Source organism: Scardinius erythrophthalmus (assembly GCF_964197995.2).
Source record: "Scardinius erythrophthalmus genome assembly, chromosome: 9".
Lineage (NCBI taxonomy): Eukaryota > Metazoa > Chordata > Actinopteri > Cypriniformes > Leuciscidae > Scardinius > Scardinius erythrophthalmus.
The window spans coordinates 34,506,349-34,650,527 of record NC_138229.1 but is presented as its reverse complement, the minus strand read 5'-3'; the positions used below and the strand labels follow the sequence as shown (position 1 = coordinate 34,650,527).

General features: G+C 40.0%; 3 protein-coding genes and 1 long non-coding RNA gene across 6 annotated transcripts; 1 reads left to right on the top strand and 3 right to left on the bottom strand.

Moving 5' to 3' along the window:
- Positions 1–28,500: 28,500 nt before the first annotated feature.
- On the bottom strand, positions 28,501–61,798 carry snap47 (synaptosome associated protein 47). Of its 2 annotated transcripts, none has more exons than XM_081375091.1 (6): positions 61,538–61,785; positions 59,887–60,426; positions 58,442–58,944; positions 57,719–57,834; positions 50,722–50,894; positions 28,501–29,047 (listed from the first exon to the last, which is right to left on the bottom strand). In XM_081375091.1, exons 2-5 carry the CDS (start codon positions 60,378–60,380, stop codon positions 50,748–50,750), a joined length of 1,260 nt encoding a protein of 419 aa, XP_081231217.1. In that variant the 5' UTR covers positions 60,381–60,426; positions 61,538–61,785; the 3' UTR covers positions 28,501–29,047; positions 50,722–50,747. The 2 variants fall into 2 exon arrangements, with proteins under 2 accessions (XP_081231217.1, XP_081231216.1); XM_081375090.1 differs by lacking the exon at positions 28,501–29,047 and adding an exon at positions 41,478–41,874 and having other exon boundaries at positions 61,538–61,798.
- On the top strand, positions 61,756–71,743 carry jmjd4 (jumonji domain containing 4). The gene is made up of 6 exons (XM_081375092.1): positions 61,756–62,614; positions 63,138–63,303; positions 63,441–63,566; positions 65,374–65,641; positions 67,480–67,626; positions 71,376–71,743. The coding sequence occupies exons 1-6, from the start codon at positions 62,362–62,364 to the stop codon at positions 71,682–71,684; spliced, it is 1,269 nt and encodes a 422-aa protein (XP_081231218.1). The 5' UTR covers positions 61,756–62,361; the 3' UTR covers positions 71,685–71,743.
- Positions 68,248–102,298, bottom strand: iba57 (iron-sulfur cluster assembly factor IBA57). Of its 2 annotated transcripts, XM_081375094.1 has the most exons (5): positions 101,794–102,298; positions 78,779–79,131; positions 73,561–73,593; positions 70,808–70,861; positions 68,248–69,014 (listed from the first exon to the last, which is right to left on the bottom strand). In XM_081375094.1, exons 1-5 carry the CDS (start codon positions 102,123–102,125, stop codon positions 68,929–68,931), a joined length of 858 nt encoding a protein of 285 aa, XP_081231220.1. In that variant the 5' UTR covers positions 102,126–102,298; the 3' UTR covers positions 68,248–68,928. The 2 variants fall into 2 exon arrangements, with proteins under 2 accessions (XP_081231220.1, XP_081231219.1); XM_081375093.1 differs by lacking the exons at positions 68,248–69,014; positions 70,808–70,861 and having other exon boundaries at positions 72,178–73,593.
- Positions 102,299–110,182: 7,884 nt separating this feature from the next.
- LOC308695704 lies at positions 110,183–114,751 on the bottom strand. The gene is made up of 4 exons (XR_014030728.1): positions 114,644–114,751; positions 111,328–111,479; positions 110,874–111,064; positions 110,183–110,710 (listed from the first exon to the last, which is right to left on the bottom strand). It is a non-coding gene; the product is annotated as an uncharacterized lncRNA (long non-coding RNA).
- Between the last annotated feature and the right edge of the window lie 29,428 nt (positions 114,752–144,179).

Sequence of the window (144,179 nt, the reverse complement as noted above, 5' to 3'; positions counted from 1 at the left end):
AATATTCCATTGGACATGGAATATCTTGTTTCTTTTCCCAAATCTTCACTCACATCTCACCCATTTTCGCAGGGGATTATAAACGTTTCTTCCTTTGGTTCGCTTTTAATTTGTCCTACAGTATTTTTTTCTACTTTACCACAGTGAAAAAAGGAAGGGGCTGAGCAGCATGCGTAGACTCCGGGGCTTTAATGGTAGGTGAATTAGTTTCTCCAGCAAATTCCAGAGTTCAGGCAGGAAGAGAAGGTGCCCTTTTGGGGAGTCCATATTTATTATTCTTGTTGGTCCGATCTTCAGTAAAGGTATGGCTGTGTACAAAGCGCACAACGCAGGAGAATACGATACAAATAGTCTTTAATCCAAAAATGCACAAAAACAAGCTGGAGAAACTAAATGAAAACAGAATATATTTGTTACAGTATACTACATATACTACTACATGAATATTAGTAAACTTAAAGTATACTTGGAAATATAATAAGATAATATAAACCAGTTGGTATTAGATAAACCAGTTGGTTTAAAGAGATAGTACAGGAGTTTCCAAACAACATTGAGATGACAATTTTTGCTACTTTCTACTGCTAATCTGGCTGTTGTCACAAAGTAGCACGGAACAGGCAGGTAAGTTGTAAAGATATTTATTTACACAGTTGAACAGACACGGCAGGTGAGTGTGAAGAGATATGAATATAAGTTGCAGAGTTTATGGACGATATGGTTCTGATAAAGTCTCTTATCTGTTTCAGGTTTGTAGATTGACAAGATGAGGTAGATGATGGCAGCAGGATGACAGAAGAAGACGGAGGATCCAGAGAACAGGTTGATGGCGGGTAAGTTGCTGAAGAGGGTAAGTATGGTCTTGGCAAGAGCATTGAAGAGTCAGTTTGTTGAGTAGGTATCAACGAGACCTGACGAGTGACTGAGGGAACTGGTGGTGAATATAAGGGGTGCGGGAAGTGGCAGGAGATTGATGACAGGTGGTGAAGGCAGGTGCAGGTGATTAGTATACCGTGGATGCTGATCGGGTAGGCGGAGTGTAGTGCAAACAAGACGAAGACAGACGGTGAATGTGACATAACTCCCCCCTCCCGCAAGGCGCGTCCCACGCCAAATAAGGCAGCATACGGGAGGGATGGTGGACATCCTGGAGTCTGTGATGGAAAGGTGGAACCAGTTCAGAAATACGGACTCCAGGATGGTGGCAGGACAAACAGAGAAGGAGGTGACCAAGACAGTGCAGACAGACCAGGGGACCAAAGAGGTGCGGGCAGATCATATGACCATGGCGGAGGAGGCCCCTCGGGCTCGGGGCTGGGCAGATCCAGCGGTGAGAGTTTTGTGCTGCACAGTACCAGCGGTGAAGGCTCTGTGCTGGGCGGGACCAGCGGTGAAGGCTCTGTGCTGGGCGGGACCAGCGGTGAAGGCTCTGTGCTGGGCGGGACCAGCGGTGAAGGCTCTGTGCTGGGCGGGACCAGCGGCGAAGGCTCCGTGCTGGGCGGGACCAGCGGCGAAGGCTCCGTGCTGGGCGGGACCAGCGGCGAAGGCTCCGTGCTGGGCGGGACCAGCGGTGAAGGCTCCGTGCCGGGCGGGACCAGCGGTGAAGGCTCCGTGCCGGGCGGGACCAGCGGTGAAGGCTCTGTCTCTGGCGGGCAGGCGACTGGCTCTGGCGGGCAGGCGACTGGCTCTGGCGGGCAGGCGACTGGCTCTGGCGGGCAGGCGACTGGCTCTGGCGGGCAGGCGACTGGCTCTGGCGGGGCAGGCGACTGGCTCTGGCGGGCAGGCGACTGGCTCCGGCTCTGGCGGGCAGGCGACTGGCTCCGGCTCTGGCGGGCAGGCGACGCTGCCAGTCACAGGCGCGGCGGGCATGACGCTCACAGACTCAGGGGCGGCGGGCACAACGCCTACTGCCTTGGTCTCGGTAGCTCTGGCGTGAAGTGCGGGCTCGGCTGGACTGGCGTGAAGTGCGGGCTCGGCTGGACTGGCGTGAAGTGCGGGCTCGGCTGGACTGGCGTGAAGTGCAGGCTCGCTAGTGCTGGTGACTGAATTCCGGATGATGATGGGTGGCATGGTGAAGATGGCTGGTGTGTGGGGTTGCTTGATGAAGACATCCTGGAACGTCCGGTAGAAGGCAGGGATTTCATGGTGTTGCTCCGTGGCTGGATTTTCGATGGAGGTCGAACACATAGGAATTTCCCGAACTGAAGAAGATGAGTGACAAAGTTTCTTGACTTGGGTCAGACAGTTGGAAAAGCAGCTGCTTCCCCATTGACAAACCTCTCCCGTAGACCAGCAGATGTTCGGGGAATGCAGTTCCAGCCACGGGCGTCCCAGGATGATTTCTGCCGTAGAGCCCTCCAGCACTAAAAATGACAACTCCTCTTGATGAAGACACCCAATTTTCATAGTGATGGTTGGACTGCTGTGATAGATCTTCCCATGACCGAGCGGTTTCCCAAGGATGGATTGGACCTGTAGAGTCTGTGGAATGGATTGCTTACGGGTTTGAAGTTTTTGAAGAGAGGAGAGAGAGATAAAGTTTCCGGCGGACCCAGAAACAATTAAAGCTTGCGCTGAAAGAGATCGTTTGAGATAGGTGATCTGAACTGTAGTACATTTCATTTGTGAAATGGAAGAATGCAGACGTACTGTACACACCACCGGTCGTGAGGGTCGAACTGGACAGGTGATGAGCAGATGACCCGTGGATCCACAGTAGAGACATAGATTATTGTCCATGCGACGCTTACGTTCAACAGATGATAGATGTGCAGAACTGATATCCATGGCTTCCGGTGCTGAAGGACTGGCAGATGATGCAGGTCGAGGAAGAGGAAGTGCAGGGAGGTCGATATCCATGGCTTCTGGTGCTGAAGGGCTGGCAGATGATGCAGGTCGAGGAAGAGGAAGTGCAGATAGGTCAAGCTGACATGCGTTGCGACGTTGATCCACCCGGATGGAACGTTGAATGAGATCTTCTAACCCAATGATGTCATCATGAATGGTCAATTGCAAACGAATCTCGGGCTCTAATCCTTGACGGTAAGCGGTTATGAGAGCCGGCTCATTCCAGCCACTGGAAGCTGCCAGTGTGCGAAATTGAAGTGCATATGAAGAAACAGAGGATTTGCCTTGTCTTAAACGGAACAACTGATCATGAATGGTTAGGGCACAGAAGACTGGAGAAAATACTTCCCGGAAATGACTGATGAACTTATTGAGTGTTTGAGTTACCGTACCTTTTGCATCCCAAAGCGCCCATGCCCAAAGCAGAGCTCGTCCAGTGAGGAGAGATATGAGAAAAGCAACCTTCGCTCTCTCAGTGGGGAATTGTGAAGCATTCACTTCCATGTACAGCTCAAATTGAAGTAAAAATCCGCTGCACTCCCCCTCCTCGCCTGAGAAGGGCGCTGGCCGGGCCATGGGACAGACAGAGGCAGATGAAGAAGAATGGATGTTGGATGATGGTGGAATGACATGTGAAACACTGGCGTTCTGAATGGGGATTTCCTCTTCGCCATGACCTGTTGGTTCGTGCATGTTGGTCAGGTCTTCTGTCACAAAGTAGCACGGAACAGGCAGGTAAGTTGTAAAGATATTTATTTACACAGTTGAACAGACACGGCAGGTGAGTGTGAAGAGATATGAATATAAGTTGCAGAGTTTATGGACGATATGTTTCTGATAAAGTCTCTTATCTGTTTCAGGTTTGTAGATTGACAAGATGAGGTAGATGACGGCAGCAGGATGACAGAAGAAGACGGAGGATCCAGAGAACAGGTTGATGGCGGGTAAGTTGCTGAAGAGGGTAAGTATGGTCTTGGCAAGAGCATTGAAGAGTCAGTTTGTTGAGTAGGTATCAACGAGACCTGACGAGTGACTGAGGGAACTGGCGGTGAATATAAGGGGTGCGGGAAGTGGCAGGAGATTGATGACAGGTGGTGAAGGCAGGTGCAGGTGATTAGTATACCGTGGATGCTGATCGGGTAGGCGGAGTGTAGTGCAAACAAGACGAAGACAGACGGTGAATGTTACATAACTCCCCCCTCCCGCAAGGCGCGTCCCGCGCCAAATAAGGCAGCATACGGGAGGGATGGTGGACATCCTGGAGTCCGTGATGGAAAGGTGGAACCAGTTCAGAAATACGGACTCCAGGATGGTGGCAGGACAAACAGAGAAGGAGGTGACCAAGACAGTGCAGACAGACCAGGGGACCAAGGAGGTGCGGGCAGATCATATGACCATGGCGGAGGAGGCCCCTCGGGCTCGGTGCTGGGCTGATCCAGCGGTGAGAGTTTTGTGCTGCACTGTACCAGCGGTGAAGGCTCTGTGCTGGGCAGGACCAGCGGTGAAGGCTCTGTGCTGGGCAGGACCAGCGGTGAAGGCTCTGTGCTGGGCAGGACCAGCGGTGAAGGCTCTGTGCTGGGCGGGACCAGCGGCGAAGGCTCTGTGCTGGGCGGGACCAGCGGCGAAGGCTCCGTGCTGGGCGGGACCAGCGGTGAAGGCACTGTGCCGGGCGGGACCAGCGGTGAAGGCTCCGTGCCGGGCGGGACCAGCGGTGAAGGCTCTGTCTCTGGCGGGCAGGCGACTGGCTCTGGCGGGCAGGCGACTGGCTCTGGCGGGCAGGCGACTGGCTCTGGCGGGCAGGCGACTGGCTCTGGCTCTGGCGGGCAGGCGACTGGCTCTGGCTCTGGCGGGCAGGCGACTGGCTCCGGCTCTGGCGGGCAGGCGCCTGGCTCCGGCTCTGGCGGGCAGGCGACTGGCTCCGGCTCTGGCGGGCAGGCGACGCTGCCAGTCACAGGCGCGGCGGGCATGACGCTCACAGACTCAGGGGCGGCGGGCACAACGCCTACTGCCTTGGTCTCGGTAGCTCTGGCGTGAAGTGCGGGCTCGGCTGGACTGGCGTGAAGTGCGGGCTCGGCTGGACTGGCGTGAAGTGCAGGCTCGCTAGTGCTGGTGACTGAATTCCGGATGATGATGGGTGGCATGGTGAAGATGGCTGGTGTGTGGGGTTGCTTGATGAAGACATCCTGGAACGTCCGGTAGAAGGCAGGGATTTCATGGTGTTGCTCCGTGGCTGGATTTTCGATGGAGGTCGAACACATAGGAATTTCCCGAACTGAAGAAGATGAGTGACAAAGTTTCTTGACTTGGGTCAGACAGTTGGAAAAGCAGCTGCTTCCCCATTGACAAACCTCTCCCGTAGACCAGCAGATGTTCGGGGAATGCAGTTCCAGCCACGGGCGTCCCAGGATGATTTCTGCCGTAGAGCCCTCCAGCACTAAAAATGACAACTCCTCTTGATGAAGACACCCAATTTTCATAGTGATGGTTGGACTGCTGTGATAGATCTTCCCATGACCGAGCGGTTTCCCAAGGATGGATTGGACCTGTAGAGTCTGTGGAATGGATTGCTTACGGGTTTGAAGTTTTTGAAGAGTGGAGAGAGAGATAAAGTTTCCGGCGGACCCAGAAACAATTAAAGCTTGCGCTGAAAGAGATCGTTTGAGATAGGTGATCTGAACTGTAGTACATTTCATTTGTGAAATGGAAGAATGCAGACGTACTGTACACACCACCGGTCGTGAGGGTCGAACTGGACAGGTGATGAGCAGATGACCCGTGGATCCACAGTAGAGACATAGATTATTGTCCATGCGACGCTTACGTTCAACAGATGATAGATGTGCAGAACTGATATCCATGGCTTCCGGTGCTGAAGGACTGGCAGATGATGCAGGTCGAGGAAGAGGAAGTGCAGGGAGGTCGATATCCATGGCTTCTGGTGCTGAAGGGCTGGCAGATGATGCAGGTCGAGGAAGAGGAAGTGCAGATAGGTCAAGCTGACATGCGTTGCGACGTTGATCCACCCGGATGGAACGTTGAATGAGATCTTCTAACCCAATGATGTCATCATGAATGGTCAATTGCAAACGAATCTCGGGCTCTAATCCTTGACGGTAAGCGGTTATGAGAGCCGGCTCATTCCAGCCACTGGAAGCTGCCAGTGTGCGAAATTGAAGTGCATATGAAGAAACAGAGGATTTGCCTTGTCTTAAACGGAACAACTGATCATGAATGGTTAGGGCACAGAAGACTGGAGAAAATACTTCCCGGAAATGACTGATGAACTTATTGAGTGTTTGAGTTACCGTACCTTTTGCATCCCAAAGCGCCCGTGCCCAAAGCAGAGCTCGTCCAGTGAGGAGAGATATGAGAAAAGCAACCTTCGCTCTCTCAGTGGGGAATTGTGAAGCATTCACTTCCATGTACAGCTCAAATTGAAGTAAAAATCCGCTGCACTCCCCCTCCTCGCCTGAGAAGGGCGCTGGCCGGGCCATGGGACAGACAGAGGCAGATGAAGAAGAATGGATGTTGGATGATGGTGGAATGACATGTGAAACACTGGCGTTCTGAATGGGGATTTCCTCTTCGCCGTGATCTGTTAGTTCGTGCATGTTGGTCAGGTCTTCTGTCACAAAGTAGCACGGAACAGGCAGGTAAGTTGTAAAGATATTTATTTACACAGTTGAACAGACACGGCAGGTGAGTGTGAAGAGATATGAATATAAGTTGCAGAGTTTATGGACGATATGGTCCTGATAAAGTCTCTTATCTGTTTCAGGTTTGTAGATTGACAAGATGAGGTAGATGACGGCAGCAGGATGACAGAAGAAGACGGAGGATCCAGAGAACAGGTTGATGGCGGGTAAGTTGCTGAAGAGGGTAAGTATGGTCTTGGCAAGAGCATTGAAGAGTCAGTTTGTTGAGTAGGTATCAACGAGACCTGACGAGTGACTGAGGGAACTGGTGGTGAATATAAGGGGTGCGGGAAGTGGCAGGAGATTGATGACAGGTGGTGAAGGCAGGTGCAGGTGATTAGTATACCGTGGATGCTGATCGGGAAGGCGGAGTGTAGTGCAAACAAGACGAAGACAGACGGTGAATGTGACAGCTGTATTAAAGGCATTGCATTTCTAGACAGCATTTTATTGGGCAAAATTTGAATATTGAATAAGTGCAAGACAAATCATTTACATTTTGTTCCATTTTCCCAGAAAATAAAAGTTTAGACTGTAAAGTTTAAATGTCCATATCTGCTGAATATATAACAAATATATCTGCTGTCCATTATTTATTCAGCAGATATGGCTATATCTTAGAAATAGCTTTAGGTGATGTTCTTGTGTTTTAGTATATTTCTCTCTAAATTTTCCTTGCAGTCCTACACAATGACACATTAAACACAAGTCTTCCCACATCAAGTTCAAAGCACTTTGCACAGGGCCAAGTCTACACTTGAGAGCTCTGTAAAGCATACCTCCTCCACCCTTGCAGAGGAAGACTTGGCCTGAAACATTATCTCCACCCTGCCACTGATAACCGTACAGCCCCCTACTAGTCGCATGCTTCTGAATGCTCCTTTATGACTCACTCTGTGACCCGGCAGAGGTGGAGGGCCCTTTGTGCAGTATGGCATCACTGAGGCTGAGTAATTTATTATGGGACCTAAGTGTTTCCATTCACAGCCAGAGCCACTAAAAACAAGCAGGGCCAGGGTTTCTGGGGGGCCCTCTCATAAAAATACTTATGTGGTGGGGGGTGGCTGCTTGCCTAACAACCTGTTTGGGGAGCCGTTTTGATGCAATTGTAATGAATACATAACCCACTGAACATATGTACAGACACAGAAGAATAAAGAGTTCCATGACTTGGCTACAATGCTATATTGGGTGTTTTCCAGGCCGATTCATGTAATTGCTATATAGGTGAGTGGTTGCTAGGTGTCCACCTCCAAATTTCTACTATATTTTGGTTCCTAGATATGTCAAGGTCAGTGTAAGTCTATGGATTTTTTTCACCTTTTTTTTTTTTTTTTCATCCAGAAAATGAAAACCAACCTGTTTAAAGTGTTGTTGTTTTATTTTTATTTTTTTACAACAGCACAATGTTTGAGGCGTTTTTCGTGTTCATAACATAAATGGTATAGGGGGAGATACACATCTATGTTTAATATATACACTGTTAACCCTTGCTGTAAAAAAAGGCCAAATTCTGACAATATCATACCATTTTCCATTAAAACAGTAATACACAGTAGAAAACAAAAATAGCCTACAGGAATATACTGTGGATTAATAGTGCTCAAAATCGACACTCAGAGGCTGTTTTCACAATCACACCCTACACCCTACATTAGTTCACTGATATAGTCCCCTTGACAGAGTGAATGAAAAGAAGTAAGTGAATTGAGACACTGATGAACACCTGATAAGCAGAATCACTGAAGGACAGAGAAACAAGAACAGAAACACAATAACTACAACTGACTTCCAGCCACACTGAGTGTGAAATCAGTTTACAAACCAGTTTACGATTTCTTTCATACATGTACAAAAGTTCTTGTTGAGAATTAACAGATATTTAGTTGTTGATATTTTATTGAAAATAATAAAATTTGTTGTCACCATGATGGAGATCAGTATTTGTTTTAGTTGGTCTCTTAACCCTTGACTTTATAACATTAGTTTCTCTCTGGCTGCTGTAACTGTGTCTTTATAAAACACATTTGTTATGACTAGAAAAGGCCAAAAAGAAGATGATCAGGTGTTTTAGGTTGTTGAGATGATGCCATAAGCATCCTGGACATGTCTGATTCTCTGAGCACATCCAGTATATAAGCTTTGGATTTATGGGTATTTAATACTTATCGTATATCTATTAATCTACAACATTAAATCCAGCAATGATTCTGCAAACATTTATTATAAAGGATATTGAAATCATATAGTGCAGTAAAACATTTTAAACTCGTCCTTTATTTGGACACAGACATCAACAATCAGCATATGAATCTCAACAATGGTGACAATCAAAAGTTTCAATGAATAAATATTGCCACCATTGTTGAGAGACATGTGCTGATTTTTGATATCTCTGTGCTCCTGCAAAACAGCGTAGCTGTGTTTCTTTGGTTTTGCATGAGGTGTTAAAAAAAATTTTCATTGTAAATCATTGCTGTAGTTTCACAGTAGTGGTAATATAACAGTTTTGATACAGAATTAAACTCTGAATGAGATTAGTAATTGAACAGGCTATATGATGATTTTGTCATCATATTCAATTTAACAAACTGCATTCTCAAACCGTGTGTGTGTGTGTGTGTGTGTGTGTGCACAAGTGTGGCTTGCAAAAACAAAGTTCAAGCAAGAAAAAAATGTATGTTAAAAAAAGTCAAGGGTCAGGAGCCCAACTAAAGCAAACACTTATCTCTATAATGGTAATTTCAAACCAAACATTTTCAATGAAACATCTCTTTAACAACTTCTGTAGGTGTATGACAGAAATAAAGTCATACTGGTAAATAATAAGTGTCATAATGTGTAATGGCTGGAAGTCAGTTGTAGTTCTTGTGTTTCTCTATTTTCTGTTCTTGTGTTTCTCTTTTCTTCAGTGATTCTGCTTGTTAACAACAGGTGTTCATCACTAATGCTCAACATTCACTTATTTCACTTATTATACAACATATTCACTTAATTATCTCACTGCAATACTGCGTCAATGTTACTTTTACTCTTTGTAGTGTGGATTTTCCTGTGGGGTTGAAAGGGTTAACAGTGTAAGATAAAAAGTCACACTCACAAAATGTATTTTAACAGTAATAAACTGTAAGTTATAAAACAGGTATACTGGCAACACTGTTGCCAGTGGTTTACTGTAAGATTTAGTTTTTTGGGTCACCGTTGTGCTGAAGAGTAGAGCCTGTGCTTCAGTCCAGGAGAAGATCTACAAACATTGATGATTTGCTGCATGTTGCTTTATTTAACAGGCGGTGACTGTGTAGTTGCTGGTCCAGTGGAAATCTTTTTATATACAATAGTTTTTTAGTTGTCTCAAATGAAAGAAGTTCACAGTAATACTTTGCTCACATTATTTATGCATTATACATTTTAGTTAATACAATTAACCCTCAGAGGTCGGCAATCACGCCGGCGTGATCTGCTCGCTTTTTTCCTTATGAGTTGAATTGAGACCCGAAATACTCTTTTGACTTTGATTTTACAAAACAAGTTTCATACATCAATCGATAATGTTAAATGTGTATTATTTTTGTGTATACTCACAATAAAAACAAAGTGTTGTGCTTTTTGCCAAATAAAGAAAAATAAACACGAGGCGAGTTCTGCCTTCTCTCTGCCAGTGAAGACCATTCTGAAACGCGTCCGAAAATGAACAATAACTCAGCGAATACTCAGTCAAACAGGCATACAGACGCACAGGCATGAAGCTTGAATTATCTTCTTTTAAATGAAGTAATTTATATAAAAAACAAATATTCTCATCTTGTGAAATCTGTATTAAAAGAGAGCGATTCCAGTCGAGCTAATTACAGCTCATTCAGATGTAATGTGACTCCGCCCACGGAGAGCGTGCGCTATTCAAACGCAAATGGCTGAGGCAATCCGCGCAATCCTGTGAACGCCCCCATATCAGCTCGAGAAAACACACAAGTTTATTCAGATCATTACTTGTTTACACCGTCTTGCAGCTGTGAGGAATAATAATAATAATAATGGAAAATGTCCCTCAGAAGTGCGGGTATATCGAGGAGCGAGCTGAGGAATACTAGTAAGTTTTTTCCTTCTCACGTGAATTTCTTCACGTGGGTTTCTGTTTATGAATGAATGAACGGCAGAGATGCGCGCTGTTTACCACAGCTGGCAAAGACAGTTTAAATTTAAATCGCGTGTGTGAATGAATGATGATGTTTTAGCAAACTGTATTGCTATACTGAGTAAAAATCGACTGAAATATGTTGAAATAAAATGTAGGCTATTTGTATAAGCAACGTATTAAACTGCAAATTAACAATATGCCCTAATATTTCATGAAAACAACGTTACAGTCAGGCGAAATGTGAAAGTAATGAATACATAGATAAAATGTATAGGCCTATAATCATTTTTTTTTTTACAAAGAAAGAGTACACTTGAAATATTGTTGAAATTGTAATTATTGTTGTAATTGTAACCTTTTTAATAAAACAGCAAAACATATTTACAAGATAGATGTAAGCAAAATCTTAAATGGTTCATATAAGTCTTCTTCTAAATATATCTTTTGTCCTTGCATTGTGGCTCAGTCAGTGTCACACCTGAATGAATGGCTAATTATGCAGAGTCATTATGCAGAGTGGGTGGGACATTGTTGTAAACCACTCCTCGTTCACGCCTCCTCGCATATTGGCTTTCCAAGCAAAACCTGTTTTACATCAATTTAAACCAATGTATGGTTTTATGTGAACGATAAAGCAAGACTATTTTCACATAATTTTGAAGAAAAAACACTAGGTGATGACATCCATTAGTCAAAAGTCTTATTGACACATATTTACTATGTGTTTTGTGGCCTTATTTCAGAAATTTTAGTTTTTAGTTTTTTCAATAACCATGCATAAACATTATTCTCTCAAAAATGAAAACATGTACATACACGTGGCTCACATATTATGGTAGTCCTGTTTGTGTTATATAGAGTGAATTTACACCTTTGCCATTAATATGTTTATAAGCAACTGAAAAAAGCACAAATGTCAGGGCATGTCAGAACATCTCAAGGGCCCCAAAAACAGCCCAGACCCCAGAGGGTTAAATGACAGTTGGTCAATTTAAGGCAGTCAGTTTCTGCAAGTGAAATTAATTAACTTTTACAGTAACATAGTGTAGATTACAGTAAAGAACTGTACAATTAAAAGTAAATTACTGACAACAGTGTTGCCAGTATTTTACTGTAAAAAAACCTGGTAAAGTCTTAAGGCCTCATTATACTTCTGCGTCGAACTCACACCGTAGCCTCTACGCTGTAGGCAACGCATTGGTTTTCATTTATACTTCTGCGTCTTTGTCCGCGTTGAATTGCATGCAGAGGGAGCATGTGAAACCCGAGGGAGCGGTCCTAGCAGACCAATCACAGCGCTTGCGTCCGCGTAGAGTTGACGCGTTGTTACATTTTTGGAGAGGTGCACGTCAGGGTACGCCGAAGGGTACGCGCACTACACACAGCCTACGACGTAGCTATGGCGTGAGTTCGACGCAGAAGTATAAATAGGCCTTAAAGGGTTAGTTCACCCAAAAGTGAAGATTCTGTCAGTAATTACTCACCCTCATGTTGTTCCAACCCCGTAAGACTTTCGTTCATCTTCGGAACACAAATTAAGATATTTTTGATGAAATCTGAGAGCTGGATCACTCCTCCTGCAGGCTTATGGACACCTTAACTTGCTGGCCCAGAAAATGTATTAAAGACATTGTTAATATAGTCCAAGTGACTCCAGTGGCTCAATCTTAAGTTTATAAAGCGACGAGAATACTTTTTGTGCGCAAAAACAAACAAAAATAACGACTTTATTCCACTTTTCATTTCCTTCTCTCTGGACCTCGAGTTTTTTTTACGTAGTGTAATAGCATAGCGCATCTGTGTTTTCCGTCACCACGTATCACACATGACCAGAGTCTCCCAATAATGAGCCTACGTGGTGACGTGCAACACAGACGCGCTACGCTTAAACACTACGTAAAAAGACTCGAGATCCAGAGAGAAGGAAATGAAAAGTGGAATAAAGTCGTTATTTTTGTTTGTTTTTGCGCACATAAAGTATTCTCGTCGCTTTATAAACTTAAGATTGAGCCACTGTAGTCACTTGGACTATATTAACAATGTTTTTAATACATTTTATGGGCCAGCAAGTTAAGGTGTCCATAAGCCTGCAGGAGGAGTGATCCAGCTCTCAGATTTCATCAAAAATATCTTAATTTGTGTTCCGAAGATGAACGAACGTCTTACGGGGTTGGAACAACATGAGGGTGAGTAATTACTGACAGAATTTTCATTTTTGGGTGAACTAACCCTTTAACAGTGTAGGGTCAGGGTTTTGTACTGTATATCAGTAAGCATATAAAGAAATAGTGATTCTTGCCCTGTTAAATGTTTTAGGAGTTTTTATTTATTTATTTTTATTGCCTGTCTTTTATCTGTAATTCAAATTCATGAAGAATGACAATCAAGCCTACTTAGAAATAACTTTCTGTATGAACTACTGAAATCCATTAAATCATACAACTGTATGTAAGATTGACATTATGGCAACTAAAAAAAAAAAAAACAGGAGTTGGCTTCTCTGAAACGGATATTGAGGGGAAAGCATTTTGAGGCAACTGGGACTTTCCTAGATTGATTACTTCCACTTTTAAAATATATTTCTGGGAAGGTGCTTTTTCTGTATTCAAAGCATGGTCACAGGAGGAGTTCTGGCAGAAATGGATCATACATCATGGCAGAGAATAAGTATTTCACAAGAGCCATAAGTTGGACATTTGTTTTCATTGTTAAGAGCATGCAATATGTATTGTAGATCTGTGCAATTGGTATAAAGATAAACAGTAATGAAAGCTCGGGCAGAATAAAAAAAGTGTGTTGGATCAATGAAGCATTTGCTCTTAATTTAGCAAAAGTAAAAACTGATTAAAGGCAGTGTTGCCACTTTCAGAGCAGTGGAGGACTTAAAAAGTGGATAAGCTTTATTATTTTCTGGTGGTGTGATAATAGAGAGAATTAAAATTATTATTTATAATTATTTAAGTTTTTAGTGATTGACCCAGTAACAAACGCATTGCTCCTACACAGCGTTTTTAACTAAAAATATTTTGATGTACTGTATACTGTACATATTTTTTAAAATATTTGTGATGAGCGACCTCTTCAAGCAGTCTGCCTGGATTGAATGCATAGAGGTAAATTTCTGTTTGTTAGTCTTGGTCTGAATGTAGATCAGCTAAGCTGAAGTGAAACAAGTATATATCTGAATAAACTCAGATCCATTTATGATCAAAGGAATAATAACAATAAATTTTGCAGAAGGCTGATGATATTGTATTAATTTCTGCATGGACCCTGTTAAGGCATGTACATTAGTCACATTGAGGACATTTATGCTGGGACACGGATCTTTGCAACGTATTACTTTCACCTGAAGTAGCTAGGTAATAGCTAAACAATTTCTTGGATGAGTTGGATGTGTTACTCTCATCTTTCCCGGAGTACTCCTCTAATAGTTTTTCAACATCCACCTAGAAAAACCTCAGGCTGCTGACTTCCACTCTGCTTGCCACGTTTGACCTTAAGCGAGTATCTACTGCGGCTACTCACAAATCACTAATTGGACCTTGTTTATACATGCTACTGCTCCACTGATCATATGCTGGTTACTCCACTGCACACTTCAGATCACTATCTCCTCACTCTTAACCTCAACCTGGCTCATGACACAACACATAATCCTCCACAGGTCACCTTTCGACGTAACCTTTTTATTGAACCTCACATTCACCCTCCCGCCTATCCTCTTTGGTCTCATCCACACTTCCTCCCCCTAATCTGCTCTCTTCACTAGATACTAGCAGTGCAACTGATACTCTTTTATCCATTCTAACAGCTTGTTTAACCCTTGTGCATCAATTAAAAAAAGTTACACATAGCTACATAGAGGACAAAAATGTGCGTGTCAAAAAACTGTCATAAAAATGTGAAGCTTGGGAGCACTGACTTAGGTTTGGTATCATTTTAAAGAAGACCCTTGGTAGATTATTGCTGTAGTAAAAAAATAATATTAAGTAAATACAAAAAAAGTTATATAGGTTTAAGTTTATGAAAATAATTTATGAACATTATTTTATATAAAATATATATTTTATGAAACAAGTTGAATTCTAAAATGGCTAGCAAATCAACGCCATTAATCTAAATAAGTTGTGATCCAAATTTGAGTTTGATATCTCAAAAAATTAGCTTTCAGTAAGATTTTGTTTGGGCGCAGTACCAGATTATCCCCATTGGATGCCAGCAAAACTCCACTGGTGAACACTGACTGGATTTGTTACTTGCAGTTTTTCTCTCTCAATATTACAAACACACACATGCACACAAACACTTTTTTTATATATAACACACATACCAACCACATTCTGACATCCATACCAACACACCCTCACAAATATCTGTGCATAATTTATCCAATTGGCTCTATAATATGCCAAAGCAGAAAACAGGAATAAAGCGAGTATTTGCTTTATAGGCCAAACCTGAAAAAATGGCACCATCTGATAAAAAAAATAGTAAAAGTTTAAAATTTTAAGCTTTGCCAACAGAATGAAAGCCTCTTAACAAAGATTGTGTCATTTTATAGTTAAATGACCCTGGGATAAAAAAAATCGCAGTTTTAATGGGTTTCAATGGGGACATTTTTAAAATATCGCCCCAATAAAAATGCACACCTGTGCATTTATGCAGTTATGCAGTATGCAAATTTTATGCAGTTAGCATTAACACATGCAAAGTGATAAAAAAAAACCAAGGTAACACTTTATAATAACGTTCAGTTGTAAGTCATTTACAAGTGATTAGTAAATGATTAACTAATCATTTACGAAACATGACTATGCGTTCATAAATGATTAATAAGTGATATGTTCATTATTTTATTGTATGTTTTGTAGGTTCAGTTATAAGTCTTTTACATTTGATTAGTTAATGATTAACTAATCATTTACAAAACATGACTATGCGTTTCATAAATGTTTAATACATTTTTATTTATTTTTTGTATGTTTTGCTCACATCAGGTGCACAGTGTTTAAAGACTCATGTGTTTCAGAGAAGACAACTGTCTATACCCTCACCAGTCAGCACTTACCCTGCAGCACATACTACAGTGTTCAACACCTGTTATAGATGTGTAAACGCATGAATCATTTACAACACTTTCTGCATCCCCTAATCTAAAGTGTAAACTATTCATCATCACTTGTAAATGTGTTACACATCATTCATATATACGATTCATTGATCATATGCCTTATTGATTTTTGAAGTGGTAATCTACGAATGATGTGTAACACATTTACAAGTGATGAATAGTTTACACTTTAGATTAGGGGATGCAGAATGTGTTATAAATGATTTATTCATGCGTTTACACATCATTGTGTTGAACACTGTTACTTACCTGTTACAAATTATCTGTACGTGTATACAAGGCATTTACAACACTTTCTGCACCCTCTAATTGCAACATACATACAAAAAAATAAAAAAATAACAACAATTTATTAAACATTTATGAACCGCATATTCATGTTTTGTAAATGATTAGTTAATCTTATTCTTATAGAGAAAAGAATCTTACTTTTCTTGTTTTAATCACTTGCTTAATTTTGAGACTTTTTTTTCAGACAACAAGACTTGAAAACAAGACAAAAATACTAATTAGGAATTTGGTCAAATTAATGATATCTAAATAAAACATAATGGCCAATAATTTCTGCACCACACCAAATGAAAAAAAAAAAAAAATCAAAACTTTTATGAACGGTTTTCACGCACACCCTCTAGTTTGCCATTGGAGTAAATATGCTCTACTTTCTAGACCAGGGGTGTCCAATCCTGCTCCTGAGGGCCACTGACTTGCAAAATTTAGCTCCAACCCAAATTAAACACACCTGAACTATAGCTATAGCTAATCAATGTCTCACTAGGCATACTAGAAACTCCCAGGTGTGTTAAGGCAAGTTGGAACTAAACACTGCAGGACAGTGGCCCTCCAGGACCAAGTTTGGACACCCCTTCTCTAGACATTCTTTTAAGTGATCACTTCATCTTGACCACAAAACAATCATGAGGACTTGCCAGAAGTGAAAGGCAGCTAATCAGAATTGAAAAAAGGCCACTATTAGGCTTATATTTAAGTGTCTTAGTTTCCTTTGCAATGTGACAAAATTGACGCATTCGTCACAGCATCCGTCCAGCGCACCAATCAGTGCCGCGGAAAAGACGTGCAGGTCAGTGCTCCCGCCCGCTGAACGAGGGGTGACCGATTCGGGAAAGCGGACGGATGCAAGCAGTACTGTAACGATTAATCTTTGCTAAAGTAGTCGACAGACCCTGAAGGCGATCCAGCAAGAAAGAGACACGTTTCAATAGTCTACAGACCAGTGTTCACAAGAACTTTCTCAGTTGAAACAACAAATGCAGCAGCTACAGATCCAACTGGAGCAGCGACAGCCTGCAGCACAGTCTTCTCCTCCTGCCACCCCTACGCGACCTGTACCTGCGCCACGCAGTTTGCTGAGAACGCAACAGAGTGATAAGAAAATTGTGTCAGCCCCACGATCCAGTTCTATTGAATCAGATCAGCCCAAGCTCAGTTCTGAGGTTCTCCTAGCTCCAATAGCTATCCCCAGAGAAAAGACGTATTCTCCCCACCACACGTCACACTCCGAATATGACAGGTTGGATGCTTCAAGGGAGGAAAGAGCCTACTCCAGAACTGAGACGCATTACAGACCGAGTCGTTATGCATCATACAAGCCAGAGAACGCAGACCTTTTTAAATTCGCCCAACACTCTCACCTGCCATGCGGAGCATCCAGCCCAGTTCCACCAGTGCTAGAGCAGATGTAAAGAGTTCCGTCCCCCACAATTCCAGACTTTGTACATCTGAATCCTAGAGAATTCTCGCGGCTCAAGATAGCCCTGGAAAACATTCTCCCAGCTACAGCTACGGAGAGATTCAAATTCTAAATACTCACTGACCACCTCAAACTTGAAGAGGCACTGGTTATCGCTGATTCATACAGTCATTCACAACAACCCTTCACAAAGACCATGGCAGCACTGGATCAGCAATACGGTCAGCCTCATCAGCTTGCATTGCAATGTATAGCAGAGCTCATGGATGGTCCAAACGTAGCCAGTGGAGACATTAAAGCTTTTCGACTCTTCGCCCTCAGGGTTCGTTCCCTCTTTGGCATGCTAGAGCAACTAGGAAGGAAGGATAACTTTGAGTTGCAGTGTGGCTCTCAAGTCTCCCGGCTCCTAGGGAAACTACAGTGCAATCTGAAGATGCGCTGCAAACAGTGTAATGGACGCCACCTACTGGTCCTTCATGCCATCAATCCCAAGAGTGCAGACATCCCAAAGACTACCCCGAATGAAGGTTCTTCTGCTAATGCCTGCCTCCTCAACACTATGAACAAGGTACTTCTCATTCGTAAGCCCCCTGTCAGCCGAAAGGTTGTTCTGAAGATCGTCAACGTCATTATCCAAAACGGGGCACACATGATGTGAGCCTATGCCATCCTGGACGATGGATCGGAGAGGACCATCCCTCTGCACAATGCTGCCAAACAGCTGGGCTTAAAAGGTCAGCCAGAAGATCTTCCACTTTGCAAGATCAGGCAGGAATTACAAATGCTCTCTGGTGCAGCAGTGTCCTTTCACATCTCCTCCTTGTCTCAGCCCAGCAGACTGTATCACATAAAGGGTGCATTCACAGCCCAGCAGTTAAGTCTTGCTGAACATACACACCCGGTTAAGACCTTGAGGGAGAAATACCACCACCTCAGAGGGCTTCCTTTGAGCCATTTAGGAGGCAGTTAGTCCTGTCCTACTAATTTGATCAGACTACCCCCACCTTATTATGACAGTCTTTTCACCTCAATGGCACCTCCAGAAACTGATCTTCTCAAACAAGTGGAGAGACTTTGTCACATCTCTTCTTGCAGTGTTGCTCAGATTCAGAGAACATTCCATTGCTATCAGCAGCGACATCAGGGGGATGTTCCACCAGATCAGATTGCTTCCAGAAGACATGTCACTCCTGCGATTCCTCTGGAGGGATCTAAAGACACAGGATCCACCCAGTGTTAATGAATGGCAGGTTCTCCCCTTCGGCACGACATGCAGCCCTTGCTGTGCAATCTTTGCATTACAAAAACATGTCCTCGACCATAGCCAACCTGGGGAAGACGTCCGCCATTCTGTCCTGAAGTCTTTCTACGTTGACAATTGTCTGCAAAGCTTCTCCTCAGTGGAAGAAGCAAAGAGTCTTGTTGACAAACTCAGGAGCTTATCAGCAGAGGGGGGTTTTGACCTGAGGCAGTGGTCCAGCAACCAGCTCTCGATAATGAGCCATTTACCTCCTGAGGCCAGATCAGATGGCACTGAACTTTGGATTTCACAAGGGCAGAGCAACACCCAATAATCTACACTGGGGCTTCTCTGGAATCACCAAACGGACACGAGAAATACATGGCGCAGACACACATGGCGTTATGTACCATCAGCTCATAACCTAGCAGACGATATAACACGAGGGAAATTTTATTTTATAATAAATGATATTTCCCTCTGAACTGGAGCAGTTAAAGGCGGGAAAATCACTTTCCAGAAGCAGTCGGTTAAAGACACTTGACCATGAGACTCAGCTGAACAGAGTAGGAGGTCGCCTACGTTGGAGCCCTTATCTATATCCTGATACATTGCACCCCATTGTCCTAGACCCGAAACACCCAGGGCCCTATTTTAACAATCTGAAACGCAAGTGTCAAGCGCAAAGCGCAAGAAACTTTGTGGGTGGGTCTTGGGCGCTGTTGCTATTTTCCCGGCGGGATAAATGACTCTTGCGCCAGGCGCAAATCTAAAAGGGGTTGGTCTGAAGTAGCTTCATTATTCATAGGTGTGGTTTGGGCGTAACGTGAAATAAACCAATCAGAGCGTCATCTCACATTCCATTTAAGAGCAGACGCGCTTTTTCCATAGCGGATTGCTATTGTAACGGCGGATTTGCCAGGCGCGCCAGGAGCGGTTCACAGCCGAGGAGAGCAACGCTCTCATCACGGCCGTAAAAGAGAGAAGTTACATTGAAATGGAGAAACCCACCCAAATTAACTTCGGTTAAACAGACGTATGATAATTTGGGTAAATGTGTAAGCTAGATGTATGCTTTTATAATAAATTGTCTGTCTATCTATCCATCTATCTATCGTAATAATGTATGATTTGCAAAAATGCCATGCCAGGAGCAGTTCACAGCCGAGGAGACCGACGTTCTCATCAGGGCCGTAAAACACAGAGAAGTGACTTTGGGGATGGGAGAAACCCACCCAGATTAGCTTCGGTTAAACAGGCGTATAATAATTTGGGTAAATGTGTAAGCTAGATGTATGCCTATTTTTTCACATCTTCATGGACACAACAATGATTTCCCTCGTGTGTTAATATTTTTCCTTATAATAATGTATGATTTGCAAAAATGAAAACTGCTGCTTCTGTGTAGATGAGAGAATCAAAGTGTATGCGCGTTGCGTTTGCGAAAATAGGATACAATTCATAACAAGAAAAAACATTTAGCCCCATGCGCTTGATCTGCAATTTTCAATGTCTAGCTTCACAATCAATGGAAACATGCAGTTTAATTTGAATAAATAAAGCCTATATTTCTATCTATAATCAATAGAAAATTAAACTGAATATAGGGTAAATAAATGGATAGTCCTGCAGCACGGATTTTTATTGCAGATAATATAACAAATAAATAATTATTGATAGGCCTTACTTGTTAAAAGGCTTTTTTTCCCCCTTTATTTGGCTAGTCTACTATCATCTGTCAATAATAGAAAAAAAAAATAATGAACGAATTAATTAAAACGAATTGAATTAATAAATAAATAATAATATTGACGCACATGCTTTTCTGTCTCATTATTGCAACATCTCTCTCTAATAACTGCATAAAGCCGAGCCGAGGACACACTTTAAGGCCGGTTATGAATGTAATTTGATGACTGATCATGCCCAAATGCATGTTCAGCGCGTTCAGTCTGTGATCAAAGTCGGTGTTTAAAATATACTGCGATGAAAACAGTCAGAGAATGTGTCAGCTAGTCGTGTGTCCCCAGCATTAGTCTGCTATCAGTGGCTCAAACCTCCGTTACTAACTCTAAAATGACGTTTTGGAATTAGCAACGGAGGCATTGGATTAGATGCGTAAGTGTTACGAACCTCAATGTTAGTCTAGGGGTTAAATGAAGTCGTAACAAAATGTAAAATAAAAAAAAAGTCTGACGGTCACATCAATCCCCTGATCCAGAAAAGCACAAACACAAAATTAAGCAAATATCTTAATTTATTAATAACAAAGGAAGCAAATCTTCAGGAGAGGGCCAGGCCAACATAACAAACAAAAAAACCTCTAACTAAACACGAAAAACTCTAACCTTAACAACAAAAAAAAGAAAAGAAATGACAGAGTCTTACCTATCTCCCTGTCTACCATAAACATAACCAGAACTTTAGATTCAAAGAAAATGGCACCCTCTCCCTACCGCTTCCAAAGAAAGACAAACAAAAGTATTTACATAAATTAGAAAATAACACAAAAGAATCATAAACACACCCACCATAGCGTTAACACACTCTCTCATAGCTTGTAATTGACAAGTTCATTCACAAAGTTAAGAGGTAATAAAGACCACACTTGGTCACACTAAAATGCACAAAAGAACACCAGTCTGGATCAGGACAAAGAGTGAGCGCGTAGCCGTCAGCACCCCAGCGTTGTCTCTTTGCCGTCTTATACACCTTGGATCTCTGTAGCATTCACTCAGTACTGATGAATGATGGCCATCAGCTGGAATCCAATTAGCAATCTATGACAGAGAGAGTCAGAAAGAGCAAAAGATGGAAACATGCAATACATAACTTGCCCAGTAGGTGACACTCTCCCAAGAGCGCATAATTCACAAATACAGCCACAGGGCGTAACACCCCCACCACTAGGAATGCAAAAAAAAAAAATAATAAAAAAAAAAAAATAATAATAAAAATGTCAACCCAAACATCTCCCAAATGATGGATACATTAATCTGGTTCCACTTAACTTCTTGAAAGGGCATCTGCCATAACATTCTCCACCCCCTTCTTGTGACGAATATCTAAGCTGTACTCTTGTAGAGTAAGGGACCACCGTAACAACCGTTGATTAGCACCTGACATGCGAGAGAGGAACACTAGGGGGTTATGGTCAGTATATACCACAATAGGACTAATACTACTACCCAGGTACACATCAAAATGCTTGAGAGCTAATAACAGGGCAAGGGCCTCTTTTTCAATTACACTATAATTCCGTTGAGCTCCAATGAACTTTCTAGAAAAATAGGAGACAGGATGTTCAACACAAGCTTGATCCTCCTGTAACAATACAGCTCCAGCACCATTATCACTCGCATCCACCTGCAATTTGAAAATTCTTGAAAAATCAGGTGCAGAGAGAACAGGAGCCTGACAAAGGAGATCCTTTGCTGCTTCAAAGGCAAGTTGACATTTAGTAGACCACACAAACTCTCGCTTTGTACTGAGGAGGTCTGTGAGTGGACAAACCAAGGTGGAAAAATTTGAACAAAAAGCTCGATAGTAACCACTCATCCCCAGAAAACGTCTGAGTTCACGTTTATTAGATGGAACAGGAAACTGGAGAATGGCTGCTATTTTAGCATCAATTGGTTTTACCAATCCCTGACCAACTTGCTTACCCAAATAGGTAATGGTACCTTTAGCAAACTCACACTTTGCAAGATTTAGTGTCAATGAAGCAGCCCCTAAGCGACTACAAACTTCTCTGAGAGTTTCCAAGTGTTGCACCCAATCATCTGAATAAATCACAATGTCATCTAGGTACACTTCACAATTTGAGACTCCCGAAAGAACTTGATGCATCATTCTCTGAAATGTAGCAGGTGCATTTCTCATCCCAAAAGCTAAAATGGTGTATTGTAGAAAGCTATCAGGAGTTACAAATGCAGATATCTCAGAGGCTCGTTTAGTGAGGGGCACCTGCCAATATCCCTCAATAAGTCCAACTTAGTAACATATTTAGCTGAACCGACTTTATCCACACAGTCCTCAATTCTAGGAAGAGGAAAGGAGTCAGGCTTTGTTACATTGTTGACTTTACGGTAGTCCGTACAAAATCGAAAGGTTGAATCTGGTTTAGGTACCAGCAAGCAGGGAGAGCTCCATGGGCTCTGACTAGGCACAGCCATACCATGCTTTAACATGTAGTCAACTTCTGCCTTTATAACTTCCCGCTTTCGTGGATTTAATCTGTAAGGGTGTTGTTTTATTGGTTTGGCATTCCCCACATCAATGTCATGAGCACAGACAGATGTTCTACCGGGGACATCACTAAACAAGATAAAAAAAGTACTCAACAACTCCAACAAGTCATGAGACTGTTCTGCAGTTAGATGTGAAAGGAAACAAGAGGGATCTTGTAATATAACAGAATTCTGAAGGCGGGTGGGAGAAATAGGGAAGCCTCCGCCTTGCATCTCATCCTCCTCCGTAGAGGTGGTAGCTATTACACTCACAGTAGCAGCAGCACAAGGTAAGAGAGGGTCAACCTGCTTGCTATCGTTATCAGTCGATGTTCTACTCACGTAAGCTTTAAGGCGATTCACATGACATACCCGATTTTTGCACTTTCGGTCCAGTGTAGCAACAACATAGTTTGTTTCATTCAACTTCCTCTCAATCAAATACGGACCAGCAAATTTGGCATGCAGAATCGACCCAGGCATTGGCAGCAAAACTAAAACCTGATCACCAGGCGAAAAGTCTCGTTTCACACTTTTTATGTCAAACCGTTCTTTCATTTTTAACTGAGTTTCAGACAGATGTAACTTAGCCAGGTCTCGTGCTTTACCTAGCTTTTCACGGATGGAGGTAACATACTCATCAACAGGCACAGGTCTAGATGGCTGACTTAACAACTGGTCACTTAGTAATTTTAACGGACCCCGCATGGTGTGCCCAAACACGAGTTCAGCAGGGCTGAAACCAAGAGACTCCTGTACAGTCTCTCTGGTTGCAAACACCAAGTAAGGAAGACCCTCAGCCCAGTCTCTACCAGTGTCGATACAGTAACAACGCAACATCGCTTTGAGAGTTTGGTGAAACCTTTCCAAGGCCCCCTGTGATTCGGGATGATAGGCACTAGACGTTTGGTGACCAATACCCAGCATCCCTAGAGCCTGCCTGAAAACCTTGGAGGTAAAATTCGAGCCCTGATCACTCTGTATGATCCTTGGTAGTCCAAACGTAGTACAGAACTTAAGAAGCTCTTTTACCACCACCTTAGCCCTCAATGTACGTAATGGAACTGCTTCAACAAAACGGGTTGTCGCACACATTATTGTGAAGATATACTGATGTCCTGCTTTCCCTTTTGGCAGTGGTCCGACACAGTCAATAATTAGTCGGTCAAATGGATCATCTACAACAGGAATCGGACAAAGGGGTGCGGGAGGAATTTTCTGATTTGGCTTGCTTGCCATCTGACAGACATGGCATGATTTACAGTATCTAGAAACAGAGTTCTTAAGTCCAGGCCAGAAAAAGTATCTAGAAATGCGGTAATAGGTTTTAGTTATACCAACATGTCCAGAAAAAAAATTCTCATGGGCGAGTTTCAAAACCTGTTGCCGATAAGTAGATGGCAAAACTATTTGCTGCACCTCCTGCCAGCCAAGCTCTTCTTTCTGTGGTTTCCATCTGCGCATCAGCAAGCCCTCCTCCCAAAAGTAAACCACCCCTGAATTAGAATCATAGACACTATTCTCAACAGCCTATGCACTTAACCAAAGAAGGGTCTGCTCTCTGTGCAACAGCTAAAGAGTCTCTCCCCACCTTCAAAGAAGTCTCCATATCACCCTACTCCCTCCCAGAAGGTACATCAACATCAGAATCTGGTGATATAAACAGAGCACATTCCACAGTCTTGGGCACATCATTAGCTATAAAAGAGGTTGACAGATCTACTATTTCTTTAAACTTCTGTGTTTGAGCACGAGTAACCACACAAGAGGGGAACACAGACGGAAACTTCTCAGCCAAATCATCGTTTTGGGAAGCATTAGGCATGCAGGTCACAATAGGTGTAGGGAAAACTATGCCCCCTGCAAGATCATTCCCAAGAATCAAGTCAACACCCTCTACAGGTAACTGTTCACGCACAGCCAAGTTGACTACCCCACTAACAATATCAGAATTCAAGTATGCAATATGAAGTGGCACATTCACACAACGCATCTCAATTCCACGTACCAATACTTCCTGACCAGTAAAAGTAGTATCGGAAAACGGCAAGACTCCCGCAGATATAAATGATTGAGCTGCCCCTGTATCACGCAGAATTGTTACAGGCTTAAACTCTGAATCAAACGATAACGAGACTGTACCCTTAAACAAAAAAGGCTGATACATCTCTTCATCTGTGTTAGAGTGTAAGGAATCAACAAGTGCAACATTTTTAGTCTTTGAAGCACCACTCTTCTGCTTCCATGCTCTACAATCTGCAATCAGATGATTTGAATCGAGGCAGAAGAAACAAACTCGCTTATCAGCACCCCCATTTGATTTACGAGTCATTTAATTTTTAAACGGACGTGTAACACGCTGCACTGAATTTTCCGCCTGCATTTTGACAGTCGCACCCAAAGAAAAGACATTCTTGTGGGTCAGCACAAATTCGTCTGCCAAAACTGCAGCATCAGCAAGAGAAGTGACCTTCTGTTCGTTTAAATACACAACAATATTAGCCGGAACGCAATTTTTAAACTCTTCTAACAAGATTAACTCCTGTATTTCCTCCAGGGATGTAACCTTGCTAGAAAGCAGTGGCGGATTTAGCAAATTGGGGGCCCAAGGCGAAGGTATGTATGGGCCCCCCATCCGATCTTTAAAGGTGCAATGTGTCATATTTCTGAGGATCTATTGACAGAAATGCAATATAAGATCCATAACTATGTTTTCAGTGGTGTATAAAGACCTTACTTAATGAACCGTTATGTTCTTATTACCTTAGAATGAGTCATTTATATCTACATAACCGCGGGAACCCCCTTCTATGAAGATCGACTTATTGTGACGTCTAAAAATCACACACTGCACCTTTAAAAGAGAGCGAAATCTCTTTTTTACAGACTGAATGGCGAATAGGCAGGTAAATAGGAGAAATAAAACTTCCCCTTTAAACCTTGCATACACGTATTCACTCCTAAACAGAAACGTTACAATGTTTACATGGTACAATTTCTGGTAAGCTCTGTTTTTTTTTTTTTTTTTTTTTTTTTTTTTGCTTGACAAATTTCACCATTTCGATTCAATTCTTGCGATTTGATTCAATATTGACTCATTTGGATACATATTAGGTACACAAGATAGGCGTTAATTTTTCTCAAGAAAAAAAAAACTCACATAATGCTGTGAACATACAGAGAGCCATATCAGCTGGTATTATTTAAGGTTAAAAATAACTAAAATTAAACAATGCTTTTTTATTATAATTAAATTATAAGTAAACAATATATTAAATAAATAATATAGTAGGCCTACACATAGGCCCTATTTAGCTAAATACTCTATATCTTATTTTTCTAGTCAACTAACATGCTATAGCCTATATTATGTTAACTAAATGGCTTTCCTGAGGAACGTTAGGCTAAATGTTATGTGACGATTGTTCTCCAGCTGTTTTACCTCTTTCCGCGGTTGAAAAACACTGATTGGTCGATATTATGAATAAGGAATACATTTTGGTAAGTTATTACCGAAGATGATCAGTTCACGTGCCTCTAGGGATCGGTCACGTGACGTCACATTACAAGCTCCAAACGGTATTTATTATTTCGTAATAGAATTGACAGAATCTGAGACCTGAGTAATTTAAACTGCTCTGTTTTGTCTGTCGGTCTCCATGTCCTCTTTGCTTCACGATCTTTCTGTGCGTTGGACGTTTGTTGTTCCTAGCCATAAAAAAGTTTGTCATCTTTGGCAGCTTTCCCAAATAGCCTACTTACAGTATCTGAGTCTTTTTTTCTTTTATTTGAGACGCTTGGGTAACTTCGAAACTTTTCATTTTCACGTTTAGACTCATCTTGCTCTGTTTGTGTATTTCCTGTATCGTTGTTGTCATTGTCAGCGGGCATCACAAAAAAGTTTGTTACCTTGTTCTGCAATTTTTCCTCCTTTTTTCAGCACCGCTTGTGTAGCTTCGCTTCATTTTTACTCTACTACTCTGTACACTCTGTCAATCACTTCTTTTTCTCTGTCAGTTTTTGTCGCAATACAGCCTTGTCACTTTCGCAGATGCGTGAGATAATGGAATAGTCCAATGTAGTGAGGTGGGGGGCCCCCTCCTTTCTGCGACTAATGATTTGATGCCATTTTTCGCAAATGGAGATTTAGAAATATATAATTTGCGAAAATTAAAAAAAAAAAAAAAAAAAAACTTAAGCATAAATTAATGGGGCATTTTGGGGGCCCCTAGGTAGCTTGGGGCCCAAGGCAATTGCCGACCTTTGCCTAATGGTAAAGTCCGCCCCTGCTAGAAAGACACCACTTTTCGAAAAGCACTCTTTTCTCTCACAAATTCAACAAAAGTTTGTTTGACTGTTTTCATATGCCCACGAAACTTCTGTCGATAAGCCTCGGGGACCAACTCATATGCCCGCAAAACAGCTGACTTTACCGTTTCATAGTCAAGGGAACCTTCAATAGGTAAAGCTGAACAAACCTCTTGAGCTTTCCCTGTTAGACTGCATTGCAACAGCAAAGCCCACATCTCTTTTGGCCATTTTAGTTTACTGGCAATTCTCTCAAACGCAACAAAGTAAGAATCGACTTCAGCCTCCCTAAATGGAGGTACCAGTCTAATATACCTACTAACGTCAAACGAATCGCTCGCAATAGATCTAGAAAAATCTTCAGTTTCAGTGCTATTTACGGGTGAGGATATTGAACTACCCTGAATACGTGGATCTGGAATTGGCCTTCGGGCCAACCGCTCAGATTCCAAATCCAATTTACGGATCTCAATATCTCTATCTGCCTGCTTTTCTAATATGCGAAACCTAATCATCTCTGCCTCGCATTCTTGCTTCTTAATTAAAAGATCCATCTCTTTCAATTTTAAAGCAATCATTGGATCCTGAGGCACAGAATCAAAATTTGGACTTGCCTCTTCTTCAGCATCCACTGCCGGCTCATCATCATCACCAGATTGTCTAGGTAAAATACCTGCAGTTATCAATTTCTCATAAAGATCTTCTTTAAGCACTTGTTTAGTGGCCTCCCTCTCAATCCGAATATCGAAGAACTCCGCAATTAAAACCAAATCTTTTTTTCTACATCTATTAAAGACTTCGATCGTGGGCCTGAGAGTAAACGCTGTCAAATCAAATTCCATTATTTTTACGTTTTCCTTCTTTACTCCTTCCCCACCCACTGATGAAAACAGTCAAAACAATAGAAGAGAGAGAGAGAGAAAAAAAAGAGAGTACTCACCATACACAAACCGCGACCCATTGAATCACGATCGTACAAACAGACTTCAGTCTTGGACAAACGAAGCAAAAGTTCCAATTTGCGATCCGAAAAACAAACGAACTCACTTCGCAAAAAAAAAAACGACGAGCCCCCACTTGTTACGAACCTCAATGTTAGTCTAGGGGTTAAATGAAGTCGTAACAAAATGTAAAATAAAAAAAAAAAAAAGTCTGACGGTCACATCAATCCCCTGATCCAGAAAAGCACAAACACAAAATTAAGCAAATATCTTAATTTATTAATAACAAAGGAAGCAAATCTTCAGGAGAGGGCCAGGCCAACATAACAAACAAAAAAACCTCTAACTAAACACGAAAAACTCTAACTAACCTTAACAACAAAAAAAAAAAAGAAAAGAAATGACAGAGTCTTACCTATCTCCCTGTCTACCATAAACATAACCAGAACTTTAGATTCAAAGAAAATGGCACCCTCTCCCTACCGCTTCCAAAGAAAGACAAACAAAAGCATTTACATAAATTAGAAAATAACACAAAAGAATCATAAACACACCCACCATAGCGTTCACACACTCTCTCATAGCTTGTAATTGACAAGTTCATTCACAAAGTTAAGAGGTAATAAAGACCACACTTGGTCACACTAAAATGCACAAAAGAACACCAGTCTGGATCAGGACAAAGAGTGAGCGCGTAGCCGTCAGCACCCCAGCGTTGTCTCTTTGCCGTCTTATACACCTTGGATCTCTGTAGCATTCACTCAGTACTGATGAATGATGGCCATCAGCTGGAATCCAATTAGCAATCTATGACAGAGAGAGTCAGAAAGAGCAAAAGATGGAAACATGCAATACATAACTTGCCCAGTAGGTGACACTCTCCCAAGAGCGCATAATTCACAAATACAGCCACAGGGCGTAACAGTAAGAAATTAGTCCTACATACAAGAGCGTTTTAATGACAAAAACTTTACAAACGTCTTGAAATACATAATCTGAACAATGTTTCGAGGTGTGGTAACTGTAGTATAAGCGGAATAATTGACTTCAGGCCGTTGAATTATTAGAAAAATAATGCACACCCGAGGTGTAACGGCCACTCCGCTTTGCGCCGTAACCGCATTACCACCTCGGGTGTGCATTATTTTTCTAATAATTCAACGGCCTGTCGTCAATTATTCCTTAGAGATATATATATATATATATATAAAAATACTTTACAATAAGGTTTCATTAGTTAACAAACTTTAGTTAACATGAACTAAGAATTAACAATAATTCTTTAAAAATGCTTAAAAATTGGCTCGCAAAAATGATGCACTATATTTTTAAGTAATTCCAGCTTCTTTTTTTTTTTTGTGTAGTTGGCAGTGATATCCAAGATTAGTTCTTGATACACTTGATTATTACAAGCATATTTACTCAACAGAATCAAAGTCCATGCCCTCATCAACCTTTTCCCATGTGAGAGGATGAAGCTGATTTATTTACCATTAAGTGGCACCCCTCCTCCCAGAGTAGCCTACCCCAAGTCCACCATGTAAACAGACCAGTAAGTGAAGGCCAGTAAAAATCACTACTGTCTCCACACCATCCACTGCAAGACAGAGCCGGATCTCAAGTACAGTGACTGTGGTTGGACCAGACCGCTGCCACTTCCTCACATTGCATGGCTGCTTCTAACCACACCAGTATGTGTTCATACTCTCCATGTCTTCAGGCTACCCAGTCCAAGTAGCTGAAATGTACGTCTTGTGAGTTTATGCAGAAAATGCCAAAAGAGTTTGCTGTTTATCACGCAATGGAAAGGAGTGAAACAAGTGTCCTTGGTAAACAGAAGCAAAACACTTAGAATGAGTCAATGTGCCCCAGATTTTCTGCTGCAGAAAGTAAAAAAAGCACAAAAACATTGTACTTAGTTTAAGCCCAAAGTCTACTTCACTTTAGTGTTAATTAAATTTAGTCTTAGTCCTGTGCCAGATGTACTTTTTAATTTTAATTTTTAGTCAACCTTGTTCCGTTTTTGTTTAGTCAAATTTTAATCGATTGAGGTCTGGTTTCACAGACAGGGCTTAGATTAAGCCAGTAATAGGACTTGGTTCAATTAGGACATTTAAATAGCTTTTATAAACCTGCCTTAGAAAAAAAAAAACATTACTGGTGTAAATCTTTAGACAAAACAATGTCACTTACTTTCAGTTAAAACAGCTCAAACATGCATTTTAATCTGGGACTAGGCTTAAGCCTGCTCTGTGAACCTTGGGTAAATGTCTGGGCATTTTAGTCTATATTTTCATCATGCTGCATAATGGTTAAACTGATTATCTAAATTATTTTGCTCAAAATTATCATCACAATGATTGTTGTCATTTCAGAAAGGTATATTTACATTTTATCAGAATTATCGCACTTTCACCTATAATAAAAGCACAAAAAAAGTCAACTCATACGCATGCTTTATTTTCCCTCATCTAGTATTCTGATTTATTTTAGGCTATTTATCATATAAATTAACATTGTGAAAACTGGTTAACTGGTTAAAAAATTAAACGATGAAATTCCTAATAGTAATTCCAAAAATAATTCCAATAATTCCAAATGTTAGGTTGCATAAGTGCATTTCTGTCAGGATCACTACTGACAATTAGCATATTCCATTTTAAATGGTGGCATGGTTCTGTTCTGGGCAAGAACTCACTGCCCATCCATGCAGCCTAGCATGGATAAGAGCAGAGAGAGCAGTGAAAACCCCCAGGGTAAATGGAACAGAACTTTTAAAAGAATACTTCACTTTTTACACTAACGCTTGTGCCCGCGAACAGTGCATGTGATGTGAATTTCGCTATCAGCACATTTCACGAATACTGTACACACACAGCCCGATTTTTCCATGCATACTCTGTACACAAATTATTTTACACTAATTAGTTGGTCCACAAGGTGGCAACATTGCCACAGGATTCCTGATTCAGGTAGTCAAAGAAAAAACAAATAAACAAAAGAGACCAAAATGCCAGCAAACAACAACAGTGGATGGCTATGTGGATGAGAGATTGTACGTGGAGATTAGAAAGTACCTGATTAAAAGATGTGTATGTGGGTTATAACTCGTGGAGAGATTGCCGAACCACTGCTAGTGCAGGTTGTCATAATGGACATGCATCGACCGTCTGTCTACACATCCTTTGAAAGGCTATGCATACTTTGGGCTTTAGTTTAACCAATCCTACAATGCATGGCTAAGTGGAATAAAATTTTACAAATTAATCTAAAAAATTAAATAAAAAATGTATTCCACTAGAGTTTCTCACTAAAGGTGACATATTATGCCCCTTTCACAAGATGTAATATAAATCTATGGTGTCCCCAGAATGTGTCTGTGAAATTTCAGCTCAAAATAGCTGAACGGGGTTTGTTTGTTCAGAACAGGGCCGATCCTTTACAAGAGCTTCGGATACTCTGGTGAATAATCTCTCTCATCCAAAATCTCAGAAATAACCAGTAGCGGAGTGCAGCCTTACGGAGAGACTCGGGAAGAGGTTGCAACTTTTAGACTGCACCTGGACGTATCTGAATGGTTAGTGGATCTATGTAGTTGTTGTGGAGTTATACTGATTCATCTCATCACCTTGCATGTAGGTCATGTTTAACTTTTACACAAGTTGACACAGTTCCCTGAGGTCTTTATAAGACAGCTGTGACATTTTTCAGTCAAATAGTGTTCTGTGCTCGTCTGTGCAGCAACGACAGAACAGTTTGCATGCTTTGCTCGAACTTTTGCCATTGCATTAGAACTGGTGGTTACACTGTTGTCGCTTCCGAAAACCAAATGGCGTCGCCGTGGGTGGAAAAACGTGCAGTTTAACCGGCGGTAATATTATAACAAGGGCCTCTACCTACGTCAGAAGGGTAGCGAAATATGATCGGCTTATTTTTTGACATGCTTGCAGAGAAAGGCTTACCAAAACAAAGTTACTGAGTTGTCACTTTTTACATTTTCTGGGTTGGTAGATGGACCGGGGACCCGATTATAGCACTTAAACACTGAAAAAGTCAGATTTTCTCTTTAACTCTTATGACATTTTTATACGTCTTCCACCAGAAGTCAAGATTCCAAGGGGTCCTCTAACCTTGCCAAAAGAAAACGGTCTGTGCCTTTAGTAAACGGTGGTCTCTCTTTCGTCATAATCACACAAGGGCAGATGCTTGACTTCTTTTGCCAACAGGATGCAACTAGGGCTGGTCCGAATACCATTTTTTGAGCTTTGAAGCTTTGGTAGTAATGAACATCGAATATTCGAAGCTTCGGAGAGAGGGTGCTGAACATATTCTTCTCTCTAATAAAGGCAGGAATCTCTATGTGTCTGTATGTCCGTTTGCATTTTTATTATTTCGAGAACCGTTCATCCAATTGACTTCACAAGGGAGTGCAGTGTCAAATTCAGAATTAATAAACTTTTAGTAAACTACAGAACAGCGCGAGCGGGAAGTGGCGCGCCTCACACGGGCAGGGCTTATATGCTCCGAGAACGGACACTGCACTAGTGATATAAAACGCACACACACAGGTCTGTTAACTTAAGCAATACTTTTAAGGTAGTCTAATATTTTTCTGACTAACAAATTACTGACACAGTTAAGGGTAGATTTAAATAAAGAAAAACGAAATTTAAATAAAGAAAAAACAAAATTTAAATAAAAAAAAACTAAAGAAAAACGAAATTAAAGGGCACCTATTATGCAAAATTCACTTTTACATGGTGTTTGAACATAAATGTGTGTTGGCAGTGTGTGAGCAAAACCACCCTAGAATGATAAAAATCCACCCAGTAGTTTTTTTACTATCTCAATAAATCATAAGCACTGTCTCAGAACGCCCTGTTCTAGATTTCCCTCACTGTGACGTAGAAATGAGCTAAGCTGGTTTTGGCATAGACCCCGCCCTCGGTGATCTGCATCCTCCATTGTTTCAACGACAGCCGGTAATGTCTCCTAAGAAGTGTAGGTGTTCTGTTGTGGGATGTAAGAATGGACATACTAGTCTTCACTGACATCAGAGCCACTGAAAACGCAGCGGATGGATTTTATTTATGAAGAAAAGGCACCACTTAAACTTCCTAAATACGAGATTAATTTTCTGACTGACTGTTTAGTGAACGAGGAAGTTAATCCTCAAGTGTGGATCGTTGCCTACAGTTCGCGATCCAACGTCACCTCCAGAAGAAGTAAGTGTATTTTATGATTTATGAGCAAATAGTCATTTCAATCGATGTCAGCCAGTTCAACAACAAATGCGTCTAAAGCTATTTATTGTCGTCGTCATAGGATGTCTCAACAAACAACGTCAGACAGTTCTCTTACGAGAGTTCTCTCGTACTGCGTTCGTAGAACGCTGCGGGAAAAGTCTCTTTTCACGAAATACTGAAGCAAAATTATCCTTAATTTTCATATTTGTAAAACGCATTGCAGCAGTGCACAGCCATGGCGAGACGGCTCGCTCACTCATTGGCTGTTCTGCGGCAACTGCATGAGCCTATCGAGCGAGGGCTGATGCAATATCAGACCAATGAGAGCGCTTCGCGCGCTCCTCGTCACATCCCGCCGAAACGGGTGTGGCCATCCCCTATAAAAGGAGCTCGAGTAGGCTGATTCAACTGATTTTCATCTCTTCAGCGAAGCTCACGCATCGCTGGATCACGGAGAAGCAAGCGTCGTCGAGGCAAGCTTTTCAGCGGGACGAGCCCTTGAAGCCGCTGGCCTTCGCCGCCTCTACTGCCGTACCTGCTGCGCTTTCCGGCGCTTCATATCCTTTATCTGCTCTGTTCTGTGTGTGTGTGTGCAGTGTTCCCCAAACACTCACCCCTAAAAGAGCCGCGTCTTTATCAAGATGCCATCCTGTGGCTCGTGCCGAGCCCCGCTCACCGAGGGAGACCGCCACGTTATTTGCGTCTCCTGCCTGGGCGAAGATCACGCAGCGCTCGCGCTCGCTGACGGCGGCTGCCCTCACTGCGAGCTTTTGCCGATGGTGACTCTGCGGACTCGCCTGGCACATTTCTCCGAGCCTGCGCCCCCCGCCGCGGTGCCGCGCCGCAAGAAGCGCCGCTCGCAGCGGGCCCCGGAACCCTCCTCTTCCCGACAAAGCTCGCCGGCTCGCCCGCCAGCTTCGCCGGCTTCCCCCGGAGCACTTCCCGATGCTCAGCGCCCGCAGTCTGCCGCCGCTTCATCTGAGGAAGTTGTTTCTGAAGCCGAGTCGGTCGATAAGGATTCCTGCTCTCTGCTAGCTTCAGGCAGTGAGGACTGGGCGAGCTCTGCGGATCTCACGCCTCCTGCCCGAAAGCCCTCGGCTAGAGCTAGCATCGAGAGGGAGCTCATGCGAGTACTCGCGTTGGCCGCGGCGAGCCTCGGCCTCGAGTGGTCTGCACCGGAACTCCCCTCGCGCACCCGGCTTGATGGTAGCTTCCTCCCTGGTGAGCGTTCTTCTCCTGTGTCTAAGCCCGCTCCGTTTCTTCCTGAGCTTCATGAAGAAGTGGCGAAGGCCTGGAACGCTCCCTTTTCTGCACGAACACGTTCGTCTGTATCCCCAGCATTTTCCTCCCTGGATAATGCTCAGGATCGAGGCTACCTCACTCTGCCGCCGGTGGAACAGGCGATAGCAGCCCACCTTTGCCCGCCCTCTGCTGGACGGCGGACTAAGCCAGTGCTGCCGTCGAAAGCCTGCCGCATGACGTCGTCGCTGCTCGCGCGGATCTTCTCCGCCGCTGGGCAGGCGGCATCGGCCCTGCACACCATGGCCACGCTTCAGGTGTTCCAAGGCGATCTCCTCCGCAAACTGGACGAGATAGGACCTGAAGCTATCTGCATCACGGACCTGAGAAGCGCGTCGGATCTCTCCCTCCGCGCTACCAAGGCTGCAGCACAAGCCATGGGACGCTGTATGGCTTCCGCTACCGTAGCCGAGAGGCATTTGTGGCTGACGCTCACGGAGATGGCTGATGCAGAGCGCAACGCGTTCCTCGACGCCCCGCTATCCTCCGCTGGCCTCTTTGGATCTTCTCTCTCCGAGTTCGTGGAGAGATTTTCCGAAGCCCAGAAAGCGTCACAGGCATTCAAGCACTTCCTGCCGAAGCGCTCCAGTTCCGCAGCGGGCCGTGAGAAACAGGCCCCTCGGAGCTCACAGCCTCAGCCTCCGGCCGCCCCCTCTCAGCGACAGCAGCGCAGCTCACGCCCTCGCTCTCGCTCTACCAGCCGCCGCCCCACTCACCGCGGGCCGCGACCAAGGGTTGTGTTGAAGCCGGAAGCCCCAAAGAAGTCCTAGCACGCCTAGGAAAGCGCAGGTGTGTAAGCCCCGTTGCGACCGGGCCCTCACCAAAGCGCACCGCTGTCTCAGTCCCAGGAATTGCGACTGCTTCAGCGTTCTCAGCAGAGCACAAGCCCGCACAGCTGCCCGCTTGCCTGCACACAAAAGCCGTTTTTACGGCTACCCAGATAAATCCCGAAAAGAGTGTATTTTCTGGTGTCCCGGCCAAGGCCGATGGTGCTATAAATGTAGTGTTGATGCCCACTTCCCTGTGCCCATCCCTACACACAAGCACAGCCCTGCACACAGGGCCCGTACTCATAAGATCGACGCAGTTCGATCGCGCCACAAACATAGTCAAAGTGCCCACTTCCCAGTGCCCACAAGCGCTATGTCTGGCAAGCCACAGGCTCCCTGTAAAAACGGGACCTGTGAGCACCCGCTCTGTTCAAGCAGACAGCGCGGCCAAAGCAGTAAACGTGCCCGGTCCCCGCCCACGTTCACTTGTAGGCTGCATGAGTCCCATGAGACCTTCTCAGACCTCCCTCGTTCAGATAAACACTGTAGCGGGGTCGAGGATGAGCGTGTTGCCCGCTGTATTATGCGCGCTCCCCGCCTCAAATGTCACAGGCGTAACGCCTATGCTAGCGCGCCCCGAAGCGCCGCCGTCGCACAGCGAACAGAGCGCGCTTCGCATCCAACCCCTAGCCGGCCATGCAGACGCATGGGCCGCGCTTCCAGGGGTTTCGGACTGGGTGCTAGACATTATAAAGAGAGGCTTCTCGCTACAGTTTTGTCGGCGCCCTCCACGCTTCACAGCGCGCGTCGAAACTACGGTGAATTCAGAAGTAGCACACCTGCTTCGCGCCGAAATATCAAAACTGTTGAGCAAAGGGGCGATACAACATGTATCCCAAGCTCAAAGCGAAGGGGGGCTATACAGCAGATACTTCCTAGTCCCCAAAAAGGACGGTGGTATCAGACCCATACTAGATCTAAGACGACTAAACAGAGCTTTAGTGAAACGCAGTTTCAAAATGCTCACAACCAGCAAAATCCTCGCGCACATTCGCCGAGAAGACTGGTTTATGTCGATAGATCTAAAGGACGCGTATTTCCAAATACAGATAGCGTCACGCCACAGGCGATTCTTGAGATTCGCCTTCGAGGGTCGGGCATACCAGTATACAGTCCTGCCATTCGGCTTGTCCCTGGCACCCCGTACATTTACGAAGTGCATGGACGCAGCGCTCGCCCCCCTCAGACTCAGGGGCATGCGAGTGCTGAACTATTTGGACGACTGGCTGATCATAGCTCAATCACGATCTCAGCTCGTGGAGCACAGAACCATGTTACTCGATCACCTCGAGAATCTTGGTATCACGATCAATTGGACGAAGAGCTCCTTGAACCCCAGCCAAACTATTTCGTTTCTGGGCATCGTTCTGGACTCTCGTTCTATGACGGCGCGGCTGTCACAACAGCGCGCGCTGCGCATACAGCACGCAGCGAGGTCCTTCCGCTGCGGTGCGATTATCCCGCTCAAACGTTTTCAGAGGATGCTGGGCCTCATGGCCTCAGCATCATCAGTTCTCCAGCTGGGCCTGCTTCGCATGCGCCCTCTGCAGTTCTGGTTGAAAGCGCGAGTGCCACGCGGAGCGTGGGCACTCAGCCGATTGCGCCTCAAAGTCGATCAAGACTGCGCAGCAGCCCTGAGACCATGGGCGGCGGGCGATTGGTACCGTTCAGGTGTAAGCCTGGGGACTTCCTCGAGAGTGAAAGTGGTGTCTACGGACGCATCCACCTCGGGATGGGGAGCGCTGCTCGAGGGCAGGCCGTTCTTTGGCCTCTGGTCAGAACGAGAAAAGCTCCATCATATCAACTGCCTGGAAATGCTAGCAGTTCACAACGCGCTGACGCGCTTTTGTCCCCATATCAAGGACCAACACGTCGTAGTCCGCTCGGACAACACGGCCGTGGTGTCCTACATAAATCGCCAAGGCGGCCTCGGTTCCAGTTCCCTTTACAGGCTGGCCGAGCGCCTCCTAATATGGGCTCAGCGCAACCTGAGCTCGCTGAGAGCGGTGCATGTGCCCGGGACACTCAACCTGGGTCCAGACAGACTGTCCAGGAACAATGTTCCCACAGGCGAATGGTCTCTACACCCACAAACAGTCCGGCTGTTGTGGCAGAGATTCGGCAGAGCGGAGGTGGACCTATTCGCGTCCCCAGAAAACGCTCATTGCCCCGTGTTCTTTTCAAAGAACGACAGCGCGCTGTCCCACAAGTGGCCGCACTGCCCGCTATACGCGTTTCCCCCAGTCTCCCTCCTACCTCAGGTGCTGGAGCGAGTCAGGGAAGTGAAATGCCCAGTACTGCTTATAGCACCGTTCTGGGACAACCAAGCCTGGTTTCCAGTCCTGATGCAGTTAGCAGACTCCGCTCCATGGCCAGTGCCATTGAGGAGAGATCTCCTCTCGCAGGCCAGGGGCTCGATTTGGCACCCACACCCAGAGCTGTGGTCCCTTCATGCGTGGACGTTCAACGGTTACCCGTTAGCCTCACGGATGGAGTGCTGAACACCATCACTCAGGCTAGAGCGCCTTCCACCAGGCGGCTTTATGCCTCGAAGTGGTCGGTTTTCTCCAGCTGGTGTACAGCTCGGGGCCTGTCACCCCTCGAGTGTGAGGTGACGGAGGTTCTCTCCTTCCTACAAGAGCTGTTGGATAAGGGCAGATCCCCTTCCACGCTCAAAGTCTATGTGGCGGCTATCGCAGCGTGCTCGACAGCAACGCCAGGCCAGTCACTGGGTAGGAACGATTTAGTCATCCGCTTCCTCAGGGGAGCTAGGAGGCTGAATCCCCCCAGACCTCCCTCAGTCCCGGTGTGGGACCTTTCTACGGTCTTGGCAGCCATGAAAGGCCCCCCCTTTGAGCCTATCCAATCTGTTAGCCTCAAACATCTGTCTTTCAAAACGGTGTTTTTGATGGCCCTCGCTTCGGTGAAGCGCATAGGCGATCTGCACGCGCTCTCTGTGAGTCCAACGTGCTTGGAGTTTGGGCCCAATGACTCCAAAGTCATACTCAAACCTAAGCACGGCTACGTGCCGAAATCCCTCAACACTCCGTTTAGGGCTCAGGTTATTTCCCTGTCTGCCCTGCCGGGGTCAAACGAGGAAGGGGACTCGAGCTGTCTTTGCCCCGTTAGGGCGTTAAGAGCTTATGTGTCCCGCTCCGCTGCCTTCAGACAGACGGAGCAGCTCTTTGTCTCGTTCAGTGGACGTTCCAAAGGAACGGCTGTTTCGAAACAGAGCCTGTCCAGATGGGTGGTTGACGCCATAACAATGGCTTATACTGCCAAGGGCCTTCAGTGCCCGTTGGGCATTAGAGCGCATTCCACGAGAGGCGTTGCCTCATCGTGGGCCTGGTCTAGCGGGATTTCCTTACAGGAAATATGTACGGCGGCGGGCTGGGCCTCGCCGTCTACATTCATAAGGTTCTACAACCTAGAAGTTCCCGCCTTGCAGGCCAGGTTGTTTTCGGTTTAGCCGTATCAGCTGTCTACCACGACACTGATTTCGCAGGCGCACAACGCCACCGAATACTTCACCGCACTTGCAAGCCAAGTGTTTTCGGCGTATTCGAGTCAGCTGTCTGAACACGGCACTGATATCGCAGACGCACAGCGCCGCCGAAGTTCTCTGGGCAGAATTGTGTAAGACCCAGGTTTTCCCACATTAGCCAGGCTCCCTCCTGCCTATGTGATGTTATATCGCGTCTAGAACGCACCTATTTGGGCGAAAGTGTGTAAGTCCCACATTTCCCACATCAGCCAGGCTCTCCCTGCCTATGTGACGTTGTATCGCGCTTAAGGGCGCATCCATTGGGCGAAATTACGTAAGACCCACATCTCCCACATCAGCCAGGTTTTTCCCCTGCCTATGTGGCGCTGTTTCGCGCCTAGGGGCGCATGTATCTGGGCAAAAATTTGCGTAAGACCCACATTTCCCACATTAGCCAGGCCTCCCCCTGCCTATGTGATGTTATATCGCGTCTTAGGACGCAGCTATCTGAGGGTGGTTGTCCCCCCCCCCCCCTCCAGACTCTCCGAAGTCTACCGGGTGATTATGCACTGTATACCTGGACTAGCTTCCAGTGATCGGTGTTTTCTCATCCCAGCACGCACGGCGTCTTACAAGTGGTTCCCGCAGCGTTCTACGAACGCAGTACGAGAGAACTCTCGTAAGAGAACGTACTCGGTTACTAACGTAACCTCGGTTCTCTCTAGAAGAGGGAACGAGTACTGCGTTCCCTGCCGTGCGCGCGGTTCGCTCTGGTTCGCTTCGGCGATGAAAACCAGTTGAATCAGCCTACTCGAGCTCCTTTTATAGGGGATGGCCACACCCGTTTCGGCGGGATGTGACGAGGAGCGCGCGAAGCGCTCTCATTGGTCTGATATTGCATCAGCCCTCGCTCGATAGGCTCATGCAGTTGCCGCAGAACAGCCAATGAGTGAGCGAGCCGTCTCGCCATGGCTGTGCACTGCTGCAATGCGTTTTACAAATATGAAAATTAAGGATAATTTTGCTTCAGTATTTCGTGAAAAGAGACTTTTCCCGCAGCGTTCTACGAACGCAGTACTCGTTCCCTCTTCTAGAGAGAACCGAGGTTACGTTAGTAACCGAGTACGTTTTATGTCACGTAGGCATTTTTTTTGCAGCATTTACAAATGTAAATAAATTAAGGTCTGCTCTATCTCCATAGACAGTAGGCTATATAAACGTCTATCTCCCTCCCCTTAAGAAAAAAATAAATAAATCGTTTGTACTTAGCAAACGTTATCGCAGTAACGTTAGTGTGTGTGTGTAGTTTCAAAAAATTGCGCGAATGTTATCACAGTTCGTGTGTGTGTGTGTGTGTGTGTGTGTGTGTGTTGCACATCCATAATGGCAAAGGGGACGCGATTAAAACTTTGTAAGTACATAAATGTATCAAATAACCATTCCGAGACGTCCTGGTCCATTCTCATTCGTGTTTATTCTGCCAGACTCTCTTCATCATCTAGGTCCAGCAGCAGGGCGGGGATATGCAGCTCATTTACATTTAAAGTGGTAGACGCCAAAACAGCTCTTTTTAAAACAGGTCCCAAAAATTACATTTTCAAATGGTTATAATAAATTAACTGTGGGGTATTTTGTGCTGAAACTTCAAAAATGCATTCTGGGGACACCCAAGACCAATATTACATCTTCTAAAAAGGGGCATAATAGGTGCCCTTTAAGTTAAATTAAAAACGAGATTAATTTAGATTGATAATAATGGGTAAAAAGGCTAATACATTTTGTTTCTATTATTCTATTTTCCACAATGTCAAAGCAACGCAGCTTAACCCAAAACACAAGCTCAGGCATGCACTTCGGTCCATACAAACTCCGCTGTTCTGCGCTCTAGCCAGAGAACACTCCCGTTGCTGGAACACAGGCGTCGGTTCTATTTCTAGCATGCACGCGTTTTCCGCGTGGCTCCAGCCGCGCTTGAGACGAGTGTCTCACGCAGGCAGTGTGCAAAACGCTCACGCCACGCAGCCAGTGTGTCGCCGGCCTTATTCAAGCGCGAATGAGAACCGTTTCGCGGGGGATCCCAGGAGTAAAAAAAACAACAAAAAAAACGAATATTCGAATGTCAAATTTTCAAATCGAATACCAACCCACCAAACGAATATTCGAGTCCAGCCCTAGATGCAACAGGATAATAACAAGGTTCCCCCACAAGTGTTAGTCCTTCACCATTCCGACTTCAGTAAGAAAAATATATATATATATATATATATTTTTTACACCAAATCAAGATGTTGAGATAGAACTTGGTTTACTTTGTTTTTTCAGCTAACCTTATTCAAGTTTGTAATCAGGAAATCAATCCCCCAGTTTTATAGAAGAGTGACAACAAACAAATGACAGTTTGAGTTTATTTTACACTTGTCTTGATCACAAGAACACAGTAAATAAATACATCATTATCAGTTTCACACTAATCAACGACTGATTGAATCAACTGATTGAAGTTCAGCACACATATAACAGTGACAATAAAGCAGGATTACACCTAAGATAGAGTGCATTACTTTTAAGTGGTTGTACAATGTACAGAATCTTGTGAAATACTGAGATGTCACTTCCTAACAGCAACGACTTCAAATTGATTACAGTGCTCAAGTTATGTCAGAGGTCACTACATTTTTTTTCCAGAGGGTTAGAATGTTAAGCCATGCAAAATGATGTTGAAAAGTAATTTGTGTGTTGTCTGATTTAGTTTGCAGGTTGCAGATCTATGTTGACCTGAGAAAAAAAAAAGACATTTGCTGTGATCCTCAGTCACATTTTGGAAGTAAAAATAGCAAATTACACAGACAAAAAACTGACCGATTTCACTAACAATATGTATTTGTTTTTTTTTTGTTAAGAGTAGTTCAATCACTCAATCATAAGATATGTTATCCTAAAAAACTCATCCACACTGAATGAGAACACTTTTGAATAAATGGATTCCTGTCAGGTCCTACTACTGACATCTGGTGCATCATTTGCATGTCGACAAGCCAATGGATTTTTGAGGAGTAGTCCTAATTAAAAAATTTCAGACAGAGATGTATTTCTGCACCAGTACTTTTTTTTTAATTCTCTCACAATCTACAAAAACTTTCTTTTTAAACTGTTGGAAGTGTTTAGTACACTGCAATTAACAGTTTTTATGTGATCTACAGGCTGCCGCATCCCTAGATGCATCACAAGATCCAACACCCACATTAATAAGCTTTGTACAAATTTAGGTACATTTATGTAATCTATTACTTTACTTTTTACATGAAAATGTACAGACTATACTTAAATTTTATGAGAGTGCCATGGAAAAGAAAAAAACGCTGGTAGGAATCACTGGGTAGATGTGCCACTCCCAGTCTGCTCATATTGAATAGGCTTGACCAGAGTCAAATACTGCCTTGCTTGAGTAGGGAATACTTGTTAGCAAACTTTTAGTCACAACGGTGGTAACTTGTATTGTTGCAAGAATTCAAGGACTAAACGTTTAGTAGGAGTGTGTTATTTTCGGTTTCCAGTGAAGGATCCAGAGCATTGTAGGCATTGGCTAAAGGCTGCAACAAATCATAAATATGGACAGAACTGAACCTTGGCCCACAAAAAGGGAAAAACAGAACTTTTTTTTTTTTCTTAATGAATATAGGAAGCTGAATGAAACCACTGGAAATGTAAGCATTTTAGCTTTGACTCCAGATATCAGAAGGCTTTAGGTACTGCCCTGGCAACTTGCATTATACAGATTATACAGACTTATGACGTACGATGCAGGACGTACAGATGTTAAGATGGCCATTAAGAATGCGCATCCCAGGGAAAGGGATTTTCCGATCTGCCATAGTAGTGAAGTTCACTGGCACATGACTATAGGGCTGCACGATACTGGGAAAATATGCGATATGCGATATTGTTGTTGAGTATTGCGATAACGATATTTCTTGCGATATAACATTTCCCTAGAGAAATGCTTTTTTTTTTTATATATATATAATTTATATATGTACTGTAATGATCATACTAAAATAAACAGGTAGGCTAATAGATATTCTTCTGATCTCTGTTTTTTCATAAGGAGTTAACATTACACATGCAACACTTTGATTAATGGTTGTCTGTGAGACTCTGTTATTGTTACTTGGCATTTCGTTAGCAGTTTTGGTAGATTTGGGCTTACACTTTTTGAAGTCTTCATATAGCTCCCTGAGATTGCGTTCCAGATGACTGTGGAGATTAGTTTCCTCTTGACGTGGCCAAAATTTTTTGGCACGACTTAGTGACACCGTCACTTATGTTCACATATCGCGTTTTTTGTGCGTGCAAATTCGTTATTTCAGATGCAGGCACGCGGCAAGCGCGCTCAAAATGGAAGCACATTTTTCCAGGCCTGCCTATGCCGCGACGAGATGAGAACATCTCAACTTTTCAGAATTCCGCAAGCTCATGCAGGACATGGTTCCATAACAACGACAGACGCAAGCGCTTGTGGAAAGAAGGAGATAGCGGCGCGGCCGTGATATGTGAACGGCCCCTTTCACAGTACCTGCATTTATGACACGTCTTCTCTATTGAAGCCAAAATATTGCCATATTTCAGACGTACAGTCCTCTTTAGGCACAGGTTCTTCGCTGTTGTCATTTTCCTCACTTGTCTCTACTCCCGCCATTAGTTTTTATTTTCGACTCTCTGCTCTGAGCCACTAGGTTCCCCTTTGGGCCCGATCTAGCCAATAGCATAATAGCACCTACTGGGGAGGCGGGTATAAAGATATTAAGGACACATTTGATTGGTCGAATTTGGATAAACAACCTATGCATGCATGCATCACACAAATGCTTGGCACATAAAATAAATGCAATTTATCGCACCTCTCTGCAATACGGATATCGCATATACTATTATCGCGATAACGATAATTTTTCGATATACTGTGCAGCCCTAATGACATACATTACCAGTAGAGGGTAGTCATGTTTCTTTCTCAGTTATAGCGTGTACTGAAGCCAATTATATGCATCAGATGTGTTAACCTCTTTCAGGCGCATATTGACAGCAAGCGACAAAGCTCATAAACGTGTGAGAACTATTTCTAAGTATATTGTTTATGTAGCCTACAGCTCAAATAGAAATAAAATATTAAGGATTCATTTATTTATGTTTTTTACATGCTTGTCATTGGCGTTTGAACATTACTGTAGCGTAAAACAGTGTTTAAAATAAAACAGTGTTAAAATATTTTTTTTTGTGAACTTATAAGTGCAAATATCCCATTTTAGCAACCTTAATTCCCACATTGTGGAATTATTAACACTGTGAATTTAACGCATTTCTTTGACATTTAAATAGCCTATAAAAGGTCTTTTGCAAGGACATAATGACAAAAATGTGACTTATGTAAGTCTAACATAAAATTATATTGCATTTTAATGTCTGTCTTTGCCACAGACCTGTTCAGACATGTTATGCTTTTTATATCACTCACTACTTTATTTTATACAGATTAGGTAGCAGAAGCCTCCACCAAATAATTCTGATATTTTAATAGGCCTATATTGTTCATTGGCCACTTAAAAGTACAATCTGTATCATAATTTTTCCAGGGAATAAAAACAGAAAAAAATAATTCCACCGGTTTGCTCCGAGCAAAATCAGTAGCCTATTTTAACATTTCTGTTCCTGCATTCTTTCTGTATTATTAACGTTCTGAAACCTGTTTGATTAGAAAAAATACAGATTAATAACGTTATTTTGTTTGGCTTTTTTTAATGTAGCCTAGTTTATAATAATAATAATAATAATAATAATAATAATAATAATAATAATAATATTAATCTATAATACTACTACTACTAATAATAATAATATCTCTTTTCTTTTCTTTTTTTAACACCATACCACCTTCCATGGATATATATATATATATTCAAGGCGAGAAACATTTTCCCTGCAAAACATAAATAAATAGTAATAAAACGTTTTTATAATAAAATGAACACAACAATATGACAAAATGGCCATGTCAGAGCTTTTATTTTTTTAAAGTGGTCATACATGGCTACAATGCAGTTTTTAGCTACTACATTGTGATCAAACACACAGGTAATACAAAATCTAATTTATTAGCTGATATATAATATAATGGAGGGTGAAAACGACATTTCCCATCGTTCCACTCTCCTTCATAGCGTCAGAAAGTTTCGTCTTTGTTATTGTTTTGAAAATGTGACCTCTGGCGGCGAAAAAATTACAGACTGTACCTTTAAGTAGGCTATTGTAGTTTGTTTAACCAATACTTATATCACTTTCTGTGTTTATTTATTTCTCCAAAACTTCCCAAGGCCTGAAAATTGCTATTTTAATTTAAATTGCCATGACTTTTCCAGGTTTTTCATGACCGTACAAACCCTGTATTTAAGAGATCGCATCTCATTATTATGAACATAATTTTAAAGCGCATTTACCAAAATTCATCAAGAAAGATCTATTGTAAAATACATGATTGATGTTTGCTTCAGCATTGGATACTGATATACACTGCCGTTCAAACGTTTTTGATCGCTAAGATTTTTTGTTTTTAAAGAAGACTCTTCTGCTCACCAAGGCTGCATTTATTTGATTAAAAAAAAAAAAAAAAAAAAAAACAGTGATATTGGGAAATATTCTTACAATTTAAAACAGCTGTTTTCTATGTGAATATATGGTAAAGTGTAATTTATTCCTGTGATCAAAGCTGAATTTTCAGCATCATTACTCCAGTCTTCAGTCACATGATCCTTCAGAAATCATTCTAATATGATGATGTGATGCTCAAGAAACATTTCTCATTGTTATCAATGTTGAAAACTGTTATTTACATTTTTATTTCAGGATTCTTTTATGAATAGAACATTTAAAAGAACAGCATTTATCTGAAATAGAAAGCTATTGTAACATTAAACACTACCATTCAAAAGTTTGGGGTCAGTAAGAATTTTTTTTATATTTTTGGGTGGAAATAAATAAAACAAATCAATACTTTTAATTATCAACAATGAATTAAATTGATTAAAAGTTACAGTAAAGACATGTATAATGTTACAAAAGATTCTACTTAAAATAAATGCTGTTCTTTTGAACTTTCTATTCATCAAAGAATCCTGAAAAAAAATTGTATACAACTGTTTTCAACACTGACAATAATAATTAGAGATGCACCGATTGATCGGCTGGTGACCGGAATTGGCCGATTTTCACGTGATCGGCCGTAACCGGCGACCGGCCGGTCAGTCTGACAAATGCCGATTTTATGCCGGTCTAATGCACTCGGGCGCCGCATAATTAACATCGCGCAACATCAGCATCACACGTGCACACGGAGCACATGTAGAAAACCTCATGAATTACGTCCGTTCAGACCGCAAGCGCGTATTTTTTTTCGGCGTGCATGTTAATCAATGAGTGCATTCACAACGGAAGCAGGAGCAGCGCGTGAGCGTCAAGCAGGAGCGTCGCGAGCAGTGAAGCGCGTGTTTCGGCGCCGAGTCTATTTGCTGCACTGCTCACGCTCAATTAAAGGGAAAGCACACTTTTGATGGAAAATAGCCTAAATAGGGTTTCACTAAAAAAGTGCCCAAAATGCACAGAATTTGTGTGTTTTAACAAGAACTGGAGCAGGCTATGTCAGAAAAGAAAACAAAGACTAATATTTATAGAAAATGTACCCTTTAAACTTGTTTTATTATTCAGTTTGTACAAGTGATTGCAATAGGCCTGTGTTTGTGTGAGCTTTGAGAAATATCTTTATACTGCAAGGCTATATTTATTTTATTTTTTATTTATATAGCCTATTATTTTATTGCCATTCCCTGTTTTCATACAGACGTTTCGTTTGCTAAATATATATATATATATATATATATATATATATATATATATATATATATATATATATATATATAATTATTGGATATTGAATGTGAAAAGGAAATGGTTCTTCCACAACACTGCACTTTAGATGTGTGTGAACTATGCAAATTGTAAAATGTTCTATTACAGAAAAGATATAAAATAAATATTTGTGTGTGCTGTAAAGTGGTTAGAAAAAAATGAAATCGGAATCGGCTAAAATCGGTATCGGCAGGTCAAACTTAATGAAAAATCGGAAATCGGAATCGGCCCAGAAAATTGTAATCGGTGCATCTCTAATAATAATGAATGTTTTTTTTGAACATCAAATCCACAGAATGATTTCTGATGGATCGGAATGATGCTGAAAATTCAGCTTCGATCAGAGGAATAAATTACAGTTTAAAATATATTAAAATAGAAAACAGTTATTTTAAATTGTAATAATATTTAACAGTTTTACTGTTTTTTGCTGTTGATGTTTTTTAATCAAATAAATGCAGCCTTGGTGAGCAAAAGAGACTTCTTTTAAAAACATTAAAAATCTTACCGGCAGTGTATTTTTAGGCTAACTTATTGTTGCACTTCGTCATTTTGCACGCACGCAGGCATCTTTAAACTTCAACAACAACACTGTGTTTACAAAGCACATCAAATAATGATCCGCTTTGCACTCATGTGTAAATAGATTTTTCAATGTCCGTATTACCATATCAAATATTTGTGTCTAATACTATTTAGCCTATATTTTATTGTAGTTTTCTCACAATCACAACATTACATGCAATTAATTTATCAGACACTTATAATTAAGTTAATTCTATTTTTAAAATGCAACGTACTGTAATAATCTATAAGTATATTTAACAATCGAGACGAATAATTGCAAAGTGTTTAAGAGCAATTTGGTCTGGCCTGTAGAATAAAGCATGTTGTTCCATGCACCATCTGGTGGATATTCTGTGAAGCAAAACACATTTATTTAAATTCTAAAAAATGTGCTGACAGGATTCAGCGGCATTCCGCAGGACGAATTGCGGCATGTTGTGGGAAAAAAACACGCATTCTTAATGGCCACATCTGAAGGCATAGCGTAAGCTTAGGTGAAAAATGGCGAATATGGAGTTGAAGGATTGAGCAAAACAAAACGCCCAGTCACGAATTAGTCTAAAGTCTAAAACAAAAAGTTTTAAAGAAAAATCTGGGAGGATTTCGATATAACAGAAGAGGAGCTATGTCATACATCAGGTCAGAGGTCACCCTTCTGCCGGAACTTGACTCTTTCGTGAACGTGCGTATGGCCGTTGCCGGAAGCCCCAATTATTATAAAAGTTTAAAATATGGATATTTTTCTTACAAAAACCCATCACTTCACTTCAGAAGGCATTTATTAACCCACTGGAGTCATACGGATTACTTTTATTATGGATGGATGTGCTTTTTGGAGCTTCAAAAACTCGGAGGAGCCAGAATATTATTTAATATAACTCTGATTGTGTTTGGCTGAAAGAAGAAAGTCATATAGCCTACACCTAGGGTAAATTGAGTAAATTATGGGATAATTTTCATTTTTGGGTGAACTATTAATAAAAGTAGATCTACAGGGTGGGCCATTTATATGGATACACCGTAATAACATGGGAATGGTTGGTGATATTAAAGTCCTGTTTGTGGCACATTAGTATATGTGAGGGGGCAAACTCCTCAAGATGGGTGGTGACCATGGTGGCCATTTAGAAGTCGGCCATCTTGGATACAACTTTTGTTTTTTTCAATAGGAAGAGGGCCATGTGACACATTAAACTTATTGGTAATGTCACAAGAAAAACAATGGTGTGCTTGGTTTCAACGTAACTTTATTCGTTCATGAGTTATTTACAAGTTTCTGACCACTTATAAAATGTGTTCAATGTGCTGCCCATTGTGTTGGATTGTCAATGCAACCCTGTTCTCCCACTCTTCACACACTGATAGCAACACCGCAGGAGAAATGCCAGCACAGGCATCCAGTATCCATAGTTTCAGGTGCTGCACATCTCGTATCTTCACACCATAGACAATTGCCTTCAGATGACCCCAAAGATAAAAGTCTGAGGGGGTCAGATCGGGAGACCTTGGGGGCCATTCAGTGTGTGAAGAGTGGGAGAACAGGGTTGCATTGACAATCCAACACAATGGGCAGCACATTGAACACATTTTATAAGTGGTCAGAAACTTGTAAATAACTCATGAACGAATAAAGTTACGTTGAAACCAAGCACACCATTGTTTTTCTTGTGACATTACCAATAAGTTCTTCCTATTGAAAAAACAAAAGTTGTATCCAAGGTGGCCGACTTCTAAATGGCCACCATGGTCACCACCCATCTTGAGGAGTTTGCCCCCTCACATATACTAATGTACCACAAACAGGACTTTAATATCACCAACCATTCCCATGTTATTATGGTGTATCCATATAAATGGCCCACCCTGTATTAGGCTGCATTTACAATAAAGCCTAATGCAGAGATCTGATGGGCTTAGTGACTAAGAAGATTATTTAAATGTTCACACTCAGTAGCATAAACATAAGCACGTTTCAGAGCACATGTGCAAATACACATGTAAGCATTCAAAATCAGCATTATTTTTTATAGGTGTATTTTATTTTAGTGTCAACTTCGTAATAAAGTGCTGGTACTTTGACATCCCTACTATAATAATAATAATAATAATACATTTTATTTGTTGGCATCTTTCAAGACACCCAAGGACACCTTACAGAAAAAATAAACAAGACATTAATACAAGCCCAACAATAATATCAATAGTAAAATCAAACTAATAAGTACGATCTTGATCCTAAAACCATAAAGTCCAGGAAATTAAATTGGAATGATGAAATTTATGACTAAATTTCTTATAATATTTACTACAAATATTATGACACTTCACTCTTAAGGTAGGCCCAAACTGATGCCAAAGAACTAGCGCTGATGAAAGCTAACTGTGTTGTCGCCTCGCATCGCCTGCGTTGGGGGAAAAAAACCTGCACTTGAACACACCAAGAGAACAGCCGACTGTCAGCTAGAATGCGCGTTCTGCGCCTGCGTGTATATGAGACTATTTCTGCAGATATATTTATCTATATTCATCATTCAAAAATGGAAACCGATGCTGCAGGCTGCAGATACACAAACCGTAAACAAAGCAGTGCGTGCTTACCATTTTGAATATCAATCTTGCTGATCTCTTTCATTATTCCACTCCGCTCATGGTAATATTGAAATATTCGAAGATTAAGAACACTCGGGTAAGATTACGTCAAATTAGAACAGGCTTACATCTGTACCGTTTTGACTTCTTTGCTTGTTGTTTTGCTATTATTCTCGTCAACTGACTCATTCACTAAGCTGAACAGCCAATCAGAGTTTTAGATATAGAGAACTTTTTTCCCTGCCCCGACGCGAGGTGACAACACAATCTGCTTTCAATCAGCGCTAGTTCTTTGGCGTCGGTTTGGGTTGTCCCTACCTTTATGCGTATGTTTTTTTTAGCATGCAAAATGCATAACCTTTAACCCAAACCTTTTGCTCTTGCTATTATTGCTCTCTTTACAGCTTTCTACCTTCCTCATAAAGATCAAATGAATTTACAGTATAAACAGTGCACTATTAAGAAACACACTTTCTAAAGATTTTTTGTGTATACCTGTGAATATCTTACCATTAATCTGGCATTAAGCATTAAGTTCACAGCAGTTTCCTCATGCGGCTGGTGTGCCTGTTAATGTTCATGGTGGTGTGGTCGGTAGAACAACTCAATAGATCCAGAGCCTCGTCTTGACGCTCCAGCTCTGTCTCAGCCTCCAGGGCAAGATTCTTCAGCTGCTGGAGCATCTACACAAACACAGAACACAACATAATCATGTGGATGATAATGAATAATTGGGGTTGCAGTTCTAAATATAGATATAATATGGGCATTGAGGATTGACTTCTTAAAGGGGTCATGATTTATTAAAATTGTCATAATTTTGAAATAAAATGCCATTTTATACCCTGATTTTAGCCCTCTGATTTGAACACTCTGTAGGAAGGGGCATGTCTGTTGTGAGAACGCCCACTGCTGTGATTGGCTAACATCTTGCATGTGAAATAGAATCTGCACTCTCACAAATGCTTTCATCATTACTGACAGTTCAAACATGATGTAAATAAGAGTGTAGACAGTGTTACTGATAATTACGGAAGTTTTGGTGAGAGTCCAGAACTCAGTCACTGATAAACTATAACGGAGCGTTCTTTGATCAATTCATCTGTATATAATTTAATCACAAATTAAATAACAGATTATTTCCATGATACTAAGAGAAACAATGTGAGTTTGATCCTTTAACCTCCGGCTTGATAAAGAGCAATGAATGATTTTGAGACAAATAACGCCTGACTGTATGAATCATATAAGAAATCACTGATCATACAGTAAAAGACTGTTTGCAAAGCCTGCGCCAAAATGCGACTGATTTACCAAAGAATCCACAGTGAAATATACCGAACAAACAAATGAAGCTATACTTAGACATTCATATAGTTGAAAATAAGTAACCACTTATAGCATTAGGATCCTTTGGAAGGTAATGTTATTTTTAGTCCAGTGATCCTCTATCTCTCTTCTCATCTCACTAACGTGCCAGTGGGCAGGGCCAAAGACAATTATGTAGAAGTAGGCGTTGATTTGGTTCTGCAGAGGCGGTCTCTCATCGCACTATTACGTCATAATGTGACAACATTCCAAACGAGTAATTTTCTGAGCTTGGATTCAATAAAAGCTGTTTTTGGACTAACAAGGAAGTTTTGAGTTTGAGGTTTCTCAATTCATGACCCATTTAAATTCATCAAGTTTAAACCTTTTACTAACTGTTTTGCACAGGTTGACAGACAGCTAAGTCACCAGTCTAAGATGCTGGTGTTCAGGAGACATCAGGGACGAATGAGTGATGCAGTCACGTGTTCCTAACCACCTCTAAATGGTTTAAGTGATGAGATCACAAATTATTTTAGACATTAACGCTTGCATTTAGTGATGTACATTTGGGATCCAATCACCCAATATGGATTTGAGTATAAGTTGTAAAAGTGGTGAAACTGATAATAAACCTAATCTACTTTGGATGCAAGCAAAATAATATAATACCTTATCTTCCTACACTAGGAAGACACTATTAATATATCATAATGAATAATAGGTCAGTGTATATAGAATAATAATCAACAATAAAGATTAAAAAAAGTTACAATACAATTAAACTAAAATGCCCAAAACAATAAATTATGACAAAGACTTTAGATATACAAAGACGGTGCACTCATATTACAATGAATTACTATTACTATGAGAGTGCAATGCACACAGGGTACCCCCAGGATCCTCCAACTTAAATTCAAGGCTTTTTAAGACCTTTTTAATACCATTTCAAATGAAATTCAATGCCAACTTCGTACCAATTCCGACAGAAGTATGAGGGGAAAATGTCAAATCTGTATACATTTTAAACCCTAAAAAATAATTATTTACAAGTAGACTACTTGAATTAAATAGTACATTTTATGTAAATTATCAGTCATATAAAATATATACGCAGCAGCGTTGTAGCGTGCACGTGTGTAGGCCAATGTTAATTTTGGCAGCCATTTTTGATTTAGTCTTACTCTTTATCTTCAGACGAAAATGCTTATTGGTCTTAGTCACATTTGAGTCATTCTGCCTTTCATAGTGTTAGTTGACGAAATGTGTTTGCATTTTTTGTCAACTTTTAGTCATTACTTTTAGTCAAACTCCAGTTACTTTAATTTTGGTAGCTATTTTATATGTAGTCTTTAGACAGAAAATGTCATAATTATTCTCTCTAGGCCAATTTGATTAAGCTTATGAGAAATTAAAATTAAGCTAACAGGCTGTATTGACACTGCACTCTTTAGCAGTAGCACTTGTGCAATTCTACATATCCCTTTTCCTTAGTTCTGCAAATTTTTAGAGTGCCGTACCCCCTCTCTTCCACTTAGACTGCAGTCACATCTTTCCATTAAGGGACAATATTTGCCCCATTTAATCGATTTTTCCATTTCATTTTTCACCTTTATACCTTTAAAAAATAAATAATGCTTTAAATAAAACAATGTTCAATAAGTATTCAATGTTAAAAAACGTTTAATATTAATAAAAATATGATATTAAAATCGCCAGTAGGTGGCGGTAACTCATTGTCTTTGTCAAAGCCACAGATTTTGTTGCAAAATAGAGCAATAAGCCTGACAATACTGTTTAAAATGTAGTACATCACTTAATGTTTCCCTTTTTTTTTTCTTTTTTTTTTTTTTTTACTGTTGTATAAAATCAATGTCACATTTGAAATCGTGTGGATAGTCGGGAAACATTGCATTCTTGGTCGCATAATGATCAACATTAAAAACACTGCTGTATATCAGCCTGCATTTTGATCGCAGATTTAGTCGCACAAACAGCGCAAGCGGCTGGTGACAGAACACAAGCGGCGCGTGACAGATCTTCTCAAATGAAGATCGCTGAACTCCAGCTTGTCTGTGTTTTCAGATCATCCGCGCTGCTTCAACAACGTAGAGAGAGCGCGCGTGGATGGCTGTGGCCAGATACTACTGAAAAGACGGGGTAGAAAACATGTTCTTTTAACAGAAAAGCTCTGATTAGTAACCATAGTAACGGGTGCGCACGCTTTCGCGCGTTCTTCTATGACGTGAAGCGCGAGGTGCACTCAATGTTACGCGACAAATTTTTAATTAGTCTACAACAGTTAATCTTGTTACGGTATGAATTTAATCATAGAAAATGCAAAAAAATAAATAAGACATTTGTAACAAAATCCAAGACTTTGTATACCAAATTCAAGGCTTTTAAGGCCTTAATTTGAGATTATCAAATTTAAGACTTTTTCAATGCTTTTAAGACCCCGCGGGTACCCTGTGCACAATATGGCGGAATAAGTCCCGGCTTCTAAATAAAAGAGCTAATTGCCAATTGGTAAAGTCATTGCATCACTGTAAATGCCATTAGAAGCTCAGGTTGCCGTAGAAACAGTCAGTGTCCTTAGATGTGCGATTAGGACTACACATGTGCACTGGCTGGTCCAGCCTGAAATATCAGCTTTTTTAACGCTATTTGAGCATAAGAAACAACATTTATGGGATAATTCATGTGAGATTTTGTTGCTAATTTGAAATATGTTGTTTAAATATGAGTGTGGCAAGAAGTTTTTGAGATTTCAGGATTTCCCCATTCAAGTAGATAGAACTTGGTCTTGGATGCCGGGAGACATTGCAAATATAGTCGCTGAGTCACTTTCCTTGAAAAGGACTTTGGTTATGTTTTGAATAACAATTGTTATGGTCACAATGAGACTGAACACTATTAATATTTTGTATGTTATAATTAAATCTTACTGTGAAGAGTGACACTGAGTGCCAGCAGCCATATCACCCTGTAGCCCAAGACTGGTTGCCCACTGAAGCTAAGCAGGGCTGAGCCTGGTTAGTACCTGGATGGGAGACCTCCTGAGAAAAACCAGGTTGCTGCTGGAAGAGGTGTTAGTGAGGCCAGCAAGGGGTGCTCACCCTGTGGTCTGTGTGGGTCCTAACGCCCCAGTGTAGTGACGGGGACACTATACTGTCAAAGAGCACCGTCCTTCGGATGAGACGTAAAACCGAGGTCCTGACTCTCTGTGGTCATTAAAAAATCCCATGGCATTTCTCGTAAAGAGTAGGGGTGTAACCCCGGTGTCCTGGCCACATTCCACACATTGGCCCTTACCAATCATGGCCTCCTAATAATCCCCTTACATTGAATTGGCTCTATCACTCTCTCTCCTCTCTCCACCTATAGCTGGTGTGTGGTGAGCGCACTGGCGCCGTTGTTCTGTGGCTGCCGTCGCATCATCCAAGTGGATGCTGCACACTGGTGGTGGTTGAGGAGAGACCCCTGATATGATTGTAAAGCGCTTTGGGTGAACAGTAGTACATATGAAAGCGCTATATAAATGCCTCATTCTATTCTCATTCTATTCTATTCATTCTATTTTACAGTACATCTTTTTTTGTTACATTAGTATAGTCTGTACTAGGGATCGACCGATATGGATTTTTTAGTGCCGATGCCGATACCGATTTTTTTTATCATCAGCCTTAGCCGATGACCGTTACGAGTTGCCGATTTTCTTGGGCCGATATTTGGAGCCGATACTGCTTTTGCTCACTCAGTTTACATCATAAAAATGACATGTATATAATATATAATGATAACAACTGTTACAAGTCTCAATTAAGAAAGGAACATTTATTGAACTTAAAAAAAAAACAATATTTGACAAATATTAAAAACATGAGGTAGAACAAGTAAAAAAAAAAAGTTCAGTGCTGAAAATAAATATTTAAGCATAATTCAAATTCTGAAAATAAATTTTGAAAATAAATATTTAAGCATAATAAATAAAATTATTTGACTGGAACATGTTATTCTGTGTAGTTGTCTGATATGTAATCGTGATCTCCATTTTAAACAAAACAAAAACGATTTTAACCCAAAAAGATTCTAAGTTTATTATGAATTAGGGATCGCGTCTAAAACGTGTGGAATGCACGGCCGCGCCGCTTCTACAAGCGCTTGCGTCTGTTGTTGCTATGCAAACATGAACTGCGCTCTCCATGATGACGAGGAAGTAAGGATTAATTCATTTCTAGCCCTTTACGACTACATATATTTATGGAGATGAGAAATAAAAACCCGCCCTGTCCAGCTATGATCCGCTGTTCGGCCGAGCATTCGATGTTGTCATGGAAAGGTCAGTTGTTTTTTGTCACAAGACCTGCGTGCGCTTGCGGCATTCTGAAAAGTGTAGATGTTTTCATCTCACGGCACAGGAGCGCCTGGACAAACGAGCGCGCTACATCGCATGCGTGTCGTAACAGCGTCGCTTCTTTTATGAGCACACGTCCAAACCTCAGCCAGGTGGTCGCTGAATAAAACTCCCACAAATATCACGGAATCACGTCGGCATTATTTAATCCTATGACCAGTGTTTGTAACAGCTGCCGTATGCATATGGATAGCCTCAAACTTAGCTATTTGCAGCTCCCTAAATACAATGACAAGCAGTTTTATAGATGATCATGAGGCATTCGCGTTTTCCATTTGGACCCACAAACTTGCTTAGCTATAGTTGCACGCACAGAGCAGCTGTTTCCACTTTCAAAGTGTATTTCAGCCAAACAGTTAAAAAGATGCTTTGAAATTTTAAAACTAACTCTTGAAGAGGCTTCCAGCACTCTGCTAGTGTGGGAGGGGCAGTGCATGGGCTGCACGTGAACTGCAGCGTCTCCAGCGACACAGAGCTGCCTGCGGACGCCTGTCTGTAATTAATGCCGGGAAAAAACTATCGGCGAACGCAGCAGCCACGTATCGGCCGATGCCGATACACTTCAAACCCGCAAATATCGGCCCGATTTATCGGCCGACCGATATATCGGTCGATCACTAGTCTGTACTCAGTACATTACAATCTTCTACAAGACAAGCTGCCCTGCCTCATCCTTTTAAAAAACTTATTTTCCTTCCCCTCGCATGTGGCATCTTAACATGTTTGTTTTTAGTGTTTCTCAACCCCAAAACCACACTGAAAAGTGATATCTGTGATGGTTGACCAACCATCAATTATCTCTGGTAACAGCAATAATATTGTGTTTTGGAATTATTCAACACGAAGTACACCATTCTGCACAGCCCCATAATGATGCACTTGATGAAAAATGGTTGACTGTTTTTGCGTCAGTGTTTAAGCCTGGTTTCTGCATACCATGATGCACCTCAGCTGAGCACTGATAGGTTTTACTGCTGGCACTGCGGTCGTCTGCAGATGACGGCACTGAGACCATATATCTTTGTGGAATGGGGAAAGCCTAGAGTCAGCTTCCCACGCCTGAGTCATAAAAAACTACAGGCCCCAGCCAGTCACACTGTAGTTTACGTATGTTCACTCAGTTTTTGAACCCCATGTGTGGGATTGCTTTTCATCCAAGGCAGTGGGCTCTCCCGCAATTCTGCTCAAACACACTGCCAGGAATAAAGAATGGTATAAAAACATCCAGCAAGATCTTCTCCCAAAGATCCAGGAGCAATTTGATAATGGTCTGTGCATTTTCCAGCATGGTGGATCACCAAGTCATAGGGCAAGAGTGATAATGAAGTGGCTTGGAGATCATTACATTGAAATTTTGGATCTGCGACCCAGCAACTCCCCAGATCTTAAACCCATAGAGAACCTGTGGTCAATCCTCAAAAGGCTAGTGGACAAAAGCCAACAAATCGTGACCACCTCCGAGCGCTAATAAGGGAAGAATGGATAGCTATCAGTCAGGATATCCAGCACGCCAGAGTGAATTGCAGAGGTTATGAAGAAGAAGGGTCAAAACTGTAGGCCTAAATATTGACTCTTTGCATATATTGATTGTCAAAAACAACGCCTTTAAAACTTATAAAATGCTAATTGTTTTCCAGAATACCATAGAAACATGTGAAAAAATAATCTACAAATACTGAAGCAGCAAACTTTGCAAAACACAAAATGTGACACTGCCAAAACTTTTGACTGTACTGTATTTGTCTGCAATAAGAAGTGACAACCACACTGATCTCAAACCTGTTTTAGCTCCTGTGCCTCTGCCTCAGTAACAGTGGGCTGAAGCACTTGAAGTTGAAGTTGTGTCAGTTCACCAGCAGGCACCTCCACTGGCACATCTATATCCTTTCCATGACCTGAAGTGACACAGAATGAGCTGATATATTTCTTTGAGATTTGTTGTTAAGATTAGAAGAATGTTGGTAAATAGGCCTATTAAGAAGCCAACAATGGGATCTCAGAGGGTTTTTAACGAACTGCTGTTGGAGCATGGCTGCCACCATGTGGTAGAAATATCTTGTGACTTTCAGTGTTACGTCTATCCATTGTCAGAATTTGAATGTTTTCTTAAGTGTAGCTGTAATTACTCTGCTTGCAAGGTACTACTGTATTATCAACTCCGGTCCTGGGGACCCATCGCTCTGCACATTTTGTCTTCTTTAACACACCTGATTCAGATCATCAGTTTGTTAGGAAAGAGTTCCATGAACTGAACAAACTGTGCACAAAATAGTAATACAAAAAATTTACACAGCAGTGGATACCCAAGACCGCCGTAGAGAATGTTATAGTTAGTTTTTTTCTAAACCCCTTACTCAAAGAAACAAAGATTTGGTGGCAAGCTGCAAGTACAGAATCATTTGATGAACAAAGGTTTAAGAAAACAACATTTATTAGAATTAGAAATTATAATTTACTGTAATTTTTGATCCGTGGAAACATTAGCTAGTTCTCTAACTGTACCTGCACTCCAAATGTTTCCTCCACCTTCTGGGCTTCCTGGTGTGGTTGCCAAAGTTGCCTGAAATGCTGCATAGTCACGTGTGATCTCAACTTTCTTCTTGTACTGCATCTCCAATACAGATAAAGCTTCAGTCATCCTGGCAGAGAGAACTCTGAAACAGATGTCAGGTTTCCCAATGAAGCGTTGCCGAACACTGATCTCATAGGGGTTGTGCACATGGATATCATCCACCTCTTCCTTCTCAAAGCAATGAAGGAGCTGTCCGTTTGCATCTCGAACCTCCAGAGAGGAGACCGAAACCATCAGGCTACCTGGTTTCATGTTTTCAGAGTTTCCAACACGAGAGATAACAGCTGGAATGCTGAGTATGACTTTTTGGCCCTTGCCTGAACCTTTAGTATAGGGCACCTTGGCAGCTGCTTCAGACTTGGCCTCCTGGTGGCTCTTCCATGGCAGTTTGCCAAAAGGCCACCAAGACGGACACTCCAGTTCGGAGAGTAGTCTGCACACAAGAGAATCAATGGCATTAAATGTAGAACTGCAAGACTACAACTAGATAAATCATTACTATAAATACAGCACATGATTGTATAGGATACTGCAGCTGCTGAAGACATGTACAGTCAAACCAAGATTTATTCAGACATCTTCAACATTTCTCACATTGTCACAGTTTATTCGCTATAGTTTAGAAAATGGTAATAAAATATGACAAAAACTCAGAGTTATCAAATCAGTTGATATTTCACTGGTTTTGGCCATCCTTCTGTTAGACTGTCTCACAAATGAATTAGGTTGAATAGCTGTCAGCTGTTAAATTTAGGTCTACAATTAGATAATACTAATTTAGGTCAACAAATTACCAAGCAATGCTTAATTTTGATCAGTCTGTGGTGTAAAAAGGTTGCATTAGCAATTAAAGAAAAAACACTTATGCAAAACATGGACAGGTCAAAGTGTATGAATAATTTTTGTTCCCAAATGTTTATATATTTTACTGGTATCCCACTGTATGAAGAATTGTTGGGTATAATGTGTCACAGTTTACTTTATTTTGCTATCATCACTTACATAAATAGTGTCCTGCACCCACTAGTAAAAATAATTTTTGGTTTGACTATGTGTCAATAGTGAATGGAATAACCATAGAAGAACCATTTTTGGTTTCTCAAAGAACCTTTCAGTGAACAGTTCTTAAAATAACCAACCATTTATTCTAAGTGTGAAAAACATGTTAAAATCTAAAGAACATTTTAAGGAGTGGATGAATGAACCTTTTTTTTCACTATAAAGAACAATTTGTGGAATGGAAAGGTTCCTTGGATGTTAAAGGTTCTACATGAAACCATAGATGCCAATAAAGAACATTTATTTTGTACCAGTGTATGTACTAAAAGTTGAATAAAGTTGAATATTTAGGATTCTGAATCTGAGCAAAACCTACTTATCTGCCACGCTCAGGTCTGATTCAATCTTGTCCAGGCCCTGAATCATATTGTCAAACTGCTCTCCCTGGTGGTTCAGGACTTTTCCAGTATCCTCCAACCTCCGTTGGGCTCCAGATATCAGGCTGATCAGCTCCTGGCCCTTACTAAGAGGAGCTTCAGCTCCCTGTGGCTCTGTGGGTGACAGCAGCCGTTCCCTCCAGAAGTGCACTAGCACGTGGAAAACGGTAGTACGGCAAGGCCTGAGAGACCCAAACCAGTGCTTGATGTTTCCCTGCTCCAACACAGTAAGAGCACTAAAGATTAAGCTGGAGGACTCCATCTTGATCTCCATGATTCGCGAGAGCCTCAGGCTTGTCAGATTCTCTTGTTTCTCCTCAGAGTTGAAGCGCAGGGTGGTGCGGGTTAAGGAGAGAATGCCACTGGCCCAGCGTTTCTCACTGTTGATGTAATAAGAGCCGGGCCAACTATGGATGGATACCTCCTGGCTCATCTTTTTGTGATGATTTGGAACAGCTACCCTGACTTAGGGAGCTCACCTGTCAAGTGAGCGATGTAAATAATAAATTAGTAAGTAGTCATCACCAGACACTTCTATCTACATCAAAAGTATAGCAATTATTTCCTCACCCTCATATCGTTCTAAACCTGTACAATTTTCTGTCTGATGTGGGACAAAGGAGACGTTACATTCATTGCGTTGAAAAGAGCAGCTTGAACATTCTGCAAAAACTCCTTTTGTGCTTTATAGAAACCATACCAGTTTGGAATGACATGAGGGTGATGATGACAGAAAAGACAACTTTGTCAACACTAATTTTGGGACATGTTTGAGTGAAAACCCTTAGTGATTCTCAACCAGGGGACAGAGATCCACAAGGGGGCACCAGCAAACAGGGTGACCACATGATGTAAAATTATTTCAAATAATATATTATTATTATTTAATATAAATATATTAAAACTTACTAACTTAATAAAAATCTAAAATACAAAAAACAATATTTTAACTGAAGTCACAAATCTTCTTTTTTTTTCTTTTTTTTAGGAACATTACAAAATGAATTCATGACAACACACACACACACACACACACACACACACACACACACACACACATTTATATAGGCTAACATAACACGAACATGCCCATGAAATAATTGAAAGAAGCGTTCAAAGATCATAAGTCATGATCTACTTTATGGATTGATGATCCATAAAGTGACCGAAAGATGGCACAGAATAAACGGTTAAATACTCATCGTATATTTGGGACATTAACAGAACTGAATATATATATATATATATATATATATATATATATATATATATATATATATAGCCTACGGTTCTGTCTGTTAATATTACATTATATAGAGGGCCTTCGAGTCAAAAAGAAGAAGAAAAAAAAAGAGATGAAAACCACTGCTTGAGAAACAGATCATGACATGCCTGTAGAACACATTAAACGTATTGTGCTAATGTATTTGATTGTAAGACATGAAACCAACACAGTACAGAAATGTACATATTATTTAAAGACCATCATTTACATTTTTTGTTCAAGTGGTTCTGTATGCGCAGTAACAGTATATGCTAGTGTAGTTGGCTTTACATGTAATAAGGAAATAAACATCATTTATGTCGTACCTTTATGATGATTTTGACTTTCAACTGACAGCTACGGCAGGTTGTGACGTAAATCAAGCATTAAGATAAACAACATGCCTTCACATCGTAAAGGGTTGGTTTAATGTTCTCTGCAGGGTAAATCTCAGTCGGAAGCGAGACTTTTGCTGTTCCACCTTAATGTCTCTATGTATAAAAAGAAACAACGCAAAAGCGTTGTAGCGATGTAAACCAAAGGCAGAACACAGCGGAGATTGTTTGGTGCACTCATGTTTACACTCCGACGAGCAAAATGAATGATTAAAGATTCCGCGCAAATGACGATGGAGCATCATATATATCAATTTAAGTAAATCGACCTATAGTTATTTAGAGCTAATTAACTTATATTTAATGAACTTTTTATTTTGTTGTTATACAGCTCATTGTATAGCTCTTTACGCACGAACTCGAGTTAATCACTGAGTTGGTGTGCACACGTTTTTTTCCGGGTGGGCAACTGGATAGCCATTTCCGAACCTGGCGCAGAAAAACACTATTATGTTCGACTTGTATGCATATAGAAAACATTAATCGGTTTGTATCGAAATTTTAATTACCCGTAAGCGTGAACGTTGCACCGTCGAAACATTAGTTGGGCCTAAATATAACCACGCAAACAGGTCACCGGAAAGGAATGAGGCTGTTGGAATGTGTTCTAGCTGTTGGCTATATGTTTATATTATCTTGAACTTAAAGTTGTTATTAAGGTTTTGTTTTTAATATTATGATATATCAAGCATGAAATAACGTGTGGAAATATCATGTTAGTGAATAAACAAGGCTGAGCTCCTTTCTGAGATGTCATGGATAGGGAAACCTTTCATAATTGCTGCAGTTTGGCCAAAATGCCCAGGCAGATCCATCAACAGCACTGCTCCTCTTATTTCATTGAGTACTTAGAGAGAGAAACACCTTACTTGAAATTCTTCAAGAACTACCTGATTCCGAATCAACCATGCATGTTTTCCAAAAAATTCACAGAAGATTGGAACTGCAGAAAAAATTGGGTCACAGTTGATGGAAAACCAAATTTACAAAGACTTCTGCATGAATTTGGTGAGCAAAGAATGATATTCTATTATATTTGATTATACTTGCATTAACATTTCACACATTATAAGTTCCAGCTCTAAAATGTAAGATATGGACTCTCAGGGAGGGACAAGCTCATCATGAGTACAGTAACTGGGCAAGGTGCACCCAGCCATCCCCGTGAAGCAATCAGGCCTGATTTTAAATAGATTTACTTTGATTTTTATTTATTTTTTATTTACATCTTTTTTGCTTCTGCCATTTGTCCACAGAAAAAAAAAAGTGATGACTGCACATTGCAGAAATGTAACATTTCTCTATGTTCATTTGAAACGTGTATTTTGCATTGCTGTTGACTGATTATTAAATGTACTTATTTAAAAGATTGTAATGTCATTTTGTTGTGTATTGGTGAGTATCAATTTTTTAAAAGCTGTAAAATAGTACCAAAACGATAACAAATCCTAATCCTATCCTAATGCATATCCTATGTATAACTGTGTCCTTAATATGTTATAACTATAAATAGCCGCATTTTATTATACAGATGAGACTCCTGTTCCTGTTGCAAACTGCAGTGCAAAAGAATACAATTCCAACCCGAAGCAGATCATGCCTTTTAAGGAGTTTATCCAGTACTGGAGGGAGTACATACAGAATGGGCATTCTTCACCCAAAGGATGTCTTTACTTAAAGGACTGGCATATGCAGAGGTACAGCTCTTTAAAAGCATATAACCTAGGTTATTGCACAACATGTAGTAGTTTTGAATGGAATGAATAAGATTAGCTTGGAAACGTTGTAATAAAATCAAGGAAGTTTACATGTCAACTATGTTTGTTCATTTTAGGAACTTTCCTGAGCATAATACTTACAAGAACCCAATTTACTTCTCCTCTGATTGGCTGAATGAATATTGGGACACTTCTGAAGTGGATGATTATCGTTTTGTCTACATGGGACCTAAGGGGTCATGGTACTGTATGAATAAATGTCCACATACAGTTGGGTATAAAAGTCTGTGTCCATGTTGAAAGTCTGGGGTGCGTTTCCCGAAAGCATCGTTGGCCAACTATGGTCGCAAGTTCATCGCAATGTCCATTGAACTCTATTGGTAACGACGGAACTTGCGACCATAGTTGGCCAACGATGCTTTCGGGAAACGCACCCCTGGTCAGTTTTTGTATTTTGTAAACCTAAATGTACAACAAAGGAACATTATGATGTTAAGTGAAGAAATATTATTTATGATGCTGCATGTAATTTGCACAAAAGTTCAGATTCTATTGAAATACACAAAACGCTCTTAACATTCTTAAATAATTAAAATATTTTGTCTTTAAAGCACACCGAGGACAGACAAACTACTAAATGATATGGTACACACACATATATATATATATATATATATATATATATATATATATATATATATATATATATATATATATATATATATATATATATATATATGAAGAGTTCAGATGCAAAAGCCTCTAAATGCCATCTGAAATTTTCTTCTAGAATGATAATTTTTATCAAGCTCGTATATTTAAGTTCAGTAATTTCACTTAAATGACAATTAATAGGTCATTTTCATTGCCATTTAAGTGAAATTACTGTACTTAAATATACGAGCTTGATAAAAATGATCATTCTAGAAGAAAATTTCAGATGGCACTTAGAGGATTTTGCATCTGAACCCTTCATATATATATATATATATATATATATATATATATATATATATATATATAGTATTTGTTATGAAGTGTTATAGAAGCATATTCATAAGTGTTCTCAGACTTTTGAACCCCAATGTAATTATAAGGCATTATAATATAGTTTGTGCACTCCTTGCCAAATGATACTTTTTTGTTTGTTTTATAAAGTCAAAATATTTTACTAATTGTATTTTACTAATTGTGTGTGCTTAAACATATTTTTTGTTATATTTAAAGGTATAGCGGAGGATCTTTCCAAATTTTAGATAAGAACCGCCCTCTCCACTTTTTGAAAAAATGCACATGCGCAACAAAAGTTCCAGTTCCAACTTGTAAACAGAGCGTGCACGAGGAGAACCTCGCGCACGTTTAATAGGCGTTCCCTCTCGGGAGCAGGAGAGGGAACGCCTATTAAACGTGTGCGAGGTTCTCCTCGTGCACGCTCTGTTTACAAGTTGCTGTCGGCATCGCTCATACAAGATTACTTTCCAAAAGAAGATTTGCACTTTTTCTCCAAATAGCATGCCAAACTTTACCTGTCGAGTAGAAACTTCGCGACTGAGACATCAGTGGGAAGCCCAACCTGTGTTTTCAGCGCACGCCATCGTGTGAAACAATCTCCCAAAAACACTCTGATCTTGTTTCTCTCTTCTGAGGCCTTTCTCTTCTTCTCATACAGTTCGTACAAACTTTTTCTCTTGCGACCCTCAGACATTTTCAAAGGACCCGGTGAAACGGCGAGCTTCAATGAATGGCTTAGCTCTAGCTCACCACACATAAACCTGAAAGTGCGTATGCGCACAAAGCGAAAACTAAGGGACGAGCACGTACGACGGCCTTACGTAAACATATCACCAGAATGATTGACACTTAGGTGGACCAATAGTTTACACTACCCACCCGGAAAAAGAAAATCCTCCGCTATACCTTTAACTGTTTATTTATTTTAAATTTAAATAAATTGGTGTGCATTTGCAGAAATATGTCAAGTTAGGTACTTGATGAGCTACTTGTCACACCTTTGGATGTCAATAGTAACATTTTTGTTCTTGCCTCTAGGACACCTTTCCATGCAGATGTGTTTCGCTCTTACAGTTGGTCTGCCAACATCTGCGGACGTAAGAAATGGCTCCTGTACCCTCCAGGCCAAGAGGAGTTCCTCCGGGACTGTCATGGCAACTTAGCCTATGATGTAACAGCACCCATACTTCAAGACAAAGGTCTGTATGCACAGTTTGAAGAGGCCTGTCAGCCTTTAGAGATCATTCAAGAAGCTGGGGAGATAATCTTTGTACCTAGTGGTTGGCATCATCAAGTTTACAATTTGGTAAGTAATAATGGTTTAATGGTGTCCAAATATGTAAGATGTATTAGAACAGGGGTGTCCAATCCTTGTCCTGGAGGGCCAATGTCCTTTCTCATGTACTTGGAGGAACAATATTGCTTAAAAGATTTGCAACAATTTAGCAAAAATACAAAAACGCAACAAAATTATCATAAAAACAATACATTTTATTTGTAATCCAAATCTTCAGAACCCATATTATTGTGAGGAACAGACACAAATTCAAGCCTTTAATTACTGATCTTCATCTCATCTTCAGCAGTGACTGGAAACATAAATCCCGCACTTACAAATTCAAAATTTGCAGCCTCAAGAAGCTTTACAACAAAAGATTGTGTCAGGGATATCAAATGCTTATTGGCTCATTGGATAAGATTTTCAGTGATTACCAATTTAAATGGGTAATATCTGCACTTTAAACAAAACTATTATAAACAGACTGCGAATGCAACATCGTCATTTGGACGTTTTTGTAATAAATCAATTGTGATTACATATGTTTGTCTGTTATGTTTTTCTTTATACTGTATATATTTTAAAGAAATGGCTAAGGTTAGGTTTAGAGGTAAGAGTGGTTTAAGGGCTCAAAATATTTATTTATAGTATATTGTTCCTAAAATTGTCATTGTACATTTTTCTGCCCATTACGTTTTATACATTCTATACTCTCTATAAAAGTGTTTATGTTAGAGTCTCTTTAAAGTCCAAAATATGTATATATGTACATGAACCATGTAATGTGCACTAGAGATATTTTTTTGTTTCAAGCAGCTAATACCTGAGCTGATGATCCTGAACTGAGATAATAAGGTTTCTGTAAACTTCCATATAACCCAAAATTTGTTGTGGGCCATGACAAGACAGCCACTGTGGTTAAACCTGATGTTTTGCAATACCATAGAAGTAATCAAAATGAGGAAAAATAGACATGGTCAAGCAACTAAAATCGGACTACTTGAGATGGATTGACCCATAAGCAAAGTGGAGCGCAGCCTAGTGATCCTGAAGACCTTGATTAGATGGCTCAGGTGTGTTTGATTAGGATTGGAGGTAAACTCTGCAGGATAGTGGCCCTCCTGGAGCAAAATTGGACAATCCAGAAGATGATTTCAAACTATGGGAGCGCCTCAGGCTTGACCGTCTGTCAGATTAACAGACCAATTGCTACAACGATCAGGGAGTCCCGCCACCTTAGTATATAACTGGCTGTAGCCCCCTACAGCTAAATTCTCGCTTTCTTTCCTGTAAAGATGAAACATTGGATTTACCATTTAACAGTTCACAGATGGAGTTGATCAGTAATAAGTAGGGCTGTGAAAAGATTAACCGCGATTAATCGCATGAGAATGATGCGACAGCGGGCTGCAGTGATTTATATACTAGAGAGGCGGGGCACACTGATCGCTGTAGCGATTGGTTTGTCAGTCTGGTGGTGTAATTAGAGCTTCCGCAGTCGGTCACGCCTGATTTGTTCCCATAGTAGATACCCCACTTCTGTTATCTGAGAACCGGGGTTATTGAAGTAACCTACTAATAGGTTTTTTTTTTTTTTTTTTTTTTTACTATCGTAATTCTGTTTATATGATTAGAAAATATGTTATATCTAGAATGTATTATATATATAGCAGTATTTGGGTGAAACTTGGGTCTTATTTCACTCAAAAGTCAAAAGAAATAAAAAATATATTTTTCTTAAAGAAGTAAAGAGAAATATAATTTTTGATATTTTGAAGACCCTGTCCCTAGTTATCATAGTATAGTAAAAACCTTCTTTGACCAGCCTGCCATCTCAGTTTCGATAATGCATCTCTTAATAATAGGAGGATACCATTTCCATCAATCATAACTGGCTGAATGGCTGTAATTTGGACATCATGTGGCAGTTCCTGCAAGATGAACTTTCTTCTGTCCAGAGAGAAATTGAGGAATGGCGTGATACTATGGACACCTGGCATCAGCATTGTCAGGTAACTGTGTTTATTTTTTGGCTCTAGGTTGTTAAGTCTGACATCATGCATCACTGTTTTTGGGTCCAAACGCTCTATCAGATCCCTGAAGCAGACAACAAATGGTGGTAACATATACATATGGTGTAGTGTTGTACTACTGTGAAATCATGACCTTAACCTTTTTAAATCATTAAAATATTGGTGGTGCAAAAAGAACTCTTAAAACCCTATTCGGACGGTAATTGTTTCTCATGGGGTCGTACATTTACAGGGATTAGTTGGTGATTTTATTGCCGTCCGAATCCAGAATGTCAGTGTTTTTCTCCCACCACCTGTGTAAAAATCAACGGCCGAATTACTTACTGTTTTGTGACAAACTCCAAGGTCTTGTGGTAATTTAATTGCCGTCCAAATCCACATCTCTGAGTTTACAAGAAGATATCACTTCAAAATTAACTATTTCTTTTTGATCACTGCCGAGCACCGTACGCACGATAACTGTTGCACTTCACTGTAATTTGCATGCATTTTAAAGATGTACACTTTTATTACTGAAATGCTGGAAATTATTTACCAGAACAATATTTCATCACCACTCCACCTCAGCGAACAAAAAGTAGAAAGAGAAAAAAGCATGTAAACATTTGAAATGGGCCTTTATTGTGGCAGCAATATATATTACAATTTTAAAATATGTAGGCTATTGTGCACAACATTAAAAACACAAACAAAGCAGCTTTATTTTTCAACTCATGTAAATAAGAGGCTGCATTAACTTGTTTCTGCTAATTTCCCTATTTTTAAAATAACATCCTTTTGAGATAAAATGCAAGGCAGAAAACTATTTCAAATATAGCGTACGTGCGTCTAGCTTCCTATTTTTAAAAACGAGATTTAAATAATGAAATAAGAAATAGAACATTATTTTCCTATTTTTAAATTAAATATGAATTCCAAGCATATGACATTTTATTACAGACAATCATTCGACTGACCACGTGAGCAGCGCGTTCCAACTTGTGGGCAAGGCCAGAACAACAAACAAAAGATCACTACCTGATAGTAGAAAGTAATTAACCTGCAGAAACAAGGCAAATAAACAACATAACTGTTACCTTGCTTCCTAAATAGCACACAAAGGAGAAAATGAGAACAGAAGAAAATGGCACCCGTCTCCCTACTGTTTCTTCACTCAATAGTGGGCAAATGACACAACATATACTGTATAACAAAGCTGCACACTATAGCTACAACATCAAATTGAAGATTAAGACACATAAATAAGAGCAACACTCTAGAACTGGCAATGTCTCAACACTCTCACCCGCTTGGGAATCTCTCTCTGGTCCTGCTTAAATACTGGCTCCTCTTGACATTGACATGGAGCAGCTTGCAAATTCCATCAACTAGATTAGGACAGGGAGGAGCACAAGAAACAGGACAAAACATAAAACAAAAACTACAACTCCCAGTTGGGTCCAAGCATATACTGGCAATAAACACTTATGCCAAGGTCTCTGAAAAGAGAAAGTGATCTTTACATTCTGCTTGGTCAAGCGATCATTTAGAGTGTTTTAATCTAAATAAAGAAAATAAGATACCTGTAACAAATAACAGTGATCCTATCAAACATATCCTGGAGTCCCCGCTCTCACTTCCAAGACTTCGAAACACCCAAACACTTTTATAGTGCAAGAAATAAACTTATATATATATATATATATATATATATATATATATATATATATATATATATATATATATATATATATATATATATATATATATATATATATATATATATATATATAAAGAAAAACTAAATAAAGAAGCAACATAATCTTTGGAAGGGGGTAAGCCAAAATAAATAAAACAAATATAACTGATTTTAAATACTAACCTGTTTATTCATATAATAAACAAAATTACAAAAGCTTCCCTCCCTAACAATCAAAAACAGAAGATAACAGAATATAAAGAAAAAGGCACCCAGCTTCCTCCTATGCTCCAATTACAGCAATGATTAGGAAGAAAACATGGAGCCAAAACAAACACCAGAATTCACAACTTAATCAAACAGTGCTTAAAACAAATATCTAGTGTACCGTCTCCTTTAACAATCACTATTTACACCACAAGTCACAAGTCAAGGAAGCCAGGAGAGCGGGGAGCCATGCATCTATATTTCAGAAGTAACATTGGCTTATCAGGTCATCTTTCATTAGTAGCTCCTGAGGCCTGTTGCATGAAACAGGTTTCGGTTTGCGTTTAGTTTGAGCAAACTCTTGAGTTTTCAGGCTCAAGAAGGTGGGTTGGTTTTTCGGGTTTCATCGACATGGTAACTTTAACCCAAAATAAAACCTGCTCCGGAGCAGGTTTTGTTCTGGGTTAGAGATCGCAGACCAAAACTGGATCAATCAGCATGGGCAAAGTGACATGCATCTGATGCGATAAAGCCACTGTAGCCCCCTGTATCTCTTGCTCCAAATTAAAGCAGTTTATAGTGAAAGAATTTTAGACACAAAACTGTCAAATTTTTTGCTAATAATTATTTTTATATTATATGAATTATTTATTTATAATTTGTATAATATAGCCTATTCATATAGTTATTATATGTATATGACCATTAATATTCTACTTTGCATTAAAATATAAAAAACTAGTTTTACTATATGAATATTTGAGCTCTTTGTGAACCTATATAAATGATTTAAATTAAGTTGATTCACTTGCATTGATATAGTTATATGATATAGATTTTTTTTCAACTGCCTTCTCAAACTTTCACTGCAGCAGCAGTGTCTATCTCTGCCTTGTAAATGCATTTATAGTCGTGATATCTTACATAATCTCTTAATTTTCAACAGAGAAGTGAACTGCGCAGCTCTCTCGCGAGAGGTCAATTAAACTGATGTGCTGCATGTTCCATGTGATTGACTGTTTGCTGCACATGTGACACTTTCAGATGAACACTTCAGAGTTAAATCCTGAGTTGACAGAGAAAGGTTATACCAAGTGTTGTGAACCCACTGAACCTGATCTAAACAAGGTCAACTCTTTGTCAACTCTAAACCTACTCTCAGAGTTTGTTCAACTAGCTTTATACAACAGGCCACTGTGAGCAATTACAGCTTGAGAGTAAAAACAAGAGAGAGAAACACAAGACACCCTCCCAAGTCCTAATAAAAACACTCACATGTACAGGTAACAGCAGCGTCATCTTCCAATGGTTGTGCTGGCCATATAGCATCTGCAAACAAATGATCCTTTTTTCTCAGAACTAACCTCAATTTTGGACATGCTTTACAATGTTTGACAACCAAAACATTCCCAAACAAATTAAACAAGAATAAGTGTGATAACACAATTAAGTGTGGTGTCAAGGGTAACACTTTACAATAAATGTACATTAGTTGACATGAATTAATAATGAACGGCATTTCTACAGCATTTATTAATCTTAGTTCATGTTAATTTCAACATTTACAAATACATTGTTAACATTAGTTAATGCTCTGTGAACTAACATGAACAAACAATAAACGGATGTATTTTTATTAACTAATGTCAAAACAGATGAATAAATACTGTAACAAATGTATTGCACATTGTTAGTTCATGTTAGTTAATACATTAACTAGTGTTAACTAATGAAACCTTATTGTAAAGCGTCACCATGTCAATCTTCAGCCAGATATTTTTGGCCACTGTAAACATAATTTTTGAATTCCTGTGATAATACATTAATTTATATTCTATTTCAGGTGATCATGAAATCATGTACAGGAATCGATTATGGGGAGTTTGCCTCTTTCCTTAAGACCATTGCAAATACTCGAATATCCTTTTTGAATTCATGTCCCAGAAATGCAGATAATTGCCAAGACCTCCTTGCAGAAAGTCTGTGTGCATTAGGCCCTCACCATGCAGCCTTTGACCTCCAGAGAGTATTGCAGATATTTGAAAGCATGCTTGGCAATGAAGACTTTAAGAGACTAGACCCTTCAGCTCTGAGCTTCAAACCTGAGGAACTGCTTCAGGAGATCAGAGAGGCTGTTCGTACAATTGTATAACTATACTGTATGTGGTAGATCAACTATGGCAAATGTCTTAATAAATTATTTTAACAACAGATTTGTGTTTTCATTGTTGTTTATGCTGTCATAAAAAAAAGTATCACAACAAATCGTCTCCTCGGAATCACAAGGTTCTATCTGCATTCTGATCAGTTTTGAGATATTGTTATAAAGTTTTTGCATTCCATTCGACTTTGTGACAAATTATTTGCGTTGTTTTTTTTGTTTAGTTTTTTTATGTTGTGTATATTTTATTTAGAAAACAAAAAGTTTCTATCTACAGAGTAAGAATATGTGAATAACTCATTTTTTACAAAAATGTCAGATAGAAAATCTTATAATTCCAAGGAGACAAAATATTGAGTTATTAACTTGACATAAACTTAACAAAGGGTGTCAACGTCCAACTTTTCAGCAGATGGAATTCTTTTACTTTCAGTGGTGTTTTTCAATAATCTTAAAGTGCTGCATATGAAAGAGCTTTTAATGTAAAGCTATGTAGAGCTTTTAATGTTTTAAACCAAACTAAAAACTTCCAGAGTGTGCTTCTAAAGTGTGAATCCAATGGACACTTTACTATCCATGTGGCCATGGGAGAGGAATTGTAATGGCAGTAAACTGATGCAACTGACACTGATAGGTCACATGACAATGACAACATGATGATTGTACTACATCTGGATTACATTTATACCATGCACGTTCATACTACAGAACATACTTTTTTAAAAGTCATGAAATTATTATTTAAAAGAAATAACCTACTCAGCATGTATGTGGTTTCAGATGTACTGTAGCCATTGTTTAAGCCAGCAATGTCTTATCCTGTTGCTGGAGATCTGCCTCCCTGCAAAGTTCAGATCCAAATTCAATCCTAATCAAACATACCTGGAGCAGCTCATTAGATCTTCAGGAATGCTTGATAATCGCAGGCAGGTGTGTTGGAGCAGGGTTGGAACTGAACTCTTGCAGAAGGATGCTTTATCCATGACTACAGTATAATTTGTAGTCCAATAATTTAATTTACATCGTCTTTATACATGGGCAATTTATTAACGTGTAATATGCAGGTAATATGCAAAGACCAAGATAAATTTGCTTGTACAAAACACCATTTCAATGTGTATCTATCAGCAACTGTATATGATTGGTCCTTTCTAATAAGATGACATGACAGAATTAGTTTACTAGATTAAAGGGGCTACACATCTTACCCCACTCACCCCTATAAATAAATGAGTTGTTATAATGACTTGTGCTTATTCTCTGCAACAACAGAAAAAAAGAAAAAAAAAACTGCTCTGGTTGGTTTACATCCATGATGTGATTTGCTTTAGAAAATTAACAACAATAAAACATTTTTGAAATACATTTTATTACAAGGTGTTAATCAAGACACTGTCAACAGATTGTTGTGTAAAATGTATTATATTTAACATTTTAAGTCAACTCTAAATAAATATTATCTGCAGTAAAATGAAAGCTGTCTGGTAGACCTTACTAGTGTTTCCGATTTATTTATCTTCAGTGTTTTTTGGCCACCAGTCAGGCACAGTGGCCTGTAAAGTCACTGTCGTATTATCAGAGGATTTAAGTTTGAGTGACTCTTTGGCATGAGCTAAGCGTATAAGGCCAAGTCCCAGCCTGTCGATTCCTGCCCTGTATTTCCCTGCTGGTTTGCCCCCCTCAGTCTCAAGAGCAGCCCCATGGTCCAGGTTCTCAGCTGGAGCAGACATGGTAACAGGCATTAGGCGCTTCCTTATTACACCGGTGTGGTGAGTTCTTGCTGTTAGTTCCTGTCCGATGTAGCATCCCTTGCTGAAGCTAATTCCCTGCATGTAAACAAGATTAGATTCCAGTGGAAGGGCCTCACCTGGCGGAAAGTCTCTGACACCTTCAGGTAGTCCTATAGAAATTAAATAAATTACAGGATTAATTACAAAGGGTGTGCAAACTCTTGAATATCATTTTTCAATAGTTAAACAGGTAGCACTTTATTTTACAGTCCTGCTCCCCATGTACATACTATGTACTTATTATAGTTAATTATTACAATAACTGGGTAATAACTAGGTGTATAACTAATAATAACCCTCTCCCTAAACCTAACCTTAACCAATGTAGTTACCTTATATTAACCAGTACTTTCTTAGGTAAGTACACTACCAGTGAAAAGTTTTTGATCGGTAAGATTTTTGATGATTATATATTTTATATTATATATTTTATATCAATATAAAGTGTAATTTATTCCTGTGATCAAAGCTGAATTTTCAGCATCATTAGTCCAGTCTTCAGTCACATGATCCTTCAGAAATAATTCTATTATGATGATTTGATGCTCAAGAAACATTTCTCATTGTTATCAATGTTGAAAACAGTTATTTACATTTTTATTTCAGGATTCTTTGTTGAATAGAAAATTCAAAAGAGGGGGGGGGGGGGATTTTATGCATCCCTGATGAATAAAAATCAATACTTTTATTCATCAGGGATGAATTAAATTGATGAAAAGTTACAGTAAAGACATTAGTAATATTATAAAAGATTCTATTTCAAATAAATGCTGTTCTTTTAAACTTTCTATTCATCAAAGAATCCTGAACAAAAATTTTACACAACTGTTTTCAACATTGATAATAATAAGGAATGTTTTTTGAGCATCAAATCAGCATATTAGAATGATTTCTGAAGGATCATGTGACACTGAAGACTGGAGTAATGATGCTGAAAATGCAGCTTTGATCACAGGAATAAATCACATTTTAAAATATATTAAAATAGAAAACAGTTATTTTAAATTGTCATAATATTTAACAATATTACTGGGGTTTTTTGTGTATTTTTAATCAAATAAATGCAGCCTTGGTGGGCAGAAGAGACTTCTTTTAAAAACATAAAAAATATTACCGATCCAAAACTTTTGACTGGTAGTCTATACTGTAAGTACACAAACTGTAAATTAAAGTGCAACCGTTAAACATTTAAAATAGGCAAAATGCTATTATTATCATCATTACCAAAAAAATATCCATATAAAGTTTGTTTAGGTAGAGAATTACTAAGATGAGTATTAACATTTTAATATTAACATCAATATCAGGAAAAAAAATATATAGCATGAATTAAGCCCCCTTTTCCACATTGAGATGACTCTAAAAGTGGTTCAATATCTAAAATGCATATTCATATCTACTCTAGTACCAGTCAAAAGTTTGAACACGCAGACTGAATGTATGATTCTACTGATCTTAAAAACCTTTTGAACTAAAAGCTTCTGCTTAAAGGCTTGAAATTAATTGTGTAGATAATTATAAACTGTACTTGCATATGAATTTCTTTACAAAACTTGTAACTGTTAAAAGCATTCAAGATCACCTCACTTCATGAAGGTGGTTGAGAAAAAGCCCACAATGTGCAGAGCTGTAATCTAGACAAAAGGAATTTGAAGAAGCTGAAATATTAGATCTGTTTAACATTTTTGTCACTACATAATTTCAAAATGTGATGAGGTCTTTATTATTCTATGTAAAAAGTACAAAGAATGATAATGATAATAATACTAATAATGAATAAGTCGTTGTGTCCAAACTTCTCACTGGTAGTGTATGTACGTAAAACTAATTCATTCGAGGTCATTAAAGGAGAACTCCGGTCAATTTTAACATTGAGCTCATTTTTTTTGTAAATTTGGAGTGCTGTCAATACAGAGAACCACGACAAAAATCGGTGTTGCCTACACCGTGTTATCCTCTTTTTAAAATTTACACCCTGTTGACTTCAATGGGGCAAGTTTTAAACCTGCTTTTAGCCTCTTAACATCCTTGATGTGTCATTACAAGTGCCCAGCCATGTGAGTGATTCCTTCAGAGTGATCATGGGTGAATCTGACTGCAGTAGATGTGAAAGATATGAATAAAAATGATGTTATTTCAGCCAGCGCACATCCCTGTATTTACATCCTGTTTTCGGTCGAAGTTCATAGTAATCGATTGTCGAGTTCACAAGCATAGGTTTAGTTACCTATGATCACGCGCGTGAACTCGACAATCGATTACTATGGACTTCGACCGAAAACAGGAAGAAAATACAGGTGTGTGCGCTGGCTGAAATAACATCATTTTTACTGCAGTCAGATTCACCCGTGATCACTCTGAAGGAATCACTCACATTAGCTGTGCACTTGTAATGACACATCAAGGATGTTAAGAGGCTAAAAGCTGGTTTAAAACTTGCCCCATTGAAGTCAACAGGGTGCAAATTTTAAAAAGAGGATAACACAGTGTAGGCACCACCGATTTTTGTTGTTGTTCTCTGTACTGACAGCACTCCAAATTTACAAAAAAAATGAGCTCAATGTTAAAATTGACCGGAGTTCTCCTTTAACCCTCCTGTTACCCTCAAATCTACCAACATCTTTTACCCACTGGGGTCAATTTGACCCCACCAATTTAAACCCCCACAATTCGATTTTTTCCCCAAAGGTTTAAGTCAGGTACTTTATGTTTCTTTGTTGACTACTTAAATAGCCCTTTAAATAAAACACCACCAACCCCCCACCCCCACCCCCACCCCTTATACATCCAGAATACCTATTGCACGACTATGGACAAATTAGCAAATCACTATAAAATGTCACTGATTTATCTAAAATTCAAAAATTATATATATTTTTGGTGTTTTAATAGCTATTTATTTATTATATTATACAATATTATATATTGTATTATTGTATTATACAATATATTATGTATTATTATATTATACAATTTATCAAGGATAGGTTTGGGGTCAATATGACACTCCCATTGATAGTCTCAGGATGCCTCACTGTTGGCACGACACAGGACTCATGGTAGCGTTCACCTTTTCTTCTCTGGACAATCGATTTTTCCAGATGTTCTAATTAGATACATTAACTTTGCACCAGTCTTCTGCTGTCCACTTCTTGTACTTCCTGCAGAATTTCAGCCAATATTTGATGTTTTTATTGGAGAGAAGTGGCTTCTTTGCTGCCCTTCTTGACACCAGGTCGTTGTCCAAAAGTCTTGGCCTCGCTGTGTGTGCAGATGCTCTCACACCCACCTGCTGCTAATATTGAGCAGTTCTGCATTGGTGGTGACACGATTCCCTAGCTGATTCCTCAGGAGGAGAAGTTCCTGGTACTTGTTGGACACTCTGGGACATCCTAAAGCCTTCTTCACTGCAGCTGAACCTCTATTCTTGAAGCTCTTGATGATCTGGTAAATTGAGGCCATTTTGATGCAAAAATGATCCTCCATCTTTCTTTGGAGGAAACCATTGCTAACAGAAGAACACAATGATTGGAAGCACTTCTTCCTTCCTTATAGCAATCATGTGCTGATGATATGATTAGTAAAATGATGTTAGCTGGTAATTTGGTGCCAAGGACAAAAACAGTGAAATATGGTGTTTTGTGATAAAGCTTTTTGAAATGATGTAAAATGCCACTGATCACTCTGCACAATAATCTAGAAAAATGTGAATCACCATCATAACAACTGAAGCAGCAAAAATTTAAAATTTGGCCACAGCTGTACCCTGTCATTCAAGTGGGAAGTGTCCAGTCGAACAAGGTGATGTTGGTGGCGCATCCGCTGTTCAGCTCCCGCAAAAGGTCCACGTACTCGTAGGAGATGCCCAGTTGTTGTAGGGCGAGCAGTACGGCATTGATCTCTACGCTGTCGAAGGCTTTCTTTTAGTCTATGAAGGCCAGTACCAAGGGCATCTTGTACTTCTGGCAGCGTTCGAGCAGTTGGTTCAGCACGTGGATGTGGTCCATTGTGCTATAGCCAGTCCGGAAGCCGGCCTGTTCGGGTGGCTGTTGTTCGTCCAACTGCCTGGCTAGTCGGTTGTACAGCACCTTGGTGAAAACCTTGTACACGGTCGGCAGGAGCCAGATTGGCCGATAATTCCTCAGCTGTTCACGGTCACCCTTCTTGTACAACAGCACTGTCTTGGCTGTCTTCCATTGATCTGGTGTTCTTCTCTGCGCCATGTAGCGGCTGAAACGACTGGCAAATGCTGCTCAAAGCATCGGTCCACCCTCTTTGAGCAGCTCGGCCTCGATTCCGTCCAGCCCTGGCGCCGGTCTTTCTGGATGTTCTGGATCGCATGCCTGACCTCACTGGTCAACACTGACGGGATGGCTGGTATGGCGTCATCCTGCATTTCGGGCGGGTCGACTGGTGTCTTGCTGGCGAACAGGTCCGTATAGAACCCAAAAAAAACCCCAAAAAACTTTGCTAAGAGGTAATTTTCAATTGAGAAAGAGCATAAAGAGAGAGCTCACAAAGCACAAAGAGAAATGGTTTATAAGGCTTCTGTGGAAGCTTTCATACATTTGCTCCTCCCCTATATTATGTTTTCCCCTCCCCCACGGAACAAAATATCAAAGTTCTTGCAAGAATTATGTTTTCCCTTCCCTGGAAATATATAATTGGCACTGGAAATATCTAATTTCTTGTGAGAATTATGATACCCCCCTCCACTATATCGTGTGAACTATCAGTGGTTCTCGCAATACTTCAAGTAGGCCTATTTGGTAATGTCAGGTTAGGGCCCTAAAGCAGAGGGAAGGTTTTTGAAGATCATAAAATCTCAACTTATAATGACCTCAATATCATCCAGAATAAATGTGGGATTTGTGCCTAATCACCAATGTGTGAACAACAAAAAAAATGATATTTCTTATATGTTTTATACAGCAAAATGAGCCTGGGGTCAAATTGACCCCAAAGAACACCGATGCTACAAAAGTACGTACAGAACATTGAAAACCTATCATCATGTTAATTTTATGTTTACCCAGTTGTCCCCATTACATTAGGAAAAGTCTTTAAATATGAAGCAAAAATTTTTTTTTTAAAGTATGTATTTTGAGACGTTAAACACTGAATGGGGTCAAATTGACCCCAAAGGTAATAGGAGGGTTAAGCTCTTATTCATAAGACAGAGAATTACTGCATGTTTAACTTCAAAACAATGTAGACTATCAATAACTAACAAATGCAACAAGTTGAGATTGTCAGGTTCAGTTTATCCAAGTAATGATTCAAAGCGTTTAATACCAATTTCATAGCGATGTCTGTGGTATTCTTCAGTGTTGCCCTGTTGACAAGCAGAGACAATCTCATGTAGATTGTCCTGACAACTGGTGATCAGTCTCCAGCCCATGAGTTCAGTTCTTGGGTCTTTCTCCAATACTAACACTTTCTCTGCTGCAGTAACATCTGGCTTTGGCTTTCCCAGCACTGCATCTTTATTCCGAGGTAATAGAGCCCATAGCGAGAGACTAGGACACAAGCTTATGTTTACTTTGCGACGTATCTTGTAGACTTTCAGAAGCCGCATAATGGATTCCTGTACAATGCTGTCACACTCCAGAAGTACACCATTCAGTCCATTTGGGTTTCCTTTTAAACTGAACAACAACAAAAAGAGTTACATTAATGCATACATTCAGAATGTACATTCAGAATGGTTTTATGTTTAGCACATGCTATTCTCTAAAAATCTGCACTCTTTACATTAAACATTAGCTGTTTTCATCCATGAATTTAATGCTAAATAGAATTTTACATAAACAATTTGCAAATAAAGCACTGTTTACATCCCATGTCGTCTCTTCCCGGGACATTGGCATGAAATACATATTGTAATAAAAATGAAAGTTGCTGCAATCGGGGCACTGTCGCTAATTACTTTGTTGAAACATTGTTATCTTGTATTTGAAGGTGGATACCTGGTGTTAGGAAATGCAATCGTGTGTGACAGGCATTTCAGGATGGCCAATTCAACATTTGAGATGCAGTGCAATGAAATTTTTTCACTAATTAGTATTCCAATCATTTCCTCTGTTGAAGCAAATTCAGTTTTATTCAGTAAATGTGTTTCTGTGTGTACAGTGCGTCCAGAATTATTAGGCACGTTCATTTTCTGATCATTTTTTTTTCCAGGCACATTTTACCAATTCCAAAACACATTAATCCAAACCCCTTTTTTCCACATTGAGATGACTCTAAAAGTGGTTCAATATCTAAAATGCATATTCATATCTACACTAGTAGCAGTCAAAAGTTTGAACACGCAGACTGAATGTATGCTTCTACTGATCTTAAAAACCTTTTGAACTAAAAGCTTCTGCTTAAAGGCTTGAAATTAATTGTGTAGATAATTATAAACTGTCCTTGCATATGAATTTCTTTACAAACTTAATTTTTTCAAATGCTGTTTAAAAAGCTTAATAACTTAATCTTAAAAATGCCTTATATTCAGGTGTGCATAATTATTAGGCACGCTTTCTTTTACAGATAAAATAAGCCAAAAAAGATTTAACTAAATTATTAAATGCCCATGAGAAGGATGCAATACTAATGCAATACTAGAAATTGCAGTTAAGGCATGACCATTGAAATTGAAATGCTCATTGGGTCAGCAGGGTCAAAATTAAGGTGAAACCATCAGGAACCCTTTAGTATCCAGCGCCACCATTTTCCAGAACTGTACCACTTTTCTGAAGAATTCATCTTCCAGAATCTGGCAGTAAGTTTTAGGAGTTCATTTTTATTCCATCTCCTACCCGAAGTCCGTTTTGGAGAGATGAACTAAAAATGAACTCCCAAAACTTACTGCCAGATTCTGGAAGACTAAAACCAAATGTGGATCACTTTGCATACGGCTGATACTTTTTGTAACTACATGTTACCGCATTAACATTCCAATATCTCTGTTTATTACGTTTTATAAAGTTTATAAAGAACTAGTGCAAAATGCCCGTGCAAAATCAGTTTTTGTGTGTGTTTTAAGTAATTGTTGGTTTGGTGTGTTTGAGTGCTCATTGTTACAATTAAACAGCAAAAGTTCAGAGACATTTTTATTTGTGCATGGTAGAAAGCACACAGTGAACTCCGTCAAAACGCTATGCTTGAGCAAACAGTTTGTGAATAGGCTACTACAAATGATGCCCGTGAAAGAGACTGTGAACGCACTGAATAGGATATGTTTAGTTGGTGAATAGCATAGGCTACTATTACACAGTAGCGATAACGTTAAGCGCACCAGAATGAAATATAATATTCAGAAGTAATCAGCATAGCTGACTTACAGATTCAGTTAACATCCACAAATGAATAAATGTGTCGATTCAGGGAGCAGTGCAAAGTGCTCGTGCAAAATAATTTTTTGTGTGTGTTTTTAGTAATTGTTGGTTTGGTGTATTTGAGTGCTCATTGTTACAATTACACAACAAAAGTTCAGTGACATTTTTATTTGTGCATGGTAGAAAGCAAATACTGATACTGACATAATGACATACAACAAATGTGGAAAATTGAACTACACGATTCAGGGAGCAGGCTACACAGTGAACTCAGAGAAAACGCTACTTAAGCTCTGCTGCTTTCTTCGACCCTCTCTGTCTCTGGTCCTGGGCTGTGCTCACTCAGTGTGCAGTGTGAGAGGGGGAGTGGCCAGCGGCTAGAGCGGCAAAATAGCCTGGTTAAAACCAGACCATTCTCAGTAGTAACTGAGTTATAGTCTGGCAAAGCTCCATAGACAAATCATTTCCAAAGGGGCGTCACCAACGGACGTCGCTCAAATGCCTCTGGGCGCAGTTGGATAGACCTAAAACCAATCAGAGCGATCGTCATCGTGTAAAGCCATATGCTGCGTCCCAATTCGCCTAAGTTACACTACGCCATAAAAGTATGTACTCTTTTTGTGAAGAAAAGGTATTTACTTTTGAATGTGTAGCAAAAAAGTAGGCAAGCTTTGGGACATACTACTTCGTCATCTTTATCGGACGGATCTGTCGCGTGCATCCTGTCACTTAAACTGCCCTGTCAATCATCGTGTCACAGTTAAAATCCTCTATTAAATCTAATTTAATTTCCTACAGTTTCGGAGAGAAATGTAGTAGCACGTTCATCTGCCAGTGGGTCTTTCATGGAGACTGTCCTCATGTGTTTGCAATTTGAATATAATAATGCATTTAAAAGTTGAACGGACGTCACTCAAATGCCTCTGGGCGCAATTGGATAGACCTAAAACCAATCAGAGCGATCGTCATTGTGTAAAGCCCGCCTCAACGTTTCTGATTGGTGCTGCGATTTCTAGGCCATGGAAATGGGCTTGAATGAGCTCTTTGCCAGACTACTTCTCGAGCAAATCTGAATTTGCCGGAAGTTGTCTGGGTTTTCCAGTGTGTGCTTCTTTTACCGATATATATTTAACAATATCTTTTGCATTTCTAATCCAAAACAATGTCAAACTTGGCACTGCACTTAGTCATGCCCGTAGCAAGACACCTGTCAAGTTTGAAATCCATCGGACTAACGGTTCGAGAGATATGTGAACACACACACACACACACACACACACACACACACACACACACACACACACACACAGAGAGAGAGAGACAGAAAGACATTCCCGTAATTTATAGATAGATATAATATACAGAAGTAAACAGCGTAGGTGACTTACAGATTCAGTTAACATCCACAAATGAATAAGCACGACGATTCAGGGAGCAGGCTACACAGTGAACTCGACGATTCAGGGAGCAGGCTACACAGTGAACTCCGAAAAAAATGCTACGCTTGAGCAAACAGTTTGTGAATAGGTTACTACAAATGATGGCCGTGAATAAAATATAATATTCAGAAGTAAACAGTGTAGCTGACAGAGTGTTTATATCAGAATGTTTATTTTTAAACAACAACCTTCTTGGGGCTTCTTTGACCGATACAACCCTCTAATGTCGGAGTGTTTATTTTTAAACCACAACCTTCTAAGTGCTTCTTTTACCAATATATTTAACGATATCTTTTGCATTTCTAATCCAAACAACGTCAAACTTGCCACTGCACTTACTCATGCCCATAGCGAGACACCTGTCAAGTTTGAAATCCATCGGACTAACGGTTCGAGAGATATGTGAATAACAGACATACAGACACACAGACTGACTGACTGACAGACAGACGCTTCTGTAATTTATAGATAGATTAGAATCTTGAAAGATATTAAGATATCACTAATACTTTTAGAGTTACAGGAACGCAAACGTTGGAAAAAGAATATCTATGGCACAGGTATATTCTATGCAATTGTGTTGAAAGAAAAAAAAATAGATTAATTTCTAGTTTCAACATTATTTGTTTTTCAGATATTCCTCTTTGAAAGAAAAAAGTATCAGCTGTATTCAAAGTGACCTACATTTGGTTTTTGACTACTGAAAATATGTACAATTTACTCACATTAATATGGGATGAATTTAGTCTCAAAATGATGAACACATGCATGCACAATTATCCATGAACTTGATAAATGTTGCAGATATGTTTTACTATCCACAACCAAATACCTTTCAACTAGTGTGTGCAAAATTCAGAAATAAATGAATGTGTAACAATTTGTACAAATAAAGACACTTTTGTGAATACAAATGTTTTCTTTTGTATTAGTGTATCAATGTTCATGTGCAACAAAAAAGATGTGCATTTAGGGATCAGGGGTTGTTGTGGTGAAGGCATTTCCCTTGCGGTAATTTTGAGTGGCTCAATAGTGCAATATGCTGTATCATCGCCATTTATTTATTTACTTATTGCTATCTAAATAAGTATTTCGATGTAGTCAGCAGGCACAAAAACAAGGACACATTCAGTAACCAAGAGCCTGGCAACCAGACCTACATCAAGATGTTAGGTCTGGCAACTTACCAATAGACACTGCTCAATCCGAGGGGCGGGATAAACGGCTGTCTTTCAAATTCCCTCTGCACGCAATAGGACAGCGCTTCAACCAACCAGGGCTGCGTTTCCCAAAAGCATCGTAAGCCTAAGTTGATCGTAAAAACGATCGTACGACTGATCTTAATATTACGGTCTGTTTCCCAAAAGCATCGTAGCTTAAGTAGCACTTGAAAATCTTCGTAGATCTACGAGTGCTCTGGAGTAATCGTACATCCCCAAGTGCATCGTAAGAAGACAGATTTATGAGGACACTTGCAGGACAACCGGCAGATTACACCTTTAACTTTATTCAAATGGATGTGATTATAATAAGGTTTTGATTGTACTTTATTGTACACTTTATTACTCTTTTTGTTGTTGGTTAAATTAATGTATTAAATAATTAAAAAGGTCAGAAAACAAAACAAAAAAATTTAAATAATTTAATCTATTAATTTTAATCAAAATTAAATGAATGAATACATAAATAAATAAAAGAAATCCTTTAAATCTGTTGAAAATTACATGTGTTTCGCTCTATCTCCTCTAAAAGGTTTTTTTTTTTTTTTTTTTTAAGCCATTTTGTCAGTGCCTCCGCCTGTAGGTGCTTTATATATACTTGTCTTGATTGCTAATCCACAACAGATGACAATTATTAGGTTAAACGTTCAGAATACGATTCCATATAAGGTTATATTTCAGAACTTCGCGAATGGACAGCGACTCTTAAGTAGCACGTAGAGCGCGTTCTCGCATTGCATTTCTCGCAGTGCATTTTTGTGAAACGCTCGTGGAATTGCTGCGAGCGTTCGTAACTTTGCATGTAGAAAGCGCTCTTAAGAGCTAAGATACATCGTTATCGGGAAACCCGGCCCAGAGCGTTTTCCCAACAGCGGAGCTAACGTTAGTTGATAGATTCAACTTTTGAATCTGGCCAGAAAAACTACGAACACATCTTCCTTTTTTAAGATTGACTTAAGTGCCGTTCTTTGCTCTTTTCTCAAAGAAAAACTTAACTCCAAGTCCTCCAGAGTCGCGGCCAAAGCCGATTTGAAAGACTGTTCACCAGAAGCGGCAACTCTTCTTTGTTTTCAAGTAGCAGGGAACCGTCGCAACTCTGTCGTTATTATGTTAAGCCCGCCCGCCTACTCTATACGCGATGTGATTGGCCTGAGCCTGACCCAATTTAGGTTTTTACAGCTCCGAAAGTCAACGGACAGTTGCTAGACTACCCTTGGCTGCAAAATACATTTGCTGCCGCTAGGGTGCGTCTAGATTTCTAGGCTAAAGTAACCAATGTAACCAAAACCAGAGAATGTCTAATAGGAAGAGAATTGGCACTCTCTGCTTACTTCCGGTTTCTGGACTGGCTGCAGTAACACGTCTCTGTCCATGCGGGGGCGCTCGCAGGCGAGTGCAGAATGGATGGAGGTCTATGGCGAAAAACCCTCAAAATCCACTTTTCTCAGGATATAATTTTTTTTCTAGTAATTTGAATGTTGTATTCGAAAGGAGAGGCAAAGAAATTACACATTGCTGGGTGTTAGATTTTTTAGAGTCACTTATTTGGTTTAAAAAGTCTTTTAAAATGTCAATGACGTCAGAATGCTGACGTCATTAGCAGAATGCTAGCGTGTTATGGGCAACAACAACTCAACCTGTAAGAAATCGAAAAGAAATAAGTACTCGTTCATTAAACTTTCGACCTATAACCCATGTTGAACTTGCAAAACCTACAATAAAATCTGAGATTTCTTAACGGCAATCGGGTGAAAGAGACACATTTAGCCATCTAGCCCCATAGACTCCCATTCAGTCTGCACTCGCCCGCGATCACCTCCAGTGGAATTCTAATGGAACTGCAACCAAGATCGATACAATGGGGCTAATAGGAAGTGCCAAGGCTCTCCGTATGACGGGCTGCGATATTTTTTTTCCCAGGAGGGTAGGGGAAGACTCATTAATATTCATTAGGGAAGTCATCACTGATTGGTCTTTACCCCAGTGACGGGTAGGTTTAGGGGCGGGGTTGGGGTAGGTCATCACATAGACCCCAGTGACGGGTAGGTTTAGGGGCGGGGTTAGGGGTAGGTCATCAGACCAATCAGTGATGACTTTCCTAATGAATATTAATGAGTCTTCCCCTACCATCCTGGGAAAAAAAATATCGCTGACGGGCTCTGCCAAAACTAAACAGGAAGTGATGTTAACTGAAGAGAATGACAAAATAAGGGTCCACATAACAGAACATAAACCTTACAATAAGATTGTTAAGTTGTCACCTGATTCATAAATGCACATCTTACTTGCTGCATGCACAAATTCTGACCTACATTAATACAAAATCAAGGTTTTGTATTTACAACTATGTCTCTCACTGATTCTTGAGAGTCGGGACAAAACATGTCCCACATAGAAAAGTCTAATTTATAGCAAAAAATAAGAAATTCATCATGATTGACATACTTACAAAGTTAAATCTAAAGGAATTCTATACATATCTGAATTTTAGAATAAACTATTTTATCTTTTTGGGGAAAATGTGTTTAAATGTATGGTCTGTGGTTAGAAGGTCCATGTTATTGCACTTGTCATCAGCAAGAGGTCACAATATTAACCATCCCAAAAAACTTAAAAAAAGCTCTACAATTGTGAAAACATATATATCAAATAAAAAATAAGGGGTATAAATATAAAAAACAATGCATGAAGTGAACATCAAACAATATTTTCCATAAAAATCTGCCTATTAAAGTTGTGTCCTCAGTTTCTGTCAACTCCCGTCAGATTTTTTCATAAAGCTCTTTAAATCAGGAAATAGCATGGTCAGCTATATCCCTGAGGACCCCTTTTCATATCCCTGCCTGTGGTGAATGCAGCACTACCACCCATGCTCTGGTACATTTTACATTTTTTTATATTTTAGACAAACAATGTCAATATTCCTATGGTCACAGCTGCACCATGTCAATACCATCTTTCTGTTAAGATACTTTTTTTTAAACCATAGTGGATTGAATTTAAGCATTTTAGTGAGGTTATTGGGACAGCTAGCAACTGAGGAAAAACTACCTAGCTGCAGTGTACAATACATGTTTTGGCGGGAAAATACATGCCCTTACGTCAACTCCGTCTGACGGAGTTGACCTGTAAGCTGACGGAGTTGACAAATCCACCAATAACCTCTTAATGTGCGAATATAATATTATTTGTGAATATAGTGAAGGGTTAAACTGTTATTTCAGGGTTTTATTTACACATAAATGCACATACATAGCATGCATTACATTATTTAACCATACACATCTGACTTGTAGATAATGGGCAGGCAGTGGTCTGCTTATTATTGTGTAACATGTAACTTTGCCAGCACTTATATATAAATATATATATTTATATATGTTGAGACAGAGATAGAGAAATGAGAAGCCAGTGTAGGCCTGGGCGATATGGCCAAAAAAATTATCACGATCATTTTTTTTTATATTAGTCGATATCGATAATTATCACGATAAATGTCTTTCAAGTTTAAAGGCAGATTTTTGCTCCTAAGTGAAAGTTGTAGAAAACAGAGTGTTAATTGTGGTTTTAAACTACTCTTTATTGTCAGAACATATCATGACAAACAGGTGAACATTTCACAAATCTGAGGTAAAACATTCAAACATTTTTCGTCAACACCGTCAGTTTTTTGTCAACAGCGTTGGATGTATGTATGTTTTTGTTAATTTTTTGGGGAAAAAAAATATTCTTCCTTCAGTTTATGTTGTTTTTGTAATAAAGGACCATCTGATCTACATCCTCTTATGTTTTATTTATTTAAGGAATTTGTTTTTACAATATTGAAATTAAAATCAAAGTTTGAAAATGCAAATATTTAGAAATCTGAGTTTTCAGAATAGTGTGAAATCACAACTTAAGTTTATATATTGTATTTTTTTTACATATCAGAGTAACTAAACACTATTACAATATACTTCAGAACTTTAGATTCTTGTTGGATTTGAAGAATTAAAATTGTATACTTTTTAGTGTGTCTGACAGAGTTGACACAAATCCAGTTCTGAAGGGAAACATGTTTATTTGTTAAAAATGTGTTTTTATTTAGAACCTGTTCCTTTACATGGTTAAATAGCTAAGACCTTTCTCTGCAGAAACATATAACTCTAATTGATATAGTGTGTATTTTAAAAAAAAGTTTTTTAAAACGTGTTTTGTCCCGACTCTCAAGAATCAGTGCTCTATTTGTACAAAATGCTGCACATCTATCTATAAATTACAGAAACGTCTGTCTGTCTGTCTGTCTGTCTGTCTGTCTGTCTGTCTGTCTGTCTGTCTGTCTGTCTGTCTGTCTGTTATTCGCATATCTCTCGAACCGTTAGTCCGATGGATTTCAAACTTGACAGGTGTCTCGTTATGGGCACGAGTAAATGCAGTGCCAAGTTTGACGTTGTTTGGATGAGAAATGCAAAAGATATCGTTAAAAATACCAGTAAAAGAAGCACTTAGAAGGTTGTGGTTTAAAAATAAACATTCTGACATTAGAGGGTTGTATCGGTCAAAGAAGCCCCAAGAAGGTTGTGGTTTAAAAATAAACATTCTGATATAAACACTCTGTCAGCTATGTTTACTTCTGAATATTATATTTTATTCATGGCCATCATTTGTAGTAACCTATTCACAAACTGTTTGCTCAAGCATAGCATTTTTTCGGAGTTCACTGTGTAGCCTGCTCCCTGAAATCTGTAAGTCACATGCGCCGTTTACTTCTGTATATTATATCTATCTATAAATTAGGGAACGTCTTTCTGTGTGTGTGTGTGTGTGTGTGTGTGTGTGTTATTCGCATATCTCTCGAACCGTTAGGCCGGTGATACACTGGCTGCGTGGCGTGAGCGTCTCAGCTGCGTGGCGTGTCCGTTTTTTTTTCGGCTCCCATGTTAACAGGTTAGAGCTTGCACACTATGGCAAGACAAGAGGCTCAGAAATACGCCATAGATTAATCGCGTTTAAAGCCAAACGCCGTCAAATACGGCGTAACGTGTGACCCATTAAAAATACCAAAAACATTTTTTTCCAGGGGTTTAGTTTTAGCCTGCATGTAAAATAGCAGCAACAGAATAGGGGGATTCATCATCGTATTCACCTGTAGTGCTTCTGTGAAAGCACTACAGGTGGGTGGGGGGTGGATCCGGCGACTCAAAACGGGGGTTGGAGGTAACGAAAAAAAAAAAAAAAATCACACTGCCTATGTAGCTTCTCTGCAGGGGCGGCGCCAGAGAATTTTTAACGCATGTGCTGAGGGGGTGCTAGATCATTGACAGGGGGAGCTGCGCAAAACTTGGCCACTAAATATTTAATATTCAATTATTTTAATGATCACAATTAAAGTTTTATTAAATTGAACAAGCGCAGCATTCAGCACAATCAAATATTCTAAAAGATTATTAATAATAATTGTATATCAACATAATATCTCGTTATTTCGACATAATATGTGTGCGTGCAACAAGCAAGATGTGCATTTGTAAATCCGGTGAGGCATGCATTGATTTTTATTAATAAACTAGTGTTTTCTGACTGTCTGCTGCAAAGATGAAGTTGACGATCGACATATTCGTAGTGAACGCGCCTAGAGAGAAATGCACATAATGGATTACTGTACATATTTAGAGAGTAGCCTTTTTCTTTTCTTTTTTAATTTTGAATTATTTCGTTTAAAGACATTTCAAGCTTTGTGTATTTGATGTATTTCTCATGTCTGTGTGAGGCATACACTGAGTTTCGTTAAGTTAGGATGAGATGTGCTCCAGTTAACGTGCAATGCAAGTGACCACGCAGGCGCCTCCATGATTATATTGTCCGTTATATTTGCTTCTTATTCATTAAATCCAGGCAATTGGTTGTACAGTAGGCTATAGTAGGCCTAAAGACTCTCTATTTGTACAAATTGCTGCACATTCATTAAATTCTGAATTTTGCACACACAAGTTGAAAGGCATTTGTTCAAATCAAGTTTACGGATAATTGTGCGTGCATTTATTAATCATTATGATACTAAAATCATAACAAAGTGGGCTATGCTATGTACAAAAAAAATCAGATGAGCCCAGAACGCAATTACACGTTAAGTATTTTCCCCCCATAGAAAACCATTATAAGAACGCTTAATGTGGCTTAATGCAGATTAGAATGTCCCCTTATTATGTCGAAATAACGAGATATTATGTCGATACTACTGCTGTGTCCACCATGGTCTCCACATTCTTGATCAGCGGAAACGATTTTTGCTTGTTTGGGATCTGAGTGGCCAGCGTATTTGAAAAAGTTAAGCAAACTTTGCTGTCTTTTTGACATTTTTCCCCTGAGTGAAACGATCGAGGCTTACAGCAATCTCAACTAGCACAACAAGCGGGCAAGTCATGTGTCACCCATGTTCACATGTTCCGGCGTGTTCCGGTTCAAATTAAGCCCTGTGTGACACCCTTTTAAAATGTGAAAATCCTATTAATTTTGCTTTATTGATTTGAATGTTCTTTAATATTTTCTTTAATTTCAGTTTATCATTTAGCTTGGATTATTTTAATACATAAAATTAATAATTCCTTGGGAGCATACGAATTGGATTACCACAAATGATCCGTGCTGAATTCGTCTGGTCTGACTCAGTTCATCATTGATTGGGAAAGAACAGTTCAAACTTGCTGGCTGTGGAAATCAGTGGGCGTGTCTCATTATACTATAAGCAAAACGCCGTTTTTTACAGCGTCATATGGCGAGATGAACGGCGTAAAACGCGGTGCTTTCCATGCACACTAAAACACTGTCAAATGCGGCGTCATTGACGTATTTCGCGCGTCTTTTACGGTGTTTGTAATTACAACGGCGTATTTTACGGCGTCCAATACGGTTTAAAACGCCGTATTTGACGGCGTTTGGCTTTAAACGCGATTAATCTATGGCGTATTTCTGAGTCTCTTGGCTTGACATAGCACACTGCCTGCGTGACAAAACGCGTGCATGCTAGAAATAGAACCAACGCCTATTTTTCACGTGACACGCAAGCGTGTTGGAAGCGTTTCCAGGCAAAATAGAATAGGAAAAGATGTTTATATGTCATTTTGCCATGAATACATATTAATAAATGTCATTTTGATGTTTGAAAGTGTCTAGGGTTTGACATAAATGCAAATATAAATGTAATGTAAAAAAATATTATCGATTTTCAAATACTGCACCTGTCAATACAGAACGAAATATTCTATAGCCTATTTTGCCGTCAACACTGCCGACGTTGTCTTTGCTGCTATATATTTATGTTTAACATGAAGTAGGCTATAGGCCTTCCACAACTCTCTCCCCATATGTCGAATATATCACCTATGAGGCTTATCATAATGTTACCTAGCAGCAGCAGCGCCGCGTCAGACACGTTTCTGGTGTGCAAAGACATGGAAAACGCCACGCAGCTGACACGCAGCTGACACGCAACAGAAATGCCACGCTCACGCCACGCAGCCAGTGTGTCACCGGCCTTAGTCCGATGGATTTCAAACTTGTCAGGTGTCTCGCTACGGGCATGAGTAAGTGCAGTGCCAAGTTTGACATTGTTTGGATTAGAAATGCAAAAAATATCGGTAAAAGAAGCACACACTGGCTTTGCTCTAGCCACTCTGGCTTTTGACCCTCACAGAGAGGGTCGAAGAAAGCAGTGGAGCTTAAGTAGGCTAGCTTGGGGTTCTCTGTGTAGCCTGCTCCCTGAATCGTTCAATGTTCCACATTTATTGTATGTCATTGTGTCAGTATCAGTATTTGCTTTCTACCATGCACAAATAAAAATGTCACTGAACTTTTGCTGTGTAATTGTTACAATGAGCATCAAACACACCAAACCAACACACACAAAAACTGATTTTGCACGGGCATTTTGCACTAGTCTATCTATGAATTACAGAAATGTCTGTCTGTCTGTCTGTCTATGTGTCTGTTATTCGCATATCTCTCGAACCGTTAGTCCGATGGATTTCAAACTTGACAAGTGTCTCGCTATGGGCACGAGTGCAGTGCCAAGTTTGACGTTGTTTGGATGAGAAATGCAAAATATATTGTTAAAAATACCGGTAAAAGAAGCACTTAGAAGGTTGTGGTTTAAAAATAAACACTCCGACATTAGAGGGTTGTATCGGTCAAAGAAGCCCCAAGAAGGTTGTGGTTTAAAAATAAGCATTCTGATATAAACACTCTGTCAGCTACACTGTTTACTTCTGAATATTATATTTTATTCACGGCCATCATTTTTAGTAACCTATTCACAAACTGTTTGCTCAAGCGTAGCGTTTTTTCGGAGTTTACTGTGTAGCCTGCTCCCTGAATCGTCGAGTTCACTGAGTAGCCTGCTCCCTGAAATCTGTAAGTCACCTACGCCGTTTTACTTCTGTATATTATATCTATCTATAAATTACGGGAACGTCTTTCTGTCTGTCTGTCTGTCTGTCTGTCTGTCTGTCTGTCTGTCTGTCTGTCTGTCTCTGTGTGTGTGTGTGTGTTATTCGCATCTCTCGAACCGTTAGTCCGTTAGTGATTCTCTTTAAGTTTTCAGATTTCTGTTCGACTCAAATCACACACAAATGCTCTAAGCATTGGTTAAATATTCAGTTCGCTTTCAATAGAAAAAAAAACTAAACAAAAAAAAAATCAGCTGCATTACAGACAAACTTAAACTGCAAACAATTATTATAAGAATAAAAAAATAAAAAAAATTGACATGACAATTGAGCTGAGCTGACAGAGACACTCATTCACCTTTTAATTTACAGTATAAAAAATTAACTGACATGATATTCTTCATAATATCTCCTTTTGTAAGTCTTCATGAATATGGAACAAAATACAGCAATTGATAAGACTGTAATACCTAATAGTGTTACAATAATAAAAACAGTCCTGACTCCTAAGCTCGATCAAGCTTTATTCTATGCAAAAATAAATCATCACATTACTGTAATTATATTATTATTGTTAGTATTTTTGCTAGTATTATTAGTTAGTATTGCATTCTCTAATAAAGAGATTTACTGCTAGTTATTTAACGTTAGCTCCAGCTGGAGAACATTCACCTCTCACCGGCTCCTCTTGTTTCCTCTTTAAAGTGTAAGTCGCAGGTTAACCACCACAGCCAATTAATGTGTTAATTAAACTGCTCTATATGTATATATTTAATTATTTCTGTCTTAAAATGCGTTAAAATAACATTTATTGGGGTTTCTTTAAAGGTAGCGTGTTTTTTCAGTTACTTGCTGATGACGTTACAAGAGGAACTCGCAACCCATACTCTGCTAGATTCTTACTGTATTATGGCTATTTGGAGAACGACTGAGGATGTGGGAAACCATCAAATTCTTTATGGACCACAGCCCTACAATTTTTAACCGGTCAGGCGTGAGAGAGGGGAGCCATGGCACTCAAAGAGTTATTAATGCTTGGTGTGAGGAGAATGAGTGGAGGGTTAGCCAGGTGTCCCGGTGAGTAACGTTAGCTACGTTAGAGCAAGTAGCCTGGTGCAAACTTAACCCGGATAATATAACGGAACAAGCAAGTCTTTTCAAAATATTGCCGTCATGTAGAATAGCAAGGAGGGACAACGACTGAAGACATTATTTACTTACAGTAAGTCAGTCCAAATCAGAGCTGTAACGTTAGAGATGCACACACTGCACAGGCATCAATCGCTAGTCTCATCGACGCCTCAAACGTCATGTAATACCCTTCCTCAATCCACGCTTTAGCAATTTCTCACGATTTAATTAGCGATGTTTATTGTCAGAAAAGAAAAAGAGAGATCGATGTCCCCATCACTGTGTTTGTGTGGGCTATCAGCAGTGGAGAGTATGTGCTGCCGTGAGGTGAACGCGTTTTGTTTAGTGGAACAGCTCGACCTGCGACCGGCTGATCTGGCGTGCCTGAACCCGTTTGTTTTGCGAATAGCTTATTCTCATTTCAGGCAGGATCACGGTCCCCTTGAAGTCAGCACACACGAGTATGTTTACAATTGAGTTATTTTATCCATAATTTTTTTTATCAAATAAAACATACAACCAACTTTTCTGTAGTTATGTAAGGCATCTATAGCTATGACTATGCCGGTAACTCTACTAGTGAGTTCCTCTTATGACGTCACGCCCCATCTAGTGGAAGGGAGCGGGAGCGGTTAAAACCACTGTTAAAAGTACCAACTTTTCATATTATATCAGCATTTTGGTATAAAAAACAATGGTAGGCGGTTCTTATCTTTATGTTTAATAAACACATTGCATTATCTTCGTGAAAAATTTAACCTGCAACTTACACTTTAAGTGCTTTAACATGCATGTTGTGCTCCCGTGAAAAGCAAGTTCCGCCTTGCATGTATTGCACATGACAGTATTCTTGGTTTGAAGTTTTGTGAAACTTTCACACACCTTGCTAGTTCGGATTCGTTTGCACTCCGTCATAATTCGCGCTGTGTTTTCTTCTACCGCAATAGTATTTGTAACGGCTGCATTACAGTGCGTTCACACCGAACGCGAATAGCGCGAAACCTTTAAAAAAAATCACAGGACAGGTTTCACTTTTGAAGGCTGCAGCTCCATTTATTATCAAAACAAAAATAAATCACAGATTAGGTGCGGGCGAGGGTGAACCTCGCGCCGGGCTGTACAGCACGGGCTCGTCAGGCAGCGACCACTCGAGGCCGAGGCTTATACGGCCTACGCTGTCCTCGTCAGCGTCCTTACCGTTAGGTCCACCAAACCTACCTCCTGGAGCAAATTGTGAAACTCCTGAAACCCTCCGGAGGGTTTGGTGGACCCGAGTACAGCGACGATGTCCCCTACGCTGCTGTTTCTGCTCTCCAGAGCATTTAAAAAAAGATGGCCGCCAACAGGTTTCGAAACTTTCGCCTCTGACGCACGTGACGCGCGTAAATTTCGCTTCAAACTTTTGATTTTACGCGCATCAATTTGAGTTGGGTCTGTCTGCGGTCTGCAAGAGAGAGGCGTAACTTGAAGGGGCGTAACTTGAAGTTGTCCAAATCACACCGAACCACACGAGATGTCAGAACGAGATTTTGTTGGCAAGATGGCAGCTCGTTTAGAGACAACAGTAAGAATATTTTCCAGAGATAACCGATTAAATTGAAGTGTATAAGTCACTTTCATACAGTAGTAAAACATTTTGGTATTGTTTCAGGAGTTGATAATCTATTAAAACTCAACCGTCCTCGCTTAGCGTTGTTAGGCAATATTTTACATTCTGGCGGTATAATAATGCTGCCTTCTCGTGCTCTCGGAATTCGCTCTGTGCACGGCGACCATTGACGTTCGAACTTGAGTATGTGGGCCAGTACATCTGACAGCGAGAGATAGAGACAACAGCGACCGAGTTCCATCTGTGGTAAATTACCACAGAGAATTTTTTTCACAATGAGTGATTTAGGATTCAAGAGTGGTGACTTGCCTTTCAGAGGGTGACAGCCTCAGCACTTCATCGTTGTGTGCCGTTATGTACCGTTTCGTCACGTTACAACAGAGAAGTCAGCTTTCATGCATTCCCCGTTGACGCTGTGGTACGGGCTGAGTGGATGCAGAAGATCCGGAGGGATGACTTCAATCCGACCAAATTCTTAAATGCATATAATTTTCAGTGTATTTCACCTGTGCATGTATATGCTTTCTATTACTGCATTTATTTTGTGCAAGTGAGATGAGTAAAAACCATCTGTTTCATAAATCATTATCTGTCTGGTGTTTATAAGCAGCACATACAATATTGTACTCCATGTAAAATATACACAAACTTATCTATATTAAATTGTTTGTGGTAACGTTACCTACAGTAAAAAATGTAAATGTAAAATATGTGATGATAATATTGATCGAGCAATTGATGTAGGCTAAGTAAGTAAAAATATATGCGCAGAATTGAGAAAATAGTATTTATGGAGATAAATTGTAGCCTATCACAGGGCAAACAATGTGAATGTTCACGGTGCATTTTATGCAAACAACTCTAATCGTAGATGTAACTATATTTACAGTAGGCATAATTGTCATTGCGTATGTGTATGCAGCATGAGTCAAATGCAATCATCTGTTCGTGAAGTTGTATTTCATTCATTAATCCGACTGCATCCGTTCATTTATGCATAGTCATAGGCCATTGGCTTGTGTGATAGTAATATGGATTTTAGTAGCTAGTATTTTAAGTGACAATTGATTCTATAGACCCCTTTTGCGCCTACGTCACGGCGCTAGCTGGAGGCAAAACAAACGGAAAACTGGAGGCGGCCAATACAAACCAGCACAGATTCGGCTACATAATAAGGAGCTTAAATTATTATTTTTATTATTAAAAGTCATCTTGTTGTGTTCTTGGGTGCAAGAATCAATGAAAAATGAGTATGCTGTATCTGGAATTTTTATTTCTAGAAAATATTCATATCATTAAAATTGCACCGTAGTGTCACTCTTTACATTGTCGTCTTGGCGCTGGCTAGGCAGAACTGCGGATCGCACCACACAAGTCTTTACATGACCATTCAGCACATAGTTATATTATATAGGCATCTAAATATATTTATATGTCCTCAGTTTCTCTTTACCCTCAGTTTCTCTATCGGGTAGGTGTAGAAGTCAGGCCACTCAACCGGAGGTAGCGTTAACGTTAATCCTGTCAGTTCGTCCATTGACTGAGCGTATACGGTCATCTGGTTCCGTCCGTTAAAATTAACTTTTGCAAATAACAATCGGCATCCTGGACAGTGAGTGACCTTGCACATTAAGACAAAATCGGATTTTCTCCAGGCATTGTTAAAAAACAAGCTAACAAAACTTGCAAACTAACGTTAGTGAAGCGGCCAGAGGGTTCTTTCTGCCTCCAGCTAAGCTCCGCCCACACAAATACGTCACCGTGTTTACCAACTGTAAAAGGGTCTATTAACAACAATAAAAGATCATTTTCGGCTTATTTTCAGTATCATAAGATGTGTTTGACAGCAGTGCATTTAGCGCATTTAGTGTTGTCAAAAATTAATTGTCAGCACATCAAGCATACAATATGACATGAAAAGATGTTTAAAAATATTTATAAAAAAAAAAAAAAATGTTTTACAAAGTTCAATTCCAAAAGGATAGCTATATTAATGCTTGCTCCAAAGTAGTTGAGGTGGGACAAATAATGGAAAAAACAATACATTGCAAAATGGTTTCTAGCAATACTTGCCACTAATGCAGATTGCAACTTGCTTTACTGTACAGACAAAACAAGCATTTTGAAGATGTAATCTCAGAGGATTCTGTTCTTAAACAGCTAAGAGTCCATTAAATTAACTCGAGTATGTTCAGTTTATGTTAAACTCGTGCGAGAGCGATTTACGAGCGATCGCGAGAGCGTTCTCTAATCACTTGAAAGTGGGCGTAACTTGAAGGGGCGTAACTTGAAGTGGGCGTAACTTGAAGGGACCATTGATCAATTTCACTCTTGACGCGCGAATGCACACAAAGTGGTCAAGCGTATAAATAGACGCGGCAGGCGCGAATTTGACGCGCTTTTCGCGTCCGGTGTGAACGCACAGTAACGGTACGTTCACACGGGGCGTCAGCGTCAACGCTTGACGGAAGGCGTGGCTGAAGTTTGGCACTGACGCCATGGTCATAGCAGCGTCAGCCAATGAAATTAGACAGGAACTCAAATTTATCCTCAGTTTGTTGCTCTTGAACAGGATGAACGTGATTGGCTGCCGCCTGGCTACTGTATTTGCATAGAGCGATCCTGATTGGCTGACGCTTCCGTCTGCGGCGCTTCACTGGCGTTGCTCGCGGCAGAAGTTGAAAAATTCTCAACTTCTGCCGCGAGCAACGCCAGTGAAGCGCCGCCGACGGATCCACAATTCTTTTCGGCAACGCTTGACGTCACCCATTCAAAGTCAATGGGAAGCGTTGACGCTGACGCCCCGTGTGAACGTACCGTAGCGCCATACTACAGCGCCGTAGCGGTCAAATCGCGATATTGCAGGCCCTTACATTAGATCACGTGAGGTCAAACGACTACTCGACAACCCAGATATTTGTCGACAATTTTTTATTGTCGACAATGTCGACTAATCGTTTTAGCCCTACTTTCTACCATGCACAAATAAAAAAAGTCACTGAACTTTTGCTGTGCAATTGTAACAAGGAGCACTCAAACACACCAAACCAACAATTACTAAAAACACACACAAAAACTGATTTTGCACGGGCATTTTGCACTAGTTTGTGAAATTCCGGATTTTGAACACACAAGTTGTAAAGTATTAGTTTAAATGTAGTAATGTGCACTTGGGAATTTGTCAAATAGATGGGTACTTGTGCACACATTAATAATTAGGGCTGTGTATTGGCAAGAATCTGGCGATACGATACGTATCTAGGGCTGTGTATTGGCAAGAATCTGGCGATACGATACGTATCACGATACATGGGTCACGATTCAATATATTGCAATATATTTCGATACTGTGCATAAGGCCATATATTGGGATTTTTTTTTAAGTAAAATATATTAAAAATATTTTAAAAAAGACATGATGTGCATAAAAGTCAACTTTAGTCAACTTTTGTTTACTTTAGGTAAACAATTCAGTACACAGAAAATCAAACTGCCAGTTTGGGATTGTGGTTCACAGGTTCTTGGTGAGCAAATTTGTATGCTCAAGTAGGCCATAATAAAAGAAAATAGGTGCATAGCCCCTGTCACAATACAAAACAACAACGTGAACTGGACGAAAATGAATGAATGTGGATGAAAGTGAACAAAATGAATGTGTCATATATTGAAAACAAGTTTTATGTGATAAAAGATTTTAAAAGAACTGGACGCGCGAATGAGGCGAACCGCGCCGCACTAAACGCCTCGTGCCGCAGGACCTCCAGACGCGCGTAAACGCGTGCATTGGCTTAACATTGAAATCACTCGCGCCAGATGCTCTCTTCGCGTTTGGTGTGAACGATGCACGCGATTACATTTAGAAATAGACAAGCTTTGTTTCCAAATGCACCAAGCAAATATATCCTTTCAACTGTATAAACTTTTATAAAACCAGACCAATAGGCTATAATCACAATAAACACATCCAAAATGAAATATTCAACATATATATAACAACTGCAAAACGTCTAATTTGTAAACGAAATGATTTACGCACTAAATCCATCATAAACTCCGGCACAATTTGCATATGTTTAAACTCTCAAGACAGACGTCACATCCCGAACCTCACAGCAATTGGCTGCCGACTGCGTTTTTCGCTTGATATTTGTATAAAGGAACTGCCCAACTTTTTGACGCTCTCGGTCGCTCTGCAACGCTTTCTCCGGTCCGCTGTCAATCCAAAAAAGGCCAGTGGAAACGCACCGTTAAAGGCGAGCCTGGCGAGGACACTAGTGGTGCGTCTCAGCATAGCTATCTAGTGGTAGGGATTTAAACAACATAAACGTGAACCACTGTCTTACGGTCTTACCATGAATATTTTTGGACGTAAAAAAAAAATAAAAAAAAATCGATATTGCGTTTTTGAAAATCGATACAGTATTGCAAAATAAAATATCGCGATACTCAAGTGTATCGATTTTTTCTTACACCCCTATTAATAATTAGGCTAGCACCGGCATATTCACCAGTAGTTGTTTGAGTGTGGATTGTGAAATGCTTGAAAACCACGAAAAAGAAAGTCTCAAAATACAAATGAATCAAATAAGATTGACTCAGAAAAGAAGTCAATGAATGGACGAGTCACCTGATCCACAAATCTTCTTTGTTGCATGTGCAAATTATGATATACTAATACAAAATAACACATTGCAACACATTCATTTAATTCTGAATTTTACACAGGGAGGAATTTGGTTGTGGATAGTAAAACATATCTGCAACATTTATCAAGTTCATGGATAATTGTGCTTGCATGTGTTAATCATTTTGAGACAATTCATCCCATACATTAAGATCTCCATATGGCTGGGATTTAACCATTTGTGGCCTTTAAAATGAAGATAGTATACCAAAAGAAAGGTGTGATAAGAACCAGAATTTAAAAGGATATCAAGATATCTTTAATACTTCTTGAGTTACAGGCACGCAAACTTGGGGTAAAAAAACAAATTTGACATGACAGTCCTCTGGTTGAGTCGACACGGAAAGACCCAATAGGGTTGTATGGGTCATTCCTGGTATGCGGTGACATTTTGGCTTCATAAGTGTTGGGAAAAAAAAAGTACATGATTTTCATGTTTTTAGCATTCTACCAAAATAGTGACATGTTTACCTATAAGGAATACATATTGGTCAAGCTCAGGGACTCAAAAAATAATAATTATGGCTAGATTGTTCAGACACTGTCCATGAAAATATTCCACCCTGTTAGGGACATATACATAGTTATCACAACATGTTAATAATGTAAATGTTAAACAATAATAAACTTTTCTTGGGTAGTATATGTCCCTTATGCCATCTTAGAATTTTTTTTTCTTCTTGAAACAAGCAAAACAATTTTTGATGAATAGTATATGTCTTGATTATTAAAAACAGGTACTTTTTGTGCCCATTTTTGCAAATAATATGGTAAATAATAATAAAAAAATTGGCTCAAAAACATATATATGCTGTTCGTGCTCCTCACCTCACAAAATAAGACAAAAAAGTATACCAAACATTTAACGTTGCTGTCAAATTATTATTTAAAATGACTGGTCTAACAGGGTGGAAAGAGGCATAACAGGGTGGAATAGAATATAACAGGGTGGAACACCAGTGTTAAAAGGTTCAGTGGATGAGCTTTTTGTCATTGTCCTGCATGGTTTGCCATCAGTAATGTGTGTAATTGCACCTATATAATACTGTTTCAAAACAATAAAATAAAAAAAAATCCAAATTTCCTTTGGGGGAGGGACACAAAAAATAGTTATGTGGTTCCTAATCACAATCAATTATGGTGGCTAAACAATTCTCTCTTCAGATGGCTAGAGAAATATTTACAAATTAGAGAAGACAGACATAATAAATTAAATTTTTATTTATTTATATTTGATTAAAAATAAAGATACTATAATTAATTTGAAATAACCAGATTAACAAACATACAAAATCCCATTAGAATTTCCACCCTGTTAGTTTCACATTCCACCCTGTTAGGTGTATAGATCTAACAGGGTGGAATCTAACAGGGTGGAAAATTCTGAGCTAAGTTAGTCATAGCTCTTTGAGTGATCAACATTTAGCTAGCTAACCTTCTACAGATGAACAGAAATTTTATAACTATGTCAGATTTGTTTTTACATTTTTTTGATAGGAAAAACATTCTCACTAACGTAGCCTAACAGGGTGGAACTTTAAGGTTGAGACAAGCAGGATAACATTTCAAAAACAACAAAAAAAGTTAGGAGTGAGAGTTGGAGCTTATCTCAGTTTGTACAGTTGAATTCAAGCGGGAAAAAGAAATGATGTCACTTCTTGAAAATGGTTTTAATGAAATTGCAGTCGGATTTGGAAGGCAGAAAAGTGCATTCTAACAGGGTGGAAGATGACTTCAGGGACGCAGTAATTGAAGAATTTTTTAAGAAAAAGACCTATATTTTCACATGATTTATATGTATGATTAGAGGCAGTTTAGCCTAGTTAATAACATAATTTAAAAATATTTTGAGTTTTTTGTCATTTCATTGTTTACATTTCTTGCAGAAGTTGATTACTGTGCACTGAGGACATGATAAAATTGAATGCATACATCAATTAAAATTGTGTAAAATACAAAATAGTATTTTTAATGTCTATTATCTCTGTTTAAATGGTAAGGAATATTTAAATCTACAATTTAAGCCATTTATTATAAATATGTGACTCATTTTAGAGAAAATATGAGTAAATAAATCATTGGGACAGGAAAGTCACCGCATACCAGGAATGACCCGTATAATATATTCAACTGAAATGTGGTAGAGAGCTATTTACTTCTACCTGTTTTCATCATGTGGATTAATCACATCTGTTTGTACCACTCGTTTGTATGCCACTTTGGACATATCAATATCATTTGATGTTTATGAACTGCTAAAACCACATTGACTTTACTGACATATAGAATAGCACTGTAGAAGAGCAGCTATCAGTAACAAAAAGTCCAGGGTGGTAAAGTGAGATAATGCTGAGGTCACGCCCACATTTTTTATTTACATTTACAAAATTCCAGCACCTCTAAAATAATATTAATATTACATTCCGTGTCTAGTTTACAATTCAAACATATGAAACGCTAAAACAATGTAGCATATTACCTGTAAATGATGATGTCATAAAGTGTCCTGCCTTGAACATTGAGCATGTGTGCATACATCGCACGCAGTGCATCCTCTGCCAGAAGAGCTGTGTCATTGGTTATTATCCCTTGAAGAAATGAATTTATGTCTTCTCCAGACACATTGATGAGAGTCCGGTGTGGTAAGCTGTAAAAGCTAAAGTGTCCTGTATAGTTGGTGGGTTGATCTTGAGAATGTTTTCTAATCTGAGTCCTGCTCACACTCGTACAGAGAAAATAGTGCGCATGAAGTCCGGCTGATCCTGCCACGATCGCTCTGAAAGCACTGCCAAACAAAATCACCCTTTGCATTGTGTAGTTTTCTTCAGCGCAACTATGAAAGCTCCACAGAACGAGAGTTTGCGTTATCTTGTCTCCCACCTTCCATTTTCATTCCCATACTGCATTGCGAATGTTGAGTTTGAAGCGAAATACGAATCCTACTATGGCGAAGGTTTACCGTCGCTCTCGCGATACTTTGTTGCATAGTGATCACTCAAACCAACCATATGTAATGAAAGAGTTCTTAAAGTCTTAACTATAAAATAAAATTTTAGTTATATTATCCATTTCCAATAAACCGGTATCACAATCCATAAACAAGACCATATCAGTTATAGTGACAAATTTGTAAAACACCTAAAAAATAAACAGAGAAACTTTGGACCTAAATAATTTGGTATAATTACAGCTAGTCAAGTCAAGTCATCTTTATTTATATAGCGCTTTTAACAATGTAGATTGTTTCAAAGCAGCTTTACAGAGATAAACGTATAATTTAAGGTAACAGAAGTAACTAAAAAATAAATGTATTTTTTTTTTCTGTTTCCTCTTTACAAAAACAACATAATGGAGGCGGTCGAGACAAGATGGCGACCAAGACAGACGTATGTTGAAACGCTCTGAAGGGTTTGATTTTATCCTCTTTCTGTGAAGACTCTTCATGTGTTAAATCTTTCAAAAAACGAACTTGAAACTATAGTCTATAATACTGTAATAGCAAACTTTATTTTTTCGCTTGGAAAAAGTACTAAGAAGTTGCTGATCTAGATCGTCACCGCGTGACGCACGACAAGCGATTAAAATGAGCGCCAAAGACAAACGAAAGAAAGCGATCTCAGATCATTTCTACGCAACTGATCACACATCTTCAGCTGATTCAGCTAAAGGAGACCTGCCAGTAATTCTTCCTCCCGCTCCTGACACTCCACTGAGCAGCCCTATGCCGAAGAAAAACCGAGGTGAGCCTTCACTATCTGAGTTGCAGGAAAATATCATCACGGCCCTCACCTTGAAAATTAATCAAAGGGCAGACTCACTCGAAAAAATGATAATTACCAACTCCACCACGATCGAGGAACTCAAAACATCCTTAAATCATCTTTATGCGGAGATTCATATTAAGGAGGACAAAACCAAGCTGGGTGAGAAATTCACGCAACAACAAAAATCTCTCGTCAGTCTGGAAGAAAGATTCGCCGATGCTGAACGTTACAAAAGACGTTGGTGCCTACGTCTACATGGCCTCTCTGAGCAACCAAACGAAGATGTAAAGGCAAAAGTTGTAGAAATTTGTAACGTTGTTGCCCCTGAGTCTTGCAAAAAAGGTTTTGAAGTCATTGACATTGCTCACAGGCTTGGTAAACCGCAATCGGGTAGGATTCGTGCCATCATTGCTTTATTCACGTTACGGTCTGTGCGTGATGCCATTTGGAAGAATGCCAAAAACAACGAGTTCCTGAAACAACACAAGCTTCGCTTCGTGGAGGATCTGACCAAAGATGAAAAAGACAGACGATCGCTTTTATGGCCACATGTGAAGAAAGCACGCGAAGATAACAGAAAAGCCTACTATGTCGGGTCCAAGGCGTTCATTGAAGGTATTGAGATTAAACTGAATGCAGAAGGCCAAAAGATAAGCTGAACAAGTAGCCTACTACGGTAACTGATCCTCAGACATCTGAGATGTATGGCCACAAACGCATGCACGGTTGTTGTTGTTTTTTGTTCAAACTTAACAACGTTTTTTAGTTCATATATAATGTTTGTATATTGAGCTATAGTAAATTTGTTCTGCTTTTGAAATTGAGGATAAACCAAACCCTCCTCATACTTCTGTTATTTTTTTCTCCAGTTGTAACTTGTTATATTATAACGGAGTTATCACTCATTTCACTTAATGTAAAGGGCATTCGAGATATTGTTAAAAGAAAAGCAATATTTTTGTTTTGCAAAAAAATGAAGGCAGATTTTATTTTTTTACAAGAATCCCACTCAAGTGTGGAAGATGTTTTATTTTGGAAGAATCAGTGGGGAGATGATCTCTGGTTAGCTCATGGAAACAACCATTCAGCTGGTGTAAGCACTTTGAAAGGCAACTTTAGAGGAAAAATTATTTGTAACAAATGTGATGTAAAAGGGCATTGGGTAATTATAGTTGTTGAAACTAGCAGTCATTTGTTTATATTATGTAATATTTATGGTTACAACTCTTCTTCTTTAAATTGTGAATTGTTAGACACAATAGAAGAAAATGTCAATATTTTCTCAACTAAATTTTCAATGGCAAAAATAATTATTGGTGGAGATTTTAATATGGTTCATGATAATGTTCTAGATAGATTCCCCTCCAAAGTCTTTAATAAAAATAACATCCTCCAGAATTTTTGTAATAATTTAGCTCTCATGGACATTTGGAGATATAGACACCCCCTTGTTAGACAATTCACATGGAGCAATAAAGAAATGACTCTGCAATCGCGAATTGACTTTTGGCTAATTTCCTTAGACTTAGAATAAAAAGTTTTACAAACTGAAATTTCCCCAGCTATTCTTACTGATCACAAAGTTTTAACTTTAAGTATTAAATTTGGAGATATCCAGTGTAACTCTCGAAATGTAGGCTATTGGAAACTAAACAATTCACTTTTATACCATGAAGATTATGTGAAACAAATCCAATTATTAATAAATACATACTGGCAACAGGCAAATATTAAGAAGGAATATGGCAAGATATGGGAACTATTAAAATTTGAAATAAGAAAATACAGTATTCAATTTGGAAAAAAATTGGCAGTGAAAAAAAGAACACGTATTCAAGATATAATTAAAGAGATTTCCAATTTAACTCAAACATCTACACACCCATCCAATAATGATGTTTAGATAATTTGCAGAAAGAATTAGACCATATTTATCAAGAAAAAGCCAAAGGTGCTTTTGTAAGATCTCGAAGAAAATGGATGGAAGAAGGTGAAAGAAATAGTAAATATTTTTTTAGCCTCGAGAAAAGGAATGCAGAAATGTGCCTAATTAGAAAATTAAAAATAAATGACTTTGTTACTGAAGACCTAGACACAATCTCTAAATTTATTTCTAAATATTATACAGATATATATTCATTAGAGAAGACCAAGATAATTCAATTCTTCTTAAAACCATTAGAAATCCAAAATTGCTATCTTTAGAAAGTAGAATTGAATGTTCTGAAAACCTTTCTCTAAGTGAAATTGAGTTCTGTATAAAAACACTAAAAAACAACAAATCCCCTGGAAATGACGGCCTTTCATCAGAATTCTATAAAGCTTTTATAAACGATATATCTAAATTCCTATTAGCAGTATATGAAGAGGCCATCAACAAAGGATCCTTACCTACATCACTTAGACAAAGCGTCATCACATTGATCCCTAAACCTCAAAAAGATAGACTATTATTAGAAAATTGGCGACCTATATCATTATTAAATAATGATTATAAAATAATGGCAGCAGTTTTTGCAAAACGGATGAAAAATGCTTTAAATGAGATAATTGATGAAACTCAATGTGGTTTCATGAAAGGACGCCATATCTCCTCTAATATTCGTTTAGTTATTGATTTAGTAGAATATAGCAATTTACTAAATGGTGACCCTTTAATACTCTTTTTAGATTTTAGAAAAGCTTTCGATACAGTTAGCCATAAATTTATATTTGATTCCTTAAAATTCTTTGGTTTCGGGGAATATTTTATAAAAAGTGTAAAAACGATGTACTATGGTAGTAATAGCTCTATTAAACTTATTAATGGGACATCTCCCAGATTTGAAATAAACCGAGGCATTCGGCAAGGCTGCCCAATTTCTGCATTCCTTTTTTTAGTTGTAGCTCAAGTGTTAAGCAATATGATAAACCAACACCCTTTTAAAGGGATTGAAATTCATGAAAGACAAATTAAAATATCGCAACTTGCTGATGACACGACAATCTTTCTTGGTGATAGTTCTGAGGTACCTTTGGCTCTAAACATGATTAATAGCTTCTCAAAATTCTCTGGATTGAATTTAAATTTATCTAAATGTGAGATCCTACAACTTAAAAACAACAACCTATCCACTGTGTGTAATATTCCTGTTAAAAGTATGGTAACCTATTTGGGAATTAAAATTTCTAAAAGCACTGATGTAATGGTTAACTCCAATTTTTTGCCTATTATTGAAAAAATACAAAAGAAATATAACTCATGGTTAGCAAGAGATCTTTCTATTCAAGGGAGAATTCTATTGAGTAAGGCAGAAGGTCTTTCAAGAGCAGCATATCTTTTCTCTTCACTTAGTGCCCCAAAGGATATATGCTCACAAATGGATAAATTACTCTTCAATTTCATCTGGAAAAACAAACCTCATAAAATTAAGAAAAGCGTTCTTGTTAATAAACTATCTGATGGTGGATTAAACGTTCTTAATTTTACTATCTTTAACCAAATTCTAAAAATAAATTGGCTTAAAAACTTTTTAAAAAATCTAACAAGTATATTTAATATAGTCCCTTATTTTTTGTTCAAGAGACTTGGGGGATTAAACTTTTTGTTGCAGTGTCCTTATATGACCGGTAAACTTCCAATTGCTTTAGCTAACTATCATAAACAAACATTACTTTTCTGGTCCCTTTTGTACAAACACAATTTTTCTCCCAGTAGGTGTTTTATATGGAACAATAGTAATATCATTCATAATAAAAAATCTTTGTACATGGAGAATTGGGTCCAACACAACATTTTAATTGTTAGCCAATTTGGCGAAATTTTATATTCATAAGACAAAAATAACTCAAAAGAAACCCTCCTTTATTGCCTTTTATAACACTGATCTAACAATATATTTTGAAACTCTTTCAAACATGAGATCACAAAATAAAAAGCTTATAAAAACAATACAAATATTAAAGCTTTTCAATTACATATAACTGCCCTGATATTTTGTATTTGTTCTTATGTTTGTTTATTTTTTATTTTTGTTTATCTGGTAAAATATTTTGAGCTGTATTGTTAATACTTTGTAACCATTTTTTTTTTTTTTTTTTTTGCATTGTACTGAAATGTTTTTGTATTTGAACTGACTAAAAAAAAAAAAAAAAAACATAATGGAGAAACCTCTTCTTTAAACTTACTGATAAAATAATTTCATGAATAATATCTTAATATCTGTTTATTATTTTAAAGTGAGTTTCTTTATTATGAATTACATATTTATTCATATCTGACCACAGATTCTGAGAAAAAAAAAAAGGAATGAAAATCCTGTTTGGTGTCAGTAGTTGATATGACGGCCCTTCTGTCAAAAATGATTGATTGACAGGTGCCCCGCCCCTTCCGGTGACAGGTACCCGCCCCTTTTGGCATAGGATCAAAGGAGATCAAAGGGGTTTGACAGTTAGTGTTGACTTTTGATTGACAGGTTGACAGTTAGTATGACTTTTGATTGACAGGTTGCCCCTCCAAACCCTTGATCATGTGTTTTGACAGTTAGTATTAATTGTTTGATGCCTTTTGATATTGACAGAAAGTGTTATAATAATACGTCATGGCTATGACAGAAAGTATTAATTGTTTGAAACCGTTTGATGCCTTTTGATATTGACAGAAAGTGTTAATCGTTTGAAGACGCTGTTATAATAATAATATGTCATGGTATCTGACAGAAAGTCTGATTGTTTGAAGCCTTAGTGTGTGTTTTTGAAGTTGGTATCACACACGATCCTCCCTACATATTCCTGAGTGTATCCGGGCTGTAGTGTGAAAACTGATAAGGATAAACTGTGGAAGTTTATCTCACACAAACGTTGAAAAGCCATTCAGTTATTTTAAAAGAACATAAATGATTATAAAATAAATAATATAAAATACTAAACTAAAACTTACTAAAACCTCACACCAAAAGTCATAAAAAATTGCAGTGAGTCTCTCAAAGCACCGTCTCAAAACATAGGGAGTATGCGTCTCTGTGTGTGTGTGTGTGTTTGTGTGTCAAAGCAGGACTAGGGGCACGCGCGTGTCTCACGCGTGCCAATTAAACTAACAAGTTGAAAAACATACTGTTCTCGTGCTAATTTAACTAAAGTTGAAAAACATTCTGTTCTTTTTAAAAGTATATAAAAAATATAATATAAAATCACAGAGTGGTTCTCTCTCCAGCTCCTTCTGTCGGTCTCTGACTCAGAGGGGACCCTCACAACCTCCGCATTCCTGAGCGCATTGGGGGCTTTCCATAGCCATAATGATTTTTGTACCGTAACTGCATATTCGATCATGTACACCTAAACACGACCATCACAGAAAACTACATATAATTGTTATTAAACAATGTCTGTTCAAAAACTTTAGATGGTTGAAAAACTGTACTTAGTCGTCTTAAATCTCATTTATATGAAAAGATTCAATCATAATTTTTTGTCCATGCGGAGTTTCAATTTTTATGGCCTTCCATAGCCATAATGATTTTTGTACCGTAAACTGCATATTCTATCCCTTACACCTAAACACGCTGATCTTTCTGAATTTATTTCAAAGCATAAAGCATAAAGTTTAAATATGATCTTTTAAAAATGAAAGATTGTTTTAGTTTGAAGTTTAAAGTTCTTAACTTTCTTTCTTGAAAAAATCTTTCAAGTTTGAATATTCATATCTTCTATTTATCTTTTAGAAGATTACTGTAATGATTTTGTCTAACGGTGACCCTAAAGTATAATTGTTATTAAACAATGTCTGTTCAAAAACATTAGATGGTTGAAAAACTTTATTTAGTCGTCTTAAATCTCATTTATATGAAAAGATTCAATCAGCATTTTTTTTTGTCCATGCGGGGGTTTCAATTTTTATGGCTTTCCATAGCCATAATGATTTTTGTACCGTAACTGCATATTCTATCCCTTACACCTAAACACGACCATCACAGAAACCTACATTTGTACATTTTCAAAAATGAAATAAATAAATAAATAATTTAATAAAATGTAAACAAAGTTTTAGCTAAATAAATATATAAATAAAAACACCTTACATTTCCAGAGAGGTGAAGTAGTTCTTTATGCAACGATAAAAAACAATCCAAAAAGCAAATAGTTTAAGTTGTCATAAACAAAACAGCCCAAGATCCTTCAGAGATAAACTACAGTGTGAAATAAATGTTCCAGACCCTCACAGAGACGAGAGGACTTACAGACCAGATGAGCCTCGGGAGAAAATGTCACAGTAAATCTAATCCGCGTTCCAGAGTACATCCAGAGTTTTATACTAAATTCATTTAAAAGCATAACCTTAAAAGTTTAAATTAGATATTTATATATGTCAATAAAAGTTTTATTAAAATCATATCTTCTATTTACCTTCTTAGAAGACTTATGTATTATTTTTACTATACAGCGTCTGTTCAAAAACTTTAGATTGTTGAAAAACTGTACTTAGGCATCTTAGATCTTATTTATACAAAAATATTTCAAACAGTATTTTTGTCCATACAACATGTTGTCAAAGTTTGTCACAATGTTTTGTTGTTGTTTTTACGAAATCTGAGGACTCTACATCGTTTTTATTTAGACTAAGTTGTATCATTTGGAAAATCACCACACAATTATATTTTCATCTGTGGGTGGCTGAATGATTTCCTTGTAGTTTATGAGTCTCTTAGCTGATGTGTTTAAATCATGTGTCGTCTCGATCTGCCAGATCTCATGTTCTCTATTGATGGGGTCAGTCTCATCATTGATGATAAACAGTTCAGTGTAGATCTAAAACGTGTGTAAAATAAGGTAAAATACCGTGGCAGCTGTGGTTGCCAGAACTTCACCGTAAGATTTATGGGGAAAATGCATACCACGTTACGGAATGCTTTTTGGCAACTGTAAATTTTACAGTTGAGAATTGTTTGTTGTTTACAGTAAATTACTCTTAAATAAAACGTATATAATGTAAACCTGTTTACAGTAATTTACTTTAAAAATAGCAGCTGTAAATGTAAACTTGTTTTACGGTAAACTACTTTAACAAATAACAAATATACTTTAAATCTACGTACAGTCTTTTGCCGTAATAAATACAATACAACTGTATGAAATATTATAGTATTTTATTGTAAAGTTCAGTTTTACAGAAAATTACCGGCAGCTGTGGTTGCCAGAATTTCACCGCAAAAAATACAGTATAACACATAAGTTATTACAGTTAGTTGCCATAGATTTTAAAGTCAACAGTCAGTCAGGACATTGTAAATTAAATGAACTACCACCCATTGTAAATCAAGGCACAGACTATCATTAATAGACTTTTAGAAACTTAGTATTCTATTTTTTTTCTTCATACAGGCACTGTGTTATAATAATTAGAGCTGATCCAATAACTTGTTCAGTATACTCACAAAGTTGAGTCTTGGAAAAAAAATGCATGTGTCCATAATAAATGAAGGATAACCAATGGTGGAATAAACATCAATCAGCGACACTTGCTCTGGTTGAACAATTGTAATGAGTCCACACTTGATTGAAGATATGGGACAGTGTCTGTTCAAAAACCTGGAAACGTAAAGGTTGCATTGTCTCACGAGGACTCAAACGTAGTCATTGTGGACTTGCATAATCTCTCTGCAGGAAACAGACACAAAGAGAAGTTAGTTACATTAGATACAGCCCATGAGCATTATGACTACAAAGAGATAAGTCTTATTTTGTTTAACTGAATTCCAATTAACGCCACTCTGATAATCAATAGACTATCAGGACAAAAGCTTGAAAGAAATCTCAGCACCTATCACATGCACTTGTTTCACATCTGTCAGGCTGCAGCCTAAATACACAGTTTCCTCCACTTAAAGGTGGTATCAGTGATTTCAGGCCCAAAAATATTTCCATTTTTTTTCCTAACGATCCGCTAGCTGCCCGCCCCATAAGCATGCCGTCAAAAAAACGCGTCTCTGTAGGCAGCCTAGGCTCTGAGATCTGCACACAAAAACAAATGGTTTAGCCAAACACTCAAAACCAAAACAAATAGTATTCCAACCAATCACCGACAGGGGGAGGGTGTTGGGAGGGTGTTGGGAGGTTTTGTGCTCGTGCACGGCTGCACGCAAAGTCAGAGCTGAAGAAAAAGCTGGCTCAAAACCTCACAACACCCTCCCCATATTACAAATCATCAGATGACACCAGTTACCAGCCAAATACATAAAGGTGGTGAAAATTCACTGAACTATACCATTACTTACCAATTATCCTTAAGACTGGTGTCTGAATTACTTGCTCCAGACTTATTGAAGAGTGGTGGGACATAGTTTTTTTTCAGACAGGTAACAATGTTCCGAAAACTGGAATTTTGAGCAGGTGTTGTCATGTTCATTGTGTTTTGACATGATCCTCTCTGCAAACAGAAAAAATATATATTTTTTGCATTGAAAAAAAAATTGATTTTTGTTTCTATATGCTGTTAATAGACATTATTCACAGTGCCATCTTTGATTTTTAACATGGTTGATGATCTACAATCTTTATATAGGTTTGCCACCAAAAACACGGTAAGCCTATCCCACACAGCCTTGCTTTTATACCCGTCATGGCGTTGTGCTGAATAAGGTGTATTAATGTTTTAGAAAGAAATTCGCAATCGTCAGGTCAATTACAAAAAACAATCGTACATCTGAATCAGCCAAGAAAACTGCAGGTGACGGTATGTCTAGTAATATATCCAAACTGATATTCATCAAAGTGCAAGACAACTTTAGTAATATGATATTAAAAGTTAAGAATCTGATCAGAGAATGTACACCAAGATTGTTAAAGGAACACGTCGACTTTTTGGGACTTCAGCTTATTCACCGTATCCCCCAGAGTTAGATAAGTCCATACATACCCTTTTCATCTCCATGCTGTAACTCTGTCTGACACACCCACTAATAGCCTAGCTTAGCACAAAGACTGGAGGTAAACGGCTCCAGCTAGCATACTGCTCCCAATAAGTGACAAAATAACTCCAACATTTTGCTCTTTACATGTTGTGATTTGTATAGTCACAGTGTGTACAAATAACAAGGTCATATGAGACACAGCCATCTTCTAACCGTTCACATACTGGGAACTATATTCTCAGAAGGCGAAGCACTGATACTTCTGCGGAGTGATTTACTCCAACTCTGAGCGAACTCTCTGCTCCTTACAACGGGGCTTCTCAGCTGCTGCGAGCAAATCACTCTGCAGAAGTAGCAGTGCTTCGCCTTCTGAGAATATAGTTTCCAGTATGTATACGGTTAGAAGATGGCTGTGTCTCAAGTGACCTTGTTATTTGTACATGCTGTGACTATACAAATCACAACATGTAAAGAGCAAAATGTTGGAGTTATTGTGTCACTTATTGGGAGCAGTATGCTAGCTGGAGCCGTTTACCTCCAGTCTTTGTGCTAAGCTAGGCTATTAGTGGGTGCGTCAGACAGAGTTACAGCACGCACGGAGATGAAAAGGGTATGTATGGACTTATCTAACTCTGGGAGTTAGGTGAATAAGCTAAAGTCCCAAAAAGTCGCCGTGTTCTTTTAACATAAACATTAACCTATTAAACAGTTGAGATCAAACACATGGACCTCCGTTTTAAGAAATTTGAGACATTTGAAAATGTGACATTCCCTGTTTTACAAGGAAAGATTATGAAAAGATTGTGATTGCAATGAAAGACTCTGAAAATTGTACTTCCGCAATTTTGTCCATATAATGACAATAGAGTTAAAATAGATGAGCAAGTGACCAAAACTTAACATGTGTGATATGACAATTATTGATACAAGGCAGTTCAAGTTTAAAGCTTATAAATTAAACGAAAAATCAGAGACTTGACCATCCCCCATTTTTGCAGTTGTCAGCACTGAATTTTACTGCTGTGCCATGTTAAGGAAAGGGTTAAATGATTTAGTAGTACTTAAACTGTTTGGTAAGGAAGTCATTAATGTATGCTGAATAGTCAAACTTACCGCTGTAGAGTCTGGACCAATCGGACACACACAATTCATTTATTTAATGAATAATCCAGCAAACTCACTGTGAAACTTTCACCAAAACTTAACATCCCAAATGACGCTAACACACTGGCAGGACGCGGTGTCTTGTTACAGGACACACAGAGTTTTTACGATCGAAAGGTATGTGGCGCATGTGGAAGAGAGAGACAATGGGAAGAAACAATCTTCCATGCAGACTTCGCTGCATTAATCAGAGAAGAACTGAGCTAGAAATGAATGTGCATCCCAGAAACTGTGTGAATGAGTGTGATGTTTTGTGTCCTATTATGTATACACCATGGTATGTATTTTATTATACAACCAACGGTCAATGTAACTTTACCTGTTTCATGTCTCCTATCTAATTAATCCTCATTTGATGACTCTCGCTTTGATGTACATCACCTTCTCTTAGAATACAGTGTGGATTTGTTATATCTATCTGAGTATTAATTAACAGAAAAGAGGTAAGGCAGATTTGAGATCACGTCATAAATCTTCACCACAGAGGAAACTACCGCCAGACAGCCACCCTTCTCATTGGTACAGCAAACCCAGAGAGGGGTGGCCATTCTGAGATTTTATTAGAGATGGACCACAGTGACCGCCCTCTCTCTTCTCATCCGACAACAAGGCAGCTTCTGCGGTTACTGGGGGAGGGGCTGGACAGCAAGGAAGTTCACATTAAATAAACTGATAAGATTTTCAATGTAGCCAACTATGCCACCTTGGGACTTTCGCCCAAGGATATACTCAAACAACACAGGTTCGTTTCTTTGGCAAAGAGGACTGAGACGGTTCTGACAATTAAAAAAAAAAAAAAAAAAATTTATCACAAAATCTTCTCACATTGAAAAACATTCACTAATAAATACCTTCCAAACATTTACCTCTTAATTACCTACATGTTAGTACAAAAAGGAAGGCATTTAAAATAGTTAAATTCAAATAAAATAAAGAAAGAAAAACAAAAAAAACAAAGACTGGGGGTTAATCGAAGACATTAACAGGAGAAGAATCTCTGACCCACCTTGTAAGTAATCACTCACTACACCCACATGCTAGTGTCCCACACTACAAAGGCAATGAAACAAAGCCACACTCAAGTGTGTTTATCACTACACCCCAAATGGAGGTGGGCCAAATTACCCCCCTTCAGATGTCCCAGAGAGAACCCACTTAAGTTAGAGTCCATAAAAATAAATATACAAATGTATAAGGGAGACAAAAACAGCAGCGTAGTTTGGGTCCGTGTATCCTGCTGATTACAGATGCGCTTACACGGCTCTGAGCTGGAAGCACGCTGTTAGGCACGCCCCCCTCAACCTGCACACAGTCGCAGCAGTGAGATTTAAGGACTTTTTAAATCAAAAGAATCCCCCAAAAGAGATCATACTCACTGCGTCAGGACAACATATCTACAATGACCGCATGCTGCAACATGCCCTCACTGCACTGTAGCGACTGCAGAACAGTCTTCAGGTTATACACATTACCCAGAAAAATAAAATCATATACCACTTTACACCCATCCACATACCTGAGATTGGACAAATAAGTGACCCAAACTACACGACTCCATCAGGAAAAGGCAGAAAAATGGAAGACCAAGAGAGTAACCAGAAACGGCTAAACGCAAACTCTACTTGTGCGTCTTGCTTTTATTATAAGGGCAATCATGATAATGATTAACCAGCCGGTATCTGACACAGCTGAGTTTATGGGGAAATTATTACCATTCTCCACCAGGGGGAGTAATGGAGGGAAATATCCAATCTGCTACACAAGTATACTGTAATGAGGTGCTCTGAAGATAAGCTTATGGTTCTTTTCATTCTAAAATAGATCTTACTCCAGAGTTCTATTTCCTATTTCCGGTTCCACATCACTCACCCCTTTACCTGCATGTATGTATGGATGGATGGATGAATGTATGTATGTATGTATGTATGTTTGTTTGTTTGTTTGTTTTGCTTAGTTTAGTTATGTTTGTGATTTAGTTAATAAAACTTGTGCATAATTATGAATTTAGTTTCTGATCCTCTGTTTGCATACAAAGTCCCTTTTACGATTTTGATCTTGTTACATGCTCTAAATTGCTGTACATGATAAGGAATAATTAATTTTCAGCGACCATGAAGATATATTTTCCTTAGAATAAATGAATAATCAAAGAATTCATTGGAACTGAATAATTTATTGTAATATTAATTTGGCTTACCTCAAAGTTAATCTAATTAACTTGAAGATGAGTTTCTGATTATCCATTTGCGTCTGTGATTGGCTGTTTCTCACAGATGTGGTTGGTGATATCTGAAACACATCTGATTAGCCCTTCGCATGCCAGAAGTGGCAAACACTGTGATTTGCTACAATGCTCACCAGTTCAACATAAATTATTGTTCTAATGGCTGTTTCCATACGCTGCCAATTTGAGGTAAAAATGTTGTAAATAATGTTCAGTTTCTTGCACAAATCAATCGTTTCGCTTTATAAGACCTCAATGTATTGTCATGAGCAATGGGTATTAACTTTGTTTTGTCTGTAGATGTTTTTTTGACTTAAAGTGATGGCTCCCTTTGACTGCCATTATATGAATCACAAAGGAGCACGAAATCAGCTAATAAATCTTTTTTACTGTTCAACTCACATAAAATAAAGTCACCTACATCTTGTAATGCCACAGGATGAGTAAATGAACAGCAAATTTAAATTTTTGGGCAAGTATTCCTTTAAGTTATGCTTAAAAATACATTATAGCATAATGCACTTACTGGTTTGTTTCCAAGCAGCCAACAATTTTCTAGCCTGAATTGGTCTCAGTACTGAAAGTAGATCAGCTTCCTGGGTGTACTGAAAATCCTCAGGTTTTTTTTTTTTTCACACCCAAAGATTGTAGCATCTCTAATACCATATTTAAAATAGAGGTTGGGAGGTCTGGCAACACACTAATAATGGCATTTCTTATGTCGCTTGTCTCCGCATCATGCATTTCTGAGTAAGGGAAAAAAAGAAGAACAAACCCTATAAAACTCAACTAACACCAATGACAGTGCACGACATTAATTAGTGTGACAACACACTGTGTTTCAATGGAACTATTTGGTATCCATCCTTCGTGTAAGAACCCAATGGATAGAAATCAGTCAAGTCACTGATGTTCAGACACTGCATCTTTTCATTGTCTTTCATCACCGAGTACACATGGTACTGAGGAAGGAATTCTGCCTTGTACATTGACACCAGAAGATAAACAGTGTTATCTTTTATCAAAATAAGCAGAAGTTCACCAAACTCCACCAAATCAGTATTCTCTGTGACAAGGAACTGTCCTTTTTTGTATGATGTTCCTTTATACAGCATTTCTACAGTGACCTTTGTGTTGGTCTCAGTGAAGCCAAATTGTCTGGCTACATCTTGAATGGATTTACTGTATAGTGCTGAGTAAAATGGACAACCACCTTTAACTTGCAAGACAGCCTGATCCATTGGGCCGGCTGAAAGATAAGCCTGAAATATCTGATGTCTGTCAGACAGGGTAAGACAGAGGTTTTTGAAATTCCTCAAATTCCTAGCACATCTCTTAAAATAACTATGCTTACTTTCGAAGCGCATAGTCCACAGTCTGATCAAAGGGCCAAATTTCAGGATCAGTGCTGGGTAATGACGTAAATTATGGTGCTTTGGTTTCAGGTTAGTTTCTGGGAATAGAGTTTTTCTCAACTCTAAATATTCTTGAATAAGAACATTAAGATATGCAACCTAAGGGACAGAGATTTTCTGAGCACATATCAAGTCCACAATGTCTTTAAGCAGCAGAGTCAACTGCCACACATCATCTGCTGTATCTTTCACATTGTCACCAATTATGAGAGGCAACAGTCTTAAAAAATTCCAGTTCTGTATTGCATTTCCTGAGAGTTTAGCTGCTTGAGGGTTGACCTCACATGGCTTAGCAGAAGCATCAGAGCCACAGTATTTGAACTGTTTGATGCGCCGATTCAGGGTGGAGTATGTGAACCATGCTTTTTTTTATGAAATACTTCAGATAAAGTGCAACATCATAAGACAAAACACCCTCAAAGATGCCATGTCCTAGACAACGTGGCAAACCTGGCTGACACACATTACAGTATTTTAAAGAATTGAATACTGACTTGAATTTTACTCCTTCCACTTGTTTATCTTCAGTCTGGATGCAATCTACAGCTGAATTGTAGTTCTCAATGGTGCGGGCTGGTCCACATAGATTAGGATCATCACTCTGAAATTCAGATCGGGTTATTAGACAGTATCTACAGAAATGTTCTGCGTGGCTGAAATTTTCAGTGAAGCCACCAATGCAATGCGAACCAAGATTGTCTCCAGCAATGCAATACAATGTTCCTTTGATTACTGTTTCATCTGACACCGCAATCCCATTCTCCTCCAATTCCTTTAAGTCTGCTAGTAAATCAGAGAACAACTTAGCATGCCCAAATGTTTTGAAATCTTTTTCTCTGCACAATAAAACTAGCGACATGTGGTTTGTGTCAGACCGTACATGAAGTGGCAAATTAGCAACAGACAAATAAACGGCTAACACTTTATGTCTCGTCTTTGCAGAGCCTAAAGCAGGGATGGGCAACTTCGGTCCTGGAGGGCCACTGTCCTACAGAGTTTAGCTTCAAACCTAATCAAACACACCTGAACAAGCTAATCAAGGTCCTCAGGATTACTAGAAAATTACAGGCAGGTGATTTTTTCAGGGTTGGAGCTGAACTCTGTAGGACAGTGGCCCTCCAGGACCGAAGTTGCCCATCCCTGGCCTAAAGGGTTAACGACTTCAAAGGCATCCTGGCTTCAAACCTGATGGATTTTGGACAAAAAATTCATTGGATTTGAAAATCTGACCATCACTAACATCAGTTAAAACATCTGATGGAGGCTCTGCAGAGTTCTCCTCTGACACACATTTCTGCCACATATCAGATTGTAAAAAGCATTTTAAAGTCTCTCTGACAGGCACATAATAGGCACACCTATCTATTCTGTTCTCAGCTCTTCCTAAAAACACTTTCTTAGGCTCCACGTAGTTGAACATTTTTTTGAAACACTGAGCTCTTGAGTGTACAGTCCTCATTGGCCCTGTATGACATGCAGAAAACAGATCAGATTCCCTGACAGACTGACAGATTTATGTCATCATCTGATAAGGATGTTTCATTTTTTAGCAGTGAAGTAAGTTTACTTAAAGTATAGGCTATGTCTGACCCAACTCATGGATATTTTGAATCTCCTCAACAATATTCTGTGTGGTCGAAGCAGGTAGTAAGAACTGCCCTTGCAGTTTTAAGTAAAATAAACAAACATTTCGAAGAAAAAGATCATTGAAATCATCTGATGTGTCCATACCACCTTCATCTGTACCTGCTGCTACAAATTCAGGTCCAGAGTCATGCATTTCAGTTGGAGCAGATGATACATGAGACGAGTCTCTATACAAATCACTGATACTGCTTTCTGAAAAATCTCTGTGTTTCCGTGACATGTGGGAGGTAAATGAAGATTTGACCTTAAAAACATTTGTGCATCCTCTCACTGGACAACTCACGGCACGTCCTTCCACAATATGGTCTTTCAAATGTGATATTAGAGCTTTAGCATCGTGACACTGACGTTCACACAACGCCACTGCACATTTAACAATGGTAAAAACGGTCCCAGTAACGTTAACAGTCTCATTTAAATTATGTTTTCGGTAAAAATGAGCCTTGAACGATGTTCAATGTACAGAAAGTCTGTTTGCAGTCGGTTGCAGTGCACTTAAATAAACATTGTGGTTCATTTCGATGAAGTTTGCAATGAAGTACATACCCCCTTAATGATTTGACTGACTTGCCACAGAAACTGCAACTAAACATAGCCAATCTTGGTAAAATAACAACAACGGAAGTACGTTATGCCTAAAATATATTTTTTTAGTCTGGATCAATGTTGTCAGGCCTCATGTATTCCCGCAGATTCTATGCAATCTAAAATGGCGCTGAATGAAACATAAAACGACATCGACAGTTAACGTTCCTTGAGCAGTGCACGAGTCTTATTGCTCCCTCTTTCTAAATTTGCGAGTTGCTGTGTACGTTATGTAATGTTTTGAAAATAAGCATCTAACATTAAATGGGTTAAAAGCAGATTTAAATACGTAACATACGTTATACCTCGCGTTAGCAGTGTTATCACTTCTCTTTTCCAGCACCTTCTAAATTATTTATCTTGTACAGCACTCTTAATTTTAAAATAATCGTAAAAACGGCATTACAATTACAATTTGCATTAGCAGTGGGCGCAATTCCTCTCTCCTTCTAAATTAGTAGGCCATGCACGCAAATTACCATGCACTCTTAAAAATGAGCATAAAAGGGATAAACATAAAATTACATCAGAAGTACACTGTGTCAGAAGTGAACGATTATCTCTTTCTTCTCACATGCAAGTTGCCTGTATTCTCATTTTTTTTAAAGAAGAGTAAGGCCCAATCCCAATTCTATTTTATACCCCTTCGCCTACCCCTAACCCTTCGCCTACCCCTTACCCTTGCCCCTTGAAACAGAGTGGCAAGGCGTAGGGGTGAAAATATTCCCCTAATGGTGCGTTCACACCGGACGCGAATAGCGCGTCAAGCCTGGTTTATACTCGACGCGTCCGCACGAGCGCGGCAAAAATTTCGCCTGGCGGTGTGCGCGACATTTTTTGTAACAACGCGCGCGCCGCCACATCCGAAGTTGAACGACTTCGAGCCGAATCTGGCCGAGCTCGAACTTCTCACCACACCGGCACCCAATGAAAAGCATGTCTAAATGAGTTGCTTACATTTAAAAAATGAGCATACAATAGCATAAAAAGTATTTTTAATGAACATAAAGGTCCATGTTTAATAAAAATGTTCACGAAACTTAATGAAATGTTTAGTGAAATTAGAAAATATGTAAGAGATCGTTAATTTAGTTATGTTGTATACACATTCTCATATCCATATATTTTGTTTTATTGTCATGAGTAATAATCTCAGGGTGTACTGGGTTTTACACTATTCTTTTTATGGTATTGGTGGTGGTGTACTAAAATAAACATTGTCACGTGTGTATAGTTTTCTTCTTCTCACCGCTGATTCCTGATGGTTTAGAGGACAAGTACTCGAGTCGCCCCCTGTCGTTTCAAAGAATAGTACAACGGCGAGCGCGTCAAGTATAAATGCCTCGTCAGTTTGGGGAGGTGCGTGCGCAGTCTGTGGAGACTCGCGCTGCGGAGCCAAGGCAAAAGTATAACCAAGGCTTCAGGCGCGAGTGATTTCAATGTTAAGTCAATGCAAAGACGCGTTATGGGCCTTTCACACAGGACGCGGTATGCACGGCGCTGCGCTATAAAACCCATTCATATCAAAGGCTTGCGCCGCGCAAGGACGTTTTGTTGCTGCGTCGATCAAAGCGCAAGCGCAGCGGTGCGCATCATTGGCGTGCTTACGCGCACGCCGCGGTCAAAGTTCAAAATAGTTCAACTTTTGCCGTTGCGCTCTGTGACGATTACCAGCGCGGCCAATAGAATCAGGGGATCCAAACAAGCACGGAAATCAAAATGGATAATCGTCTCATAGACAGACAGATTTACATTAAAAATAGTTGTGTTTTAACAGTCAGGTAACTTGTAGGTAGGCAATGTGTGTGAACATTTTTTTAATATGTGTCCCCATATAAGTTTTTAAAACTCCGCCTACGTCATAGCGCAGCGCAAATCGCGTTGTATCTGAAGGGCAACGCTGAACCCAGTAAAAAATTCCTGCGGCGCGAATGAGGCGTAGAGCGCGGCGCGATAGACGCGAATACGCCTCGTTCGCGCGAATGGCGCGAATTGAGCGTCTGGCGCGTTAAGCGCGAATGATTTTATTAGTGCTTTTTGTGCATTCACGCGTTTGCCGCCCGAGTTGAAAAATCTGAACTTCTGCGTCAATTCGCGCCGCGTTAACCAATCAGGAGCCTGCCTACTTGCTGCTGTCACGTGGTGAAGTGACAGTTTATAATGTTATTTTATGTTTGGCCTCAATAAATTATTTTGTAATATGACTAAAATTCACAACAAAGCAAATCTTTCACATAAAAACTCGATTTATACTCATTTTGTATTAAAAGCTATATTTATTCCATATCTATTCTAGATTAGGCCTATATGAAACATTATTAATCTAATGTAAAGACAACAAACACAATTTAGTGTATAAAAACTAAAAATCACAGGACAGGTTTCACTTTTGGAGGTTGGCTCCATTTATTATCAAAACAAAAATAAATGACAGATTAGGTGGGTGCGGGCGAGGGTGAACCTCGCGCCGGGCTGTACAGCGCGGGCTCGTCAGGCAGCGACCACTCGGGGCCTTATACGGCCTACGCTGTCCTCGTCAGCGTCCTCACCGTTAGGTCCACCAAACTTAGCTCCTGGAGCAAATTGTGAAACTCCTGAAACCCTCCGGTGGGTCTGGTGGACCCGAGTACAGCGACGATGTACCGTACGCAGCTGTTTCTGCTCTCCAGAGCATATACGAGGGGTGACTCTCTCGATTAACCCTCTGGAGTCTGAGGTGTTTTCTGGGCCCTGGAGGTGTTCTGACATGCTCTGACATTTGTGCTTTTTTCAGTTATTTATAAACATGTTAATGGCAAAGGTGTAAATTCACTCTATATAGCACAAACAGGGCTACCAAAATATGTGATCACCATGCATGTATATTTTTTTATTTTTAAGAGAATAATGCTTATGCGTGGTTATTGAAAAAATAAAAAATGAAAGTTGCTGAAAGAAGACCTCAAAACTCATAATAAATATGCATGAATAAGACTTTTGAGAAATGGATGTTCTTCCTTCGAGTTCTGGCTTCAAAATTATGTGAAAATAGTCTTGCTTTATCGTTCAGATAAAACCATACATTGATTTAAATTGATGTAAAACAGGTTTTGCTTGGAAAGCCATTATGCGAGTGGGCGTGAACGAGGAGTGGTTTACACCTTGGAATACAAAATGTCCCACCCATTATGCATAATGACTCTGCAAAATTAGCCATTCATTCAGGTGTGACTCTGACTGACTGAGCCACAATGCAAGGACAAAAAATTAGAAGAAGACTTATATTGACCATTTAAGATTTTGCTTACATCTATCTTGTAAATATGTTTTGCTATTTTATTAAAAAGGTTACAATTACAACAATAATTAAAATTTCAACAATATTTCAAGTGTACTCTTTCTTTGTAAAAAAAAAAAAAGATTATAGGCCTACATTTTATGCCTATCTATGTATTCATTAGTTTGAATATAGCCAAAATTGGAACAGCTAACATCTTAGTTGATGACTTTATTTTATATATATATAAAAATTGCTAAACAAAAGCTTATTTGATATATATATTCAGTATATTCTACAGTAAAAACTGTACTCAAATCTAGTCAACAAAATGTTGTCTTTCATATTTCGCCTGACTGTAACGTTGTTTTTATGAAATATTAGGGCATATAAATGTTAATTTGCAGTTTAATACGTATTGCTTATACAAATAGCCTACATTTTATTTCAACATATTTCAGTCGATTTTTACTCATCTCAGTATAGTAATACAGTTTGCTAAAACATCCTCATTCATTCACACACGCGATTTAAATTTAAACTGTCTTTTTGCGAGCTGTGGTAAACAGCGCGCATCTCTGCCGTTCATTCATCAAAAACAGAAACCCGATTCACGTGAGAAGAAAAAAAAAACTTACAGTATTCCTCAGCTCGCTCCTCGATATCCCCGCACTTCTGAGGTACTTTTTTCATCAAAAGCTTATGTGGCAGTATATTCTACAGTAAAAACTGTACTCAAATCTAGTCAACAAAATGTTGTCTTTCATATTTCGCCTGACTGTAACGTTGTTTTTATGAAATATTAGGGCATATAAAATTGCAGTTTAATACGTATTGCTTATACAAATAGCCTACATTTTATTTCAACATATTTCAGTCGATTTTTACTCATAGTAATACAGTTTGCTAAAACATCCTCATTCATTCACACACGCGATTTAAATTTAAACTGTCTTTTTGCGAGCTGTGGTAAACAGCGCGCATCTCTGCCGTTCATTCATCAAAAACAGAAACCCGATTCACGTGAGAAGAAAAAAAAAAAACTTACAGTATTCCTCAGCTCGCTCCTCGATATACCCGCACTTCTGAGGTACTTTTTTCATTATTGTTATTGCTCACAGTGCTGCGAGACGGTGTTAAAGTAATGATCTGAATAAACTGATATGTGGGCGTTCACAGGTTTGCTTGGATTGCCTCATTCATTTGCGTTTGAATAGTGCGCGCTCTCCGTAGGCGGAGTCACATTACATTTGAATTAGCTCTAATTAGGTCGACTGGAATCGCTCTCTTTTAATACAGATTTCACAAAATGAGAATATTTGTTTTTTATATAAATTACTTCATTTAAGAGAAGAGAATTCAAGCTTCATGCCTGTGTGTCTGAATGCCTGTTTGACTGAGTATTCGCTGAGTTATTGTTCATTTTCGGACGCGTTTCAGAATGGACGACACTGGCAGATAGAAGGCAGAACTCGCATCACGTATATTTTTCTTTATTTGGCAAAAAGCACAACACTTTGTTTTTATTGTGAGTATACACAAAAATAATACACATTTAACAGAATCGATTGATGTACAAAACAAGCCTAAAAGATAAAAATTAATATTTTTATTTTATTATTTTTTTGCACTCATACGGAAAAAAACGAGCCTATCGCGCCGGCGCGATAGCCGACCTCAGGGGGTTAATGCTAATGCTAATGCTCGATAAACATCTAAAAAAGATGGCCGCCAACAGGTTTCTAAACTTTCGCCTCTTAACGCGCGTGACGCACGTAAATTTTGTTTCAAACTTTTGTTTTTAAGCGCGTCAATTTCACTCTTGACGCGCGAATTAACACAAAGTGGTCAAGCGTATAACTAGACGCGGCAGGCGCGAATTTGACGTGCTATTCGCGTCCGGTGTGAACGCACAGTAAGAGTTTCTTTCTTCCGTAGAACACAGAAGAAGATATTTTAAAGTATGTTGGTAACCAAAAAGTTGATGATGGCCATTGATTTCCATAGTAGGAAAAGAATACCATGGAAGTCAATGGCTACACAAAAGAAGATCGAGTGAAGAATGTAGGTAACCAGACAGAACTGTCTGGTTACCTACATCCTTCACTCGATCTTCTTTTGTGTAGCCATAAGACAGAACTGTTTGGTTACCTACATTCTTCACTCAATCTTCTTTTGTGTTCAACAGAAGAAAGAAATTCATACAGGTTTGGAAAAATTTGAGGGTGAATAAATGATGACATAATTTTCATTTCAGGCTGAACTATCCCTTTGAAGCTACAGATTCATCTTATGTAGACCTTAATCTCTTTAAATATCACAAGAAAATAGCCATGTCAGTCACTTTCTCAATAAACACAAGATGTTTTTTGTGACTGTTGTTTCAGTGGAAACAAGCTAAACTGAATGGAAATCAGTTCCATTTCTCAAATTTAATACAGATTCAGGAATATGAATGATTACCTGATTAAGCAGTGATAAGGCACAGGATATCATCAAGTCCCAGGTCAGGTGAATATGCTGTCGACAACAACTTCAACAGACTTGCTAAAATCATGAAGGCCCGCCCCTAAACCAAGCCCCCAGTGGATTAGAGCAAATCAGGTAAATCGGTTGAAAATGCCCATTGTGGTTTGAAAACACCCCACTGATTAAGAAACACCCACTAGTGGTCTGCAGAGATACATGCCTGAATGATCTTGTGTCTCCACCCATGTGTGCTGTTGGCTTTCATCAAAATTTCAATGCTAATCCAACACACTTTAAACATTGAAATGTCAATCTAAAACCAAAAAAGGTGGTTTGGATCAAAATTCAAAATTGTATCACCAATGCTATGACACCATGCTATCTTGGTTACTATGACTTTGTTTTCAATGAACGGAGTGACGTAGAAATAATCACTTTTGTTGCCGGAACAAACAGTGGAGTAGTATTAACAAAAATTACTTTCACCCACAAACCATTTTCAATAACCTTGTTTACAATGCTTCTGTTTTGAGAAAACGATATTTTCATAGCCTATCTGTAACGGATGACAGACAGGATGTATATGCAACAGCGCTCTTTATTGAAAACACACAGATGGTCAGAAACACAGCACACAGATGAACGCCAACACAGCGAGACAGGTGGGCGGACACAAACGCTGATGGTGTGGTGACGCAGGGACCTCGGTGGGCAACAGGTGCTGGTGCAGTAATCCAGTGGTGATCCCTCGTGAAGTGCTTGATGATTCCGTGAAGAGTGCAGAAATCCAGGAAGACACGACGAAGACAGGAAGATCCAAAACGGCACGAGGAACACAGGAACAAGCACGGGAAACACACCAGGAAAACCACAACGATCTGACAACATGAGACACCAGTTACTGAGCTTATAAAGGGACATACAATTGAAACTAGCTGGCGCTACTGATCACTGATGATTAGTGACCACGCCCACAGAGCGGAGGGGACCGCGACTTCGGATTCCGTACTAGCAAAAACTGGTGGCTGGTAACCTAAACTACATTCAAACGGAGTAAGGCCTGTGGATGACACTGGTAATGAATTGTGGGCGTACTCCACCATAGAGAGTTGTTGGCTCCAGGAGGAAGGATTCTTGGAAACCAAACATCGCAACACTCTCTCCAGATCTTGGTTGGCTCTCTCCGTTTGACCATTGCTTTGGGGATGAAACCCCGAAGAGAGACTGACAGTCGCCCCCAGTAACTTACAAAATTCTTGCCAAAATTTGGACACAAATTGGGGTCCCCTGTCGGAAACCACGTCCGTCGGGAGGCCATGTAAGCGAAAGACGTGATCTACGACAGTTACCGCTGTCTCCTTGGCTGAGGGTAATTTGGGCAAGGCAATAAAATGAGCCGCCTTCGAGAACCGGTCCACGACAGTCAAAACGACCGTCTTGCCCTGGGAGGGCGGTAATAAAATCTAGCGCAATGTGGGACCAGGGTCTCGAAGGGACAGACAGCGGTTGGAGTAACCCATCCGGGGGTCGATTGGAGGTCTTACCAGTGGCACAAACCGAGCAAGCCAAAACAAAACTGCGGATGTCACGAGCCATTAATGGCCACCAGAATCGTTGCTTCACCAAAAAACTGGTGCGATTTACTCCTGGATGATATGCTATGCTGGAACAATGACCCCACTGAATGACGTCGGACCGACACCCCTCTGGCACAAACAAACGGTTAGGTGGGCAATCGGGCGGAGGCGTTACCCCTTCTAAGGCCTTCATGACCTTCGATTCGACCTCCCATCTGAGAGTGGAGACCACTAATGTCTCGGGTAAAATACACTCGGGAGTAGACGGGCGTTCGGATTGGTCAAAAATACGAGATAAGGAATCGGGTTTGATGTTCTTGGAACCCGGGCGGTACGAAAGAGAAAAGTCAAAACGTCCGAAAAAAAGTGCCCACCGAGCCTGCCTAGAGTTGAGTCTTTTGGCGGTTCTAATATATTCTAGGTTCTTATGATCGGTCCATACGATAAAAGGTACCCCTGACCCTTCTAACCAGTGACGCCACTCCTCCAGCGCTAACTTGACTGCCAACAATTCTCTGTTACCAATGTCATAGTTATGTTCTGCAGGTGATAAACGATGAGAAAAAAACGCGCAAGGATGCATCTTGTCGTCTGTGGAAGAACGTTGGGAAAGAACTGCTCCTACCCCCACCTCTGACGCGTCGACCTCCACCACGAACTGACGTGATGTATCAGGGGCAACGAGGATGGGAGCCGAAACGAAGCGGCTCTTAAGTTTGGCGAATACAGCTTCTGCTGTATCGGACCACCTGAACGTCGTTCTGGGGGAGGTCAAGGCAGTCAGAGGCGCGGCTAGTTGGCTGAAGTTGCGAATAAAACGCCGATAAAAATTGGCAAACCCCAGAAACCTCTGTAGGGCCTTACGGGAATCTGGACTTGGCCAATCTATCACAGCCTTAACCTTGTCAGGATCCATACGCATTCCCTCAGACGAGACGATGTGCCCTAGAAAAGGAACAGACTGTGTATGAAAAACGCATTTCTCCGCCTTGACAAAAAGCCCCTTCAGAGCAACCTCTGAAGCACTCGTCTGACATGCTGAACGTGTTCCTGGAGAGAAGATGAAAAAATCAATATGTCATCCAGGTAGACATATATGAACTGGTCAACCATATCTCTCAGCACGTCATTGACGAGTGCCTGGAAGACCGCTGGGGAGTTGGACAGCCTGAAGGGCATGACCAAGTATTCAAAGTGCCCCCTGGGGGTATTGAACGCGGTCTTCCATTCATCACCCTTCCTTATGCGAACCAAATGATAAGCGTTACGTAAATCCAATTTTGTGAAGATGGATGCTCCCTGTAACCGCTCGAAGGCTGAAGACATCAGCGGCAAAGGATAAGTATTCTTAACCGTGATGTTGTTCAACCTTCGGTAATCAATGCACGGTCGCAGAGATCCATCCTTCTTCCCCACAAAAAAGAACCCCGCCCCTGCTGGAGATGAGGAAGGTCTAATGAATTTGGATGCTAGAGAATCAGAAATATATTTCTCCATAGCCTCCCTCTCTGGAACAGAAAGTGAATATAACTTGCCTTTAGGTGGAGACTCACCTGGCACTAAGTCTATGGCACAGTCATAGGGACGATGTGGAGGGAGAGAAGCAGCACGAGACTTACTGAACACTTCTCTCAGGTCCTGGTACTCCCCGGGCACGTTAGACAAATTCACTGCCTCCTCCTGGAATACAGACACAGGTACAGACGAACACGCAGACACAAGACATGACTCATGACATGTATTACTCCACATAGAAACAGAATTGTGCAATCGACTCTGCGATTATGTAATGTGAGCCAGGGATGACCGAGTACGATGGGTGCGAGAGGTGAGTTCATGAGGAGGAATGATATTGTCTCTGTGTGGTTACCAGAAGTGATGAGAGTGATAGGTTCTGTGATGTGTGAAATGTCAGGAAGTTGTTGTCCATTTAGAGCCTTGACAGAGATCTTGTACGGAAGAGGGGAAACCGGAATGTGAAGATGATGAGCCAGTTCTGAGTCCATAAAATTACCTTCTGCCCCCGAATCCAGTAAAGCCTTGGTGTCGTGTGTGTGGGTTGCCCACCTTAGTCTTACCGGAAGGAGAGTAGCTGATGATGGTGATGATGAGGTCTTCTTGGCGGAGATCCCACCCGATAGTAGCCTCATTGTTACTACCGGGCTTGATCTTTTAACGGGCACGAGTGGATGAAGTGACCCGCCTTCCCGCAGTACAGGCACAGTCCTTGGGACCTCCGCCGTTCTCTCTCCTCCCGGGAAAGCCGAGCTCTACCCACCTGCATGGGCTCGGGATCACACATGGGACTGACCGTGTCCAGGTTCTCAAAACGCGGATTCTCCATTCCGCGAAACGGAGGGTTCTGTTGGAAGCGACCCATTCTGCTCAGTCGAGCATCCACTTGCAACGCCAACTCAATGAGTCCATTAAGACTGCGTGGAAGGTCCAGCATGTAAATCTCCCTCTGGACACGGTCAGCCAACCCATGCAGGAAACGATCCCACTGCGCCTCCTCGTTCCATCGGCACTCTGCAGCCAGGGTGCGGAACCGAATGGAATATTCCGACACTGAGCCGTTACCTTGGCGGAGATCGGCGAGTAGTCTGGCCGCCTCCCTACCCGCCACCGCACGATCGAAGACCCTCTTCATCTCCTCGGAGAGTGCCTGGAACGAGGCGCAGCATGGATCTTGATTCTCCCACACTGCCATTCCCCAGAGAGCCGCTTTGCCGGACAACAGCGTCAGCACGAATGCCACCTTCGACTGTTCTTGACTGAACGTCAGTGGCTGTAATGAAAAGTGCATAGAACATCGGGTCAAAAATGCTCTGCAAAACTCCGGTTCACCTGAATATCCCTCTGGCGTCGGTAGTCTCGGTTTGCGCCGCTGGGGTGGCTCTGGTTACTGTTACTGAGCTTATAAAGGGACATACAATTGAAACCAGCTGGCGCTACTGATCACTGATGATTAGTGACCACGCCCACAGACACACACACACACACACACACACACACACACACACACAACAGCACGTTAGACGAGAGAGAGACAGTGAATTCATTAACCGTGACAATATCTGCTCACCAACCGCTATCAAAACATCTTCAATTGTAGCACTCGCCTCTGGCACGCACCTAAAACCATGGCGGAGAGATATTGACGTTCTTTGACCTGTGGACGCCATACCTAACGCCAGGGGAACCTGCGTATGGCACGCTACTTACTAGAACCCTATACTAATCTTTACATGAAATAAACTATAAAAGTCAAGAATAGAGGAAAAAACGCACAAAAGATAATATAAAGATCAGCATGCTTATGGCCCAGACATGTGAGACAGCGATCATGGCCATCAGATGAAGACATGAAATGACCGCATCCAAGAATGCATGGACGGAGAGGCATCTTTAAAAAGAATCTTGCAGCCCGTGCTTGCTCTTATAGGGAAATCTGCTCTTCTGCAGCAAAATGCCGAGGGGTGAATTGCTGCATGTAACTGTGCAAAATCCTTTAATGAATGGGAAAACACCGCTGAATGTGCCCTTTCACCGGCAAGAAAGACCTCCTCTCATAGGCAAGCTCTTTTAGATAAGGAAGAATGCTCTTTGTTAGGCGATTGGAAGAAAGAGATCACTTTGAGCAACCACTTGGCTCCGAAGCAAAAATCTGAATAGGACTTAGCTTGACATGCAAATCTCACTCGCCAAAATTTATTGACCTGTTTTTTTCTACTCAGAGGTGATTGGGGCTCCCATGTGAGACCCCAATACGCAAGTATCGACGTAACGTCGAACGTGGCTGACTGAATGGGAATGCTGATTACCTGGAGATTGAAATGCCACCACTTTATCAGTGAGTAGGGGTTGAATGACTTCAGTTTTTTTTTTTTTTTTTTTTTTAAGTCAACATTTATGTGATTTAAGTCGAGTTGCCGTCGACTAGTCTGTGATGATGTCATTAATAAATAAATAAGCCTGAATCCTCGGGCTGAAACTTGAACGCGGGTTACCTTGTGCACAGCTATGGCATATGCAGGGCTCTCAAGTTTTGAAGACAGGCAAGAGTGACATCTGCCCCTCCCCCCCAGTCAGGGGGTCAAAGGGGGGGGGGGGGCAGGTTGTTTGGACGGGTCGCGGGAATGGGGGTGTTTCATTAATAATATTATTATTAGTGTTTTTGTTGTTGTTATTAATAATTGCTCAGATACAAATACAAAGTATTTATTCAATTTCCGTGTGCGTGTGTGTGAGAGAGAGAGAGAGAGAGAGAGAGAGAGAGAGAGAGAGAGAGAGAGAGAGAGAAAGAAAGAAAGAAAGAAAGAAAGAAAGAAAGAAAGAAAGAAAGAAAGAAAGAAAGAAAGAAAGAAAGAAAGAAAGAAAGAAAGAAAGATTATGACTGGTGTTGTTTATTGTAAGTGTTTGTTGCCTTTTTGGACTTGTTGCCTTCCACCTGCACTGTTTCTTCCTCTGTCGCCTCCTCTAATGGGCTACCCTTTTCACCACCTTCTCTGGGCCAGCATCCTCTAACCTGGCCTTTTTAGGGGACTCTCCTCTCAGGGCGAATGAGAGGAAGCTTAATTGTTTTTTACCTGACATCTTTGAAAGACAGATGCAATGATTAATGCATCCATGGCCTGTATATAATTATAAAATATGACATGATTTTAAAAGTGACCTATAACATCGACTATGCAATACACTTGAATTTATTTAGTGCTAATAAAATTATTAAGCCTATTCTGGAGAGAGAGATGTTTATAATATGACAATATGTCAGTCATTGTGTGATAACGAAAATATGACTAGGCCTAGACTACTTGTTCTGAGCAGGTGTTGTCAGTGAACAGGCTTTAAAACTGTAGGCTAAGTTACAGACACTCATGAAAAACTGATGAGCTGGGAAACATTCTCTAACAGCAGTTAAGTTGTCACTGTTTGTGTCAAAGAAGTTGTGAATTTGTTGTAACATTAAAACAGGAGATCATGACTTACTCTGTGCTCAGTAATGCTCGGAGCTCGGAGTGGTTTCCAGTCTGTGGGTGAACGAAATTTTCGGAAGACGTTGTCGCAGAATCATGTGAACAGTTCCAGCATATGCTTTTTTTTTTCATTGGTTGTTGCGTTAAATCTTACCCAGATACAATAGTGCTATTTTCTGATTGGCTATTGTGTAGCCCCTTTCTTTTTTTGATTGGCTGATAAGACGTGCTTGATTCTTGCCGGTTCCACAGTGAGAGCGGCACGGCCAGAGAAATTTTGTGCGCTGCAGCATATTAAATATATTATAAATAGTTTTTCTGCGTGAGAAATACAATGTGTGGCGGGAGTGCGTGACAAAAGACTGAAATGAGTGACTGTCACACTCAATGCGTGACACTTGAGAGCCCTGCATATGACACAGTGCTGCCCACAAGGCTATTGCTCCTACATTACAGCTTATTTTTATCAGTTCTTTTGTCTTTGGGTCATTATATTTCTCAGATATCTGCTCATTCTAAATAAGACACAGATAAAGTAGCACAGTAAAGATTACATAAATATGAATGCAATAGTGAGAGAGCGATTGCGTGTGAATTAATCTTACCTGGAAGTGTCTCTCTAGTACTAATGGTAAAGATGTGGGTTATAGTCAGGGCTTGATGTGATGTGCGAGCTACTGTCTGTATGTGTGTGCTTTACAATGCATTACAAGCGCATTAGTTTAGAACGGCGATTAACTTACATGTACAATAAGCTGTTTAAAACATGCATTCACCCGATAAATTTTGAGCATCCAGATGGTATTGTAACCGCACTGGGTAGCACATTAACATAAGCTCAAATGATCTATAGGGAATTTTAATAATTAATCATGAATATGATTAATTTATTGCATATTACAGTTACATTACATTGTCGAAGTTGAAAGTAGATCGATTGTAGGCTATATATGAATAATCAATCACAACGAATTATAATTCCTCATTCATATATCAATAATCTTATTTCAGATCGATTCTATGAGATAACCCTTAATTGAAATTAATGTAATTATCAAACGGTTGTTTGTCCAGCAAAACAGCCGTAAGATTAACTTAACAATTTCTCAATAAAGTTATCACTTCTTATAATTTCAGGAAGAATAGTTTCTGGCCATGAAACTATTATCCTGTCCTTAAAGAATTTAGGTTACTGAAAAGTACCAAATCGTAAAGCTTTGTATAGCTAGGATCAACAAATCCTTGACTTCGTAATGTGAGCATTTTAAACAGAAGCAATCAAGGATATATTGGTTTTAATAATTGCAAACTAAGGAATACATCGAACTACAATTCACACAGAATATATGTATGTATATACAGAACACGTAAACAAATACAAGACTAAACGAATAACGAAAATGAGAGAGAGAGAGAGATCGGAAAATGAGAGAGATGGAGAGGATGAGCGAGCGAAAGTGAAAGCAACATGTGCGATCAGAGAAAGATTACAGTTAGGCAAAAATCACAGACAGTAACCTTTGAGAGAGACAACAAGAAATCACTAGGACTGTCAACTTTAGTCGTTTAGTCGGCTAATCGGTCGATGCCGTCTTGGTCGACTGACATTCTCATTGGTCGACCAGTTGCATAATTTTTTTATTTTTTTTTTCACCAATAAAGAAATTTCCATTGATTTACTCCTTGATATTTATTCCTTTATAAGCAGTTATATATTAATGTATTCTAAATATAATTAGCCTATGTTTTATCCCCAACTTTAAATGCTTTAATTTATATGCTATTTTGTAACAGCGCCACAGTTTAGCGCACCACGTGGAACACTCGGGAACCGCACCTGTGGCTGGCTGCACTGCTGCTTCGCGCTCAGTAAGGAATATAGGTAGTTTTGCTCATTCAGTTAGAACCAGTGCTTATAGGCCGGGAGCCAGGTCCACTCCTCAGGATGTTTTTTGCTACCTTTTTTTTTCACTATTATTTCCTATTATCTTATACCTTGGGCCATCACAAGTTGATAATGACCACCCCCAACTCGGCCCCGTTTGGTCTCAGGGGCCAAAAAACACCTTTTTTGGGAAAAGCTTTTGGCGGAATGATGTAATTGTGAATATTAAGGTACTGCAGCTACATAAATGGTCATATAACCCTAAAATTTGCATGGTGTATCCTAGGGGAAACTAGCAGAAAAAGATTCTGGGGATCACCCTCAACATACCCCAAAAGACAAAAAAATGTCTGTCCACCTGACACATTGTCATCAAATGTGATCATTTTCAAGCATTTTATTATACATATCACTGCCTCAAATGTACATGAAAAACTTCCAAAGTTTATAAGCTTCAATTTAAGTCCAAGATGACCTTTCTATCTAGAGGATTATAGCTGGTACAACCAAAGTTCTCCACTGTACCTCAAATCGGAGAAAACAGAACTTTCAAGCATTACCATTCCATATTGGATTAAGCATATTTTTTGCATGTCTTAAACAAGATTTGAGACTTGACTTATGTACTGCTATACTATATGAAGTGAATTGCATGAAAAGTGAGTAATGTTGAGGAGGGCCGGTGGTTTTAGCTTATTTATTGAAACATTATTTATTACTTATTGAAACATAACAGTATCAATAAATAAGCTAAAATAAACCTAAAAAAGTATTGTATTTACTTGGAAATGTGGTACCCAACAGTATGCAGATTTATGAGTCTTTAATAAATAACTTATTGACAGCTATGTACAAAAATATGAAGTATACAAGATCATAGCTATTGGTAAGAATTATTTTATTTATAATTATTATAGGCTTAAATGAAAATATTCTGACAGTGAGACTTGATAAAAACAGGTAAAACCATGTATGGCTACTCACTCACTACCACTGTGTAACAAAATTCCTAAACACAGGTAAAAACTATACACAAAATGAATTGTATATTCCTCTACCCACCTAATTAATCTACTGCAATATAAATGACTATAAGATAGTATTCAGTATAAATATTCCACATTTCTGCCCAAACCATAGTAAATTACTACAGTACATTCATGGTAAATGTTTGTAAACCTGGTGATTAGGGGATTTAAAGTCTTCTAACTTAGTTCATGGCACAATGTTTCTGCTGTTTACCTCATCAGTCGTGTTGGGAATGTTGAGGCTGCTTCATCTGATTTAAAACTAGTTAAATCATCAAGTGATTTGTGGTCTGCAACAGAGGTGTGTCGATTTGAACAACTTCTCACTGGATGTCGCAATGCTGTTTAATAATAGTGTCCAGAACCGGGAGTAAACACAACTCCTTTAAGCTTGCGTTCCGTTATCCACTGGGCGGTGCTGCGCAGTTCAATGTAAACTAAACTGCGAGTTGAACTGAAACTAAACTGAAAACAGTGCTATTTGTTCTATATTTGTTGTTACTGACTGAGAAACAGCTTCAGATGATTCAGTGACAGAGCGGTCCGAACGAATCTGAATCGTTTCAGACCATTATGCAAGCGCATCTGGCCAATTCATCGAAAGGAAATAATTGAACCAAAGATCGAACAAAAGATTCGCACCATTCACAAATGATTGGTATCGCTGGTTCAGTCGACAGAAATACGGGACACACAAAATAACTGCTGAAATATTCTGACTGAAAACGTTTCTCAGGTTAGTCGGAGCACTCATGGTACGCACAGTGCGTATAGACGTACAGCTGCATGCGCCACTACGGCCACTCGCATATCTAACCAAATGTAGCCACACCGCCAGGAGAAGAGGTGGAGGGAGGCTGGGGTGCCTTTGGGCCAGATGGAGATGATTGAATTGAATAGCCCTGCCCTAGGTGGACTGGGGTCAGGGTGCAACATAGGGTACATTCACACAAAATCAATTAACCAAATGTGAGATTTATTAAAGTCCACAAAGTCCTCGCAACACAAGGAATAAAGATGACCCTAGTGTGCAGTCTGTTATCAAAAAGCCAACCTTCAATAGAGTAAACGTTAGTAACCTTCTGTACAGGTAAACATTCTTTACAGCCAATGGCGAAACATCTCGGTTACATATGGTAACCCTCGTTCCCTGAGGGAGGGAAAGGAGACGAACGTCGTGACCGACTGATAGGAATCTCGCTAGAGAGGCCAATCTACTTCGAGTAAAACTAAAACAAGCCAAAACACATTGGCATGCAGTCATTTGCATCAGCTGTTCAGCTTCGCAGCGCAGGTATATAATGAGCAGAAGGTGCGAGGTGAGTTCCTTTTTTGCTGAGGAGCCAAGCCCGGTAAGCTGGCCGCCCCGGTGGGCGGCAGCAGCAGATGTGACGATGGGATGTACGTCTCCGTTCCCTCCCTCAGTGAACAAGGGTTACCATATGTAACCGAGACGTTCCCTTATCGGTTGGTCACTTTCGACGTATGTCGTAAACGACTGATAGGAATCCCTACCAAAGCGCCACAGCTGCTGCACCCCATCCAGTGCCCGGTGTAAGCCTGTACCCCTTCTTACCTGGAAGGACGATAGGAAGAGGGCTTACACAGCATATCTGTCACTGTTGTTCCGTGATAACCCATACAGTGAGATTATTGGATAACACTGGGAAAGCGTGCCCTTTCTATGGAAGTACAAATACATATGGACTAGCCTGAAGGTACTGCATTTGAATATTGGGTAACTTAGCCCAAGGGAAAGACACGGGGCTTTGATTAGGAGCATACACATATGGAATCCCCGTAGGGTCACACATATGGAACCCAGCCTAACACCTGATCTCTGAAGGGAGTGGTAGGAACCTTGGGCACATAGCCAGGTCGGGGTCTCAGTACAACATGGTTGTCACCAGGCCCGAACTCTAGGCACGATTCGTCAACCGAAAATGCTTGCAGGCCCCCTACCCTCTTGATAGAGGCCAGTGCAATCAGCAGCAAAGTCTTCAAAGAGAGAAGCTTTATGTCTGCTGACTGCAAGGGCTCAAAGGGAGCATCCTGAAGAGCTTGAAGCACCAGGGCAAGGTCCCAAGAGGGTATGGAGGGGAGACGAGGAGGGTTTAATCGTCTCGTCCCCCTAAGGAACCTGGCGACCAGGTCGTGCTTTCCAACTGATTTGCCATCTATGTGGTCGTAATAATCTGAAATAGCGGCAGCATGTACTTTGAGGGTGGAGGGAGACAGCTTTCCAACCCTTGCTGCAAGAAGGAAAGCAAGGACCCTATCGAACATCTTCGGGGGTCCTCTCGGTGAGAAGAAAACCACTCGACGAACAGGTTCCACTTCAAGGCACACGTCTCGTGGACGGCGCCCATGCAGAAGTGATGGTGTTAAGTACCTCTGGGGGTAAGTCACCTAGAACCAGAGATGGAGTTTCCAGAGGTCTGGACGCGGGTGCCATAGGGTGCCCCGTCTCTGAGTCAGAAGGTCCTTCCTCTGAGAAATAGGCCAGGGAGGGACTGTCACGAGGAGCATGAGTTCTGGGAACCAGGACTGGGTGGGCCAATAGGGGGCCACCAGAAGGACCTGCTCCTCGTCCTCCCTGACTTTGCACAGGGTCTGTGCAAGTAGGTTCACTGGGGGGAACGCATATTTGCGGAGGCCCCGGGGCCAGCTGTGTGCCAGTGCATCCGTGCTGAGTGTTCCCTCAGTCAGGGAGTAAAACAGCTGGCAGTGGGAGGTCTCTGAGGAGGCAAACAGGTCTACCTGAGCCTCCCCGAACTCTCTCCAGATCAGCTGAACTGCCTGGGTGTGGAACCGCCATTCTCCCGGGAGCACAGCTCATGATAGCTCGTCGGCCACACGGTTGAGCACCTCAGATGCTTCTGACTCCAGAGGAGGAGATAGCGGGCGAGTTGCGACATGCGACGAGAGTGTAGAACACCTTGTCGGTTGATGTACGCAATGGTTGCAGTGTTGTCCATATAGACCAGCACGTCTCTGCCCTGTAGCGGCCTCTTTAAGCGGCTCAGAGCGAGTTGTACTGCTAGCAACTCGAGGCAGTTGATGTGCCAATGCAGTTGAGGGCCCGTCCACACACCTTACACAGCATGCCTGGACACCTGTTCCAAGGGGACTCCTGCCCGCAGGAGTCTGACCACGGGCTGAAGGTCTGGCGGCATGCTGGTGTGATTGTCACCCGGTGAGTGCCGTGATGCCACGTCCATCTCGGGACTCAGCCATGAAGCCAGTGCTGAAGCGGTCTCATATGGAGCAACCCAATAGAGTTACCGCTGCTGCCGCTGCCATATACCCCAGGAGCCTCTGAAAGAATTCCAGTGGGACCACCGTCCTGCCTTTGAAGGTGTTCAAGCAGTTCAGCACCAACTGAGCGCGTTGCTCTGTGAGGCACGCTGTCTGTGCGACCGAATTAAACTCCATACCAAGAAAAGAGATCCTCCTCATGGGGGCGAGTTTGCTCTTCTCCCAGTTGACCGGAAGACCCAACTGGCTGAGGTGCCTGAGCGCGAGTTCCCTGTGTTCACATAACTGATCTCGAGAGTGTGCTAATATGAGCCAGTCACCGAAATAATTGAGGATGCGCACTCCCTGTTCTCTCATGGGAACAAGGGCCCCCTCCGTGACTTTCGTGAAGACACGGGGAGACAGGGACAGCCCGAAGGGCAGGACCTTGTACTGATATGCTCGACCCTCCAACGCAAAGCACAGAAATGGCCTGTGTCGAGGAAGAATCAAGACATGAAAGTGCGCGTCCTTCAGGTCGATCGCTGCAAACCAATCTTGGGGACGGATGCATTTGAAAATGTGTTTCTGCGTGAGCATTTTTAATCCACCACCTTTCTTGGGTACAATGAAGTAGGGACTGTAGTGCCCTGACCTCATATTGGCTGGAGGGACCAGCTCTATCGCATCCTTCACCAGTAGGACTGTGATCTCCACTCACAAGACATGGGCATTGGCTGCTCTCACTGTAGTGGAGTGGATGGCCCGATCCATCTCCGGGTCGCCCGTCCTAGGGCCGCTTGCTCTTGGCTTTACCGCCCTGCTTGGGGGGGCCTGGACTAGCAGGGGGGCACGAAGTTCCTCAAGAACTTGTGGGTTGTGACCACCCTCGTGCAGTTCCTTCAGTGCCTTGGCCTGATGGACCTGCAGCAACGCCATGGCTTTGCCGGTTAGGTCCGACGAGTACTTACAGGCCCGGGAAGGGAGACACAGTTCTCCGCGCCAAGTGGAGTAAGGGCACAGCTGCATAGCAACGGCCCGCTCCACTGGCGAGATACGCGTGTATCCCTTGGCCGCCCCGCCATCAAGAGTGGTTAGGGAGGAGGAGCCATCGGAACGGTTTCTCGCAGTAAAAGGTGCCATCCCACGATCCCAGGTAACGACCGCATTCACAGAAACACACAGATAGAATGTCATCTTTATAAAGACGAGTTCTATCGGTGTAAGCTCTTTTAGGGACTGCTCTCGTTAGTGCTGAAGCACGCAGGGGAGCGGTCACTGCGAACACAGACAGGAATGTGCAACTGTTTGTGTGCTCTCTCTCCTCGATGGTCTTACGAGCTGTGAAAACGGCCTTTGAGTGCTCTCAAGCGCAACTTACCAGCTGTGAGAACAGCTTTTGTTTGCTCAAGTCAAAACAAAAACAAAAAGAAAAGAAAGAGAGAGAAAAAAAGACCGCTCGCGCTGCTGTGCTGTGTCACCCGCACCAGTGTGGAGAGGTCCGAAGAAGAAGAAGCTTGCTCAGTTTCACAATCTCCTTGAAGATATGTAGAACACATTGAAGTGCTTGGCTCCGAAGCAAAAAACTGAAATGCAATCGCACCTTCTGCTCATTATATTCCCGCCCTGCGGGGCTGAACAACTAATGCAAATGATTGCATGCCAATGTGTATTGGCTCGTTTTAGTTTCACTTGAAGTAGATTGGCCTCTCTAGCGAGGTTACTCTCAGTCGGTCACGACGTATGTAGAGAGTGACCGACCGATAAGGGAACTAAAATACAGCTCAAATGTAAAATAGAAAACATTTATTTGGTTCTTAGAACTTTTTGCTGCTTATCCATGCTGTACTTCGAGGACTGGTCATGTTAGTGTATTGTATTAGTGTAGAATATAAATATTACTATATAACTAACCAGACTGACTTTATTTTCTGTCACACGTCTACAGAAGTTTTTATTGAGAATTAACAGAGGTTTAGATGTTGATGTCTTATTGAAAATGTTTTCGTTTGAGGTCACCATCATGGAGAGCATGAAACAGATGAAGATGATTTGACTGATGAAATCCATACGAATATAGATGAAGAAGAGGAAGAGGAGGAACATGATGATTGAGAGTTTATATTCTACACTAATACAATACACTAACATGACCAGTAGTCGAAGTACAGCATGGATAAGCAGCAAAAAGAACTAAAAACCAAATAACTGTTTTCTATTTTATGTTTCAGCTGTATTTTAGTTTCACCGTTTGGCTGTAAAGAATGTTTACCTGTAAAGAAGGTTACTAACGTTTACTCTATTGAAGGTTGGCTTTTTGATAACAGACTGCACACTAGAGTCATCTTTATTCCTTATGTGGCGAGGACTTTGTGGACTTATGGAACCCATATGGAATGGTAATGCTTGAAAGTTCTGTTTTCTCCGATTTGAGGTACAGTGGAAAACTTTGGTTATACCAGCAATAATCCTCTAGATAGAAAGGTCATCTTGGACTTAAATTGAAGCTTATAAACTTGGGAAGTTTTTCATGTACATTTGAGGCAGTGATATGTATAATAAAATGCTTGAAAATGATCACATTTGATGACAATGTGTCAGGCGGACAGAAATTTTTTTGTCTTTTGGGGTATGTTGAGGGTGATATTTGACAGCAAAAAGGCAGCAATCCCCAGAATCTTTTTCTGCTAGTTTCCCCTATGTGTCAGGATACACCATTTTAGGGTTATATGACCATTTATGTAGCTGCAGTACCTTAATATTCACAATTACATCATACTGCCAAAAGCTTTTCCCAAAAAGGGTGTTTTTTGGCCCCTGAGACCAAACGGGCCCGAGTTGGGGGTGGTCATTATCAACTTGTGATGGCCCAAGGTATAAGATAATAGGAAATAATAGTGAAAAAAAGGTAGCAAAAACATCCTGAGGAGTGGACATGGCTCCCGGCCTATTAATTTGTAAAGTGGGAGGTCCCAGAGCGCAAAGGAAGGGTGGATCCGGCGACTCAAAACGAGAGTTGGAGGTAACGGAACAAGTAAGGAATAATTGACGACAGGCCGTTGAATTATTAGAAAAATAATGCACACCCGAGGAGGTGGTAACGCGGTCACGACGCAAAGCGGAGTTATTAAATTGTTTAAATTATTATTAAATTGAACAAGCGCAACATTCAGCATTCAATCAAATATTTTAAAAGATGTAGGCTATTATTAATAATAATGTGTAAAAACAATGGGTCGTACATTAATATTAATATTAGCTCAAATGATCTATAGGGAATTTTAATAATTAATCATGAATATGATTAATATTTTGTATGTTACAGTTACATTAATTTATCGCAGCTGAACTAGATTGATATATGAACGATTACCATAACGGGTTATGGTTCGTCATTAATACATCAATTGTTCTTATTTCAGCTCGAAGTTATGGGATAACTTTAATGGAATTAATTTAGTTATCAAACAATCTGTTTGTCCAGCGAACAGATTGTACGTAAGATTAAATTAACTCTCAAGGAAAATGATCCTTCTTACAAACACGAGAAAGAGTATCTTTTCCAGGCCTTGAAAAGACACTCTCGGTGTTTGTAGACTAAAATTAGGTTACTTAAATCGTAGCCTACCAAGGTAAAGCATATAGCTAAGATCGAACATTTCAGGGACTAAGTAACATGGGCAATTAAATCAGAGTCAGTCAAGGGCATATGGAATTTAATAATTGGACTAATACTACATCGAACTAAGGAATACAAGTTCTACAATTTACACGAGTAAATGTATGTACAGGACACGTAAACAAAATACAAGACTAAACGGATAACAGATGAGAGAGGGAGAGGAAGGGAGAAAGTGAAACTAAAGTTTCAGGACGAGAGAGATCACCGAGATGATCTCAGCATGGCAAAAATCACAGACAGTAACCCGTAAGAGACAACAAAGAAATCACATTGTAAGTTCAATTCAATAATCGATACTTGCATGCACATGGTTCTCTTTGTATTTGCTGAAGAAGAGCTCCTTTAAGAGCGGGGCGTGTTTCCTCGTATCTTCGGGGCGCGCAGTTTAAAGGTTCACTTTGAGTTGAAGTTGTCGGCTGAAGTTCGAAGACGAAACAAAACTAAAAGACTTAAAGAAAATAAAATATAAAGCCCCCTAAACGGGAGCCATTGATGGTCTCCCTGATGAGGAGGGTTCGAACAAGCAGGAACAAACAAGACGAAAGAAAATACCGGACTCAACTCAACGGAACGCGGAGTGTAACCGCTTTTCTAGGGCACAGGAATTTCACTCCTCCCTGGGGCTTGAGCCAATTGGAATGCGAAATTCCAGGCGGGAGAAAAGTTCTTTGTCTCACTATGAGTTTGATTTGCATGTTTTATGGCAGTCTTAGGATCATGCCATTTCTACGTTAAACAATTATAACTGCAGTAAAATGCATTTTATCATAATTTGGTATCCATATCTTTCCTACGGGTATATGGAGGTTTAATTCAAGACCAAATTTGGTATGTTTAAAAGCTACGGCCTAGAAGTACCTTCTTACTCTGTAAGATAAGTATTAAAAGTTCGATTAACAAACTGGGAATAAGACTAACCTAAAATGTGATGTGCATTTACAAGTGGGAATGAAAATTAGACTTTTTAAAAAGATCCACATGGCATATCTATGATTGCAACAGGGTGCACATCTGAAACATTATTCCTTTAAGGTTTACAAGAATACAACAACCCATCACAGAGAAGAACAATCGTGGAAAAGAGAAATTACATTCAGGTTTACATATTTCTTCAATGGTTATACATATAGAAAATGTAGGATTTAAGTAGGGTTAAAGATTAACACTGCTCCACTCCTAAAATCTTTGTTGCTGGACATTCCTTTAGGCAATAAAACAGCAAAGTGGGGGGAAGGCAATTGCCAGAGAATATTGTTGAACATTCTCTAACTAAAACACTATTGATTAAAGAATACATTTCAAAACCACACCTCTATTATAAAGCCAAACTAAATCACACATGCCTAATGTAATTGTACATAAATTAAAGTATATTCTATCCTAATTTAAACACAAAGGGATGTTTGTGTGTGTTTGTGTGTGTGTAGAAAGTTTCAAGTTTCGTTATCTCTCTGTGGTCCAGAGAGGGGAAAGGGGGGGTTCGGAATGTCTCTGAGGTGAAATTAGTGTCGTAAAAGTCAATTGGCCGACTAGCTGGAGCCAAAGCCTGATTTGCACTCGCGAGTTCAAAGTGCACCAGCTTTTGTATTCAGGAAGAAATGTTTTTAGCAACACAGAGTATTTGAATTTGTTAATTCAAACCAACGACGAATGATTCGATAGCCAATGTTGTTACAAATGTTATTTCAACATAATATCTCGTTATTTCGACATAATATGTGTGCGTGCAACAAGCAAGATGTGCATTTGTAAATCCGGTGACGAGTGCATTGATTTTTATTAATAAACTGGTGTTTTCTGACAGTGTCGGCGGCAAATATGAAGTTGACGATCGCCATCTCCGTAGTGAACGAGCCTACAGAGAGAAATGCACATAATGGATCATAATCAGAGAGTAGCCTATTTCTTTTTTCATTTTGAATTATTTAGTTTAAAGACATTTCAAGCTTTGTGTATTTGATGTATTTCTCATGTCTGTGTGAGGCATACACTTAGTTTCGTTAAGTTAGGATGAGATGCGCTCCAGTTAACGTGCAATGTGACCGCGCGGGCGCCCGATTATATTGTCTGTTATACCGTAGGCCCTATTTGCTTCTTTTTTATTACAAAACAAAACGAAAATAAACCTATAGGCCTTCCTTCTATACAGCCTATTATTAGGATTGTTTTTTAGGCTATTTGTTTTTTTTGTGTGTTTGTTTTAAAACGCCTAGATCGGCTGGACAAAAGTGAACCCATAGCTTTGAAAGTAAAGAAGAATATAAGTTACAGCCTGTATAAACGAGAGCTTTTGTTAGGATATTTCATTATTTGGCAGTTTTAGCAGTTATATTTTTTGTAGCGTGTGGTGTGGTCAGGTGCGCGATTGTAACTGTCACTATAGACCTAGGACAGAGCTCCTCACTTTGCAGTTAAAAAAATCACTTAATTTTCAAAGAATTGTATTATTATTATAGTTTCATGTATTATTGATTTTTTTCGTTGTTGTTTTATAAATGCTCTATGACAATTGTTTAATAAATGTTCAATCAAAATGCAAAACATCGCATCTTTTTTTTTTTTTAAGTCGACTAATCGTTGCGCAGGACATGACTTTGGCCGACTAAGCATTTCTTTGGTTGACTACAGCCCTAGAAATCACATCAATCCAATCAAATCAATAATCAATACTTGCATATGGTTCTCTTTGTATTGCTGAGGTGAGGAAAGAAGGCACATGTGTCGTCTATCCGGAGCTGGGCGTGTTCTCTCGAGCAGACTCGCGCAAAGTTTCAAAGGTTCACCGAACGTGAAGTTACCAAAGAAGTAATTCAGGCTAAGTTCATTCAGCTTGTGAATGAACAGAGGCGAATAGGAAAACGAAACTAGACTATATGTAGTGGGTCAGGTGGTGAGTTTGGGAAGTGTACCTTTAAGGTTTGCTGATTATTGGGATCAGGTGGCGTAAGTGACGTGTCCCTTTAAATGTGGGGAGATATGAACAGGAAAAACATGCGGTGTGAGTTGAAGGGTGAGTCTTATTGTGTATCAGTTGTGCAAACGGGAGGAGCTCGGTCTGACAGCTGCTT

Bases quoted from the DNA above. Each gene is read 5' to 3' on its own strand.
- jmjd4 (XM_081375092.1), top strand. From the start codon at position 62,362: ATGGATAGGGAAACCTTTCATAATTGCTGCAGTTTGGCCAAAATGCCC. The intron at 63,567-65,373 runs GTACTGTATGAA...TCTTGCCTCTAG, and splicing joins ATGGGACCTAAGGGGTCATG to GACACCTTTCCATGCAGATG. The intron at 65,642-67,479 runs GTAAGTAATAAT...TCTTAATAATAG, and splicing joins ATCATCAAGTTTACAATTTG to GAGGATACCATTTCCATCAA.
- iba57 (XM_081375093.1), bottom strand. From the start codon at position 102,125: ATGCAAAGGGTGATTTTGTTTGGCAGTGCTTTCAGAGCGATCGTGGCA. The intron at 79,132-101,793 runs GTAATATGCTAC...GTTGTTGTTCAG, and splicing joins TATGACATCATCATTTACAG to TTTAAAAGGAAACCCAAATG. The intron at 73,594-78,778 runs GTATTAAACGCT...TAATTTCTATAG, and splicing joins CAGACATCGCTATGAAATTG to GACTACCTGAAGGTGTCAGA.
- snap47 (XM_081375090.1), bottom strand. From the start codon at position 60,380: ATGAGCCAGGAGGTATCCATCCATAGTTGGCCCGGCTCTTATTACATC. The intron at 58,945-59,886 runs GTAGGTTTTGCT...TCTTGTGTGCAG, and splicing joins GACCTGAGCGTGGCAGATAA to ACTACTCTCCGAACTGGAGT. The intron at 50,895-57,718 runs GTTTGAGATCAG...GTGTTTGTGTAG, and splicing joins AGGCACAGGAGCTAAAACAG to ATGCTCCAGCAGCTGAAGAA.